The following is a 139,581-nucleotide window of genomic DNA, read 5'->3' on the forward strand; positions in this document are numbered from 1 at the left end:
CATATTGTGATTGACCCGGTTTGGAAGGAAAGAAAACCGCATCGTTTGTTCCGGGAAGGAGTTAAGGAAAACAGGCATTCACCCAAAGACAATTAACAGACAGGTCGCAGCATACCATGTAACGAGCCGAAAACCGTGGGAAAATTTTAGACAGTTGGTTAAAATTTTGTTTACTTCTCACGAACAGCGAAGAAAGTGGGATAAAACTGCAAATTTGGTATGTTTCATCAACAGAACAAAGAGTTGAGGCGTTCGAAATATGTTCTGGAGGAAGGCTCCGTATAAGGCAGACCAACACACTTAATTTCGGCAATCACAGCGAGCAAAAGGATCCATATTCCATGATTTCACACAGAAGAGCAGTTTCTATTCGCAAAACCATGGATACTGTGATCTAGAATTACCAACTACCTATTTCGCGAAGATTTTGGCGGAGACCTCCCACAAGTAAGCTGGAAATTTTTGTAAACACTTTTTTAACCAACTGTCACAAAAATGGCGGAGCAAAAAACAGCTTTGACCCGACCTGTCTGTTAATTGTCTTTGCATTCACCATTTCAGTAGAGATAGACAACCAAAGAAAAAGGTTAGGAAACTGTATCCAAATAAAAATATAGTAGGCATGGAGAGCAAGGAACTATGCAATATCAATCCATAGTTGATAGAGAGGTTTCAAAAGTTCCAAACAAGTTTTCCACGAATTACAATCAACTGTTATTGAAGGTGTCGTTATCTCCAAGATTACTAGAACTACCATACTTTCTTTTTGACAACAAATCGTTTTCCGACATCTCAACAGATCGTTTTCCGCACACACATCCCGAGAGAACGATGAAACCCACGACAGGTGCTTTATAGCAGAATTAAATTTAAGGCACCATTGAACGAGCAGACGAACGATAGAAGGTGTCCTTCAGAACGCCATCATGGGAAGCTTGCCAAATTTAAGCGACCTGTCGACGGAGAAGCTCGAACGGCGGCTCGTCGAACGGGAACGTATGCTGGCCCGAGAAAGGATCATCGAGCGAGACTTTGGACGGGACAAGGAATCGGTCCGGACACTGGAGCGACCGGTTTTCATCCACAAGCAACAGGTGAGACAGACGGGTGGGAGGATTAAATCAATCGAGTATAAACATTGCGGTGAATGTGTTTGTTTTCTATTAACGTTTTAGATTGCTGCGGCAAAGAGCTTTCTCCAGCAGAAATGTCCGCCTGGCTCGCGAAAGGTTATGCGAACAAGAAGTTCCGGTCAGGCCCATCACATATGGGACGATCCAATAATAGACGTAAGTTGTGCGACCTTTTAGAGCGGTGATGTCGAATGCTTATAATCGTATATCCCTATGTGCACAGCAATACCTAACTAACTACTCGCCAGCATCGAATCGCAGCCACCGGATCTCCGTAGGACCCACTTTCGCACCAACCTATCAGTTCCAATCTTCCTCGCTCGGAAATCGACATCGGCGGGATTCGGTTAACAGTTCCATCGGCGCCACCTCGGTTCGGAAGCTGCTGACGGTGCAGAATCGTAGCTACGGCTGCCGGCACAAGATTCCCTCGCACGTCCGCTCGCGGGTGACCAAGAACTTCGTGCTAGTGGCCATCGCCCACGGATTTATGTGCACGGCACTGGTTCCGCTGGTTGTGTTGCAGGGAGCGAACTCGACCTGGTTCCAGCAGGAATCGTGGCTTGCCGCTGGCCCCGACGTGGGCTCGGGGTTGCTCAGTCTTTGCTGCGCCGTGACGGCCGTAATGAGCCTTGCGACTACGAAGCTGGTACAACGCTTTGGCTACTCGATCGTGCTGGCGGCGAGCTACGGTGGCCTGTGTCTGTTCCTGGCGGCTCACATCTACCCAGTGTTGCTGTCCCTCGTGCCCGGTTATCTTCTCCTAGGGATGCTGCTCGGTCCGTCGGTGATCTGCAAGCAGGCGCTGCTAGTTTCGATGGCGGGCAAGTTGAGCTGCTCGCAGCCCGAATGTGGTGGGACTAGTACGGCCGGTGTCAGCGCGGACAGTTACGACGATCATCGTTTGCTGTGTAGCCGGGAGGAGCAGGTCCGCCGGCTTGGACGATGGTTTCGGGCGGCCGGAGACTTTGGTATCATCGTCGGCACGGTTGTGGCTGCGTTCGTGCTTACCTGCGCCTCGGGATCGAACCGAATCGGATGCTACTACATATCGAGCCTTTCGCAACCAGTTCCTAATGCGGCACTGACAGGGGCACCGAACGGAACGGTGCCGCAGTTGAATCCGAACCTCTCCGCGAGCAGCGACCTCGGAGGATACGTGCCACTCGAGCGGGATATGCTCATTTCCCTGCCCGAGACTGCCATGTCAGCGGCGCAAGAAGACACCACGGTCCCAAGCAGCAGCACCACCACCAAGCACGAACCTACGACGGCGTCATCGCCAAAAATTGTCACTCCCTCGATGCCGACGCTGCGTGAAACGATGTACTTTCTTTACAACATTCGACTACCGGATCCGGCCACTCCGGGGGAGGAGGCAACAGCCTTCACCACCAACCCTTCCAGCAGCACACCTTCCGGTGGCAGTGATGACAGCCGGGACAGCTCCCGCCCACTGCTCGACCGCTTTCCGTACAGTATGTTCCAAACAAATGACTACGGCGAACGGATTTGCGGTTCCCATCTGTGCCCGGTGTGGGATCGGAACATCCCGGTCAACAGTAGCGCACTAGGAAATGAAATGAAACTGCAGGGCTACACGGGAGCAACGCCCCTGATGGGCATCTACTTGGTGTTCGGCGTGCTCGCCTTCATCGTGACGGCGTTCACGACGGAGATCGAGTTTAATGTCAAGTTTGACTCGATTCGTCGAATGTCCGACACGTTGCTGTTTGCCGGGCCACTTGCCTACTTCGTCGGTACCGAGCAGGCGTACATGATGGCGGATTTTATGAAGGTAAGTGCCACATACACACACACACACCTTTTTGAAGAAACAGACTCATCGGGTTTATGCTCGATTCATTTCCTTGCAGGCATTTGTGGCGTGTGAACTTGGACCGAACAGTGTCGCCGGAGCGTTGGTAGGAATGGGTGTGATGCAGCTAATTGCGGCCTGCACCCTGAGCATGCTTCTTAGGCACACGAAGCGTGTCGTTGTTATCGGTAAGCTATCTTCTAAATGAAACCGTAAGCTCCATACGCCAATCATTTTACATTTGTTTGTTTTCCCTAGTGGCCGGATTCTTGTTTCACGCCTGCCTGCTGCTCGTACTTCTCCGCTGGAAACCATCACGAGACGACAGTGCCGTGCTGTATGTCATTCCCGCTGCTTGGGGGGTATGCAATGCAGTGTGGGAGACGCTACTGTTCGCTTTGACCACCACGACGCACCCGAACAAGTTCGCCGAAGTTACCGCCCCGTTGCAGGCTTTACGCTTCCTCGGCCTGGCCATCACTTTCGCTGGCCATGGAGTGCTCTGTGAGGCTCCGAAGATCATCATCCTTGCGATCCTGCTCGTCATCTCGGTCATACCGTACACGATGCTGGAGCTAAAGCTGGAGAGCCAACGGAAGGCGCTGAAGCTGAGCTTGTGACGACTGTGTGCGCACGATTACTAATGTTTAGTGAAGCAAAAACACTACTGAGCACTTCTGCTTACGAGTGGGGAGTGTTCCCCCCGGGTGGACGGTAGTGTTTGGGGGTCCGAGAACGAAGGGAGAAACATTCGATTCGATATCACATTGAACATTGGCTTATCCGCATGCCCCGGTAATCGTCGCGCGCAAAGATGACTTACTGTTTGAAAAATATATTCGAGAAACAGAGCAGGCTGTAGCGGCTGGAGCTCGGCTCTTGGTAACCAGAGTTAACAAACAAACAAGTGTAGAAGCAAGTGGATAATTTTGAAAGAATCACGGTTTGAAGAACAGATTTCTATTCCTCCCACGACGTGTCTATTCCTTACCATTTAGTAGACTAGTGAAAGTTACCTCTCTCAACCCTTTGCCGTTACAATATGACAACTCACATTCGGTCACGCACTTCTTCGTTCGGCTAAATACAGTTCTTGGGATAGCGTTTGGGATAGATCTTTCCTTCAACGTTAAATTCACTTCTAACAATTCTTAGTGTATGAGACTTTGAAGCTCGCTTGGGAAGAAAGTAGAACAGCATGAAACTCGGCACAAATGAACCGGAGATAATCAAAAACCAAATGCCAAATGCGACTATTTAGGAATTGTAACACAACAAGGAAACGTATCAACCGCAAACAAAAAAAGTAAATGTCGAGGTGTACAACAGTTAGCGAATTAGATGTTAATCGATGTCCTGAATTGTGCCAATACATTGTGCGGAAGGATGAAAGTGCGAGATAGAATTTATAACATTTATAGCCCTCGTCGTCGGCTCGGGAGAGAATATAAAAAAGGAAAGCAAAAAGAAAATCCAACATGAAACAAACAAACTTTAGGTAATGTTAGCCACAAACTCGAGTAGACTCAAGCGATTAGTGAAGTGAAGAACATTTTACCAGTAGCGCTACAGTGCACTTATAGTAGCTAGCAGTAGATGTAGAAGACAGCTGAATACAACCAGGTAAGCATATATAAGGATACGTCGAAGAGCTTCTTCCACACGCTGACTCTCGTAGAGATAAAACAAATAAATGCCACGCCCAGCTCACGCAACGCATCTTTTTCACACACACACACAATCGAGTTCATGGCGTTTGAAAACCGCCAAAGGAATAACAGAAATCCTGCTTCAGAAAATCAGAATGTCTTACACAGTGCCAAAAGATGTTACGGTAGTTGGTGTGATCGTGTAAATGTTATAAGGGGAAAACAACAATAATCACAATACGAGTTCAACAAAAGACATGTTTGTTCTGGAACGTTCCCACGTTTCAACGCTACCAGTTGCACCAAGAATTAACGATACGGAAGCTAGCTGTTTTGACGAGTTCATTTGGCGAATTTCGAAACAACATCTGAACAGCAAAGAGGTTATCAATCAATCACGATGAGCGTTGATCGGGCATTTACTTCAGTTTACGGTCACATGTAAGTAGCCTCCTAGGAGCCTCAGAGCTTGATGTTCCTCGTAGGATGATAGACATTTTGAACACTTTGTAGTCAATATTTGTAATGCGGCGGTTGGCGGCGGTATATTCCACGTGCAGTTTGATCTGAATCATTGTAAAAGCCAAAGTTATCTATATACATGAATAAAACCACGGAAAAAGGTAACGCATATATACATTCATTTCTAAGTGTCCCGTTTATTGGGCTGTAATATTAGTACTGTTTATATTACCATTAGGGTATTTGGTATCTTTTACATTTTAACTTATGATTCTTTATCTGGCAACTCTTGTTTGATTTGTTTAGTGCATGCTTTTTTATGCCTTAGCGTTTCAATTGCACTTAACATTAAGGTGCGACCGCAGTTCGGACATTCGTATCGGTTTGCGTTGTGTTTTTTCGACGAACTTCCTTCCATTGCCAGTACATTTTGGTCCCGTTCCTCCTTGACCTCAACCGGCTTACAGATGCTGCCGTGCTGGAGTTTTTGCAACCCGGTGAGTTGGTAGGTTCCGCCACAATTTTTACACTCCCAGTCCTGCTCGAGAATATCCTGCTGCATCTGCATGCTCCATTCCGTTTCGACGATACTGGAAGGGGAGGAATAAAAATTAACTGATTGAAACAAGCAGCTAAATTGGAATACGTACCATCCGTAGGTAACATTTTCGGTCAGATGGATACCCCCCTTCGTTTCGTTGTAGATTGGTTGGAAATCTTCGGCGAAAGGATTCGGATCGGGCAGTTCTATTCGCTCATGATCGTCGTCATCGTCACCGTCGACGAGTCTCTGTGGTCCTTTGAAGAGTGATTTCAGATCCGCCGGAAGCAATTTTTTGATGGTGTAGCATACCTCGGTGTTCATGAACTGGGCCAAGCTTGACCACAGTTCACGATTCATTTCTTCGATCGAAACATTTCGTTCAATCTTCGTCAATTCACCATCTGCCGTTACAGTGAGGGCTGGAGCGAAAAAACAAAACAAGTTAGTTTTAACTACGGCATCTCCTTGTGCCCTCTACCTTTTAATTTCTCTGCCAGCAAACGATTCCAAAGGCGCCGCAGCTTGGTCGCCTTTAAGAGTAGTGCCTGGCCACTTTCGGGGGCAGGAATGTCCAAACATAACCACTGATCGCACACGATCCGCGAGCAGGTGTCGTTCGTCTCGATCGTGTGTGCAAATAGGAGCAACGTTTGTGCTGCCGGCATCCGCAGCGTGTTGGTTAGGTAGGATTTGTTCGTTTCGAGCAGGGTCAGATAGCAAACGATCTGGTGCCGTGAGCTGAGCGGTTGGCGTGACTTGTACAGACCCGTTTTCTCCTCTATTTCACTGTCCGTCAGCTGGAGTATTTGCGCGTTGTTGCCGAAAAAACTCATCGGATGCAGTGAGACGTACGGTTTCGAGCGAGTGTGGAAAAATTGCTCCGATAAACTCTGGAAATGCGGAAAGGAATCTGATTGAAATATTCGTGGAATTCCCTCTGAAAAATACTTACCTTGCAGTAGTTAAACTCGTCAGCTATCGCAACCTGTGGGTAGAGACCGCTGACCAAAATCAGCTTCAGGGTCATCAGATCCCGATAGCTGCAAGCCGTCGCACCCGACACAAGGTTTTGCAACTTCGACGAGTCGTGGCTCAACCGAAACTCCACATCCCGGATGTCCACCTTCCCGTCATCCACCTCCTCGTCATCTTCCCCGCCAAGGCCCCAGGGATCGGATTTAAGGAGTTTTCGCTTCCGAGGTGCTTCCATACGGTGGGCCTTTCGCAGTTCCTTCAGCTGCCGCAGCTCGCCATTCCGAATCGCCCGTTCGGCGCTGGAAAGATTATCATTGTTCTGCATTTCCATCAGCCCACAGTCCTGCAGCAGATCCTGAAACTGATTGCGCAGCTTGGTGATTTCGTAGAACCGTTGCTCTTCGAGGCCGCGCCGGCGACACCAGACTTTGGAATTTTCGCCACGCCGATCGTCCCCTTTGCGACCGTAGTCGGTGCGCGTTTGCTTCACCTCCAGCCATTCCTTGTACGCGTTGAGGAGGGTAATGGGATCCCCGTGGTCCGACTCGAGTGATTTACGGGCTCTCTGTGGGGAAAAAAACAAATACAAATATAGTCAGCACGCACGGCATAATTTTCTTCGACCGGCTTTTGGTATTTACCTCACACTCGGGATCTCTGTAGGCTCGGTTGGTAAACGGTGACTGAACGCTGAGAGCCGCCGCTAGCGTCAGCACGGGCTGCAACTGCTGGAACACGCAACCCATGAGCAGCATTTTCCCAATGCCAATGTCGACCGGAATCTTTGCCAACGCCTTCCCCAACGGTGTGAGCTTTTCATCCTCGGTCAACGCTTCCGCTTCCTTCAGGCTAACGATCGCATTCTCGACGTTGTCCATCGGGGGCGGTTCAATGAAGGGAAACAGTCGAGCGTTCGGTAAACCCATCGATATCATCTGCAAAAGCAACGACTCTAGGGGGACTTTTAAAATCTCCGCCGTTGTGTAAGCGTCAAAGTCGTAGAACTGCTTCTCGGCGTACAGACGGTAGCAGACGCCGGGTCCCGTTCGACCGGCTCGCCCTTTCCGTTGTTCGGCCGATGCCTTCGATATCCAGAACTCTTTCAGCCGCTGCATCTTGGTCGTCGCATCGTAGCTCATCTCCTTCACCTTCCCACTGTCCACCACGAACCGGATGCCATCGATCGTGACGGAAGTTTCGGCGATGTTCGTCGACACGATGCACTTCCGCATCCCTTCCGGCGCATAGTCGAACACCTTGTCCTGCTCGGCGATCGAGAGCGTACTGTGCAGCGGGAGTATGATCCAGTTTTTGTTCTTCTCGTTGTACTCCCGGGCCGCATCGACGATGGCCGTTATTTCGTTCAACCCACTGAGAAATATGAGCACGTCACCTTTCTCCGTCGGTGGATACTTCTGGTCGATCAGCTGCAGGATCTGCAGGTAGGGTTCCGGACTGAGACGATCGGTTTGCGAGCGTTTACCGGAACTTCCTGCCACTGGGACGTCCTGGAGCTGGGGCATATAGTGGAGCTTGATTGGAAACAGACGTCCCGGTACCTCGATGATGCGAGCTTCCTCCTCGGAGAAGTAGTCAGCGAAGAGCTTGATGTTGATCGTGGCCGACATAAGCACGAGCTTCAGGTCCGGTCGGGCGCGTATGAGACATTTAGCGATTCCGAGGAGGAAATCCCCGTGCAGATGGCGCTCGTGCACCTCGTCGAGAATGATGACCGAGTACTGCTCGAGACTGTCCTCGCTGGCCAGCTGCCTCAACAGCAGTCCCTCGGTGATGAAGATAATTTTTGTGTTCGTATTTTTGCTACGCTCGAACCGGATCTGATAGCCAACCTCGGTTCGGTACTCGGCCAGCAGCTCGTGCGAAACTCGTTTCGCCAGCGATATACAAGCGATCCGACGCGGTTGCGTACAGGCGATCCGCTCATATCCCGCCCGGTACAGGTACTGCGGGACCTGCGTGGACTTACCGCAGCCCGTATCACCGGCCAGCACGACCACGCGTTCGTTTCGGACCGCTTCAACGATTTCCTCGCGGTGCTTCGCAACGGGCAGGTTTGCCTGAGCCTGGCGAAGTTTGCGGAGCTTATTAAACTTCTCCCGTTGCCGGAAGTCCAAATAATGTGCCACGATCTGCAGCAACTGGAGCAGTTTGGTGCGGGTGATTTTGCTGTTTCCCAGACGTCCCCTTAATTCCTCCAGCGGAACCCTCAGTGCCAAGCAGCAACCTAGTGCTTTGTTGTACTCCGATGGCACGCGCCCGGTGTAGCTTTCTTTCTGCGCTTCGTTTGGTGGATTCGGTAGAATTGGTTGGCCGGTACGCTTCAGTAGTGTTTCGTATTTGTTCACAAATAGCCAGAAATCGTTCACATCATCCACCAACTGATCGCGAGCACAGTATCCCCGCAGCACACGGTTCAGCTCCGTCTTGTAGTCGAGAAAGGAAAAGTTGATCAAATTTGTCTCTTCCGTTGACTCCCACGATAGGGTTTGACCACCATGACCGCTTTCTCTTGACGATGGGCTTCGAGAACGAGAACGGGATCGTTGCTTTCGATGCTCGCGGTGTCTCGATCGGTGTTCTTCTGACCGGCGACTCATCTCGTGTATCTTGAAGAGGAGAAACGTAAATCATGAATGGCACAAGCTGTTTCCGCTCTTTCTTATGAACAGTTTGAAAAGAATACGGGAACAAGAAAAAGGGACACATTTCCTTCGCTTTTGTCAGACTTTGCATCTTTATTTCTTACTATTTTGATCGATTTATAATAAACGTGTGTTTTTAAACATGATATTGTTACGCTTGAAGTTGTTAGTAATTGTCAATAGAGCGAACGGTAGCGAAGTCTGAGTTTCTATCGGAACTAGTCTACCAGCATAACTAAACTAACTAACTAACTAGGTATTGTCTAGTTTCTCGACTTCAGAAGTATGAAACGCACTAATTATAGTCGCTATTAGTGGCTTATAGTGTTTTGCTCAACAGTTGGTATGAACGGGGTAAATGTAACAAGTGTTCAGTAACTTAATGACTAGACTTTTTATTTTTGATAGATAGTGTTACGATAACGACGGGTCTTGATGAACGATGAAAATCCCCGAGATAGTAAGGTATTGTTTTTTTTTAAATCTTGTTCTGATTTAAATATAGAAGAAAGATACATCGCAAGGATACTCGTAAGCTCTTCCATCCATTGTAGTGGTCCCCTAGTGTGAAGATGATAACAAATAGTGGTTAAGTTAACAGATACTTCCTTCTTTGTTCGTGATTAGTCCCTATGAAACTTATGAAACGAGATAAACTGCATGCGATATTGCACATCGAGTAGAGAAGAACACTTGAAATAGATAAAACCCTAATTAGACTTTCCACGTCTAAGCGAAAACGAACAAACTTCTATGCAAATAGTGTAAAATGCGTATGTTGACTTTCGGTTATTTTGTTCATTATCTTTTTTAATGCTTCTGCTTTAAATGACTTTTTCTACATTTTTTTTATTTAATATAACGCACAGTTATAAAAACTGTTGCTTTGTAAAATTTGCTTGTATTATCAGAAATATTTAAACTTGCTCGATTAATGGTATCTTTTGCTAAGAGGATGGATTATGAATGAAGTTAACGTCAAATTTAAGTTCTCTCGTTTTACTAGTTTAGTTGATTATGCTGATTTGCTTTAATATTTGTTTCACTCTGTATTTCTAACTAATCACTAACTCAATTGTTATCGCTTTGGTCTCCTAAAACCTACGTATATTGTATAATATAGTGTTCCTGTTCTGTCCCGGGTTGCCCCTTTTAAACTACCTTTAATTCAAATGTTCAATTGTGGTCTGTTTGCACTTTTTTTGTATAAACTACAACATCTGTTCCGGTGAGGGGTGATAAAGTTTTCAGTAATTAGTTCTATGGAAAGAATGACTTTCACTGCATATGTTAAGTTCGCTTGATTGCCTAGTGCTACAACGAGAAATTGATTTGATTGTTTCCAGTTTTGTTAGGTGTACATGTATAACGGATTGATTTTGATGTATAATTACGAGTTCAATATAGAATAGCTTCGATCGTTTATATTTCGTTGACGGACTTTGCTTCGCTTTCCAACAAAGTCGTTGGTTTCACTCTAATGGTTCGTTTTTTACTTGAATAAACTACGATAAAGTCAGCTCACTGTTTGCTTTTGTAAAGTTAAGTCTAATAATTATAAACCATATTATGTTGGGTTTAATGTAAGATGTTTACATTCAACTATATTCGTTTATTTTCTCTACATACAGCTTTGTAGGACTGACGTTGACCCAAAAACACCTGTCTTTGCTAAACGCACAACTAATATCGCCTTGTCTCTACGTAGCAGCCGCGGAGCAAATTTTGTTCGTTCAGTTTGGCTTTCAATTCAATTGTGCCAATGGTGAAATAATGTTGTTTTCCAATATCATATGGCAATAGTTTGTCTTCCCCAATTCGGTGGTAATGCAAGGCAAGTTTTGTAAATGGTACCTTTCTCGAGCAAATGGATATATGAAGAGTCTAGCTACAAGCGTCTTTTGCTTACAACCAATGCTAGCTTCACAAAGCTAGCATTTAGTCTACTTATCGTTTAGAAACACAGTCTTAAACAAGGTGTATGGTTTTCGTTCGTTCGCGGCATTGTTTGGAAAGCCTTTTGCTGTTTTTTCTTCGCTCAAATATAAGAGATCCAATGGAAGACGATCTAATTATCTTCGTATAACTATGTTGAAACTAAAGCAAACCGTTTTATAAATAAATGTAATTGACTAAGTTTAAATTTGGCATTGTTTCGAATTGAAGCTAACATTCTTTGACCGAGAAGCATATAACAAAATAGATAACGCAGCATACACCAATGCTGATATATCGATCATGACGATAGGTTTTTGCGATGGCGTAAACCTTAGAGTTCACTTGCTAGGTTTCTTACGACTTTTTATCCATAGTTTGGTAGTATTCATAATGTAAGAGCGAAAAAGGCACGAGATAAGTGTTAAACCGTAATGTAGAGCAAGGTTATTGGTTCAGCAACCAGTTTCGTTCTAGGCGCAAGGTTTCTTCCTTTTTAAGACATTAGGATACTAATGTTAAAATGTAGAGTTCATTTAACAATCAAGTACGATCTGGGTTACGCTCTCTCTATGTCCATGGATAAAAATTGCTAAACAATATAGTCCCGACGACGGTATACCCGACGAAGTACCCCAAAATCGCCTGCTGCTGCCAATTCATGCAGCGAATGTCCAGGAGATCACTCAAATCGACGTGGTTGGTCACATGCGTGCAGCTGATTTCATCGCCGTCCTTCACCTGCTTGGAAAGTTTCCGAATAACTTGACGCTTAATGAACGTTCGCTCGCCGGTGAAATATTCCGCGGCGTACCAGTACAGCACGGGGCTGGCGGCACACAGGATGCGAGTCGTGACCTGCACATGCACGAAGAACAGCGAAAAAAGCGTAAGCAGTATCGCGTGGACGACGAACACGAGCGCGAGTCGATCGTAAGGACGCATCATTTTAAATTGCTTCTTGGACACACGGAAAAGGCCCAACCGTGCGGCGTATTCCCAATGTTCCTGAAGGTAGCGGTAGGAATTGCTTAGTGTTAGATAGATGGCCGGTAGGGCGAGGAGGAAGTTTGGCAGCTGCTTGAGCTCGTAGTAGCGAAGAAACCCTACGTTCCAGTAGTGACTTTGCACGTATGAGTACGAGAGTGGCAGTAGGTTTGTGCACCAGGGAGAAGATTCTTCCGTCTTATTGCCTGCCAGGATGAGTCCGTGCTCGGACGCGTACTCTCGAACGTGAGCCGGAAAGTTAAACTTCTGCTCGAAGCAAAACAGGTAGTAGTTGTACACCTGTGCGATTCCGTAGTGAAAGAGTACGATGATGAGCATGGTGAAGAGACGGGAGCAAATGCAGATCACGTTGTGGAAGTTGTACTGGGCCACAATGCGCCGAATGGCAAAGTATAGCACGAACCCGATGTTGATCATGCCGTTCGAACGGGACAGGATAGATAGACTCAGTGGGATCGTGATGAAGACGGACGTAACATCCTCGATGCACTGGTACATCACGGCGAACGACAGCCAGGCAAACAAACTCTCCGTGTACGGTGCGGTAAAGAAGATCGAGGCTGGATTGAAGCAAAACAGCAGTACCGCGATCTCGGCCTTCTTTTTGCTGCCCAGCACCAGCTTGCTTAGTCTATAGAGTGCTTTGGCAGCCCCGATGAAGCAGACCATGTTGAAGAGGACAGCAAGAACGAGGGATAGCTCGCGATAGCTTATAAAGGTGATAACATCGGTGCTGTTCAGAGCACTACTGACGATCTTCAGAATGAACGGAAACAAAGGGAAAAACGCCAACGTGTTCTCGTACGTATAACCGTGCTCGGCAATATGCAGAAAGTACTGGCCATCCCATCGATCTAATCCACCGAGCGTGAACCGCACTAACGCATCCAGCGGTCTTTCCGGAGCATCCTTATCACGGGGCGCAATGAACACGCCAGCATCGTGATCCGGCAGCAGCTGATTGGCCATGATCTGAAGTGCTATTACGAGCAAACGGCTGCCAAGAGCCAGTTTGATGATTGATATGTGCAAAAATGACCCAGACGAGGGAGGCAATTCTGTCGACGACGTTGGATTTGCATCTGTTCCTCCGTCAAGTACACTCGATTCCGTCTGTTTGTTGGCATAGTGATGCGGTTGATGATGCTGATGCTGGTGATGGCGAAGGTTACTTTTCCCATTGCCTACCACGTTTGTTCTACGTTTTGGCGATGTGCCACCGCTGTTACCGCCATTGCTTTCCATTCGCATTTTTGAGCTCAATCAGGTCGGTTGAAGCAGCGCATAAAATTGTGTGCACCACGCTCCACACGGGGATTTTAGCAATTTTCCTCCGATTCAATCCAATGTATTAGCAACACAGCATTCTGGTACAGAATGTGTTACGAGGTACCATCAAATTTCAAACCAATTATCGATCCTGGAAAGAAAGAAGAAACAAATTGTATACACTTTTCAATGGCGCAAGGGTTCCAGTCCCTTCATGACTGCAACTCACCCATTCGGATACGAACACCGAACGGAACGAGTAAAGAAACACAGTGCACCCCCCACGGAACGAGATCACACACTGTCCTGGGTGGGAAAACTAAACACAAAATCTTTCTTCTTTCCCCGGGATTGACTTGGCTGGCGAATGGTAATGCGCGTGTCTCGTCAGTGGACGGAGCTTCGTCGGACGGATCCCGGAGCACGGCGAAGCTCGTGAGCAAAACAAATGCACGATGTTGCTTGAGTTAAAACAAACAAATGCTTCCAACCCGAAAAACAGACCAGCGGTAACAGCGCGGGTGGTGAAAGTCTTAGACAGTTCGTCCTTTTTCTCCACACAGTCGTAGTTGGTTTGGTTAACTAACACTGAGGCACTAAATTGAGAATTCCTTTTCTAGATGGTACACATGAGCAGTTCCCCGGAACTCGGATCCTTTCGCGCAGGCGTCCACTTTACATCATCGTAATAATACCGCGTGTACCATTCTTCACGGAGATTATTTTTCGCAAAACATTCTCGTAGCAAAGGAATTACTTACCTGGTTTACGATCCAATTTGTATACTGCTAATATTAACTCAGCGGCACACCAAACTATTGAACTATCTATAATACACGATATTAAATTTAGATAAAACTTGGAATACGACACGCGAACATGCCGAGTATCATAACAGGGCACAAAGAATTACCAAATCTCAATGTAACGTTTTCTTCGACGATGTCGTGTATCAATCACCGCAATGGTTTATGAACTAAATGCACAAACTATGATTGTAATAAAACTTTGTTTTTACAGTGTAGAATAGTTTCTATATCGTTCCTTTGCTTCAATCGTTCGTAGCGAGAAGAATTGGGTGAAATTGCTTTGCCAATGTTTACATTTAGTATTGGCAGAATCAGGATTCGGAAGATTCAAAGATTGAATCCCTAGACGGATTCCAAAGATTCGAATCCCATTTAGCGGATTCTAAAGAGTTGATTCGAATGGGACTCGATTCAGATATGATTTACTTAAGATTCAAATCAAATTGGTTTGTTTGGGAGTCGATTTGATTCGATTCTGACTTGATCCAAAACTATTTCGGTAGACTTAGTGCATTTCGCTCGCTGGATTCGCGCCTTTTTGGGGGGGAAAATGGGATTCTGATTTAGGGATTCGATGTACCCACCACTAGAATGAAGCCGCAGCATGCCAAACTGATATCAACTAGCTTTAAAAACCTTGGTCACTACTTGGAATGAAATAGCTGATTTGTTAATAACTTTTCAGTGCCTCATTTAGCAACAGACCTGTCCAATGAAAGGACAGATCAACAACTTTGTGGAAGTGAAAATTTATCACGAATTGTGTCAAATGGCGAAAACCTTCGAGATTATTTTAAAACTTGCATTGTTTATCTGCTGTTTTTGAGCAGCTGCTTGAGGTTCAAGCTGCTGAGTTGAACCAATTGTCAAAACAAAAATGTAAACACGTCATTTGTGTGGATTCGCAAATCAGATCCGATGCAGCAGGATTTTCTGAGCAGTAAGATTGGTTCAACAACAAGAATTACAAAATGGTAAGTAAGGCAATGAATCTGAAACCTGCCTGTGGTGTCTAACGACCATTGCTTTCGTTGCAGAGCGCAATATTTAACTTCCAAAGCCTCCTGTCGGTGCTGCTCCTGCTGATCTGCACTTGTACCTATCTACGTTCGCTGTTCCCTAGCATCATTGACCGAAATAAAAAAGGGTACGTATTTCGCAGCTTCGGTTTTCAAAGTAGAACACACATAATCGTCTATTTGTTTCAGAATGTTGGGATTGTTTTGGAAATTCGCACGAGTCGGCGAACGAAAATCTCCTTACGTGTCCGTGTGCTGTTTAGTTATGGCTGTCTCAATATTATTCTGGTCCTAGCAAGTATATCGTGCGAATGCTGTAACTCAAGTATCGAAGATGCATTTGAAGGAATAAATTATGTTACTCATAACTCGACTAAGAAAACATTGTTTAAATGAATCCTGGAAAAGCTACCGGCGAAACATATGCACTAAAATATTCGCTTGAATGCTAGATAACACCGGAAGTTTTCGGCAGAATTTGGAGTCGGGTTTTCTCACAGGTACGATAATTAGACTAAAAAGTGCATGAAATAACATAAGGTCAATAGTCGTATAGTACAGTTTTGTCGTAAAACATAAGGAATTGGCTCTTTTAGTTACAGTTTAGAATTGTGATCAAGGTTTTGTGAGTGGTTGAAGGTTGTTGTTCCAACCAACTGTCATGATGCACCACAGCAGTCCAACGCTGGCAACCCTTCCCGTAGCACAGCGATTTGTCAATTCCAATCGTGCCAGCAGTTCGCCTTCAAACAATAATATTGTGCTCCTCTGCATTGCTTTTCCAGCGAATAGTTTTCTATGTCGTCGTTGTGGTTGTCGTCGTTGTTTGATGTTCGTCATCCGACATCGTAGCAAGCAGCAGAGAACTTCGTCGTCGTAATAGGCGGATAGAGTATGTACGATTTGTGCAATCGGACCAGGAAGTGTCGTTCAGAAAAGAAGTAACAGCGCTAGAAAAGTGTCCACTGCTTTGTGCTGGAGTCTTTTGTGCAGCATACTGTGTGAAAAGTGAATTTGAATGGTGTGAGAGTCGCATTCCGTGATGACTATCAAGCCAGTGGTTAATCAAAAAAGTGCGAAAGAGGAAACGCAAGAGGGCACCTCCCAAAGTGTCCATGGTGTAGGCAATGCAGGTGTCCGAGCGGCGCACCGTAATGTGGTGCTAAATCAGCTGTCGTCATCGGAATCACAAGTAATTATCGAGATAGGCAGCTGGCTCAGGTGGTGCCAAGTGGTCCTCCCTTCACATCAGGGGGGAAACGATGGCACGACGATTGACCCCCGCCCCAGATGCGATGTGTTGGGACATGGACACTTGATAGAATTCATCAACATGCATGGTGACCTTTTTTTTTGATCTACTCTACAGGCTTTGCCGAGGGAAAAGCGGGGGCTTACGCCTCACAACTTCGACAATGAAAGCGTAGTCCGTCATCGCAGGAGCCCACACAAAAAGTAAGAACTCCATCAAACACACTGTTCCATTTGTCGCCGAAGCAATTAGTGCATGGCAGAAGGTTTTGATTTGTTGCGTATCAGCAGAAAACAAAAGAAAACAAATCCCTCACCTCCGCTGATGGCTAATGAACAGTTTCCCATCGAACGTAAAATCGTCAGTAAAAGCTTTGACAAAAGCAACAAAATCGATTTCTGATGCGAATGCGTCACGAATTTAGCGTAAAACTTTCGCATGTTCTTTTCATGTATGTAGTAGCCCGATGGAATGCTAAGCCCGATTGGCGACTCTCTCACTCCCTCTTACTTTCTTGAGCGGATCGGCCATCTTTGTGACATTCCTTTTCGGAATTCTCCTTCCCCATTAGCGCTGGTTTCGTTGGAGCACCTATGGTGTTCATTTTTTGGTTCAATAGCCAAATTACTGGAGGCAAAATCGATAGATGTCGACGTACGAAAGAACGTCCCAGATGTGTCGTGCGATTTTAATGCATATTGTTTCGCACGTCGGTGCTTTCCTGAGATGTACGTGAACGTCCCACAGCATCGCCGTGTCTTTATTTGGACCGCCGTGTTAGGAGGATCTGGCCACCTCCCCAATGTGCATTGTCTGTCGAATCGATCCTATTTTTAGTATTGACCTCTTCTATTTTCTATTGCATTCTGGCTTCTGGTTTGCTTGAGACATACAGACCTGCGGTAGCATGATTAATGGCTTTTGTTTATATTTGTTTCCCTTGGTTCGCCGCAACTCCATCTGGCTTTTTTGTCGAGGGCGATGGATTGGTAGCAGAAGTTTCCAAAATCTTCATTTTTTGCTTCAACATCTGTTGCAGGATTGGTCTTTTTCCGAACATAAAAAATGCATCTATGAATGTCATTCGTCTGTCAGGTGAATGTCATAATATGTATTAGTTCGACGAACCGAAGTAAACAAAATTACTACTTACCCGCCTCCCTCTCCACCCGTATGCCGTTACAAGAAATAGCAAGTAGTTTCAAGAACCACTGAAACAATTTTATTAATGCTTCGAAAGATCAAGATAGATAGGAAAAAAAATGTTTGATCGTAGAACCTGTTTGCGTATTTATCATAACCTAATTATTCGCCCACTTTCACCACAGCCTTGGGCGCCTAAAACGCGATCACTATCACAAACGGGAAAGCCGCGAGCGGGACAAGACTGCCGGCTCGCCCAGCTACCATCATCATGTGCTGCAACCGTCAGCTAGTGGTAAGACCTCTTCCTGCTCGAGCCCGCTGGCCGGGTCGGCGGGTGGCTGTCGTTCGCCAAAGGCCTCGCTTCAAGCGGCGGGCACTGGGAGCTCCCTTCTAAACGGCCACACAGGAGCGGTGGGTAATGTGGGAGCCTCCGGAGCAGATCTCAACGCCGTCATCGAGGAAGCCCTGTCCGGCTACAATAGTGGTGATGAACATATCGGCCAGAAGGATGCCCAGCTCACGCCGGACGAGTGGCAAAAGCGTGACGAGGCGTTCGCGAAGGTCCTCTCGGACCGCGGGTTCATCCTGCAGGAGATGGAGGAAGATGGGGCGTGTCTGTTTCGAGCGATTTCCTTGCAGGTCTACGGTGATCAGGATATGCACGAGGTGATCCGTCAGCAGACGATGGACTATATTGTAAGTGTGACCCCCAACGTGACCCCATTGCAATCAATCAAACCTAATCTAACCACTCTATGTTTCATTTACGCTTTTTCTCAGTACCAAAATCGTGAGTACTTCGCACAGTTCGTCACCGAAGACATTGCTGAGTACGTTAAGCGGAAACGGGCTAATCACGTTCACGGCAATCACATAGAAATTCAAGCAATGTCAGAAATGTACAATCGTTCCGTGGAGCTGTACTGCTACCAAAGTGGTAAGAATGTATTTTTTGTAAGAGAATCCCATAACTCAATTGTGAATAGTTATTTCTAGCATTAAAAGATCGTAGTAAATTAATTATTTAATACTGTAGTAATTTATTAACTCCTCCTCCTCTCATTTTGCAGAACCTATCAATATATTCAACTCGGATCAAATAAACAACGGTAACGAACCGCTCCGACTGTCGTACCAGCGCTGTTCGCACTACAACGCCATCGTCAACCCGTACAAAGCGTCCGTTGGCGTGGGTCTCGGGCTCGCCGGCTACCGGCCGGACGAGGGTGACATCAAGCAAGTGGCCGATGCGGTCCGCATGAGCGAAGAGCTCGAGATCGAGAAGACGATGTTCGAAGACAAGCTGAAAACGACCGACTGGGAGGCAACGAACGAGGCGATCGAGGAGCAGATCGCCCGTGAGTCTTACCTGCAGTGGTGCCGGGACAATATGCGCAACGGTGGTGCAGGGCGTGGAGGTAGTGGTGGTGGAGGAGTAGGCGGAGGAGGAGGTGGGGGTAGTAGTCAGAATATGAAAAGCACCAGCAGCACGATCACGTCGACCGAGATGATGGCGGCCTGCGCCAGTGGTTCACAGTCGTTTTCGGGCCATGGGGGCCTCATGCAAGCAGCTCAGCAACAGCAGACGGCATCATCCTATTTGCTCGAACTGCGCAAGTCGCCCTCGGCTACGTTGACGGCTGGTGGCGGTGGAGTTGGACTGGCCGGTGGTGATCGAGGAGCCTGCTCCTCTTCCAGCTCCAAGAACAGCTCGTTCGAGTTGGACTGCTCACCGCCCTCGCCGGCCCAGTGCAGCTCGCAGGACCCAACCGGAGGATGCGACGCCTCATATTCCATGCAACAGCAACAACAGCAGCAGTACTATTTTAGTACGGACGCCACCACCACCACCACCACCGCCACGAGCGCAAACACAAATACCGGTAATACCAGCAATAATACCATGACCTGCAGTGGTGAAGGAAATCGCCGTAAAAAACGGAACCTTAATTCCCCGTAAGTAGAGAACTGTACTTATTCGTGCATAATCTTTGTAGTGCTCTGTAAATCTATAAATTTTACCAATCCATGGATTATCATTTCTTTGCGCAGCATGCAAAGTAAGAAGCAAATGCCATTTGCTTTGTGAGGTAATTGTTCTACCGATGGTTTAGCGATGGAAACACAATAGTCCCGTGCTGATGAATTTATCAACTATAGAATAGTCCATTAATATATAGAAAACAGCACAAAGAACAATTCGTCATTTTTAGTCTTGTTCAATATTTGTTCCTCACAAAGCATTTGATTTTGCTTGGCCTGCTGTGACCTTAATTTTGTGGTGTAGCTGTTTGAGTTGGATTCAAGCACATTATTGCTGACTATCGTGCTGCTTTGCCTCAGAATGTTTGCTTTCTGCTTTCGCAAAGGGAAGATATATAATTCCATCGATCGTATTTAACCCCATTTTTCTCTATTTTCTAAAAAATCTGTTTCATTCTTTTTTAGAATCGAAAAGGCCATCAGTTGCGAAATGAAGAAATGCAAAGCGAACAGCAATCGGACGGCGAGTGCTTCAAGTAGTCCTCTACGACCCGAGAGTCCAGTCAAAGGTAGATCATTTTCTAAACTAAGTTAAGCCCATCCTAATCCCAAGTAATGATTCCTTTTATCGTTCGAATCCAAGACCAAATGACAAAAGCTTCGTCGCCACCGAGCACCTCGAGCAGCACGACGTCGACACAGGACAGCAATGGGGGCAGTGGTAGCGGTCTATCGACCCCGGCCAGCAGTACCTTGCAGCAGCAGCAGCAGCAGCAGCCACCACTTCAACCAACCCGCGACGAAACGCCCATGTCCGAGTTCTACCAATCTCTGCTGGAATCCTCCTATACCGACGATGGTAGTGAGTGTATTCCAACCAAACCACGCTTCACGGGAGGGTACAGATACTTAACCAAGCTTCCCTCTTTTGCGTTGACTCGCTTTCCTATCGCCAGGTTTTGGCCAGCTATCGGAACGGGAAATGATCCAGAAGGCGCTCGAAGAGTCGGCGATGGATTTCGTGAAACGCTGCGACGGCTCGAAAACCTTGCACGAGGATAAGTACGGCACGACGGACGAAGAGTACGATTCACCGTCCCCCTAGGGAGGTGCACAAAACCACACAGACACACACACACATACACTACGTTTTGTACATTTAGCTTTGTCAGTTAACGTTACTAAGGATGAAAGAAATAACAGGGACGATGCAGGACGAGCAGAGTCCTGCTTGTCTCGAACAGAATTTCCAGATTCCTAAAACACTCCTTCTCGTGTGTTGCGCGCTCTAACCGAGCCAGTTTGCCTCTTTAGACGCTTTTCTCATCGGCATCGGAAAGGAAAAGAAGAAAGAGGTTCAGCAGATAATCACGGACATAACCGGAAGGAGGAGTACACAGACAGAACACAGCGTAAGAAGTAAGCAATTTCAGCAGGGACACACCAAGTTCTATCGTATCGAAGTACCAACACGGCTCTAGTGGATTTAGCAATAGGGATTACACTTACGGTCATAAATTTAACATCAACATCTTTGCTTTTGGTTCTTTGTCGACCCACAACCAACGGTGGTATTAGTGCTTTGGCTGAAAAAAAAAATGTTTTGCGAGAAAAAAAGGCATGGTTTTATTATGTTTCGCTTATTTCCACAAACGTGCGCCCATTAGCCGGGCAACGTGTTGTGGTATCATCTTTCGCTGGCGTATAGAGTATGCACGATAAGTTGATAAGTTGTAGTGCCGTTTCGGGGTCTGTTCATTTCCTTCTTTTCCACTCTTTTTAACATAACCATAGCTATGAAAATGTTTTAAATTTTCTATGTAACGTTAGTGCGTTAAGGGAACGGTGAGGTATTTAAACGACATAGTGTACAGAGCTACAGCTGGCCGGGCCCCTTCGTTGCTTGTGTGTAGCAGAGAGCAGCAGGAAAAATAATCTGATGAATGTTGCATTTTCCAGCCGCAGGGAATTTCCAAACGTAATGTTTGTTCTAAGTGATGTAGGTGGTAAAGTTCGAAAAATACGGATATGATTGTGCAAACATTTTGATGTAATTTGGGTTCATCTATTCGGGCATGCAATTATTTGTTTTTCACTCTCTCTCCGCTACTAACACCCTTTGTAATAGTTTTACGAGCGTCGATTCTACTTTCATCGCATGGAACTGCAGCGTGATGGTGGCAATAGCAGGAAGCCGTTACTGGCACGATACGCACGCCCTTTCTTTTTGTTTCCTTCGTTTTATTCTGAAATGTTGCGTGCAGGCTAACGAATAGATGGAATATTATAAAGCATTCAAAATTTATACTAAAACGCCATGATGTGGGAAAACAACAAACAAACGAACAATATAAATATTATTGATAATACATGCAAGTGATCAATATAATTAAAACACCAGGGTTTACTTGTGTTCCATCCGAAATTGTTTTTAAATATGAGTCAACAAATGAATTTAATTTGTTAATCATGGTGTCAGCACGTGCTGATACTGTTGTGTTTTTTATGTTCTCTTTTTCGGTTATGTTTTATATGCAAACAATCGCTAGGTAAGTTTCATTTTGTTGGGTTTTTATTTATCTATTTTCACTTTCAATTCATTTTTAACTTAACCATACTGACTTGTGTGGGTGAGGACACGATCGGTTGAGGGATAAAAACATATAGGAAATGCGTGTGAAAAGTTCAATGCGGCGGAATTGACCCGCTAAATGATCGATCAAACAGAGGTGTCCATGCCGATCCCATCGATCCGGAAGGGGAGAGCAAAAGCAACAGTTTCAAAACGTAATGCCAAACATAACAAAGACGGAAATGCAAAAGCAGTGGGAAACGGTGAACCAAACTGTATCTGCTCCATTGCGAATGGTCCTCCTGGTCTGAGTTTCTTAGACAAAATCGAAACCGATGCCAAACTGGAAACCTTTCACGACCCGATCGCCTACTTCATATGAAAGCGGCTGGCAGTAGTTGAACTCGATGCGCGCCTTCTGGCCCATCCTCAGCGCAAGTCCGACACCGGCTGTGCTGCGAAGTTTATCTTAGAAGGAAGAGAAAGGGACATATAGTTTTTCGTCGAATGGTAATCAAAACACACTCGTCCTCGTCGTAAGCTTACCGGTTGTAAAGCTATTGCAAGTGCCTATATTGTAGAATGCATGGGTTCGGAAGAGGTTTCCGAACCCACCGAAGTACTGGTTGAACGGTAGCGGACTCCACAGGTGCAACCCGGTCGCCCAATAGGACTGGCAGCCGGCCGCAATACCGTCCCTCCGGGGACAGGCGCCGGCTAACTCGAATCCACGCAGCGACTGCGGGCCGCCGGGGAAAAACAGCTGATTGATCGGGAGCGCTTCCTTCTTTTTGTCGTGAAGTATCGTGCCAACGCGGCCACACAGCTGCAGGGACATACCGAGGAACAGTGGAACGTTCAGCTCGGCATGCAAATCCTGGCGCACGATTCCCAGCTGCGACAACCGGCTGCCGGTTAGTTCGGTCGTGCTTTTCACGAATGCACCGTTCGCCGGAAATACGTTATCGTCCCGACCATCAAACTGGCAGATGTAGCGGAAGGTCGAAGCTAACCGGGGACCACAGTGTTCGCGCACGAAAAAGGGCGTTTGTTTGTCTATCGCGAACAGTTCCTTCATGCCCAGCTCGTACTGGAGGCTGTTGTTGAATCGTAGCCCCGGGATCGCAAAGGAAAAGTCAAGTAACATGCCGTTGTCTTCGGTGCGGTACTTGGCCCACGGCGATGGTGATGAATGACGGAAAATGGTAATCGAGGTTCTGTGCAAAATTATCAACGAATAAATTAGAATAACAACGCCAGGGGGTCACTGTGGGGAAATTTTCTTACTCCGGTTCGTAATCACCGACGGCCGTATGAAGGTACGGTTTGGTGAGCTTCAGATTTAGCACACTGTTACGCACGTAACTATGGCTCCAGTTGAGGCTCAATCGTTCTCCCCGCCCAAATAAGTTCGGCGTGACCAGCTCTGTGGAAGAACATAAGAGGAATATCAGTTCTTATTCCGGACGGATGCTGTTTTCACCACGCCTTACCGGTCGTTGCAGCACCATCGTTTTGGCCAACTTCGACACCAACGCTGCCCGTGATCCGTGACAGTTCTTCGCCCTGAAACGCCACGGTGTATCCATTTGGTGATGCACCGTCACCCTTGCTGGTGTCGATCGAGATCCGCAGATTCTTATAGATTCCCAACCGGAGCAGCTCATCTTTCACGCTGAAATGGAAAACTGTGTAAAGCCGTCCGTTGTTCGAGAGTGGAAAACTATTCGCATACTTGGCCGTTTCGATGATGACATCCTGAAAATTGGTCGCTTTAAACAGGTGTCTTGCGGCACGCTGTACATAATCGTCGTACGTCCGGCTCAGGCCACCGATGTACACCCGATCTACGCGCGCTTTGAAACGGGTCAGATCCGGCTGCTTACGAGCCTCCGGTCCAGCGTCGGCCTGTTGGAACGCGGAATGAAGGGGGAAGAAACCAAATTACCAGCTGACCACCTTGCAGCGGAACAAACGGATTAGATGTGATCACCACTTGCCTTCGATGTACCGCCTCCCATCGTTGGAACGAACGTTATGTAATGATTGTGTGGCCGGTGGTCAGGTCGGGAAAACACTAACACGCACGGAACGTTCCGAAACCTTTCTCCACTATTTGCCGCAGGAAAACCACCAGAATGTTTCCTTCAAAGGTTCTATAAATGCACCATTCTGCACCATTCGGCAATCCAACAACAAACATGTATTTTTTTAGTGTTTGATTATTTCGATCCTTCAAACCGGTGTGTGAAAATTTGACAGTTCGCACTTATACCTTGGTCAAGTTGACCAAAGTCATTGAAGCCCGTTATTAGTAATTATTCAACATTTTGCTTCACAAAAGCATCATTAATATGGTAAATTAAACAATACAGACGATAAGCACACATATTTCGCAAGAAAGTCCATAGACTGACAAAAATCGTGTAAATTATACGCAAGAGAAATGTCACTCGTTTTCTACTATCCCACCTTGCCAAAAGCTTGCTTGGCGCAAAAACGCTTGGCGGTAAAAATAGACGAGATCTTCTATCGACACGTGATCTGACGGAGAATATTTTTTATGCCACAGCTTCAGTTGTAGATTTTGACGAGTGTTAGCAAAATCTTGTAGAAAATGTTAACTAAAATAATAAATTTACCTCCCCCCAAAGGCCCGATTTCATCTTCATATTGTAATTAGAACCGAATGACAAATTTACCTATAGTAACTTTCTTACAAGTTTAAGTGAAGAATGAAGTTAGCAAAAAACGACTCTATTTTCGCTGTGATAGCGATACTGCTCGCGTTATTATCGTCCAGAAAACAAAACCAAGCAGAAAGAAACAGAACCCAAACTCGCTTACTCTGTAATTCATACGAACTGAATTTATTTGAAAAGATACTTCAAAAAACAAAAAATACAAAACTTTACACTGAATCAATGCGTTGCGTCACACAAGATGATCGTCTGCGCCGGATTGAATGAGGAGAAATGTACGGGATGCATGAAGTGGACAAGTTGGGATGACAAAAAATATTAAAGAAATGATACTCAACGAGCCTAACATGTGTGTGGGTGGGGGGCGCAAACAAAGCTAAGCTAGAGAACACTACTGCTGCACACTAAATGCTGCCAAGTTTCCTTCATCCTATACTTTGCTCGGCTGACCGTTTTCTCCATTATTAGTTTTTTTTTTTTTGGTTTTGCACGTGCACTATTGTTTCTGGTTCTGCCGGGGGTCCTTTCCTTTGCCGTTGCGTCCTGCTAGATGCGTTGTTTTTGCTTCCTCTCCAGATAAATATATACTTCTAATATCACAAACTTGACTAATTGTTCATATACTGCTTGATATTGTTGCTTGACGGATGTACGGAGCGGGATGTGAGGATGGATTGGTGGCGGTTGGTTACGTTTATCTAATCGCGATGGGAGAAGGCTTGTGTAGAAGTAAAGAGTAAATGGAAATGGAGTAGCAGATTTACGGAAATAAAATAATAAACATATACTAAAGGAATTACTCGCACAACTTTTGTCGGTTGGATGTTTTGTTTGTTTGTTTGTTTGTTTGTTTGTTTCGTTAGGTTTAGTGTTTTCTTTTGTTTTTCTTCTTTTCACGATTCTTAGGATAAGAGCTTGCTGCCGAGCCGCTCAAAAGCTCGAAGATTAAGATGACGCTTGCCGGGAATGTCCCGAAAGCCGAAGGGATGAGGGGGAAGAGGCCGCTTAGTTCTTGGCCGGCTGCTCCGAGGACGTCTCGGTGGAAGCCTTAACTTCCGGATACTCGAGCTTTGCGCCCGGCTCGCAGGTGAAGGACGGGCAGCAGCTCGGGAACGGAGCAGTCTTGTTGGTCTTCTCGGTGTCCAGCTTGCACTTGTCGTTGGCCAGTGGCAGCGGTCCGCAGTCCTCAACCAGCTCCAGCAGACTGTTTTTTTTTTAGTGGGTGAGAATAATCGTGGGAATGAGAAAATGTATTTTCGGGTTTAAATTCCAGTTGGTTGACTTTGTCCGATGGGGTGGGCCCACGAACTTACCGTGGCTGAGCGTCGTCGGACAGGACGCAGGTGGAACGGCCGCAGAACGGAGTCAGCTCCCAGGACTGGCCTGGCTCGAAGGTGGCACACTTGGTCGAAGCGAAGCACATGCCGGGGAAATCTGAAGCGGCGAACAGAAGAGTAATGGAGAAAAACACCACATTAAATTTAATTTTATTCTTAACTTCCCGTGGGCCGAACGTTTAAAAACAAGGAACGAGAACATCTCGGAGCATCAACTCCAAGGGTAATAAATTCCCTTACAATGCATGCTTTCAAAATATGTGTATCCAAACTTCGCATACTGATGAGCGATACAAAACAGGTTCACTGGCGATGCGAATGGACTCTTGAAAGAACTTTAATTCTCCTTCTTCTTAAAGTGAAACAAAGTGGAACTCTGATCCGCGAAAACAAGAAAACAATTTAAAAGGGCATCTTCTTATTTAAGAACCAAACCAGCGCTTTTTTCTGCTCACCCGAGATTCGTGTCGGGTGAAACATCATAACATCATGGCTGTAAAAATCCCCTTTTTCGTTCGCATCGCATCGGAGAACAATAGTCGCCAAAGAAGAAAGCGAGTGCTTTTACGTCTCGAGTTCGAAAAGTGTACAGCTCGCAAAGTTAAGAGGCGCGAAAGCTTGTTTTGCAATCCGTGATATAATGTATGTTAATTTAAACCGCAAGCACCTTCACATCCCGTACGATATATATTAACCCCCAACTGGTTTTTTATTAGCTTTAAAAAAGAGTGACAGAAAAACCAAAACGACAAAAAGTTTTTGGTCACACAACGTCGCCCCCAAAAGTGCATGAGTCACCGACGCCAAACGAAGAAGGAGAGCCTTTCGTACCGTGACCACCACAAAAAAAAACTTGGTAAGGAAAAGAAGCAATAAATCCTACCAGGCCCCGCGCGACCAAACAATTCCTCAAAAAACAGTGAAGCAAACTGGCGAACAGTGACAGCAATTTATTTATTTTTCGCTTGTTTTCGCCATTTACGGTGTGTGGTAGGCGGTATCCGTCCTACGGACAACCTTTTGCGGATCTTTCATCTTCGAGATGTGCTGCTGCTCGTGAGGGGGGATGGTGGAAAGTAATTGCATAATTCTTCCGCCATGTCTGGGTTCGTGGCACTTTCGCGGGGATGGCCCGCTCGATCACGTAATGGGTAAGGGATACGATTTTGGGACGACTTCTGCCATTTTTTTTTCTCTTTTCAATTTCGTTTCCTTCCAGAACTGGTTCCCGCTGGATGTGTTCGCTTGTGCATGCTTTTACGAGACGAGCGTCTAGCGAATGGCTGCAATTACAGCAACCGGAACGACAAAGTTGTTTCCGAACGGATGCATTCACTGCCGGTACCGTCGGTGAAGGTGCACTAATAAAACCATATTATGTAAACCAATGCTCGCGAAGTGCGAGCCACGGCGATGGTCAACCGTTTACGATCGCGTCCCTTCATTCCCTTCACTTTGCTTCGATCGCGTCACGAGCAATTCCCTCTCACTTGAAGCTGCCCTTTAATCATACCATTCGTCAATGATCGTTCATGTTTAGAATGTGTTGTGTTTCCATTAATGTGCATCTAATTTGACTTGCGGTGAGTCATGGACTCCAGGGACCAGGCAGAGCTCGTAAAAGCAATCGTGGTGTGGTCAGAAAGGCACGAATACGGCTGCTGCTTCTACTACGAACCCTCGGCTCGGTGGCTAGAGACGATGCGGTGAAAATTGTCGTTTTTCACGCTTGGCATAGCAAATTAGCACGAGCACATCGGAGAGTGTGGTTTGGATTTGCCTCCATTCCAGTCACCTTGACAGTGGCCCCTGCTTGTGACGACCCCGCCGGACTTGGACACTCGATCACCATCAGTATTACTCGTCATCACCATCATGATCATCATCGCTGTTGCTTTGTTTTCCTGATGTTAATGAATTCGCAAAACCGTTGCCGTTTGCCCGTTTTCCGTGTGGCCCTTGGAATGGATGGCAAAACCCTTTCGTTAGCACAATCGACCGAAGTTTCCAGAATGGAATTGTACGTGCATTTGTTTATCCATCCAATCATCAATTGATGATGTCTCTTATATGATGTCATTTTTGTGTAAAAAGATGCTTGAAATGGTCGCTTATATGTATCACCGGATAGCAAGTCGAGAGCGGATGGTTTCCACCTTCACTTCCACGTTGTTGCTGGTAAAATTAAATGCAACAACCACGCTGGTCAATGCGATTTTTTAAGGAAGCTTGCAGAATATCGCCCACGATTTCACTCCAAAATGGAAACAATGGACCTAATTGAGCGGAAGCAGGAAATGGAAAAACCGACATACCAAATGCTAAGGTTTTTAGTAAGACATTCGAAAGTGAAAGGAAATGCCATTCGCTCACGGCCCATTACCAGTTTTGCACTAGACAACGTGTGGGTGAACAAAATTTTAAACATTTTTTTTTATACTTAGTTCGAAGTTTCTAAACTATCTGGGTATGAACCTTTAAAAACGCTGCAAGAGTCTGCTGGATTTACTTGTGATTTATCCAACATAGGAAATGTTGATTTATGAATTAAATTTCCATTCTAGTTAAGTTGATGCAGGGAATTCAAATTTCAAATCAATCAAATAAATTCCGAAGCTATAAACCTACCCATTGTTTGCTAAATTAGCATTCCCAGATGGGTATCATAAACCTAACTAACTAATAACTACTTAAGGTTTGCATATACCCATGGACGTCCATGAAACTCGCAAAAACATACATGTGAAACATAAGCCCTTTTCCAAGGGAACCTTCAACCGACGACGATGCACCGATGATCGATGATGAACTGCTGCTGCCGGGTGACACTGAATGTTGATGATGATGATTCGTTGGCAGGGAGTTGGCTTTTGCGGACAATGGTAAGCAATTACTGAACTGAGAGAACTGAAAAACCTCCCTCCGAACCGCGGTGCGCGCAAGATGTGCCCACGGAAACCGGGCTGTTGACAGAGGAAACCAACCGAGTCCGAGTGGGAGGTGGCGCATTTCGGGGCTACCCTTTTATTTTCAGTGTCAATGCGTAACGGTTATGCTAAGCGTGGGCACGGTGCATGAAACACGAACAGTAGAAAAAAAAACCTCCCCCTGTATTATGCCGTGCGATGTCAAACGGAAACGGAACCATGACCTGTTTAGTGCATAATCACACTGGAAAAGTCGGCTTTTAATCCACGGGTTTTCGGTCAAAATGAAGCTTGCTGAAACGAAGCTTCTAGAGGCGGAATAATGATTTTCTTGGTTTGGTTGCCCTAGAGCAACTAACGCGTTTATGGAGTCGACAGTTTAACCGTAGGCACGTGCTAATGTCACGGATCGTGTACTTTATGTTGTTTTTTAAAATTGTGATTGGAATTAGTTTTTACTGCCAAAGTGGTCTATTCTAACTTTCTAAAACTAACTCATTTGTAAACGTGTTTTGTTTTCGTCCGTCGCATTCTGAAGGTGACACTGACCATCATGGTATACGATCGAATCGGATTTTCTCGATCACACCCCGAGTCGAACGCAATTTTCCCCGCCGTCAAGGAGGGGACACACTTTGTTACACTTCATTACGATCATTAAAATCGTTCTTCATCTCGGTTCGGCTAGAGCATGATGGAGGTGTCCTTTAGTTTTCTTCATGGCGCTGCTTGTAGTGGGCTTTCCTAATCACAGCGCCACCATATGCTTAGCAAACCCCGGTGTCTCGGACACTGGTTTGGCAATGAGCGAAAGAAATCGAAACCGAAATCGAAAGGGGAAGGGACCCTCGTCGCCGCCGTTGTCGGACGCTTAAAGACATAACCGGTTGGCCGCAGCGGTTCAATGCCAACTGCACTTTACGGGGGCTGGCGGGCTGTTAGCTGCATGGCCTGTTAGCGGACCGAGAGTTGCTCTTAATACCTTATCCTGTTGTGCCCAAGAAGCGGTACATTAAAGGTGACGCATTGGGCTGCCATAGCAACGCTTAGGCTACTAGCTTGACGTCTACTTGATGTGATGTGTTTTTTTTGCTGCAGCGCAGTTTGTTTGCCACAAATAACACGCCTCCTCTAATTGATCTAGAACCGTAAAAGAACGCCCCGTTGGAACGTGTTTCCCCGGTGCTGAACCGGTGCTGAAAGTTTGCCGAAGTTTGAAAGGGACCAGTAATACTAGGTAATCAAGAAACGGTTCCCAGAGAGTGTGCTACCGCCGTGTGGGCAGGGCGTTTAAATTGTTGAAACGCAGACCGCGTCCGTTCGCGTCATCGCCAATTGCTCAATCCCGTATGGTAGGAAAAACAGGTGTGTGACTGCACACACCTTTGGTAAGCAATGGCGCGGCATGTTAGTACCACACCGACCGAAATGCTGATCGAAAACGCTTCACACGAAATGGGGACATAACCTACAACGCGGCCAGATTTCTATGACCCATGGGTTGGACTGGGGGTTATCGGTAACTTCAACCGTCGTTGACACTCACGCACTACATTCCGATACTAAACATACCCCTAAGGGTAGTGGCCAAGAAGCTCAGGTAGTTCTCACTTGCCACCTCAATTACTTCACTCGATTACGGAACACGGAACAGTTCCATTTCGCTGCGGGAACCAGTTCAGTAAATGGTTTCCCATTATAACTAGTCATAATCTATCGGATGATCACTTGAGGCTTAAGCAAAGAGCTTGCCAAACAGTGCCGACTACTACATTTTGCACCGGTCCGGACCCAAAAGGTGTGCCTCTACCGAATGAAGAAGGAGCCCGCCCATGATGCTGCAATTGGACTTGGTGTGCAAACACTGGTGTGCAGGTACGCTAGAAGTTGCAGCAATAGGATACACGTACGCCCCGGCAGCAGGGCTTGGCATTTCAGTCCGGCAAATCAATTCACCAATTGCGGCATTACCGAAGCGTCACACATTCCGTTCGAGTGTTCCGTATCTGGTGGAAACAATGCGCCACACTTCATACACACACACGCCGTACGATTCTTCTTGGCGTTGCCTAACCTACTCCTCCAAGGTGCCAAGAGGTGAGGCCTTCGGTAATGAGCCAACTGATCGCCTTGGTGGATGAGCAACGATGGCAGCATCGAAATGTTCCAACCCCCCCGTACAAGCGCCTTGATCAATGCAATCCGTTCTCGGCGGATGGTCTGCTAGTCCGACGCACGCCAATATGGCCTCTGCAGCGTAAGTACCGGAATGTGACGAAACGATTTCCGATCCCTTTAAGTCACTCCTTGGTACGCAGTACGCAACAATGGTACCACGTTTCGAACGATTCGATTGTTGTTGGCGTTCGGGGAGACACCCGGATACACTTACCTCGCAAGACGTCGGCAGGGATGAGTCGCTTGTAGGTCTTGCCACCCTCGGCCTCAGTCTCCTTGGCGGGGGCCTCGTCGGCGGCATAGACGTAGCAGAAGCTGAGCGCCAGCACGGCAACAACGGTGAACGAACGCATCTTGGGTGTTTAGGTAGGAAGTTGACTTTCTATATCGGAAGAGAAAAAAATAGATCGTTGAGATTCCTACAAACGTTAGGGGAGATGTAGAAAGAGGCAGTTTCCTTCCGGTGCGTGCAGCACTTAATTAAATTCAACTAGTATCAACTTTCCACGGACAAACAATTAGTTCAACTTGTATTTTACGTTGCTTAACGACTGGGTAAACTAAATTCGTTTCCTTTTTCAACGCACTTGCACGTAAGTTTAAACTGACTTTCCAGACTGGCGAAGTTCCAGACACAAATTCGAGATACAGTTCTCGTCACGTATCGCCTATTGCTACAATGTATCACTCCAGAAAAGAAATGAATGTACTGTGATCGTTGGAAGTACGTCTCCACGTGCAGAGTTCACGCCACACAATGCCTACTGCGATGTTGATCCATCTGTATTTCGCTTCGTTTATTTCATTTTATTGTTTTGTTGTTGGTATCCTGTACAAGATCCTACTCGTGCGATCTGTCCTATCTGTACGCTGGAACGAATCGACTCGGTCCACTTCGCCATGTGTATCTGGAACATGCCAGGCGGTATCAGCGGCAACCGGCAGCACCCGGAGCTCGGAGTTTGTGTGTCAGATCCAATTTTCTAATAAAACATAATCAACGTAACACACCGGCGATCCCGGTCGAATGGACAACCGGCGGTACTGCTCAAGTAAAAGAACCCTTCTAGAGATCGCGATACGACGCACATTCAACCGGTCAACGTCACTTAGTTTAAAGTGGAAAGACCATCGCACTTTAAGGTTTTGCTGTTCGGAAGCAACACACTGATCACGCACTTTTCTTTTCCATTTGAAACAACCGTCTGCACTACTGACCTGAAGTTAGGAAACAAAGTTCCGGTGACTTTGGCTGGCTTGGTTCGGGTGTTGGTTCCGGCAAAATCCGAGAGCTCAAAGAGCAGACGAACGCACTCACGTACGGTTGGACGACGAATGGCGCTGGCCGTGTGCGAGATTCGCTATTTCTTGCTTTTCTGCGCGTGACCCACCGTAAGCAACAGGCCGCCCCTCCTTCCTCCCGCCGAACCGCTCTCTTCGCCATGTGAGCGAGAAAGAGCACGGCGTTGGTGCTGCCGGGGTTCGGTCGCTGACAGAGACGCCCGATCTGCACTTTGACTCTGCCGTCCGCCGGGGATTCGGGTTGCGCGCGAGTTGCGTTACTTGAAGTGTGCGGATGCTGGTGGGGGATAGCACACCATGTATAGTAGACGTTGGCTGGCGAGTAGTCACCGCGACTTCGAGTAAAAGAAGAAAAACATCAAGAGTACCCAGCGAATAATAATAATTACAACCCTTACCTTCCTCCTTTTACCCCTGCCAAAAGGCGAGAGCTTTTCGGATTGCAGCCGCAGTGAAAGTCGCCCGTGGTGCACCGCTTTTTTATCGCTTTTGGCGGACGACTTTAGTGGTCCGCTATTCTACCGGGTGCTGTTGTTGTCGTTGTTGCTGATGGCGGACCTATGTCGAGTCAGCACCAAAGCAAATTTCGCGGTAAATGTCTTCCAAGTTGCTGGTCTTCCGACTTCCATTGAATGTTCCAAGGATTCTATCGGCTACTATGATATGGGGGATCTCTTCGAGGAGATTCTCCTTTGAACAATCAAGCCGGCAGCAAATAAGTCCTACTTGGATGAGTGTAGTCCTTTGAAGATGTTTGGAACATAGCCGGATAGTAATCGCGATTTTACGCGTGATGAGTTGTGATCGAGTTTTTCCATTTGTGGCGTTGAAGATTTGTACCTCTTGATCGTTCGTGCATCTATAGGGGAAAGTTTCGACAGCATTTAATGGAATTAAACATTTTAAAAATAAAGATCAGTAAGCTTAATGTACCGGGCCATAGCATATAGTATCTAGATGCCGATGGAAGCTGGAGGCCAAGCGTTAAATCTTTCTATTTTCAACTCGACCTCGGTGAGAGTGCGCCAAACCATCTCGAACATTTATAGCGTTGATGGAGGGAAATGGTCCGAAACGGCAACCAAAAACAACAGCAAAATAAGTCTCCATCGACCACGTGAACCCCCTCCTACGGGTCTCTCCATTTTCCTTCGCACTGCTCTTCTTGCTTCACGTTTCTTCAAGCTCGACTCGAACTCCTTCCAACTCTCGGGATCGGTTTTCGAGAAAAATCTATCCACCTCAGACTGCGCTACCATTCGCTTCCTTTTACCGGGGACCGCTGTCCTGGTCGGACGGTCGGACGCCGATCAGACCTATACTTAGTCGATGCAGTCCAAGCGGTGCGCTTAGTGTATTCGTAACAACGCCATCGCGGGCTCGTCGGCGCATTCGTGGTCGATCGCGATCGAATGTCGCTGCATGGGACATTGGGCTTTTGGAGCCGTCGTGCGCGTGCGTGTGTCGTATCGGTTGCATTGGCGGGCGCGCCACCCTGGCACAAATACCACGGGCCCAACCAACGTCCGTCTGCGGTGTTGGAGTTTTTTGCTTCTGTCCAGCGCTAATTTCTTGATTAGCCGCCTGCGGTCTGGAAATCGATTGGTCGTTCGAACTTGCCTTAGTGCCGTGCCCGCGACAGGAGGAAGTCTTCGTCGCAGCCACATTCGCCGGTCGGACCTGGTCTTAATTGGTCATAAAAATGTAGCAGGTATGAATGCTATGGTTTCAACACCTCCCTCAACCCGCTGCTAGTCGATCTTTTGGGAGGGTATAAACCTTGCTCCGTGTTACGTCCTTGCCACTCGATCTTTCGATGATGCGTAACGAAGCCTTTGTTTGGCCAAGCAATTCAAACCTAGCCCTGCCTGCGTCAAAAACAAGAATGAATCATAAAATATCTCCGCTGCATCACGTCCGGGCAAATAACAAATAACAAAAACTGGAGCATGATTAAACCTGGCTTCTTCCGCGTCAATAATGACGAGTTTAAAGTTTAAAGTTCCGACAATTATTCGATGGTTGCATTCTATTCGGCATGTGTGTTCCATTTGAGGCAGCTTTATTTCTGTAATTTCGTGCCGATCAAGTTCCTGGGAAACGGTAGTCATCGCTTTTCGATTTTTTTTTTTTAGTTTTCAATATCAACCCATACCGGAAACGTGCTGCCGGCACTGGTGGAACTCGTGGGAGATTTTCCAAACCGCTCGCTAAATCAATGAGCTAGCACGAAGGTTGAAATGATAGCCACGGAACGTTCAACGATACGAAAGCCAACGTTGCAACCGATGGAAACAGCCCCCACCAGTGGGAAATGGAGGCGAAGCAAGGGGAGCTGCGAGGGTGTTGACCGAAGGACTGATCAAACTGCTGGCGCTGGATCGGATCTTCTAATCTATGAAGATCTACGAATCGAGGTTAGGGCGGTGCTTTGATGAACCGTGCCAGTTTTGACATTGGACGACGAACGGCATGCAAAAACGAATATCAAATTTCCACAGTGCTTTTAATTGGACTGTTAATCAATCCCCTTGAGGCTGGTGCGGTAAAAAAGGTGCGTGCCGGGAATCTTAAAAGTAAGATGCAAAAGGTAATCAGTTTATGGTATAAAGGGTAATGTTCCTGCCAGATCGTGGGGTGGGTAGAGATGATTGCATTTGGATAGTGATGGAAATTGCAGATCAAACATCTGAAAGGAGGTGGCATTGGTTTATAATCGGCCTACAAATATAGCACCACTGGTCGTATAAATTAATGCCTTAACACAACATATCGTTTTACGTTTCTGATTAATTGCTTTTTTGTTTAAGGATTTTTGGCTAAGGATCGAACCTCGATTGAACATTCTATGACATTCTTACGGCGGTCACGTGTTATAACTTTTGATGAAATAGGGATTTTTCTGTGGTTTAACTACAAATGTATAAAAAAATGTATCCGACGTTAGAAAGTTGGCGATTAAAATGTTCATGCTGTGCCTTGCACTTTCCGGACCGGTGTCTTTCCCTCGCGGATGGTTTTTTGGCACAATCTGTCTATTTACCATAATTAATGATTTATCTTCGTATTCTCCAACCACCTCCAAATGGTACAATAGTGAGAATGGTGGCGGAATGGTGGGCAAAACAAAGAGAAACGTTCAAGTAGTGGAGAAAAAATCAACACGCAACGAAAAACTACGTCCGCACGTTCGGCCCCAGAAAGGCACACCATTTTATCCAACTCCTTTCGGCCAGATCGGCTGGGATGTGGGAAAGGGGTTGTCTTCTGGTGAAAAACAAAACAGATAAAAAAAATAAGACTGGGAAACTGAAAACATTCATTGGGGCCGCGAAAGCAAAATCCGGACCCAACCCAACCGTGACAGTGTCGTGGATTTCGCTTGGCGGAACCGAAGAAGCCCCCAGCGCAACAATGGGTTTTGCGAATGAGAAAATTTTGCATAGAATGGCACTGATGATTAGCCGGGTTTTCCCCCGTCCCGGGGTGTTTACGATCGTTTCATGAGCGGGTTTAAATACCGTATCCAAGATTTAAACGATCCTTCCTTTACTGCCCTAGAAAATATTTGAACGGGAGTTTTCTAATATTAACCGGCAGATTTGGTTTGTGCCTTCGGCGTGTTCTTCTAACGGAAGGAAAAAAAATAAATAATTGCCAAACCAAACAACTTCGAACTACTGAGGAACAACCTTTGATTACAATTGAATGTGTGTAACGCATTGTAAGGGAAAACTTCTTGTCGGAACCATGTACGGCTTGGTTCGGCAAGGGCAAACATGACGTAGAAACGTTGAACATTTCCCTATGGCGCTCAATGTATGACCTTACGGTAGTGGGGCGGGGTGTGATAATGAAAACCCATACGAGCGAGAGAAAAGTTTCCCACCTTTTCCCTGTCTAGGCCACCATGCCAGATGCCGGAAACCTGTGCAACGTTTGTTCGCACAACAAACTTACACTGGAAGGTGACAAGTTTTCTTCAGCGAAAGACGTCATTCCGGTCGGTTGCACGTGGAATTGGTCGATTGCCGTTATTTGATGGCATTTAAAACAATTCTTGTCTTGACGTTCATTTAGGTTTACCAAAACACCTACCGCAATGGTAAAATTTCAATTTAAGATATCGGAAGAAGCTCAACAAAGAATAGACACCAAAATAACATTAAAGATTATTAACCAACAATAAACAATGTCGTCCTTCGCCGTCTATTGTACCGGAAATGAAGAAACCGTCATAAATATGGTATTAAAGTCGCATTGAGGCTTGATTTCAGCTGCGAATCGCTCGTTATCTCGGTTGCGTAGTACCGATCGGTCGGATCGGCTTTTCGGAAGGGTTGTCGGATTACGACGCGCGCGCAGAAGCGACCGGACAGCTTCTCGATGATCCACGGTGACGCTCTTACAGCTTGCACAACTGCAATTGCCACAACCGGCAATTGGGCTGCAAAAACCAGTCGTTACTTCGCGAGAAGGCTCTTGGCAGATGTTACCGGGGTTGCAGTGGGCGGTTCAGGTTTACCGTTGAAGCTCTCCGGGAAGGTCAGAGGAACACAAAGAAAGAACACTGCAGTGTGTGCACGGCCGTGCTTTCATGCGATGGCCTAAAAGGTGGCGACGCGTTTTGTCACGTGATGCGTGACCAAAACGTAGGCATCACCACACCAATTTCCAGTCGGTGGCCCCCCCGAGGGCACTGCTGGCCGAACTGGTCCGCTCAGGGACAGGAAAACCCCAATCTTCCCTCGCTGAAGGCGACGGCTCCGAAAAGACGTCAATCCCGGGTGCCGTTGGCGATGGGGTCCTCGTTACCGGGAAGTGGGCTGGGGTTCCCGACACACCCCTCATCCCCAAACCGCAACAACCCCCGGGACGTTGTCGCTCGCGTTCCCTTCTTTTGTTGTCCCCATACTGTCCGTGTTTTTAAAATGTCAGTAGACGCTGGCATGTGATAGGTTTTGTAACCGGTGCGTCAGACCGGTGCGGCGGTGTTTGCACTGGTTGTAGGTACATGACGTACCGGCGATCCGGCCTCCCCGAAAAAGTCAACGGAAAACTTGTTCCGCGCACAAATTCACCTCGGCTCAGTAAAAACTGGCTTTGAAGCTTGTTTGGCCGCCAAATTAAAAGGCAACGGTGTGGTCGTTAAATGATTTATGTGACTCATTTTCTTGTCTTCGTTTTACTCTCGCTAAAACGTGTACATTTTACCATTGGCCAATAAAGCATGAACATGAAGATACAGCTAAAAGACATAAGGTTAAGTTTCATTCAGAAATTTAATACTATGTTACACACTGCACCTTGTTGTAATAATGTCTAATGTATCAAAATAAACCTTGCATTTGAAATGTTAAGTTGAAATACAAAAATTAAACGCTGCACTCATCGCTCCAATGTAAAGCTTCTGCGTTATGCGCCTCTGTATAGTCTACTCACCGACATCGTGGTCCTCGATCAAAGCAGTCTGATTTCCTGGGTTTCCCTTTCCTGGATCCCTTTATGGATACACATCAAAGTAAACTGAAAGTTTATTTTTGACACAAAAACCATTGAAGGGAAAATATTTTCTTACCTATTTATGCCATCGATTTAGAACAATAATATTTTTGAGATGCTTGCATGCTTGAAAAGCTTATTCGCTGGCATGAGCTTTTTGCATGATGCTTCACCGAGCTTAACCTGTTTATAAACAGGCTTTGGCCTACGTTAAACTTTCCTTCTGAAATAAAGAATAAAAACAGTACAAATTGAAAAAAATGAACAAAAATGAAAATAGTGTAATTAAAAGAAGCCTTTCTTTTGAGCCATTTCCCACAACATGTTCATGAGTAGAAACATCTGACTCTTTTTACTTACTGTAGTGTTGGCCATTTGTACGGTATAGTTCCTTTTAAGCTTTTTATGTCACGTGCTAGCAACCAGTGTTCAATCTTCAGTAGTTTGCAATCTTAAATATGCTGAAACTTAAAAGGAATATGCACTAAGGTATGTAACATTAACACAAAGCGTTTCACGGAAACCACTGGTTTAACAAAACGGAAAAAAGAATCCCATTTATTATTTATTCACGTTCACAGTTTCGCTTCTCAAACCACTCGAGCACCCTTTTTCTCCGAACACTCAATCCGCAAATAGGAAATCTACGCTACTATTTATATCCTTACTTTACCATAAATATCATTGACTGACAGGTATTAGGTATTAGCATGTTCACCTTGTTTCCCAACTCCCGAAAATTGTGTACCACCAAGCCGTCTAGTGATTCATTATCATTATATACTTTGCCCCGTCGCCGATCGCTACCGCGGAACCAAAACCAGATATTCCGCATCAACTTTTCCTTTTCAACCGTTGAAATAAATCGTTATTTTTACCAAATCGTCAGACGCGATCGGAAAACGTGCAACGTACTTACTTAACGGTGTGCAGTTCCTTGCTCGCTAGAATCCTAGAACCTAAATAATAATGTGTTCTATAGACAGTTGCGCACTTCTTTAGCTTCCTCTACACTACAATCGATGCTGTACAATATACGTTTATGCATATTTGTTAAACATATCGGAGTTGTGTGCTTTCACTTACGTTTTAAATTAAAAGTCGTCATTCGCATCACTCCGTTCATGGTTTGCCAGTGAGGTCTCGGACTGTGATTAGTGCATACGTCGGGGCTTGTTTTTGGTACGTTGTATTCTTTCGGAAGTCTACTATATTCCCAAGAAATCTATGGTGTGGTGCGAGGTTTTCGACTACTCATAGTGAATACGAAGCACCCTCATTCGGTACTGGTTACAAAGGACATGTGGAAATCTTTACACCTTTGCCTTACGTTGGAAACAATTGCGTTATTGAACTGCATTAAACACACGTACCGGACGAAGCCATTGCGTTTGTAAGATCACATCGCTAGCAATCCAATCCGGGTCTTTTACTTCTGTCCTTTTTCCTACTTGCGACAGGGTTGGCACCAGAGGGATTTTACTACCACCAAGAATAAGGAAGCTTCTTGAGAACGAAACGATAAAACTCAATGCGACCGTGCACAGAAGGGAAGGATTTAGATTATGTCTTTCTAACCGGTGGTTTTTTTTATGAATTACTTCCTAATTTTGCAACAAACGCACAACCAAACAAACCACAACACATTAGTATATACCTTTTCAATGTTTCACGGTCAACTCAACCAAACTCCTAAAGAGGATCGAGAGTGATCAAACACGATGCCCGATCGGTCCATCACATCCCGTGCCAACCGTAAAAGATTCAAGCCTAAGAAGTAGTGTTCAAATAGCATCTATTTTGGTTAGACCTAATGAATGGTCTTATGATTGGTATCATATGCTTGTTTTGTTTTCTTTAAGGACTGCATATTTGATTAGTAACAATAATTTCGTGTAACTCGTGTTACTCGAGTATCGGTTTCTTGGTTGTTTCCTCCTACGGCTCGTACACTTGGTTTTGGTCGATCTTAAGTAATCTCACTGTCCCTGCCAACGTTTCCTTTTTATATGCTTCCCGTGATTGACATACGCACATATCATTGATCACTCACCTACTTGCGCCATATGGTTCCGTATAAATATGCTCAAACATTCCACCGCTAATCGCTGCTGTTTGGACCATTCGTCGAAGAAAATCGTCTTTCTCTCAATATGTACAATGCGCTAACAGATTGTTTGTCTGCGTTAGCCATTCCTATCACGCGTCCTGCCTGCATCACCATACTATTCTTTTTTTTTTCTTTCAGTCTTATGATACACGATAAACGACTTACCCTACCGTACCTTCACTATCCCTTCCCCTTCTTTTCCTTTTTCAATGCAACGCAATGCTTTTAAGGTAGCGTTAACGATACGATACCAACGATACTGTGGATATACTCATTTATGGTAGTAGCTGCCCTAGCGATTCTATCTTTTCCAAGATAAAGCTGGTTTGCCCATTGTTACAAGTTTGCTTTAAAAGGTATACAACATTTATAGATGGCTTCAGAGGCCATGAGCTAGCAGACTCGAAAAAGAATGATGTAAATAACAAGAAACATGAACGACGATAGTTTAAAGCGCCATACTAACAAATGGAACCTTCCCATTGGGAGGAATATACAAGAAAAATGTAAGGGTTAGTAATGCAAACCGTTTTGGGAATTCTTTATCATAAGCGAAAACGTTTAATCACAAGTAACACAACTTTGCCAGAACCAGAAATTTGGAAAAGATTTGACAAAAAAGTGTAAAAGAATATCAATCAAGCGATAGAAGATGTGTTAATGCAAATCGTATACGAAAAACCAAAACAAACACATTTTGTTAGCGCACGAGGTTCGGTTCTATAAACCGTAAGTATATCCGGATGTTTTATACTATTCCTAAACAGAGCAAACCGAATCGGGCGGAAGATGGAAACAGTACAAAACGTGTTCTGTTAACAACATAAATGCAAAGAAGGGATAGAACAATTTTAGTTCACGAACAAAATACACTAAACGTCGAAGCGAAAGGTATAAGAGCACTGTCGATTGGCATTTGATCGGTGTTGACCGTTGTGGATAAATGGGGGGGTTTGTATGCTGTTCGATGGTTCCTTGGAGGATGCATGAGTTCGTCGAGTTTTTTCTTTTGTCGTTGGTTACTGTGGGGCTGCCTCCGTTTGATTCTCTGCCGTGATCGTTCCCGGCTCGATCGCCTTCGGTCCGGCGGTTGTTGCCGAGGACGCTCGGTGGTGCCGGCACGGCGACGACCGCTAGGCCGCCTGTCATTCGCCCTTCAGCAGCTTGCTGAACTTTTCCTGCTGCTTTTCCTTCCACTCCTTCTTTGGCTTCATGCGCTTCAGCTGCCCATCCCAGACGAGATCGACCAGACCGCCCTGCTTGGCGATGACGCTCTTCACCCGGTTGGCGAAGTCGATCGCCGACTCGCCCTCGCCGCGGTACATCGGTGGCAGATACCAGACATCACAGACGATCGCCCACGACGTCATCATTAGGAAGAGGTACTGCATCATCGAGTACCGTGAACTGTTCCAGAAGGCATCACCAAAGCGTGGATCGTACCTAAAAAAGTAAAAGGAAGGAAATGAAACGATCATGATCTGAATCGTCTGCTGCCGCTATGTGCCGTTCTCACTCACTTGATGGCCACTGGATAGATGACACCGCCTACCTCGAAGCTACCCTTCTTGAACTGCATCACGGAGGTATTGTTAATGCAGGTTCCCTCCGGGAAGATAAGGATCGGTGGATTGACTGGATCCGACACGTGCTCCTTAAGCCTGGGGAAAAAGTGTCACTAGGTTAAACCAAGTTTCCATTGCCCTCGCTACTCCCCCAGGGTAGTCTCACCTTTTCGCCACAAACAAACGATCCTTCGCTTCGGCTCGCTCGAACCATATGTGCGGTGATGCTCGGGCCAGCGCTCGCTGGAGCACTCCCAGAAATCCGCCATGTCGCTGTCCAATCTTCACGCCGCAGGAAGATGAGAAATGTACCAGAGTCAAGTTAGTAAGAAACATTCACACCGTGATCAGACGATAACGACAGCGCCACAGCGGATGTGTGGCATCGGCATGGGGCGGAACGGGATCCACCGTTCCGGTCGCGTGTCGCTTCATCTACTTACCAGCGAGTAACAATTGTCACACATTAACATTAACACATCGATCGGACTGGTATGGTTGGCGACGCAGATGCCATTCAATGGGCGATTTTCTATGTTATGATAATTGACCACGGATGATAATGCACTCGACAGAAAGCCGAAACACTGAATCAGCACGCTCCGGACCATGGTACGCTTGAAGGAACCCTCCGGTATGCAGCCTACCACGGCGGTGCAGAACGTTAACCACATGACCTGACCGAGGGGGTTGTGGACGGATGTGACGAAGGGGATGGCATCGTGTGGCGGTGAGGGAAAGAAAGAGAGAAAATCGGATGGCGAAGGATGTCGCAGCGTGAGTGTCGGATGAGTTGGTTGAAATTATATTTACAATTATGAAACCCGAAGTGGTCCGGTGGTGAATTTCGTAACTTCGAGAGTATGTACAAGAGAGGTCGAAGGTTTATGTTTTGGCCTTAAGATGGTATGGTCTTCGAGGGAGTGGAATAGCTTTTTGCGCGTAGCTCATGTGGACGTCGTTTGCAAAACTTTACTTTCTTCTTTTAATCCTTGAGAGGGTAAATCACGTGCGTCTTGAGATGCATGGTTCTTTGTTTCAGAGGGAACAGGGATAGTTGGAGGAACTCACACAGCATTTCAATCTGCTGGTGAGGCAAAAACTGCGCATTACCTTAGTCTTGTGTTTTGCGAGGAAATGTTCATTTTTACGACATACGTTAAAACGCAACAAAACATTGTCTGATGCTATATTGCGATTGAATTATCAACAGAAAATTAGAGATACTGTATCGATTATCGTCCTCAGAGTTGTACCAAACAAACGATGAACAAAACTTCTTTAAGATAGCCCTATTAAAGCTTTTATGATGACTTATGTTGCCATCAGCTGTTCGTCTGCGCATACGACGAACCTTTGTCAACGAAACTGCCCCTCCTCTCTAGCCGGATCAGTTAATTGCCCTTCCCTCCCCCCAGGGTTCGATGTAGTAGACTTTGTCCACCTGACGTCATAATGTTTAACGGCGGTTAGTGTTTAACCAAGATTCACTCAAAGCGCGGGACACAACCACCCTGAAGGTGTTTCATGCCATCGCTACCCCGTGTCTTGTCAACATCAATGCACTCGAGACTGAGAGCATCGGCACCGAGCGCGAGGGTTGGTGGGTTGCGATTGCATCGTAACAGCAGTCGGCAACACTTCTATCATCGGGGTTGTTGTTGTTATCGTTTAGTTGAACTTTGCCTTCTGCATACCTTCTTCCCTCGCCCCGACCAGCCAGCGACGCTTCGCTGCGCCGTCGCTAATTAGACAAGGTGGCGGTTAGGAGATTAATTTCGCCGACAATCTGTTCGCTTTATCAAGCGGGGAAAGGGATTGACAGTGAAACAAAATGGTACAAAGGGAAGGGACAACAAAAAAAATTTAACGTTGGGCTCCGATAAGTTTATCTTAAGTACTTTACAATGAAATGTTGTCGCGCGGGTCGCTGATACACAGCCTGATGGAATATCCGTGAACTTTGCTTGAGGAATTATAAGAACTTTCAAGATGTGGGTGTACCATAATATGCTCATTGAGAAATTCTAGGACCTGACGAAAAAATTTTCGGCATACATCAATATGTGCTATTTGATTTCAGCTGCAACTTCATCTTTTCAGCCTTCTTAACACAATAAGTAGGAGTATCCAAATATGAGTAAAATAGGAATGCTTATGAACCAGTTAGTTCGCTGTGCCCGTAATGAATTCCCAACGAAACAAATCAAATGTTTCGGTAGCATATGGCTTTTAAGAAGTAACCACGAACGTGCGTGCGGGAGATAAGAAAATGAAGGACGTTTGGGATTAGCGATAATGATGGATCGAACTTTCAACCGCGATACGTGACGCGACATACAATTTATGAGGGGTCGATTTTATGGATGGATCATTGCTGCAACGTGCAAGTACCAGTCAAATCTTTCCCTATGAGGATTGATTTCCCTACAACAACAATGGGGGCACAATCACAGTCCGACACATTCTCGAATGAAGGTTTTTTTTATATGTACAGATGGCTCGTACGATGGAAGGATGCGCCCGACAACAAAAACAATTCCACGACGGGAGAACCTTGCGTTTCTCCCCCAGCGTTTTCCAGGTGCAGAAACCGGTACCGATACATACACACACACAATTTGCTCACCAGCGAGTAGGTACAGTCGGTCGACAGGATCGCAATGTCGATCGGGGTCGTGTGGTTCGCGACGCAGAATCCGCAGTTTTTCGGCTTGTACTCCGGATGGTGGAACCGGACAACGCCGGAGATCGAGCGCGTGATCATGCGGAAGGTGTGCTTGAACACCACATCGTTCATCGCACGGCGCAGTCGGTAGGTCGGGATCATGCCGACGAAAGCAAAGCCAATCACGCAGTAGACCACCTTGTTTTTTTTTTTTGAGGACCGTGCCATCCCGACGGAAGAAGACCAAGACCATCCCAGGGGAAAGTGTAAGCCAATTAGTGTACGAAAGTCAATGCCAATTCGGTTCTTTCATTCGTCCTCGTCTGCGCGAGGCACCGTAACAGCCTCCGGGAGCACTCGGCCACGTTCAAACTTACCCCGATGAAGCAGATGAGTACACGCATCGGCATCAGGATGAAGTAGCGTATGAGGAAGCCGATCATCCAGATCACCGTCAGCCGCCAGCTGATGAACTCGTAGTGTCGGTTCGTTCTCGTCAGCAGGTTCCAATTTTTCAACTCCTCCGCCAGAAACCGGCTGGTCACCTCGTCCTCGATGATCGCCTCCATGCCGGACTTGACGTAGTCGAGGCAGTTGGCCAACTTGAAACCGGCCGCCTCATGCTCACCGCCTTCCGATCCACCGTCCGTCCCCGCTCCGTCTTCACCGTCCGTGCCCTCCTCTCCCACCGTGCCGCCGTCTTCCTCGTGCGGTTCCGTGCTTTTGCTGCGCGTATCGTCGATCACTTCCGGCGACAGAATCAGCGACTCCGCCCGGCTAATGACCGTGTTACCGCCGTTCACGATGTATGACGCGTCGCCACCGTTCGACAGCCGGTGTTGGCCGCCGGTCGTGCTGTTCCCGTTGGGGATGCTTCCGTTCACCTTCGTTTCACTGCCATCACCGATGTCGTTACTTTCTGTCGTTTGGTTGCCGGATTCGCTTGCGGCCCGGGCTTGTTCTACTTCCGCGACCGATTTCGTTATGTTGGCGTACTGTTGTTGCCGCACCGATTCGATATTTTGTCGCCCGAACTAAAATGAAATGCAATGAACAGGGTAATTAGTGATACCAAAATTGGAGTGCATGAAAAAATTCTTATATCCAGGAGCCATGCTAATCGTTAATGTAATTAAATCAATTATCCTCGGTTTGTAGACTCTGGCTTCATTCAAAGTTAATACAAAATCTATTTTCTATACCAAAAAAACACTGTTTCCGTCTGATTTACGTAGAGAATTAAACCATCCTTACTGTATGAAGATAGCCTAAAAAGCAAATTCTCTGTCATTACGTCCGAAAACATTAACGCTTCATGCTTGCGTCACGGTGTACGCATGAGACAAGGGCGCAGAAAAAAAAAACATAAACAGAGTGACGTAAGCATCCCCATCATCGGCGTGATCATCATCGATCTAGAGAGACAAGATTGGCTAAGCGGATTGTTCCTGCTGGAGGTCAACCGAAAAGGCCAACATCTTCGCTCATCTCACACTAAACCATAGAGAATTAACGTTTTCGTCAGTCCACCGTGGCGCTACCCTTGGCACGGGATGCAAATTTGGTAACAGCGCATTTGCATGGTGGTTTTTTTCAAGGTTACCTACCTCTGAATATTGCTTAAATAAGTTTTGGCGAAGAAAGATCAGTTATAGATGTATTCCAACATTATTGCTCTTCACTTTTATTATCTGTTTTTCTGAAACATGTGCCAGCACGTGTTATGCTTATCAACTGCATACTGCGCGTAAATAAACACACACAATTCCAAAGGTTTATTCACATCGCCACTATCGGTTACTTTTTCTCCCGATACGTGCGGGGAAGTGAGGAAAATTGCCTCTGATTGCCAACCGCAACCGTCTTACTGCTGCAACTATTCCGTAACATAGTGTCCCCCCCCCCCCCCCCCTCTCTCTCTCCCGCCAAGACAACGATTCTCTATTTACATCGGATCAGCTGTGTTTCCTAGGGGGCCACATCTATACCGCGAGGTCTGCATGTGTTTGTTTGTGTGCAAAAGGAATCACGCCATCCGATGCCCTTGCACCCACGTGCTCACCCCGCCGCTCGTTGGTGCGAAGGTGTTAGAGAATTCCTATCGTTCCCCGGTGGTTCTAAGGGTGTCCGTTCTGTTGTTCCAGTGCATCCAACTTCCCCCCACTCCCAATCTTCTGCCCTCGCCGTTGCCTTTAAACCGATGACATCGCCGTCGACAACGACGACATGGCTTCCGCACCGGGGATCGTAATAGAGCAAATAAATAAAGTAATTGGTAAGCAAACTGAGACCGGAGCATGGAAACCATCAAACACTGGCCCCGCGAGTGCCGTGTGCCGAGCCGTCCGTAGGGTGCGCAAATTCCCCAGGATAGAATCTCTAAAAGAGGACAAATTGGCGTATACAAAAAATGAAGCAAGCATTTGTTGAACAAATGCCTCCGGGGGTTTGGAAAATCCTTATCTAAAGAACAGGGATGCTGCAGAACATGTAATGGATTTACTAATACAAAAAATACACTTATTTCAAAATCTTTAAGTGACATTTGCATTGTACACTTTCATTTGCTTGGAAGAAAGATAGCGATAAAAATATACCAACATTTCTCTCGTAATTTCTTCGTAATTTAATCTGTTCTGTGCTTCTATGAATTTCACTTGATAACATGAAAACGAGCTTGAAGCATTTTTTCACAAGAAGATGTCAGTCACTTGATTACATTTGAAAAATTCTGAAACGAGAAAATCAAAACTAGGAGGTATGCTTGGAATGGAATTTAATATTTCCTTGTTCGTTACTAAAACAGCTTTCATGAAAAGATTAAAAACAATTGTAAAGCAATTTGATGATGCATGTTTTGGGTTAACCGGCATAATTATGTTTTACTCTTTTATAAACTGAATAACATAGCAAGACTTATTTGAAAATAGTATGGTGGTTTCGACAAGCAATATTTGAATTTATTTCGTACGGTTTACCCCATTGTCCTGCAAAACAAAACCAAAAATCATTCATTACGCTTACGAGCTTGGACGTCACACATTTTACGGGCCGCGTAATAACATTTCACTGGAAATTTTTGGTTGTGCAATCTTTATCATTTGCGATACGATTTTTCTATGTTTTGGCCGAAAGAAAAAAAAATGATACAACAAGGAAAATAATTAAGCAAACTCATGCCACGAAGGGGGAATTGTCGCGGGGTCGAACAAATGGCGATAAATGTATCAGCAATAACTCTTGCGAACCGAAAGCACAAAATGCTGCGGATCCCGGCGAGCGGGAGATCTAATCTTATCGCTAGCGTTTGTTGGCCAACAGATATAAAATATATTTGTTTTGCGTGTTCATTGATTTTGCGTACGAACACCTGAAGCCCTACTAGATCAAATCAAATGAAGTGCGCGCGGGGGTGCTAATAATAGGGGAAAAAGAAACACAAACCATACGGTGCGACAAGAAAATAATTAAACCTTCCGATAGAGTCGAAGGGAATGGGACGCTGTGAAGAATGAAGTGCATATGTGCACCGATAAGCTATCTAGGAAGATAAAACGATTGCAGGGAGATGAAGTGGCAAATCAAGTGTTAGGGCGCTGTTTGGCGGAAGGTGGTTTAATAGCAAGCAAGATCATGTCATTATCGTACCCACATTAAAGAGCTTCTCAAATAGGGTTTCCAAAGATGTCGTGGAAGTATAGCGAATCGGTTGCGCGGGTACACTAGGTTCAAGCATGTCCACGGATGTCAAGCTCACTTAACTATTAATGCATTCGCGTTAAGTTAGAGTTCCGCAGGGAGTATGAGGACAGACAAAACGACTCTTGAACTCGTCTACCCTAGAACTACTGCACCTTTTGCTGAGACGGATGGGCGCACACGTCCATTCAATCAAGCGTGACCGCTTTGTTACTGTCGCATCATTCGTCTGACATCAATTTCGGAATCGCCATTCGGCACAATAACATCCACGAGACATTTGTCTGCTCAACGGGACGGATGAACTACTTTTTTGGTTCACCGGCACCGGCCATGTAAACACACGCCGATCGTCCGCCAACGAAGGGAGGTGTAAGAAAGGGAAAATGACAACAAATGCAACCGGCTTTCGATTGGGGGCTCGTCAGATGCGTCCCCGCGCGTTCCCAGTGCTTCCCGTTGTTGCACATTATTGCTCGCACACCCGACGACGACGTCACAGAATGGGCGGGATTTTCTTGTTGGCCATTATCAGAATCGATCCGTGTACTCATCAGCATTCGCATTGGATCGCGTAAATAAAAATAGCTTCACATCGCTGGTTAAACAAAGCGCTCATCCAACTGGTCAGTACCTTAAAAAAAAAACGTACAACAAAACATTGTAGATAGTCAAGCGAGGATGCGCTCATGTGTGTTGGTGGAATCCGTGCGCAAAACTCCTCCAGCATGGAAGGTTAGAACGGGGCGAACATCACGCACCAAACAGTAATGGAACACGCTCGACTCCACCGCATGTTGAGCGACCTGGGGTCGCGAAATCGCTGCAGCCCAACGGGTTGGCAAGGGTAGGTGATTATAATTTCACGGTCACAACAGCAGATAATGGAGCCGAGCCACGGCATCGGGCGTGAATAGTGCATACGGCACCGCATCGTGCCACTCGTGTGCCGCATGTGATTGAGCACCCGCCTGACGCTCGTAACCTATGCGGGCCAGGAGGTCATCCATCACTTCCTGCGGAAGTATTTCCCATAGCTGCAGTGGACAGGTTACAGCTGGTATGGAGGATCAATGACAACTAGATCAGTTCCTTCGCACACGGGAGAGGAAGTAATCGAAGTTGTTTCCATGGCAGCATGTAATCAAACACGCTGATGCAATTTTAACGGGACATTCTGTACCGCAACCTACGGAACAAAAATGATTTTTCATTAATTCTGTGTTTTTCGAGCGCATTAGCAAGTTGAGCCGTGACCCCAACTGCCCTTTCTGGTGCGGTACCAAACGTCTTACGACGTTACCGACCGAAAACATAAGCAACGGTTTCAGGTCCTGGGTTAGACGGGCCCGGGATAGGGGTAGAAGTCAAATACGCATGAAACAACAAGCGTCTTAGCAGCGAATTTGATAAGGTTCGTCGATGATTCAGCAGTATTTCTACAAAAACACCCCAGCTAGCCAAGTCCCTTCCTTTGCCTTTGACGCGACGGTTGGGGTGGCATAATAAAGAAAACGGAAATTTGCTGACCGTTCATGGTGTCGGCGACGACAACGGCGCGCTATCGATTATGGAGGCACCACTCCCGATTGGATAAATCCGGCAGCGTTTCGCCGGCACGGTAACCCCTTTTCGAGCTAAAGTCCAGCCCGTATGCATGACAAGTAATCGCTTCATTCGGTAGGACGTGTGGAACGATTGATTCTCTAATAGAATCCTACCGCAGTCACATTTTCAATCGATATTGCTCTTGGTATGAGCCTCCTTGTTACGAAAATATTGGGAAATTCGTAATACATCCCAGGAAAGTAAGCACCCGGAATGTAATCGTCGTTGAGTGCCATTGAAGAAGAAATCAAAACATTCGCCCACCAGGCGACACAAGGATAAAGGTTGAAACTCACTCGCCTACCGGATCGATTTGATCTGTTTTCTGCGAAAAGATGAACATCCTGAAACCAGACGCAGACGAATGAAGAGTATTGATTTTGCCGCGAGACACAAGACAACCTCCCACACACATGATGGGGCAACTTGATGTTGCTGTTTTACGATGCGCTCATCGTCGTCGGATAGCGCCATCCTGGCCGGTGTGGGAGTTTTCCGGACGATGAGCAACAATTTTCTTCTCCGGCTCACTAACAGGAAGATGCGCAAGGGATCCGGGGTCGCGGCGTTTTCACGCGCTGACGTAGACAATCAGGACGACCTCGTCGTTAGGACGATTTTCGTTCATTCATGCCGCAAAGTGGATGGCCCGCGTTCTCACCCGTACTTACCTCGAAGATTTTCACCAACAGATTCACGTACAGCCGCCGCACACCGAACGATTTTCCGATCGATGCCATAAACACGATGGAAAACAGGAAAACGAAGAACGGTGTGAGCGTTATCATGGACATGATGGACCCGAGCGCCAGTAGTCCACCCATGATGATGTGTCGGAGTGGCCACGGGCCGTCGTCGAAAGGTGATAGGTTCTGGAAGCTTTTCGAATCACGGCGAAATCACTACGTAACCCATGCACAATGTTATGCCAGCGCTGGTCCGTCGTGCGCTGTCACGGCGCGCTCCGTCAACCTTCAGTAACCCCGCGCTGCAGTCGCGCTTCCCCGCCGTCGGTCCAAGGAGGCGAAGGTTTGTACTTCTTTCACACTGCACTCCGTCGCAGTAGTTTGCCTGCGTTTTCACTTCGCGTTTCTAACCGCGTGGTCGTCCCAAGGACCGGCCCCGTCGAACCACACAACCACCGTCAACGTCTAGCGCCGTTCGATCGTTTTTTTTCTGCCAAACCACTTCGATACTTTTGGTGCATTTGCTTTCCGCCTGCTCTGATGCGACACACAGTAGACAATCAGTTGATTGTTGTTTTCCGATTTTCCGTCACCAACATCCGCGATTTTACCAGAAACGCCGTCATTATCACCAAACCACGGGATACAGAACAGCCCACAACAAACCACCGCTTCTTTTCTACGCACCGCAGCTGTACGTCAATCGCGTCTCATCGCCGGAACACATCTGCGAAGTTTGCTGTCAGCGCACACTTCCCAGAATCATGGCATCAACAAGCTTGGTCCCTGAAATAGCTAATTTGCTAATAACTTTTTAGTGCCTCGGCCAATTTGAGCGATAGACCCCTCAAATGAAAGGTCTTTTGAAGACAAACAGCTTGATGCAACGAAGATTCTTCCTAAATTCTTAGTTTATGAAATAAATATTTGAATGTGACGTAGATACACATCTGCCTCATCAAGGAACTAGTGTTGGCACAATCGGGACTCGATCTCATTTGACGGATTCAGATCAGATTTGATTCGCTCGGGATTTGAGTCAGTTTGGATTTGCTTGCGAGTCGATTTGATTCGGTTCTGATTTGATTTTATTCATACTTGATTACTTAAAATTAGGATGAACGCTTTCTGAAGCACCATTGATTGGTTTACATCGTCTCGGGAATGTTCAATTGATTGGGATTCGGATTTGGAGATTCGCATACCTAGTAGAGATTCGGTTTTCTCATCACTAGAACGAAGCTGACAACGTACCAACAAGCTTCAAAAACCTTGGTCATAATTTTGAACAATAACGGAAATGACTAATTTGTTTATAACTTTATAGTGGCTTGGCCTAATTTAGCGTTAGACTCCCCACTTTAAGACACACAACTTCGTTTAAAGTTTTTTTTAAATTAAATTTGGAGAAACTGAATCGAAGGCTTTTGGCTATAACCTGGTTTTTAAGCAATCTTGATCATTACGATGCATGCAAAAGAGTTCGTTTATAGTGTCAAGTTGAAAACGCCATGGAGTGATACTTTGAAAAAATAACACGTGGACGAACGAAAATAAGAAATCGTTCAACTGAGGTTCTTCTCTCTACATTCAGGTATAGAACTCTCAGATCATTTATAGCCCGAACTGCCTTACAATAATGAAAAATGTTACATTAAAACAATCGTATGTTTCTTTGAGTTTATCTTTATTTGCCCATGATGGTGAGATTGCATATGCAGTTAGGATTCCTTTACAGCATAATTTCATTGTGGTGCAGTTCTTACGATAATTCTGTGTGAGTGCGTTTTACATTGCAAGAATTTTTACGTTTATTCCTCAATAGTCGGTGCTGTACATCGATCATGGGCATCATTTTGTGGAATGGTTATGTTCATGTTTGTTTGATCATTGGCTTTACTTTGGTGCCAGTGTGAATATAGTAATTTCTTTAATATCATAAATTATTTTGTTTTATTTTTAAGTATATTCAGGTTTTCGTTTTACGGCATCGCAAACATCTAGTGGGATACGAATACATCAGAGACATCAGATGTTCTGAAATCGCTAGGAATTGGTATGGTTTTATAGAAAGAATTAAAACTTGAAAATAGTATTACGATTCGATTAGGTTTTTAAAACTAGCAAGACTAATTAATTTATCAACAATTTAAACATCGAACTAAATCTATCATATTTCGAACTCTTTTGAAATGCTGAACAATAAAATAAATAAATATACAGTTTCTCCGCTATAATTGTTAACGCAAACAGTCGCAACTAAGAGTATACCAGAGTGTGCACGTCCAGATTGCCTTCCTTTTGTCTCGTTTTTACTGTAGCAGTGCAGTGTGAAATGTGAAGTGTATATATATTTTGCTATATTTAGTAAATACTCTCTGTTATATCAGACGCCTGTGTCTTGGATAGACTTATCCAATGTCCTTCTGATTCCGTGATTCAACATCGCCCGCATATTACAACAATCTCTGCACACCGTTTCGTACATGTTTATGCTTTGCTTTAAATATACTTCTCTGAATAAAAACACTGTTCAAATATAAGGTTGGAAACTGATATGCGTAATGATGTATCGCTAGAGTTAATAAAGCTTTTGCGTGTTTTGTTTACGTTTTTGTTTTTGTTCATATCTGTTGTGTAAAATTGTTATCATTCTATCAGATTGTTTGCATTTCGTCTGTTTGCATGCTACCCCGATTGCCTATGGAAATGGGAATCGTTAAACAAAGGCTACCGAACCCTACAAAGCGCTACGCGATTTATCAAACATAACCGAAAACAACCAACAAAAACCCAACGTTCGATCGTAGTCGTCCGATCGAAAGCCAAAAAACCTAGTATTCGTTGTGCCATTGATATACTGTGTGAACATATAGATTTCGATTCTTTTGGTTTCGTTTGAAAAGCTTCCACGTGTTTCCAAATATTATTTTTAAACTCATAACAAATCATTTAGAAAATGTGTTTCTTTCACTATCATTCGTCGATGGTTAACCGATTTCAAGCAGTGAAGGCAGCCACTAATGTCCATGCTATATGAAAAGAAATACAATCCTTAGAGGTTTTCTTCTGATTTACAATGGACCAATCTCTTCTAGCACACATTCAGACACACCAATAGACAAACAGAGAAAGAGAGTGTGAGAGTTGTACAATCACACCCATTATTATTCTATACCCTATCGTATCCTTTGTGAGTTGCGTTAAGTTGCTAGGGCTATCCCTAGATTACGCTATACTAATCACTCGAATAGTAGAGGGTGTCGGTAGTGCTATCCTTTTATAACGAACCCATCTGCTTCGTGCCATCTCGTGTTGCAGCACGTTGCACATTACGTTCTACACACAACAGTCACATACACACACTTTGAATTGTTTTATCGTTTCGTTTAGTCGACTTTAACTAGTTAATACTTGTCCAGTTTCACTTAAAAGATAGTCAAACAGATGTTCCACCGAAAGGTCGATTCACTAGCGAAATCGGTATATGATGTGCGATGATAGAGTACTGAGTACCTTTTCTGAGGCGCCTCTCGCCGTACGCGCGCCACTACATAACAATCGAATAGTGGCCGTCTCTAGTATAATATGAATAGTTCCAAACATCAACGAAGAGAAAGACGAGTGTATGCTGGAGGTTCCGACAATTGCTTGGCGCAAGATGCGCTTACATAACGACTAGTGCTAGCGATAGCGATAAGTTAGTAGTACTAGTAGTAGTTAATAGAGGAAAGATCGCGTTCGCGACCGTCATGATTGCTGATCGTTTCAGGAGCATTTTGTTTGGTTTTTGGGAAACTTAAAGTAAGACAAGTTTTTTTTTGTTTTGCGGTCCCAAGTCCGGAATGTTTCCAGTCCATGGGGCGCTGCTACCCACCGATAGCACCGACGAATCGCGACGAAGGTGGTCTCTATGGTGGGATTATTAAACGAGTGAAATGCTATGCCGCTCGTGCTCTACCGTCTAAGGATTAGCTGCTAACAACCACGACCAAGGCTATGGTATCGGCTCGCCGTTAGCCGAGGATACCTAGTAATGGTTCACATAGTCCTTCTCCTGCCTCAAACAGCTCGGTGGCCCGGAATGGCTGAATGGCTTATGCTTGAGCTCATGTACACGGTCTTGTTTGCTCGATAGTTTTTTTTTGTTTAAGTGAGTTTAAAGTTGTTATCCATTACATTCTAGAGTGTCTGTTGTTCAAGACATCGATCCTGTTGTGTGTCTCACTCGACTACATCGTCCCCTGTACCAACCTATATGATTCAGTCAACGTTTACATGTTTGCTTTAAAGTTTCATACCACTGTCGGTGACATTCTTTTTGTCTGGGTTTGTGTGTGCTTGAGTGCTGTGAGGTTTTAGTACTGATTTCCACCGTACACATTACCCTGTGGAGCACCGAATGGGTTTTTGGGTGCTCCTCCAGGCACGTCCAGGGCACCACCGGTAGTCTGGTACGTACCGTACCCATTGTCGGCATTCTGCTGGCCGATTTCATTCAGCCGGGTGCTCGATAGGGCACGCGGTATCGGATTACTGGGGACACCGTGCGGGGCCAAGTGGGCTGTCTCCTCTGCCACCTAAAAGTACGCCACAAAGTTAGTGTACGCTCTCTTAAACGAAATAGATGTCATCGATCTTACTTGATGTGGATCCTCCGTGGTGGGAATCTCCGAGATGAAGCCTTCGTCCTTGCGGTAGAAGTTGATGAACACGAACGCTGCCAGCACCAGAATGCAGGTAATACCGTATCCCCGGAAGGTGGCCGTAGTGCCAAAGTACGTGACAAACATTCCACCAATAACGGCACCGCAGCCTCTACCCAAACCGTGATGAAGTCCCTGAAGTACACCTGGATAGTAAGAAATGCAAAACAGTTTTGAACACATTCTAAAGTTGGCTTCACCCGAAAACGGCCTTACCCTGAGCGGACGATCTTAGATGTTGTGGTGTATTGTGCGCAATGTAAGAACAACAGGCGGCCCAAACTGCAGCGTGCGTAATACCTTGAAACACAAACCAATTGGTGAGCTTTAATTGATCGAAATTCCACTAATATTCGCAACATACCTTGCATGAACTCAAACGGCAACACCCACCAGGGGTTCTTCAGATAAGAGATGTACAGGAACCGAAGAATGTTACCAACCAATCCAAGGCACAGTACCTGCACAGGAATACACCCAAAATAGTGTATATAATAAGTGCCGTGTTCGAAGTTGCAACATTTAATTCTTTTCTACCTTAACGTGGCCAATTTGGGTGATCAATCGGAAGCTGAAGAAGTAGGCAAAGATTTCTGAGATGTGGTTGATAACCGAGGCCACACCGAACAGGGTAGGTGAACCTCCGTAGTCCTGCAGGTGCCAGAATAGGAAGGTAAAGATGAGCCCGATGCCGAAACCCATGAACCAGGCTACGAACAGGAACGAGGCGCACTTGAGATCCTTAAACTGCCGCAGTACCGTTACCCATTCCGGCATTTCGCGTGTAGTTTGTGCAAACATTTTCGTCTGGAAGATGGCCGGTTGATGATTTGTAATTTGTGTTCTACAACAGAGGTGTGAAGATCGATCCGCTTACCTGCGCTCCAAGAGCTGCTGGTGGTGGAGCTGCACTGGCCATTCCCGTGCCACTTGCTGCAAGAGATGGTAGCTGAAGTTGCTGTGCGAGCTGTGCCTGCATTTGCTCCTCGTGCGTCATTTCCTGAGGGACTTTCTCCACCTGAACCGGTTCCTGTTGCTGCTGGTGGCGAATTCGTAAAACAAAACCACTTATGTTTATCCTAACGATTGATGAGAGTACGCGATGACTTACCGAGTAGTCATACTTGAAGGTAATCTGAGTGGCCGAGATCAGTGCCGCCCCCATCAGCACGGAGAAGGTGGCGAAACAGATGGTGTAGTTCTTTTCCTGCTTTTCGGGACCGCACGGGTGGTCGGGGAACGCCGTCGAGTGATCCAGTGCAATACCGACGAAAAACATGGCCAAGCCCCATCCCAGCGAACCGAACATACGCTGGTGGCCGTAACGGTCGGCATCTTCGCCCAGGATGGTTATGACGGCCGAGTCCGCGAGTGTTATTGCCGGAGCACTAAAGAATTCGCCTATGATGACCAGGAGCAGCAGTAAGAAGAAGGCTTTTTGAATATCCTGCAACAAGATCAATGAGTTGAGTTGATGGACCTTGTAGGGGAAGAACATCCTCCAAATACTTACGGCAGTTCTATAGACGATCGATGAAAACAACGGTGAGACCCAATCTCGGTGAAGCTTTTCGTTGAAGTTGTTGGCGTAGCTTACATCGAGCGGTGATACACCGGCCGCCGCAACTGGTCGTGCCGCACGTTCCACTCTGCGGGAAATACAAGGATACATTTGTTTTAGTTACAAACGCCTAATTGTTACTATACAACATCGATGGCTTAGGTTTTCGTGTACCTTGTGAATGAATTATCGTTGTCGGTAGTGTACTTTCCGAAGCTGATCTCCTCCAGCATACTCTCGTCGATGGAGCGCTTCAGGATCCGGGGCACTTGGGGAGTCCGTAGCTCAAAGTCAGTGGCATTTTTGCGCTCAATGCAGCTGGTAGCTGGCGGTTGGATGAATCCCAGTGGAAGCGTAAAGATAATCCACGCAGCGAGCGATGCTATCAGGAGCATTTTACCCTTTTTACAACTGCGAATATACGATCGACAAGTGGTTGTTACGTTTGGCGTTCCTAAACCGTATTTAGCTGACTTACCGATCGGCATAACTGCCCCAGAACGGTGCCGAAAGAAACTCTACGAACGGTCTGGTACCGATGAGTAAACCGCACTGACCCGGGTTCATGCCCATCTGCTTGAAGTAGACACCCATCAGTGGGAACAGCGACCCGAAGGCCGAGTAGAAGAAGAAGTAGAACGTTTTCACCGGCAGCAGCTCCTGATCGACCGAACCGAATAGCATCTCGAGGATATCCGATTTACCCCGGATCTTGTGTGTGGACTCCTTCGCCTGAGGGTAGCTGAAGAGAAGAATTCATTTACCATGCATATCCAACCAAGTCCACGTGAGGACCTCCTTGGAGCACTTACAGTGTTGGGTCCACTTCACCCATGGCTTCCGGGTCCACCATCGGTCTGGCAACACCCTGCGGGCGCATCGGAATCTCCTGCTCGGGCTGCTGACCGTACTCATTTCCACCGTACCCTCCACCGTAATCGTTCGAAAAGGGTTGCATTTTGTTCCTGCTTGCTGGAGCTGCTTCACTCGAGGAATATTTTTCCTACACGTTCAATCGATACGGTTTTCCCCAAACAGAACTTGGCGAGCTACCAGGTCAGCAATGTTTCTTCACGTTGTTTGTGTTACACCACCGTACGTCGAGGAAGGGATTATACCGTCGAACCAATTCGGTCCACACCTACACAACGCACCCACCCTTACAAGGGCATCGATTTCCTTCCCGATACACCGTTCCTTCCCCAACTGGAAGCACTTCGCACTCCTACTACAGCAGTGACATAACCCATGCAATCCGATACCAATGTCAAACGGTGCGAACGATCCCAATTTTTCCCAACACCCAACAACTGCCTTTTTGAGGGAACCTTTGAACCTTTCTTCCGATATGCTCTATATAGGCCGATGGTCACTTTTGGCAAAGGTAGGGCCAAGTGTTGCTGATGACCTGATGCAGTGTAACGCTTTCGCGAACTCACAATCGAAGAAAAGCTGCTATGGTGAACTCACACTACTCATTTACAATATGCGAATGCAGAAGGACCCCGACACCAGCGAGCAAAGTCCAAACTCAATCTCCACCTTTACTGGCTCTGGTTGGAGATGGTTTTTCTTACGCTTCCGAAGCGAAAAAGCACTCCGAAGAAGTCCGGCACGGAACGGTCCTTCAGAAAGCTTCAGCGATGGCACACCACGTACACGTACAGCACGTCTCGTCACGGGCTGCCCTAGGGGGAGTCTCGAGAGATAATCGATAACATCCAAGAAAAATCCAACCAAATAAACCTTTCCAACGGGGGACGCGGACGAGTGGTGCTTTTCCTTGGACCTGCGCACTGGAAAGCGCTGCTGTAGAGCAAAATTCCGTCACTTGGAAGCTCCGGTCCGGAGTAGGAGTACGGTGACAGCACGTGATAGGACCGTTGGATACTTGCCTCGGCCGTTATACTTACCTGCTTTCATCGTTTCATGGTATTTCGAAATTCAAATCATTCGCACACGAACCCGTTTGTGTTTTCGTAATAAGGGAAACGATACTACCTGAATCGTTATTGCGGCGGGGAGACCACCTCTATCTATTTCATTTCGTGTTATGACATCGATTTCAAATTGCATTTATTTCATCCAAAATGTACAAAGATTGTAAAACTATTTACTATTTCAACTTACGTTCTTATGGCTATAAATCTTTTACATTATATTCCAGAAGAGGCAAAGTTTGATACGATAAAACCTGAGCCTAAAACGCTCATCGGCTTGGACTATTGTAATTGATCGGTGCAGAAATGCGTTCCAAAAGTAGGAGAGTATACATCTAAAATCCATATGCTGATAGTCCGGAGACGAAGAGAAAACTGTATTGATGTGCATCAAATATCTGTACCGAGGGTTTTGTGATGTCTGCGGTTCATATCAACAACATATTCTTAAACCATACAATATATATGCTGATATCACAGATAATTTATTTTCATAATGTTTGTTTTCTGGTTTGTTGTATTAGTCTCGTCTTCGATTCTTCCTGTTCGTAAATGTAATCCCGAGTACATCGGGCCGCTGTAACGATTACCTGATGATTCCTGATGCTCATGAATGGCATGTGTGTTCCTTAGTGATTTATGTCTATTTTGAGCGATTTTCTCTTCTACTTTTTCTGAAATATCCAAAAGGAAGCGCTGATAAAAGGGAAGCACCATCGTACTGGCACCAGCATAGGTTGTCTTTCAAAGTTGCCTCTATTAGATAATTGTGGAAGACAAAACGTTCGGTCCAATCGTTATGGCATTATAGGAACTACTGCGCTGGGTCTAGCCTTGCGTGTAGGAATTCTTGTTATTTGAGGTCCCTTCTGGACGCGGTTCTCCTGTAACATTCGTCGTTTTGATTCGTCTTGTTCCTACGACAGCACTTTTTCATCATCAGTCTCTGTAAATCGTCTGTTATTGTATATATCGTCTAGGCTCTAAGTTTATCTTTAGAATATTAAGAGGAGAACGTATTTTCGCCAACCTGGGAACGTGTACTATGTATAGCTGGCGAATCTTATTATTCGAATTCAGAATAGTTTTGATCTAAAACTTCTATTGGCTCAAGCACATTTCACTTATACACCGTGGCAATTGAAGCTTTCGAATCCTGGTCTTAGAGACCCCATGCATAATGTTTGGGATAAACGGCGTTACAATTCAAGCGGTTCTAAAAGCTACCACAAAAGTAAAAATAGGTCTAGGGGTACGGATCGATTGCGTGGAAAATCTCTGGCTTCAAACAAGCACCATTACATTATGCGATGAGCGCTTTTTGGTGTACCATTAGCACCGATGTAATTCATTTCCCCTAGGCGTTTGCCAAGGCGGGTTCTCGATCGATAATTCAACACCATTTGGTTGGTGCATCTAATGATGGTGGCACCAACCGTATAACCGCGTAAACTGAAGGATAAAATATAAAATAAACGATTGCTTTCGTTTTGCGTTTAAATATGTGCCATTAAGAGGACATGCGTACGGCTATAAAGATAGTTCTCATAAAGATAAAGCTGTAAAGATTGATACTTATCAAAGCTCTAGCATTACAGTCATACAAGTTCAATAAAAGCCATCAACCTGAAGCACATAATTCAAACCAATCATTTAGAACGTATCCAGTCTAGATCGGTACTGAATTTAGACTCCTTCGCTCCAATTGTCCGTGTTATTTACGAGAAGAAGTTATGTCTTTCGTCCTATCGGCTCTCATCGAAGGTTAGGTTATGAACGGGTAGATCCAAGGAAACCTCAAAGTACGTGTCTAGATTTTCTGCGAGTCTTTCTTGGCGGCACGCTGCTTCTCCCATCGATTGACCATGCCGAGCGGGTAGCAGAGGACGGCCGAAAGCGTTATCAGGGCGCCGGAGATGTAGAACGAGGCGTTGTAGCTTCCGGTTAGCTGGGTAAAGTATCCTGAATGAGAAGTAAAGAAGTTGGTTAGTTGGCTAGCGAGGGAACCCATGTTGAAGTAACTTCCTACCGGCAATGGGTGCACCAAGGAACGCCGCTATACCCTGGAACAGGCACAGTATACCGAAGGCATTGGTCAGCTTTTCCAATCCCATCAGGTCGACCACGAGAATGGAACGCAGCGCAGAGAAACAGGCTGAAAACGGGGGTGGAGGAAAAGGTCGCCGTTATCCAGTGGGCATTGGGGTGCTGGTGTCATCTTTTTACTTACCGATCGCGATACCAAAGATACCGGCGTATGTAAATTGGAAAGCCTCGGTAATGTAGATGCCACTTATCATCGTGGCAATGCCTCCGAGCGTAATGGCAACGTTGTTCAGGTGCAGGGCGTTCACGTCCTTGAAGGAAGTCAGCAGTCCACACACAACCCTAGCAATGGTGTTGGAGATACCTAGCGGTGGAAAGGAAAAAGCGTCACGGATTTTGCAGCCGACGTGAAGTCTAACCTAAAAACCTACCGATGGCGGACACGATAAAGGTGGACACGTCCTCGGCCATGCCGCCGGCGGTAGCACGCTGCTTAACGTAGATGAACGGCACAAAGAAGCCCATCATCGTGAGGAACCCGCTGAACGCTAGCATCATGAAGGACACCGACTTCAGCAGGGACATGTCCAACATGGTAGCGAGCGTCCGGCGAACGGCTTCCGGACATACCATGCACTGCTCCGTCTCAGTCTCCTCGACGTCGGCCTGCGTCGGCATTCGGGTCACGGACATGTGGTATCCGAGCGAGGTCTGCGACTGATATTGCGGGATACGGGCTAGCGAACCGGTGAAGAAGATATCGTCACGATACATAGGACGTGCGCCATCATTCAGCGTTCGCCGGGAACCGTGCCGGGAGCTGGCCGGTTCGTTCGGTCGCCGACCGGACACGGTATGCCGGCGTGTCGAGGCCGTCGTCACGGTGATGGTCTGCTGCTCGGGTGGCACTAGCAGCGTACCGTTCTCGGTTTCCTCCTCGTCCGCCTCGCCGACCGGATTCAGCTCGTGGTGCGCCGTTGGGAATCCGTGCGCGTGGATCGTATCGTCTGGTGTCATCTGGCCGGCTAGACGTTTCTGAATTTTCTCCAGCTTCTTGGTAGTGCTCTGGAGGTTGTGGCTGACCAGCTGGCCGGAGGTGTGCGACGGTCGCCGATCCAGATTGTGGCCACTGCCCTGGCGGAAGATTTCGGCCGCCGTTGGGTATTGGTAGTTCGGATTCGCTCCCATCCAGGTGTTATGCGAGCTGTTCGGCATGGAGTACGCATACCGACCTTCCGGCAGTGGGCGCGTGTATACCGTCGGTAAGCCTTCGCCCAGCCGGATACCCTTGTCGGCCGGTGTATCCGGGTCCTTCGTGACCGTCACCTCCGTTGGCTGGATTGGCCGGAAGATGGCACCGTACGCGATGCAGGAGAGTATGATTCCGGCCTGAGCGACCAGCGCACCGCGCCAACCGAACGACTCGATCAGCATCGCGTTGACGGGCGAGAAGATGAAGGTGCCGACACCCGAGCCGCACAAAGCAATTCCGGTAGCCACCGCACGCCACTTCTCGAAGTAGTACCCGACGGTGATGACCGAGGGCACGTAGATGAAGCAAAAGCCCACACCTCCGATAAATCCGAACGTCACGTACAGGAACACGATGTTAGTGGCGTACTGCGATACGAAGAAACCGAACGCAGCCACCACCGAACCCAGGATGGTCACGATCCGGAAACCCCACCTATTGGCCAGCGCACTAACAAACGGACCGGTCAGCAGGTAGAAACCGCTTAGAAGCGAACTGACCAACGCCACTTCGGCCTCGCTGACACCGAACTCGTCCCGGATTGGACGCAGGAAGCTGCCCACGTTCATCACGATACCGTCGACTACTACGTTGCAGAAGAACGAGGCCACCATCACCAGCCAGCCCCAACCACCATCCGGGGGCACGATCAGCGTCGTCGTCGGCGGGTCTTCCTCTTTCACCTTTCCGTTGCCGTTGGGGGCCAGAAGCTTGCCGGTGGCTCCATTCTCTCCGTCCGGCTTGGTCGTCAATTCGATCGTATTTTGAGGTGGCATCTGGAAGCATATATAACGGTAAGCAATCAGCATTGACAAAGAGGGTATAAACGATTCGGTATATTTAGTTCTTACTTTCGAGAAAGGAAAGAGTGACTAAAATTAAATATCAGTCCATACAATTTTCAAATTCCTCAGTACACGCATTGTCTATTGCATACCTCGAAGGCGTAACAAATTTAACAGGGTGTTTGGATCTCAAATCAACCGTTGCTGAAGACTCGCATTTAAAATGAAACGGTTTTGGTTCTAATGTTTCATTGAACAACGAGGCGAAATTATGCCAACACATTTGCTAACTACTTAAAACAACCCCCTACCTATGCCACGTCCATAAAACCAACGTAGATTTAATTTAGGTAACAAACATATCAGTATCTAAACATACTGTGACTTCTGAGCTATTGACGGAGCGTCCATGAATACTTCACCGGAGGCTTAAACCCTAAGCTGAATCATACGGTATATGCTCCAAAACTCAGAAAAATAGTTCCCGGAAACAGAGGTATTTCCAACCCGTTGGCTATCTGTTTCCTTGATAGCTCAAAGCACACCTCATAACTCATTGGTGACTAATGACGGGCTGTCGAAATGCTCTGGGTTATTCCAAATTTCGATCAATAATTTGAAACACAACCAGATATTACTCAGGCAACACTCGTGACCGTCAACCGGTTTCCCCGCGACACGTTTACGTGCGATATGCTTCACGTGATGGTGCTTGTCCCGCGTGTTCCGCCAACTCATGCGGTAGTTTTGGGTGAGTTGACTTTTGGCTATTTTTCTTTTTCTGATTTACCACCTGCCAATGAGGCGCATAGGTTTGCGGACGAAGAGGCAGATGGCCACCGGTTCCACCCCGTATGACTTCCTTCTTCCAGATTGTTCAACTTCTTGGACGTGAGTGCAGTACGGCAGCTCAAACACGTTTCTTTTTATCTTATCGCAATCACGACACGGACCAAAGCCGGACGGGTACCCCGGGCATGCGGAAGGGAGGGGTTGCTTAATATTTATAATTTTTGTGATAAAAACTCGTCTACACCTTCCATCTTCTACACCTCCGATGGTCGGTTCCTTTCCCCCCTAGTCTTTCGCGAAGCCATTTTCGGGCTGTCAAACGAAAGGCCTACGCTTGTTCACTCCCCAATGCGGACTTTTGGTACGCTAGTCTACCGTTTTGCGCCGTTAACTGGCGTCACACGGAAGTCGTGCGTAACCGATCGTCCGTCCATCTGTCCGCCTGCTTCTTGCCCACCCGTTTTTGCCGCCGCCAGGTGGTTGGTAGGCGCAAACAACAGTTGAGCGCAACAACAAGTATTTTCTTCTGGAAGATTGGAGCGAACGAAAAAATAAAAATAAATAACCACCACCATCATCGACCGAATGAATGGCGCAGAGACACATGTAATCAAGAGAAATCATTGTTTTTCTGCTTTTTACACACACACGCAGGACGGTTTCGGAGGTCACTTGCACGAGGATGGAAAATGGTTGCTGAATCATGCGATTTGGAGAAATCCTTCCAAATTCGCGAACGCGAACTACTATCAATCTGGTTGAATCCGGCTAGTCGTAGGTAAGCGTGCACCGTGTAGATCACCTAACCAAACTGCTGGGTTTCCCGCGTAACAACGCAATGAAGTCTTTTGGAGCACGAATTTCCAACCATGATATATTGAAAGAAATTCCAAGTGAATTTCAAATTTCCATGAAATACTTGAAATGCACATTTTAAACATGGTCGCTTTTGGAGCTACACGTGATGGACGTATAGCATAACATTCCGGCCATGCGTGGTCTGGTCGAGAACCTGCCTTGCAACATTGCACAAACAGGAAAAACGAGGTTCTCCTTTCCAATTTTCAGAGTGGCTCACTATTTGCAGTGGTCCATCCGTGGCGGTAACGGTTGGCCGAGGGTTTGCCAAAAAAGGTAATGGCTGCATTCCCCCCAAAAAGTATCGAACTCCTGTTGTTAGGCAACCGGGTGAAGGAGGTGAACGTGGGCGTTGGTTTCCCCGGAACCGACAGAATGCCAGAAGTTTTGTAGCCACAGAAACGAGTTTCATATCCGAACTTCACCATGTCTGGAAGCAGTTTATTAAAAATGACTCAGTGTTGTGAACATTTTGGAACTTCAAAATCTCAGCTGCCAAACAGTACAAGACCCATCAACCTACAACAACAGTGTCTTGGTGGCAGGCAACGAGCGACCATTAGCGGCGATCGTGTCATTAGCGAATGTTTTATACATTTCCAGCACGCGCCTCCACCGCCCAACCGTTTTCAGTTCGGTATCTGTTAGTTGGAACGCCAGTCCGGCCCAACCAAGCTGCGAGTGTGGCCAGTCATGCGTGGCGGTATGGTTGTGGCGCTATAGACGGAACACGAATTTTTGGTGTGCGCATTAGTCGATCCGATCGTGTTCCGTGCGGTATCCTCTCTATCTACACACACACACACCGGCCATACGTCGATGCCCAACATCGTATGTTAGCGATCAATCGAACACCCGCCGAGACATGGGCTGCCCGGCTAATACCTAGCACGTTGTTGAACGATTACGCGAATTACATCGCGGTCGACGATTGGCGCACCAGACGCGCAGATCAACAGACGGCCAAGTTGTTTAACCACTTTTGCTTCCCAAACCTGGTGAGGAGCTGGTGGGCGGGGAGGGTGTTACTGCTTCTACTTCTTCATTGTTTGTAGTACTCTCCGCCCCTCTTTAACATTCGACCGTAGTCTCAAAGTCAAGGTCGTACCTTGGCGAGAAACCTGGCACTTGCAGGCACCTGAAGTCAATTACAACCGAGACCGAGGCGGCGTCCATCGAACACCCGACCGATACGCCGAAGCGTTACACGGTCTCACACAAACACAGTCTGTGCGTGTTCGGACAGTACAAGCCCCCCCCGCGATACACTTGCGTTTCCATGGATACCGACATCGCCGGCCTCCAATGACAGCACGCTGCCGGACGCTGCCTACTTGTAGGTCATAGCACTCCGGACGCTGTTTGGACTGCTGAACCTCCGGGTTGGAGGCTTTGCTCAACGCAACCGGCTCAGAAGAACCGCCAAGATAGATCAATCCAGATAAAACCGGCGCCTGTGGAGATATAAATAGATTCGAGAAAGGCGACTACTGCTAACCGTGGAATGATGCCAGCCGGACCTGTTTTATATCTCCATTTTCGAAATCTTGTATCTTCAAACTTCCTATCACTCCTCCAGTGACACCTGGTGAACTTTCCGGAATGCCTCTCGATGTCCAATTTCCAGTTTTGCACTAAGCCGACGTGACGGATTAATCCCAAGCTGAAAGTTGAGCATGATTCTCGATCAATCGATCGGAAATCAGCACCTGAGTATGAATGTTTGTGTGCCTGTGGCCTCGGAATCAAATGTTGCTAATGATTATTACTGCAGAATAATTTCACTGATAAGAAGGGCGCCGCGTGTACGGTACAGCATCGACCGGTGCTTATCGCCGCCAGATCAATATCTGGCCAATGGGGGCCTCCCGGTAGAGGGCAGGTAGAGAGAGAGCACCGGCACGGTAGAAAACGTGAGCAACAACAGCAATCGGTTGACCTCAGCTTGCCAACTGCTGCTCGAGGCGAATGTGAAGACCTCCAGGGTCTATAGGTTTGACCGAATGTCGGTCAGTTTACGTAAGGGAGAGCGGGGGGCGGGTTGGGAGGAAGCATCGAACGATCGGTCAATGTTGCACGCAAAGGGAAATTCCATTCACAAACCGTGCCTTCTGGACCCGCCAACAGCGTCAGGTTGGGCGGATGATCTATGTGCTATAAATGGGAAAGAGCAATGAAAACGTTAAGGAGATCTTTCCACACGTCACGAAAGCATCGAAGTGCATAACTTATATAAATCATTCAATCAAATTCTGGAAAAGGACTTCGGGATTGGATGTAGCGAATTCTTGAATCACTGTTTTTAAGGATCTATTTTCAAATCAAATATAATTTAATGTTTCGAATCTATTCGCGTATCGCACGTATTGGCAGCTAATGATCATAGGCGCAAACATCTTACTCAAGACTTAGATAGAGACGATCGAACATAAGAAACTATGCTACATAATACAAATTATTCATTGCCTAGTTAGTATTTTAACACATCTCCGCATTCCATCTGAATTAAGAAATAGAGATACTTTGAGTACTCTGAAACTCGACATCAAAAGTTCTCTTGGAGTAAGTCTTCAGACGACGTCTATTGACTGAGTGATATGACAGATTTGTCTGGTATAAAACCGTGTCTCGCATTGATACACGGCACTTTGCACAGCTGCTCTCGAGGTGATGGACCCAACCGACAGCAAGATGACTGAAAAATGGGTTTGTTCCATAATGTATCGGTGGTAAATGAAATGCGAATTTTGAAAAGCAATTAAATCCAATTCCATTTCCTGAGCTGCTGCTGCTGCTGCTCCTGCAGTGAGCTGTAAATTGTCGATCGTGTGGACTCTGGTCCAATGCCCCACGCAATCGCGCCATCTTTTTCCTTTCACGCCCAAAAATAAACACAGGTCCGCTCTGTTACTTAAGCGGGTCCCCCCAAAGCCGGGACGACGATGCGATCATGCGAGCCCCACATGTGTTGAAGATCTTTTACTGTCTCAGAACTCCATTTCCAGACGGCGAAATCCATATACAGGCGTACATTGAACACAAACCAAAAAAAAAAAAGAATCAAACGAACGGACCGTAGCATACAGAATGTTCAACCTACCCTCGCTGCTGTATCAGCGATTCGACGATTTTGGGGCGATCAAATGCCACGAGGGGTCGAAGGGAATGCGTTTGTTTTTTGTGCTTTCGGAGTTTTATGTGCCGTCTGTCTCGAACTTTCCGACGGCTACGTTCACTGGTCGCGGTTGACACCACTTGAAGTTACTTTTTAGGTTTATTGCCCTTGGACCGCGATGTGAGGCCGGGAGAAATTCGACGGATTTTCACGTACGAAACATTCCACCACTCCCGGCAGAACTCCAGACTACAACTGTACCGAAAAATCTCGTCAGTTGCACACTTTTCCCTACACGATCGCTATGCTTCTAGCATACACAATTTTTGCCTACTCGAAATTCGTTTGTTTTCATTTGAAACTTCCGCTTCCAACGCGCTACGTAAAAAGGCGGGTGTCACTAGCACTGACGAATGAAAACGATGGAATGAAAGGGTTGCTTGGCATGGGCATCGATGGCGACCATCAAAGAGACAGAAAACAAAGTGATAGTCACCGAACCGGTGAATGGGAAATTTATTTAAATTTTTCTCACAAAACACATTTTTAGCTGCTCGCGGGGTCGCGGTGATCGTCGCCTATCCGACTCACGATTTATGCGATCGGTTCGCGAGCGGATCTTAAAATGTCGCCACTAATACCACCGATTTTGTTTTTTTGTTTTTAATAAGCACAAATGGTTTGCATATTGACAGATGGTGAAACAACGTAACAAATTCATAGCAGTGGAACCACACGCGGAACAGAAACTGAAGCTCGTCGTCGGAACTGTCTGAAACGAGCTACTTTTTATGCTCTTTCTCTATATATTTTCCCACTCTCGAACGTCGTGCGCAGTGTGTTTGCATTAGAAAAACATTCGTTTTTGGGCGATAAGAAAGGCCAGAAAGTGATAACAGAGACATTTGAGTTCCCCAAACATAGGCCCTTTAAGAAGGAGTTGCTGAAGCAGAGGGGCTGCGCATAAAAGCAAATGAGAGGTTATGTTGGAACGTCTATGTGTAAAACCAGATAAAAATGGCTTTACAGATTAAACTACCAAAAAAGGATAGACAGTAGGAACATTTCAAAGATTTTGAGAAAATCATTCACCTTTAAATACTTCTGCTTTTAATCCAAATGTACAATGCCTAAGCTGTGGGGATCACTTTGTTAATCGAAGCACCGGCCGTCATCGAAGTAAATCCTTCGAATTCAGCAAAAACGTTATACTCGAACTGTATTAAGCCGCGTGAGATAGCGCACAATGTCGACGTTCGACTACTCGTCCTCCGAGTTGCTGGCAGACTGACGATCGATCGTCTTGTCGCGGGGTGTGTTGGTATATAGTGGTACCTCCTGCAGTGCTGTGCAACGATCGCGTGCGATCGCGAGGTTGTAGGCGCAGAAACACAACAGCACTTTCTCACTGTACACGTCTGCAGAGGCAAAGGGAATTCCGTCGCGATGTTCGTAGCGCGCGCGCGTGTTCAGAGATGCTGCTCCGTTGGCTGCCGCAAGAGAACTGGCGCTTAAGGCGCGACGGTGCCCATTCGAATTTCGCTGCCAAGATTATCGACAACACGTTGCCTGACTTCGGTTGAGGGCACGCACACCATGGCGCGAGAGAGCGAACCACTCAACGTGTGGACCCTCGGCTTTGAGGTCTGCGGTAGGTGGTGCTACTTTCAGCGGAATGTTTAGCAGCATACTTTAGTACAAGCATTAACAAATAAGATAAACAATGTAATAGCCCAAGTAGTTCCTTAAAACACGCTTGTCCAGATTGAAAATATCAAAAATATTATAAAACATTCAAATTTTCAAACAATATTTTTGAAAGTAGCACAAATTTTCAGATCTTGCTTTGAAAATGTTGATACGAGTAAAAACATCAATAAATAAATGAAGTAATCACCGAAAACTGACTATCAACACCAGGCAGAAGAGGCAAACATCGTTGTGAAAACTTACCGAAAACTCTGTACAAACTGAAGCACACTAAATGGCCATTGTTTACTAAGCGCAAATAGATCAGATGCCAAGGACGGTGAAAGGAGAAGACAAAACAAGAAATTGAGTTTTTTGCCTCATGTCGAATCATTACAACATTTTTAAATCGTTCAACTTGTTCACATTTGAATATGAAGAGCGATTACACGTGAAACGATTGATCGGTTCGACACCATCACGTTACCAGAGGTGTAAACATCAGAACATAATGCGAAAGTTACTCAACACACAACATAGTCCAAGTGGTCGACAACATATTCATAAAACATAGGTTGCTACAACGGTGTCAATTATCGATCGTGAAGCAGTTAAAGTGTGGATCGAAAATGGCGATCATGCAGTCCATTTGCAAATTTCAGTGTAGGACTTAAGTAGTAAAAAAAAAGAGTGGCTAAGAAATAAAAAAGAAAAATAAAATGCTCGCAAATAAACAAAAACAACATTAGGAATGTGGTTTTGGCTGCCTGTGCAAGCCCGGTGTAGAGTAGTGTGCAAATACGGCAAAAAAAAGGAAACCAACGATCGCAAGCAAGCAACAGCGAATCGAGATGAGAAAATGAAAGAACCGATAAATTGTTAGAAGCGTGTAGCGAGAAACGGAAAAAATGTTGCATGGTGTTGTCAATATCGGTCCCGGTCGGCTCTAATCTTAGGAAACAAAAAGAAAAACATGAGAAAATAAAATAAAAACGTGCCTTGAATGGACGAACGACAAGAACGATCTTAGAAGGAAGCATAACGAAGAGGGAGGGAGGAAAAACGCGAAGATGAAAAGCGCGCTAAAGATGGGCATAGAGAAGTAAAAGTTATGAGAACGGGAAAAAGAACACGCAATAGCAACACTGCGCGCTGGCAAAAAAGAACACACACAGTACGGCAAAATCCGCCAGATCATAAAAGACAAGAAGGAATGAAACCAAAAGAACTACAAATCGCTCACAAAGTGCATAGTGTTTCCACCTCTAGAAGCTCATCTACACTTGTACGGTGGGTTATGGGCTTGGCTCGAGGGATAGAACCATTCATGCAGTATTCATGTTGCGTAAATGTTTCGCGAGAGAATGCGTTTGTGTATTTGTTCTTTCATTCATCACTGTTTCAGATTCTGCTATTTCATTTTACTTGCCTCTTTCTATCAATATCTTGATAGGACATGCTACCAACGAAGTTGTTTCACGTTTAATCAAAATGCTAATTAATTGCAAAGGAAGCAACTCATCTTTTAGCTAGACAGGACATTATGTATGTATGTATGTATGTATTTCATTATTGATGATAAAATATTTTCCATCATCTTCATAGTGATTAAACTCGATCAATAAGAAGTTTTGAACACGTAAAAAGAAAGACCCTCCACTTGGTATTCCAGGAAGGTCTGGAAGGGTTTTTCCTAGCAAAACCCCGACCTGAAAGAGGCTGTAAATGCTACAGCTTCAAGTGCGTCCCTGAAGGCCCTTTAAAGCGCCTGCGCCTTATGTCTTTAACATTGTGCAAATTGCTTCCTTTATTTGTTGCATCCCTTATTGTTCCAAATCCTCCGCAGAATTCTTGGAACTTCGGGACAAACCCAAACCATGTGGCCGAAACAATCTTCCTCGATGTTGGGTATATGCTGCGTCTGGTCCCGACTGTCATGGAAATGTACTGGCACCCATCAGTTATCCGCCAAGTCCCCGTACGGCCGACCAAATGCATCCGCAAATGCAATTTCCTTCTTCATTCCTTATGCTTCTTCGACTTCATCACTTTTCTTCTCATCTCTCTCTCTCTCTCTCTTGGGTACTTTTCATCTAGAACCCAACCAGCAGACGAAAGACCAGCTTCAGCGTTCCCGTTTAGCAAAAGCCGCCTTTTCGATGCAACGTCATTGCCAGTGCGTACGGAACCGGGCATTGGGCCGCATCTTAAGCCGGCTTCGCTGCAACGGACCCAGCAGTTCGGTGCAAGTGCAGCTGCATGAGGAATTTCCCCGCAGGAGTGATGCTATTTTTAACTTCTGCGTTGCGCGACGTGGCCACGCTTCTTTACTTTGCCCTTTTGGGGAGATCGCCGGGGGAATGCGTATATCTTTGGTGTTCTAAATGTGCGTAGTATTTTTATTCAATTCTAAAACGCGAAAGTTGAATGCCGAAAGCCTGTTCACCACCACCGACTTTAGTCGTAACGGGTTGCACCTTTATCGAACGTGAATTATTCTGTTTTGTAAAACGTTTAGCCGCTAACTTTGAAACATTCTCCAGGAAGTCATTTTAAAATGAGATTACTCTACACACCGCGGGGCAAACAACTGAAAAAGACAGAAAAAGAATCATTTTTCGAGCCACGCACAAGGGGAAAATCTGGGTTCTTGGGCAGAACTAAAAATAATTCACCTTCGGTGCGAACTGTAGCATCGTTCCATTTCCTTATATTTTACAAATCATTTTGCGCCGTAACGACGTAGTGCGTAAGATCGCCACGAATACGGCATTTTATATCACAGCAATAAAACATGAATAAAATGAAACAATTAAAATAAAAGTAAGTGAGTATTTGACTGCAAGAATTAAACAGTTGAAGGTCTTTCGAATCAGCAGCCAATAGGAAACTTCCGAACACCGTACGAGATCATGTGACGACATAAAATGTGAGATTAATGTTTGTGTGGGAACCAGTAATACCGATTAATCTAAAGCAGGGATGAACAACTCACAGATTCTGAAAGCAATGTAATTACCAAACATGATACTACGATTTTGAAAACTTGAGCCCAAGGCCTACTCCAAGAGCCTTTTTATTTCTGTTTCCAATCAATCAATCCACTCGCATATACGGACCTTGGCACGACATTTAACGATCAATGCTTCAAAGTGTAATAATTCTAGCTGGAACTCATGATTCCGCCCATTACCGACCTTCAGAGTAATACCTTTAGCTCTGGACCTCGTAAAACATCCAGCATCCACAGCACCGCAACGCGTTTAAATCGCCCGCGAACCAAACCCCTTGGCCAAACTTTTGTGTTGAATTAACACCATAGGAATGAATGCTAATTTGTCGGGAAATAATACAGAAAAAGACACAAACATTTGTCAACCACAAGCCCCGACTTGACCGTGGCTCAATGTGTCGGTTTGGAAGGCAAATCGAACTTCCGCCTTCAGAGCCATTGTTTATTTTTCGTACAACTTTTTTCGGGGATTGTTCAGTATTGGCATAGGGCCAAATTAAGGTTTCATGAGAAAATAAAATACCGTCATATCGGACGTGTCAATAACAAGACGATGAGAATATACGCTATACTCCACCGTCCACCAGGTTACAGGTGTTTCAGATGTCATTTCGGTTACTTCTGCACCGTTTCCATGCATAAAGGCATAGTGTTTAGTTTGTCATCGCTAATCCATTTGTCTATAGAGTGTCCTAGTAGCGACGAGCGGGCTTGTCCACGCGTAGTAAAGTATATTTGCATCATCTGACAGGGCGTTACATCTGTTGCTCGCTTAAGTACAGGTGCACGACATTCTAGCTGGAAGAGGTTTACCTGATTTTGTACACTTTATAACTGACGTAAATGTAAAACTAAGTATTTCAGTCAAGAGTACTACTTTCTTGGATGCGTTTGAATTAAGCTTCTTGTCGCCTAGCTCGCCTCATATTGTATGATCCTTAAGTGGTGAGCAAAAATGGAAGGTAAAGAAAGAGGTTATCTTGCATCGTTCCTTGTTGTTCGAGTGAGTAAGCAACATGGAGCCGCTGGCTCTAAATCGCTTAGATGGGATGGTCCAAGCAGGGGGTTCGTTAGCGCGCGGCACACAATCAGTCGACTTATGCTAACAATCACTGCCGTGCCTTAGGAGAAAGTCGTCTCCCTCGCTGTGCCTATGGTGTGCATTGTTAATTCGCTTCCCGAGAGGGAGATAACGGACAGATTTGGGTCCATCTTCTCGGTTCACTATCAGCAACCGGTGACCGAGACGAGGGCGTGATCGCCGCGTCGGTTCAGCTGACACGGTACGATCGGGCGCTTGGTGCCAGCGCGTCCTCCCGACGAGTGGTGCAACACGATCTCTCATGGCGCTATCGCCCTCAGGGGATGAGGATTGCATTCCGTCGGTACGATCGGAACCGTCCATGGCGGAAGTGAACCGGTGCACTGATAGTGTCAAAAATCGGGAATAACGAGAAACCAATCCTGGGCTCTAAAGGCACTCTATTGCTCTAAATCAATAACATTATTAGCCGGGTGGTGCCAGTTACTCTTCAATCTTATCAGTCCCCAAACCGGTCGACGCGATAGAACCGGCGCAGTAATAAACAAACATTGCTTTACTCACAAACAGAAGTGGAAGAACGCCTTTCTATCGTATGCCGAAGAGCAAAACTTGTTTACCGAGCTATGAAGCGACTAGAAGATCAGTTTATTTTTACTCCACTTGTTAGATTTGATGTAAATCTAACATAACTTAGTGTGAAACATCTTACACAACGATTCTTGATTGATGCTACTGCTTGGAAGAGAAATTTATTCACATTTTCAATTGTGAAATATTATTTGGAGTAAGAGTTCTTGTATAAGTTTCATTCAGGATCATCATAAGGGTGTTGAATTTCATAGTAGGAGCATTATAGCAGCATACTTATATGGATGTTACAAATGAAATCCAAAAGAGTTCTATTGCATTCTGGTTATTGTGGACCATCAGTTTTAGGACTGTTATACGAATGTATATGCTTTTAGCTTGTGAAATTTCGACATCCTATCGTTTTGGAATAATGAATATTGCGCCATTAGAAAATAAGATCCAGGAACTACAGTACAAAATTAAATCTACCAGATGATCTACATCAGAGGTGTTGAGTGGAGTGCGATCTGCGTGGTTTTGAATAGCGAAACATGACCATCTCAGACGTAGTACCACGTCATTTGGAAGCCGCTTTCGACGGAGAGGCGTGCGAAAAAACGTGCAAAGATCTTCGAAACCTTCAACCGTTCTAGTGGCGATCGTTTGAACAGTTATTAGCAGCAACCTCGTTTTGCTAGCACGCGGCGTGCCGTTTCAATCAATTCCAGTGTGGCCACAGTTTCGATTGGAAGGGTAAATAGAGCTCGGTTGGCCGTCCGATCGACTTCCGCTGTCGTTCCGAAAGGATAATAAAACAAAACTGCACAAATTTGTTGAAATCCTGCGGCCAAAATAGGTGGAAACGGATAGAGGACAGAAACTTCATATGAAGGTGACTACCAGGGGGTGTGTTACGTAATGTGAACGGTGTATAATGTCCGTCCGTGACCGCACCATGGCAGGAACTGGAGGTAAAAACGGAGCACTAAAAAAGAAACGGATCACCACGGCGAGCACAATGAAGCACAGCCACAGCAAGCTCCAAAAAATCAACCTTTCGAGGACGGGGATTGTGCCATTTTTTGCGTATGTTCTCTATACATTTTATCTTGTTTTTAGCAGCTTCAGCATCTGCAGGTCTGTTGGTACGTGTGTGATCAAGCCGTGGCGCGAGAGTCGAGAAGATCCGAAGGATCAAGTGGACAGCCATGAGTGATAGGTTGTGCTGGCGCAGATATTATGGACCGTTGAGGTTAGGGTCAGTTGAAGTGAACCATTTTTTGTTTTATTTTTTCATTACATTGGCGTGTTTTCGGTCTGGTTCGGGTTAGTTTGGAGTCATAAAAATTCGGCGCAATAAATTTCGACACGTTCACTTTACCTTCTACCCCGTTACTTCACGGTGGTTGTTGCAATTTTTTCATTGTTTTTCCCGCACTGAGGTTCCGCCCATAGTCCACCGTTCGGGCCGTTTCTCATTCTTCGCCCGTCCTTTAACGATCATGTGCCCGAACAGCCCCTTCCCTCCAGGACCGTGGAAGGGAACATACCGTGCTCCCACCCGGCCGGATCTACTTCCAGCAAAACAGACCCGATGGCCAACACCAGAGGTCAGTAGACCGGTGTTGGCCGTTCTGCAGAGGTTTCATTTTTCACGGCGCGCGTTGTCGGCGCCTATCGTGCGATCGATCGATCGTGCTGGCGATGCACTTTCGCTGCAATTTCGAAGTAATTGGGTAAAACCGGCCTCAGCTGGAATTGAGTCGATCGGGTGTTTCGGTAGCAGAAAGGCGAAACACTCTCAGCCAATTATGTAAATACTTACGTGCTCCATATGCGTCATCACAAAGTGATGTCGTCAAATGTCGAAATCGAAAGTGATTAACAAGATGTTAAAGTTTATCCTAAAACATTGTTTTTGAAACGGTTCCCCGTGAGGATCAGCTTAGATTTTACCCTGCAGTTGGTAAACGATCTTCAACTGTATAGAGACAAGAAATAAAGGCCCTGACGAATCTTATCTGGTGACGATCTCGCAATTTGCTTAACCTCCCAAGAAGCTGTTTGAACGCTGTCTGCACCAAAAACACAGTAAATTCTGTTTGCTTTTCAGACTGCATCATTTGCATGTGATCGCGTCCAAAACAGAATTGCCATCTTCACCGTTCAGACCAAATGGCCTATCTTATCAGGAAGTTCAAAGATCCAGCCAAATATCAGACACAACTGCTGGCCGGAGAGCTACATCTGGCACACTAGCAGATCTTGTAAACAATACCCAAACTTTCGTGTTTTGGCAATGGTGTGGACAATCCCCTTAAAGCGTTTTTTGTGAAATATTACACCCAAAAGTTTGTCTTAAAATTTATACAAGCAACGTCTTTTTGTGGTTTTGTTTCGAAAACGGTTTTTGGAAAAGATGTTACAAATTTAAAATTGTGTAGCCCCTGAAAGTATGCATTTGATCGTCGTATAACAGTTTTCACCCGCTAGATAACCCTTGGGGGTAAATTATAGTTAAATTGATTGCGATATTAAATCTGCACGGTTTGAAGAATAAATGCGATTTTTACGAAAAGTCAAGTGAAGAATATTGAATCAAATTACGACGACCGAATTTCAGAACAATGTGACCATCAATGTTTGCAATTATTATCAACTTTATTTCAACAACATTTGTTTGTTCGCTTACAAATACTGCACTGATTTCGTCATTAAATTGAGTTTTTCCATTTCTGCGTGTTCTCGCTCGTTCTTCACTGGAGCTACTGCCAACTGCGAAAACAATCATTTTAAAGGTTCACTACCATAGTACTGGCACAATAGTTTGAGCATCGAACTTTTGACACACGATCTGAACGGATAATTTGGAATAAAAGAAATAATCCTCCACGGAGCACTTCCCCGTACTCGGAGGCTTACTCGTAACATTTTGTGTTTAAATATAATTACTTATCATACGCAAAATCGGGTACCGCGAACCTGTACACAAAGAACTGCTTTCATTCTTTCACTACCTTTCACAAACCCGCCTATCGATAGAGTGAGAATGGGAAAATACATTGTACAATAGTAGAAAGTAATAACAAAAAAAGGTACTTCTCACTAGCAGCATTCAAAAGTGTTCTGCCTTCCTGATATGTGGTATTGAAGGTATCAAAGTACGAATTACAATATTCTCGAAAATCGGGAGTTTTTCCGCGGGTTAAAATTGTTTTGGAAAGTTACATTATAAAACGTATAGTTAAGTGACATGTGCGAGTGCGTATCGTCGATAATAGGAAGCATAGTGAAACGCAAAACGTGTGCTTCCGTCACATGATGCTCCTCTTAAAGATATGCCTACTATGACTATGACTATGAAATTAGATTTTAAAACACGTGTTTGTCCCGAACATTGAACCAAAAGTTTGTTGCTCAAACCTAAATCCCATCGCCAGGATCTATCTCGCTTTCTCTTTTTCTCTCTCCCTCTTTACACTAGCGGGAAACATAAGACTTTCATCATACATTCTTCCTCTTTCGCGATCATATATGGCAATATTGTTCCAATGCTTTTCTGTTCTTCGTGTGTATGTGTGTGTGTGTGTGTAAGTGCGAATGTTTATGTGCAAACCGTAGCTAGTAGTGAAGCAAAAGCTCGTTGTTCTATTTGTACATCCGCACAGTATGAGATGCTCTAGGAAAGAATATGCTGTTTGTTTGCTTTGTCTAGTAATGATCAGTCGGCAAAAAGGGTCCTTTCGCTTACTCTCTTATCCTGCCAAAGAATCAATAGTATTCTAGCATTGTAAAGGCTCTACCACGTGACTGAACGTGGGAGAGTGTGTATATGGTTAAGCGAGCAAGTAGCTTGTTGGCAATGCGCGCGACACGTTCCTTATCACTGAACTAATGGTGGTTCAAATCTGCACATCCTTTACTCTTTTTTTGTACCTTTCTTTAACGCACGAGTAAGTAAGCTAGAAAATAGCGGCTTTAGTGTTTTTTTCCTTTGTTCCGCGCCACTGTAGAACGCAGCACCACCAACCCAAGAGGACGGTTGTGTGGGGGCAGGTGGTGTTTGAACATTACCATACCTCACGGATTTGTAAACCCTATCGATTCGACATTCTTTCACCATCCATCCCACACTCCTATTTACAACTCATAAGAAGCTAATACTCAATTGTTTTCCTTTCTTTATTACACAGTTCACAACACGGCTACTAATTGGGATCCTCCTTTGACTTGCGTTCCTGTTGGGAGGGTCTTGCTTTGACTTATCTTCACTTATGTCGCATTATTGGCGAATGCCTTTTTGTTACTTTGTGGTTCATGGCGGCGTCTATATATGTTTTCTTTGCTATGGCTGGCTAAGCTTAAAGGAGTAGAGATTTGCTCACCTCTTCGGTACGTATCATCAGTTGAGAAATCAGCCAGTCAAGCGTTGCTTCCATGCGTTTGCGTACCGTTTCGTACTATGTTTCTCTTTCTTGGAAATTCTAAGTACCGAGCGCAGCGCGTACCTAACGACGATACTACCCGACTTGCCACTGGGCAGGAAGTGGTAAAACTTAACACACACCTACTGAGAGAACCCTTACTACATCCGGAAACGGGCGGAAACGGGCGGAAACGGGCGGAAACATTTCGCCCCATTGCCATCACCCGACTAAGTTCATCTCCAAGTCGTGTAACAGCCCTCGGTGCTGGTCACCGACCATACTAGTGCCCGCGATCGGAATAAAAAAAAGTAACAAATCAAAAATTAGAACAAAACAAAACATACATCTAGATAATAGTCACTTTGCCGCCGTTCTACGTGCGATTTGTTTCCTCTTGTTTCCTTGTTATGCTTTGCACGTGCAGTCCAATACAACATCCATTCGTATTTCTTAAACCTCCATTCGTATCTTACTATGACACTCAAGTTTGTGTTGTTTGTTCGATTCTATCCTTCCATCAATTACTCTTTATCGCTTTTACTAACTACTAAACCCTCCCCGGTTTCATTGGTTTCCACCTTATCGCCCTCGTCGTTCACACACACGCTCCTAGGGAATCTCTTTTGCGCTGATAAAACTCTCTTGTTTCAATTAAAAATAACATAATCAAAACAAAATAACCATTACGTGTATATAAAGTAAATCTAACACTAGCTACTTGAAAAACCTAGACCCGCACAGGCCCTGGGTTGACCCCCGTAGGTCCATGCCTTCAAACCCCCTTCGTCGGTAGGACATTTAACCGAAACCATTTTTTCCGCTCCGTAACATCACACATCTTATCCTTCTGCCTATCCTTTCGACCTTACCCAGCAGCATCCATTTACATCGCCTCGGCTGGTTTTGCGGGGATAAGGATGGCTGGAACTCCCGAAACGCCACTAATGGACAACGTGGACGTTAGTAAACACGCCGGTAAAAATCTATCCAACATCGCTTTTTCTCTCTCTCTCTCTTTGTTTATCCTTTTTTTCTGTCGTTCTCTCAATAGCGCTAGACCACCGACTCCATTTGGCTCACTTCCTTGTCCGCTTCCTTGGCGCTTCCGTTCGACTGCGGCTGTTTCCGATCGTCGTTGTTGATCGTGGTCGTTGAGGTGATATTCGAAGTAACTGGCTGCTCCGTGGACGGGCTCGGTGCGGTTTGTATAATCTTTGGTACCATGGTGATCGGCTGATCGTCGTCGGCCAGGTCCTCCGATGGTTCCTCGTCGATCGGCGTCAGCACCTCCACGTGCACTGGTGCTTCCGATTGTTTGCGGAATCTAAAAACAAAAGGATGGTGAATTGTTTACGTCTTACTCTATCGATTTACTTAATCTACAGTACCTCTTCATGGCCGGTGCGGCGAAGCTGGTGATGGCCGATAGCGCGAACAGACCGCCGGCGACAAAGAACGGTATCGAGTACGACTGTGTTGCGTCGTAGAGGGCACCCGCCAGTGGCGAACCGACGATCGTGGCGGCACCACGGAAGAGGATCAGCAAACCGAACGCATTGGTCAGCTTGTCCAGGCCCAGCAGGTCGACCAGGATAATTGACGTCAGTGAAATGTAACCGGCTGTGGGAAGGGTACGTTTGATATAATTTTTGTTCCGCTATGAGGCCATCTTATGATAACTACTTACCGATGGCAATTCCGAAAGCGATGGCCATAACCACATACGCCGCATAGCTGTGACAGAAAGGCGTCAGTGCGACCGCCACGGTGGAAATGACTAGACAAATGTTGTTCAGGAATAGGGCGTCCACTTGCGGAAAGTCGGCCACGTAACCACACACGATCCTTCCCACGGTGTTGGTGATGCCGATGATCGAAATAAGGAACGACGCTGAATTTTGTTCAATTCCCTACAATGCGGAATGCCGAATGGAAAGGTTGCATTTAAGTAAAACAACTTAGCCACACCGTAGACTATTTCTTACATCAAGCACGGCAGCATCGACCAGGTATACGAACGGGACGTACAGTCCGGCCATGCCGAAAATGTTCGATACACCAATCATCATGAAGACGGGATCACGCAGCAGACTAATGTCCATCATCGCACCGATCGCATTCTTGAACGACTCTGGCAGTACCAGGCACGGGCAGAGGTCATATTCTAGCGAGGCAGAGGAGTAGAAGAAAAAATACATCAATCACGCACGCTCGATACATTGATTCAATACTTCATCCCACCACACTTACGTTCTTCTCGTCCCTTTTCCACATCGTCCCGGACGTCGTTACGATGTTCCTTCTCGAACTTGGTTAGCGAAACGACCGAATTGCGGTAGTTTGTGAGCGATTTCTGCGACTGGAACTCCTTGAGGTTGGTGACGGATCCGGAGTAGAAGATATCCTTGCGCGAAAGTGGCCGAACCATAACTGGCTTGTCCGCCTTCAGGGAGGCCTTTGAGGTAAACATGCTGCCGTCGTCCTGTGTGTGTGTGTTCGAAAGTGTGGTAGGGTAAACACAACGGTTATTTTCTGCAATCTTAAATCACATCGAAGTCTAAAGATGAATGCAAATGAAGCGCAGGGCGAAATGAAACCGAAAGAAATGAAAACTGTGAAATAAAACCAATGGGAGTGTTCTACTAACGATTGCTACGGGCTAACAATGAAACTTAAATTTCGACTACATCATAAATTTGGTGATGGTTAATTAAAACTAGTTTTTTTCTACGGACGTAAACTTTGTCCCAACCAGCATGAATCGATGACAGTGGAAATGTTTCGATGGTCAGTTATAGAAACGCTTCTTGATCTACAAAACGTAAACCTATGATGTAATGCCAATTGCATCGATTAATGCTGCCCGGACTCAAATAATAAAGAGAAGAATTTTCTTCAGATCGTTATGATAAAGCATTGTTAATCAATCGCAGCGTAGCAAATGAGCGCCCTCTGATTGGCCATTTTGTGATTATGTGCGAAACCGGATGCTTGCGTATGCAATGCGAATGCAGATTACGGATGAACGTTCTACTCAAACCGGCAAAAAGGACTAGCTCCATAATAGCGCTGATTTGTTACTTGTCGGTAGCGTTGGTCGGTCCAATTCTACTAATCGAAGGATAGAGGTAGGTAACGAGGGAATTAGGATCGTCATATAGAATTTCCATTCCAGGATATTACCGGAAACCCAAAAGGGTAACTTCGAACCCCTTGGTTAAGTTGTTGATGCTATGGAAGCGTATAAAGTTTCACTCATGCTTTCTATTAAGATCCAATTAGTATCCAATTATTAAACGCATTCCATAAAACAATTTTAAGTCATGTTAGATAGTAGGGTTTAATCGGTAGTTGTTAGTTGATACTGAAAAGCTAAAGATCAGATTGTTGTAGATCAATAGTATTTTTAAAAAAAACTAGCAGAACTATCTGGTTATCCTGTAGGATCCATAAGTCGTGACCATCATTAAGATAGCACGAATGTAAGTGAAAAGGGTTGCAATTGTTGTTAGGGCTATTCACCATTCTACAGAATATACCGTACTATAACCAACCAACAAACTATTTTTAAAAAAGGAAAGAAATATTAGGGTTGACCACTCGTAAAATAATTGGACTAATAATCGACTTCAAAATAAAAAAAAACTATATAGGAAAGTTTTAGGGTAGAAGTAAACAAAATTGAGCTACTAACGAATTCCTCAGCGTTATTATTTTTGCTTCCGTTGACAGAGCCGCGTGAGAGTCTGAGGTGCATGGATTTACGTACGTCACCGTTGCTACCGACATCGCCCCGCGAGCTGGCCTTGATGGCCGCCAGCGAAGGCTTAAACCGTTCTCCGGTCGAGTGTTTTCGGACGCGATCGAACGTCGGCACGGAGCCGTTCTTGGGGATACCTATAGGAGAAAAAGGGAGAGAGAGAGAGAAAGAGAGAGGACTTCATAAGGATCAGGTTAGTTGAATGCGTGATTCAAAACCCATACCCGACTGATGGCTGGTAAAGGCAGGCTGTGAGGCATTGCGTGGCAGGTTGTCCGAACCGTAGTCGGCCGCGTCCGACTCGGAGTTGGTGTTGCGCTTCTTGTTCAGCGGTTTCTTCATCTCGATCTGGCTCGACTCGGACGACGAGCCGCTGCTGCCGTTCTGCTCCTGCGCCTTGAACTCGGAAATCGTCGGCAGGGTGGCGACCGGGTGCATTCCGCCCTGTTGCGCCGCCAGCTGGTCCAGCGCCAGGCTCGAGTGGACACCCGGGTCGGCGTTCAGCGGGGCTTTCAGTCTTTTCTCCATCGTACCGTCCGGCAGCTGGACCATGAAGTAGGACCCACCGATCGAGCCCCGCTCCATCTGTAGGCGCTTTTCCTCGTACATGCGCTGCATCAGGGGTTTCACCTTTTCCTCCTTCGGGTACCTGCGCAAGGGATAGTGAGATGTTGAAATCCAAGTCGTTTCGATTCCCCAGCGACAATGGCGACTTACGTTAGCGGACGCATCATGGCACCGAACACGGCACAGTTGAGGATCAGACCGGCCAGAATCAGGTTCGAGTTCTTCCAGTCAAAGTTCTCCAGCAGCATGTTGGCCAGCGGGGCGAACGCAAACGTGCCAAAGCCGGACCCGCACACGGCGATACCGGTGGCGAGCGAACGCTTCGTCTCGAAGTAGTACCCCACGGCGACGACGGCCGGCAGATAGATCAACCCGAACCCGATGCCACCCATCACACCGTACGTCAACATTAGCATCGTCACCGAGGTACTGAGCGTACTCAGGGCAAACGCTGCGCTGGAGATTATACTGCCGGCAATACAGACCGCCCGGCAGCCGTACTTGTTCGCCAGCGCCGACACGACCGGTCCGGCACTCAGGTACATACCGCTCAGCAAACTTCCGACCCACGCCACCGTGCCCTTGCCTTCGCCGAAGTACACCACGAACTCGTTCAGGAACACACCGAACGTGTAGGCGATACCGTCCACGATCATGTTGCACATGAAGGAGGCAAACACGATCACCCAGCCGTATCTGTAAATGACGGAACGAACGACACGGTAGTCAGTAGGCTGGTATCGGCAGTCAGGTTTTGTGCCCAGGATACTTACCCACCGTCCGGTGGCGGCGGCATGTCATGGTACTCGCATCCTCCCTCATCGTCATCGGGCGAAGGATCTTCCTGTTGGTCCGCAGTCAGCCTTGCCGCCTCCTCGCAGGCAATGTCGCTGTCCGTCTGTGGAACCAAGGTGCAGAAAACGATTCCACATTAGTCCAGATTGTATTTACTTAACCCAACTTTAAAACGCATCCCCCTAGAAACACATGTCATCCAAGTAGCCTATTACCCTAATGCATTACCGCTGCCCTTCGTTCCTACACGCCGTGTTGGGCGATCAAATTTCCCGAAAAATATTCAATGATGCTTTTTCGATTACGTCGATGTGATTAGCGCCCATTCTGTAGGTCTTATCAACAGTGACCGGGAGGATCCTAAGATACCGACCCGATTGGCTTTAATCCATCCATCATCATCCACCTGACACTTGACACTTGAGAGACACAAAACAATACCTCCCCTCCTCCACTAACGTCGGCGCAATCGTTGGAGTAGGCTATGACATAACCGACGTACGACTTTCTTCCGCTTCGCAAACAGAGTTTTGTATTCGCTGATACTAAATTTAGTTGAAACAAACAAGCATTAATGAATTTGTGTGGCACAGAAATGATTCGGTCGGTGACGAGTGAAGTGTCGTACATCCCGTGCTACCCGCCTCCCTAATGATATGGTTGACCAGCAGGATAGCATTTCGCTGTTTATTTTTTAAATGCCGATCATGGCGATTTGAGACGCTCGTGTCCGTGCATTTGTCCCGCCTTCCTATTCCCGGCTGAACCCACATCGGCACGTTCGTAACCGATGTTAATGAAGTTGCATCAAATGGAAACGACGAACATCGTTTTCCCGCTCCCAAGTCCCAAGTTTGTTCTCGAGGAGATCCGTTGCACAACACACACACATAGTCCGAGGAGCAATCGAATTGTTCCATGCTCATGAGTTAGCGGGCACTGTGAGTTGTCAAACGGCACGATTTCGCCACCACAGTTCAATTAAGCGAATTGTCGGTGATTCAGGGAAGATTCCAAACGGACGAGAATGTGCGGTGGGAAACAGCCTCCGATGGTTGAAATGACGAAATAGCATCAAGCCATTTCATTCTATGACAGACAAACCGAACTCTACTATACCATCTTGATGTGATACACGTTCTTGGGAATAAAAATGACCTTTTGGTAGCTCAGGAAAATCCTACCCAATTCAACATCGATACAAATCGTGCACGTACTCCAGAAACTTTCACCTTCCACAACGCTTTATGGACCACAAACTAAACGCAAACTATCATAGCAGCGTGAAATAATTGATAAATCCATTTTTTATTTCACTAAACTCCCGGCTTAGTTAATTATGGTAATGCCCTGCAAATGTTTTACTATGTGATGTAATTCTTGAAAAAATAATCGCTTTGCTGTGGTATTTTATTCTGTTAGTATTTGTTTTAACATGATTGAATGTTTCACAACATTTATTTTAAGCTTTTGTGTTCCCTCTCGAAAGCATGTGTTTTTCTCCATAACCTCGCTCCAAAATACCCATTGGAAAAGAAATCGATAACCGAGGAAAGTTATGTTCCAAACGCAAAACAAATCTCATCCACCTTTCTTTCCACCCGACCGTGTGGAAAATTTCGTCCCAGTACGTGGTTCTATTGGGGCGCTTCGAATGGCCTACTCGGCTGTCAATTTGTCACCTCAAAGGTAGTCGTGGACTGATCGAAACTGTTGCCGCATTGTCTGCTACCGTTGATGGCTATCCTGGGACACCGGTGGCACCGGCGGTTCCGGTGGACAGCCGATGGACACGACCGTTGGTGGTTCCGACCGTTGTTCCGATCTATCTGCGGTGGTATGCGGGTGGCACGCGACCAAACCCAGCTATCTACAAGGGTTTTTTTGTGCGCGACTGTCGAGTGGTATTTATAGACACACAAATCTCTCGAACGAAAAGTAAACCCTGAACCCGTCGGAGAGACGGAAGATGGGTACTCAACTCGAGGACCGGAAGGATCAGGGAGAACAGTAGTAAGTGGTTCCTCGCAGCTCCCGGGAGTCCCAATATCCAAGGGAATTTTGCCTTCTCACTTCCCCGGAGCAAAAACATCACACACTAATCTTCAACAGGTGGTTCAGAATAGACATGGTAGAGGAATTGGCAGTTAAAAAAAAATACAAAACGAAACGAAATACCACTAACGGTACAAGCGCGATTAGGCCGGATTACATTGTCCTCAATGACAGGTGAGTGCATAGTTCATTTGATTTTCGTTCTTGCGTTCTCCACCGGATGAAGTTCTCACCTCTCGTAAGCGCATCAAATCCTGGGTAGCGAGAGGAAGGTATATATATACTTTATGATGTCTGGCAAATGAGTTCAAGACAGTAAAACCTTCACTCGTTGCCAACAATTGCAAATCTCAAGTGATTGCTTTGGAATTGCATCAGATAAGGTGACATATCGTAAGCGAATGTTGAGAAAACCCAGCTCGAAGCTCATTCAATGTAATTCTGTTAATCGAGCGATGGTATGCGAAGCAAACATGAGCCTCATGATGTCAATGACCAAACGAATGAAGAAACAACTGCCTATGGTGTGACTAATAGGTTTAACACGCATTATGGACGCGCGGTCCATGTCTGGGGACTAGGGCTTGACAACAATTATGATGCACTAGTGATGCGATTTATCGTCTCGCTTTCTCGACCAAAACATCACTGATGGAGAAGGAGGAGACCACGTTCGCTGCCAACGACGTCGATTGGCCATCCAGTGCAGTGCAAATGTGCAGCTGCGTTGCTGAGGCAAGAGAAGAAAAAAAAAACTAAAACATGCAACTGCACCGTCTGCAACTTCCGCCCCATTCTGGCACAAGGCACAGACGGAGTGTCGTTAGAAACAAGGACAATGGAATGGGGTGTTCGATCGCAGCTGGAATGAGTCATCCGACAACATGCGTACAGTAGAAGTGTGCCGTCTGTGTTTGCACCACCAACACGTTTCCTGATACATATTGGCAGCATACAAACAAATTAATCAAAAAAGAATTGAGTGAATGAAACGTCACAATGAATGAAATTATGTGTTATTTTTTATAGTATACCAATTTCGCTATAACTGAGAGATAAACACTCCATTGAATACGAGAATAGCACAAACTAAAGAAATAGTTTGGATGTGAAATACTTTTTTAAACGTTTCTTATCTCTGTTACAAACCGCAACAAACAAAAGCAAGCGGTTTTTTTAGAGTACGAAACTTAAGAAAGAGACCTAAAATAGATTCTTTGTTGGTTCTTGTTTGAATCGAAAAGTGCTTTTTTACCCGAGAAACTGGTTGCTACGATCAGCGCTAGAGAAATTGGCACGTTTGCGTTAAACTTTTCATATCAGATATATTCATTGCACACGAATTTTCTTGTCTTGGGGACCGAGAAAAGACATTATAAATGTTTGCTGGGACAAATTTCCCTTGATTTTCCCATTTACGATCATTGGTCATGCGCCTTTTTTCACAACAGTTTCACAAGAAAAGAAAAAAGCGAGGGTAGTCAGCTACAGCTAAGATGAAAAATGTTTTAATTACACATCAGCCGGGGACATTGTTGGCGACGAGGCGACGTGAGAGGCATCACATCAATCAGATCGATGCCTCAACCTACCCCTTGTTCCGGTGGGGTGCATTCATTTTCCACCCAATCCATCCAAGTGAACACATCATCCGTCCAGTGGGATGTACCGGACGGAACAGGTTGGACGGATTAGTTTGCAATATGCTACATGCCGGGACCGCTCCAACGCACGTAATCAAAACGTCAGATCACATCAGATGTGCATTGTTGTGCGTGAAGTAGGGAAATAAAGGTAACAAATGAAGCATAGCAAAAAATCATGCTGACACTAAATAAATTGTCAACCGTTCGTGCCTCGTGCACCTTCGTTCAGCATGTGCCACTGGCCTCCAGCCAGCCGTTGGTAAATCACGTGTGGGCAGTTATCTTCCGGCGCGAAGGTCGGAAAAACTCCCACCCCTTGCCACTTCTCGACGAAGTGAAAGAGTAGCAGCAGCAGCATCGATCAAAAGCTCGATGTCCAGGAAGGCACTTCAACAGGTGAACCATCCTTGCTTGACAACGGAGAGGGGTAGAAGACAAAGTGGTCTCTTTTATCGGCGCGGGAAGGGCGATCGAGATTATCGTGGCACCCGCACTCGACGAGCCAGCCAACCCATCGAAGGGTTTCGATTGATGACTCGGACTATATGTCTGTGTGTATGCTGGTGTTGCGTGAAGTGGCCGCGGACACCCCGCGTGTGCCCGATAAGATTCGCACTCGAGATGAGCGTTCGAATAATGTGCGATCCATTTTCTATGCTGTCAGCAGCTCTTCACTAATATGCTCACTATTATTGCTTTTATCGCTCATCATTATCGCGATGACATTGGACCGTTTATACCGTAGGTATTCTATCAGTTATCTTTTCTGTCTTCTTCTATTTATTGTTTGCGCAACCGCATTCAAGATCCAACGTTCCGGGCCCTTCAGCTAACTTCAGCCGTCCATGAGCGGAGCGACATGTTTATGGCGCTATTGTTAGGAGCGCAGTAAGATCCCATGATCAAATCGAACATGAATGCAACAGTTTGAAGCTGGTCAGAGAAGTTTTCCCCCATTCTAAGACCAATTCGCTTCCAAGTGTGTTTAATTCGGTGCATCGTCAATGTCATATATACCAACTCCACAACGCTTATCAATCGATGAAGAGTTTTCCTAGACACGAAGCGTTAACCCGGTTGCGTAACATGCGAGTGGACCTTGGGGTGTTGAAAGCCGAATCCAACCACTCTTCCCCCAAATGGGTTCTTTGACTGCAGAAAACTTGGCCAACTTCCAGCAAAACATCTCAATCGCTTCCAATTAAATAAATGATCACTTTCGCCCGATCTTTTTCGAGCGATCGTGCGTGAAACTACCGCTGCTGCTGCCCCTGCCAGCATCGACGACGGTAGAAGGCCATCGGAGTACCCTTTTTCTCACCGTGTTTTTGCTCGCCTTGCTCGTCGACATGATTCACGACGAATTGATAAAACTTTAGAACTTGAGAACGATTTAAATTCACCGCGCTTTGGAGCACTTCTTGCACATAACGCCACACCTCAGGGGTTGAAGCCTAGATCACTACCGATCACCAACAAGCAGCTGCTGTCTGAACCGGTCCTTTGGCGGGAAGTAGCTGCCAACTGTCTTCGGTAGCAGTTGGGCACTAAATAAGAATCTTTCTCGTGCACTTGCACTTCGCAAACACTCCCTGCCCCTCTCTCTCTCTCTTTTGAAGGGCGAGACGGTCCGAAGGGTTGGACTTAAGCCACTGCTGCTGCGACTGCTGCTGCTAGCAACAACACACCGAGTGTGACACTGTACCACGATTGATTGGAGTCAAGTCGTGGACTATCCTCCTTCAACTCCGCGTGGTTCAGCGAGAGCACACGAGTCACTTCGCGAGCCAAATCAACCCGAGCGTTGTGTATGTGTGTGGAGCGAGATGATATCGGCACGCAACTGACACCGCCGGCGGAATGGCGGAATTTTCGTACTGGAAATTATTTAAAAGCCAATTAATCGGTCCACCGCCATTCGCCATATCGCTCCAACGTTTGCTGCGCCCTGCGACTACCCTCATCCCCTCTCTATCGCTCTATCTCGCGGACAGTGCAGCTGTGTGTGAGTGATTAGCGCGATGTACAAGTGGAGGGTCGACTAAGTGTAAACGCTGACGGGTGGGCGAAAGGCAGCATAACGAGGCGGGGCGACATCTCCCACGAAAGCCTCCCTCCTTCCCGGGGGTTCTAGCAACCAGATCCAGAGATATATGCAGCGGAGATGGATGGAAGTGGCACAAATTCTACCATTCTTCCGATTGGCCCATCGAGACAATCGATTGCGAAACCCACCATCGGAAGGATGGGATCGCTTCTACCAACACTTGAACTCGGCCACCACGCATCGGTTCAACGTGCGAAGGGTTTGTAACGGACTTCCGAGAGGGGCTGCGTATATTTCTCGGTGTTTGAACTTTGATGCCGCTGTTTATGGAAGCTCCGTTGCCGATAACTGATCGGATGGTGACCGACATCCCGAGCCCATCCACAATTTGACCAGAGAATGATTCCACAACACAATAGAAACGCGTCATCCCTTATCGGATAACTGGGCCGACATGCGTTTCCTCCGTGCGAGGTAGGGTAGAAGGCGGACGGAGGACGCAGTTTTGCTGATAGGCCATCAAAGTTTCCGCCAGCGTTGGATGGAGCTCTCAAAAGTCGAGAGCTTAGAAAATGGTCGGAACGATTTGTGGATTGAATCGAAATTGTTAAAAGTTCGTTCAGGTCTTATAAGAATAATACTTCACTAGACCACAGGGTATTAAGAGGATCGCGGTTAGGAAGAAAAAGAATGGCTCAAATACTCCACAAATTTGGTATTCAAACAAATCACTTCGATCGATCGCAGACTCTTCATCTCACCATTCAACTTTAGCCAGCTCCCCAATGTCCTCGAATGCATTCATCTTGCCACTCCATACCAGCGATACGAGTGCATCGGACAAGAACGTGTTCGCGTGACAAAGCGGTGAAGAAACAAATGGAGAAACAATAATGTTTAAAACACACTACACCCACGCACGTCGGCAACAGAGAGACGGCCTTTCCAAATGACAACCATATCCCGATGATATCGACGAGTCGAGTCAAGGTTAGTAAACGACGCTGCAGCCGCCGACGACGGGACGCTGGATATGGGGGACTCTGCATGGCGTAATGCAACGAACCACCGTGAACTCATACCCATTCCGCTGAAGCCAGCACCGGGCAACTTTCGTTCGCGCGTAAAAGTGAGCTTACGACCGACCGGAGGAGTGGGATGAAAAAGTGAACTAAAATCCAGGTCAATGTTAGCAACGTTGCCCTACGCCACCGGCACCGGTTGCGTCCCGTTTGTCCCCCGTTCCAGCAGAATATTCAACCGACAATGTTCAGACATGCAGACACCGGCAATTTTGTGGTAGGGAGTAGGGTTGGTAAACTGGAACTGGAACCTTTTCCCTGTTGTGCGATGAAAGGAGAAGTGATCTACTATACGACCACGCGCCTTAACGCCTTTAGCAGGAATTTAACCCCTTCAGAGGTTCGAGAACAAACAGTCCTTTCGCACTCGAGTACTAGCTGTTGAGAAGATTAATCCCACATCCTACTACTATTCACGAAGAAGACTTAAGGTAGAGTGTTTTGGTTCGCGCATTCGCCATCGATCGATGGTGGAATTTATTGTCCCTCTAGAGACCGTCCTCTAGAGATTCCTATAATTGTGGAATTTTATTCGATTTTTCACACATTCATCATCGAATTTCCATGCCTTGCGAGAAAAACAGTCAAGACAACGCCAGCGTATACATTGTGGACAACGCCATCGCATACATTGTGGACATCGCCAGAGCATACATTGTGAGTCAACATTCGATCATCGCGACGCGGCCCCCGGACCACAACATTATGCTGAGTTGCAGCTTCCCATAGCAACGCGGACCGCCCGCATTATGCTGAGATTGCAGATTCCCGCAGCGACGCGGACCACCTAGAATCAGAAGACCGTGAACCAACGATCCAGATCGCGAACCGATCATCAGTTGGTATCCAGCATCCGAACACGATAGTTGGGTATTAACCCGCACATATGTTGTAGGAAATAAAGTTTAAGTTTTTTTAAAACTCAAACACCCGCAGCAGTGCGTTAACTAAACGAAACGGAAAAGAAAATTAAAAGTAAAACACCTACCCGTCGGGCCTTTTTACTGGCCATGTTGAAGAACGCCTAGCTGCGGTTACTACAACTAAGGTGAGCCTTGTTCAGCCTAGACCGCCAAAACTTTTGGAGAGCTCACTATAATCAGCTCAGTAGGCCGTTTAACGTGTTTGGAAGCTCACAGTTTGTCGCTGAGTTATTGACGATCGTCACAGAAAAGTTATTGCACCACAGAACGTCACCATTGATCACTTTTGGGCACGAAATAACGCTCGAACTTCACCGACGCCAAAGAGCACACTAATCTGTAGAATTTCAGTAAGGTATTTAAATTTTGTTGATATTCAACTTTCACTGGCACATCGATCAAACAAAGGTTATGGAAGAATAGTCACTGGTTCCGTTGTAAGATCACTCCGAGCGGTGTTTGGATAATCCAGGCGGATTCTGGAAGCCTTTCCCGCTTAGGAATCGATTCATAATCCACTACTTCACGTCTAGATAAGAACACAGAAACGAAAAAACGCGCTGCGAAACCCCACAACGAAGAAATCGTCAGTAATGCAAACACAAAAAAAAACGGAAATCAAACATGCAACCACCTTGACACACACTGGGCGCACAAGGTAGTTGGCACAGCGTTTTCTTAAATGGATCGTGTGGCAAGAATGTGTACTGCATTCCATTAGCGTTTAACCGAACCAAAACACGTGTCCAAGTCTCACGCATGAATGGGCTACCGTATCACGCCAATCGAATGGCCAGCTGGTAAAGTAAGTTCAGTGTCGAGGCATTCAGATTCGTATTTGACGCACTGGGCATCACAAGGACACATGCGTTTTCGACGTGGCAACGAGATGGACTAAAGCAGAGAGAAAGCTTGCCAACTGCATATGACGCCAGCCAAAAGTCAGAACAACCCAAGTAGCAATACTAACTAGCAGATACTAACTGCAGAAGTTTACGTAGTAGTTCTCCTTCACCTCGAAACAGAGGCCACAGGTAACAGGGAGGGATTCCTTCTAAAGTTGCAACACCATCTCAAACCACACAATCATTTCATGATTCTTCACCAACGGTCAACGCCACCGTCGTCATAATGCCCAACAGATGGGTTGGTTGGTATGCGAGTTCCAGAGCCACTTTTTCGGACATGGAAGCTTACAGCTTTAATGACACAATTATTCGCCGTATCTTATCTCGCCGATGGCAATCCATCCAGTCCATGTCTTGCTGCTTCGAGGGTCAACATAGCGCGTTACTATGACTGATAAACGGATATCGCATCGTTTCGGGACTCGCGTTTGGAGAGCCATTCACGAGAAGCAACCAACTTCACTCTCCGTTAGCACCAGAAGTGGTTTGCGATGTTGTTGTTATTGCCCACACCGGGCTCAGATTAATCTGAGTGTTCGCCATTCAACTGTCCATTTGGTGAATGATTATTGAGGCTCTTCTACCGGTCGCGACGGGCGGTCACACAGAGCGTAGCCAGTGGCCTCGAACTCCAAACGTAGCCTTCCACCACGAAACTATCATGTGATCTTCGGTTTTTTGGATGACAGGTTCGACGTATTGATTCATCCATGTTCTGCATACGATTCGATTGGCCTGCGGCGAGGACTAAGAACTAACCAGTCGGCACAAACGATCTGGACAACGACTGAACTTTTAGAATTCGATGGTACGCGGAGCTCAATCCGTAACCGTAGTGACCTGCACCACGGTACCCACAACACTGTTTACTATTTTATGATCGCGATACCGCGAGGATCGCCTGTTTGTTGTGTTTTTGCGCGATCGGAGCGCGACACGCGGGAGGCTCATTCATGAACGCGACACACGCATACACACATATACACGCCACACTGTTCGAAGGTGCACACATACATGGGCCACCCTTGAAGGCCCCACCGGCCCCATGGGGCCCCGTTCTCCGGGGGTGGGGGTGTGCATATTCATTAGCCTCGGCACAACTCGCCCCTCTGAACGGTCGGTGACGGTTGGCTTTAGGACCGGTTTCGGGCCAGCAACCTTCACCGGGTGTTGTGGGACTACAAATGCCCCCCCGAAACACCCGGCACATGCTATCCGGTGCAGTTTGAAGGCGCCGTTTGGTGTTCGCTCATAGCTAAAGGTAGCCAGTATTCAACGCAGCAGATCCATATGGCGGGAACTTGAAGTTGTGTTTATGTCGCACGGTAAAAAGGGGGTTAGTGGGTACTGATCTTGATCGTACCACGGTGAACTTGGCAATAGCGGAGACGCAGCATACCCTTTACCATCGAACTCCAAAGGCGCGTCTCGTGTCTGGAGCCAAGCAACAGATGGTACATTATTCATGCTTCCTTAAGCGCCGCGGAGTCGCTAGTCAAGGACGGTTGTCAATGTTGGAAATCGAAACCGCCCGTGATAGTTTCGAACATTGATTTGAATATCCTAAAATAGTTAAACTCCGGCACGCTAGAACTAGATGCACTGGCACGAATGTCTTGCACTAATAATATCGGCCCCTAGCGTGGCAGTGTCAAGGGAACCGACAAGATCCACAAATCGTTCATGATTGAACCACTCAATCCCAACGAGCTGTGTTGAAAACCGGCATTCCTTTTTCGAAGCCAAACTAATTACCGCCCAGAGGCTGCCGAGCGTTCATCTAGCAAAATCCTACAGCCGGCGACACGGCACCTCCTGCTCACGTTGACCGGGTGGCGTATAATTTAGTAGGGTGTGGAGTGGAGTGTATCGGCATGATTTACGACCACGGCGACAGCCTAACCGCGTCGCTGCTGTTTGGAACTCCCCAACGGTTAATCACGTTGCGATTACATTGGCAAACAGAAAAAGAAAGCAAAAAAAAACCTCCAACCGTCATCAGGTGCACTGCCGCTACTAAGCGTTCAAAATCTTGATCATTGAGAAATGGTCACCGCGCTGGGACAACGTAGATTTGAACCACTGGGCTCTGAAATGCACGAAATTCCCCCCCGTGGAGAGTAAAGAAATGTCTGAAGCGGACTTTCAGGACGACGCCACCACGATGTGCGTTGTGATGGAATAGCGCGTGGCCCAACTGTGTCTATTGCTACAGCTAGTAGTAGTACTTTATCGCACAGCGAACCGTCAACGGCGTGTGAGCAGAGATTCGCAAACTTCCCGTCACTCTTGTACTGCATTTTTTTAATTTAAAAATTTAAATCCATCTGATCTTGTATCGTAGTTTTAAATACGTGTCCTAAGCTGTACTAATCTGAATAAGTTACGTCAATTATTGCACTCTATTCAGTTGCTTTTTACGAACGGTTGACGATCGATCTATGATACCGTCGATCGATCACAGTCAGTCTACTCGTAGGGAAGCCATACCATTTAAAAATAACAAAGTAGTTGCATCGCTTCAGAAAGTTGCGAACCGTTTATGAAGAAATTGTTATTATCATCTATTTTGTGCTTAGTAAGCAAAATAAAGTATTAGGTACGATCAACCGAATTGTAAAGAGCCTTCAAATTGTACTGATCCCAGCGATTGAGAACCGCTGAGTCAAAGTTACACTTATATCGCCATTGTCACGCGCCTAAGTGCGTCCTCAGCGGTGACACCACGGCCGTCCGTTCCGTCTACAAACAAGCTCCAGGCCTTTATCGCAATGTACTTCACGCGAGTGATGTGTAATTGTTTGACATACAGTGCACACCACGGCAAGGTACGGCAAAAATGTGACCACTTTCATCACCGACCGGGGGAACGCAGGGTTAGCGTCGTCACAAAAGGGCGTCCGGGAGGGGTCACGATCGATGTCGTATCGAATGCTTATCGAAATTAGGGGTTTTTAGTGAGCTTCTACTAAAGCTACCCGCGGTGTTTGCTCCATTGCGGTGTGGGGAAATGGGGCTAGAAAACACCACACACGAAACAAAGAGCTTGGGATGGGGCAGCAGATTGGGGTCATCTGGCCGATGACTAAACACGCCGGCGCAAATGCATAATGCGTGCAAGGTTAATTCGGTGAACGACGAGGTGCGTCGAATATTGAGCAGCAGCGTTATTGGTGACAAACAGCTCGAATCAACACGGCAGTAATAATAAGCCCATCGTAAGAAAGGAACCACACCGAAACACAAAAATCTAGTAGAGAAGCGAAACAAACAAAAAGTAAATTGCGCCAATTTTACAGCCCGCTAAATAACCGCGAGATAGCAAAATGATAAAGACGTAAAACCGGCCACCGGCACAGGGTGATTCCCGAATGCAGTAATTCGCGCAGCTACTAAGACACACGTAGTGTACAACAAGTAGTGTATTGCTCTACTAAGAGGAGGAGCACACTTGCGTACCGTCGCACCAACACACCCAGTGTAGCACCCCATCTGTATCGGTGTCGTACGCTGCATGCACAATAATTAGGCCACCGTCAAAGCGTGCGTCCTAGCGCTTGAAACGGTCATGTTTTGACGCTTTTTCGAACCCCGGTTAGTGTTGTTTTGTCCTCACCAACACCGCGCGACCAGAACAGCTGTTCTCAACACTTGGCTTGGGGCACCCGGCCGAGACGGTGTACGAGTTCGTGTGTATGCACAAGAGCATGGTGGCATATATTATTGGCTCAAGGCATATCAGTTGGTAAGCTTGTTTGTTTGCTTTGTTTGCCAGAGCTGTTGTTTCGAGTCGTCGGGGAGTTTTCAACCAGAGGCTATCTGTCAAATTCTGTTAGAAAGATGGGCGCGAGAAGAGGCGTAATCAGTTCGTTACCTTCACCAAAATTGCCGCATGTAACATTGTTATTGCCTAACGCACGATCATACTCATCATATTTGAATCGACTTCTAATTTTAGTAAAAGTGGTAAACCCCCGGGGACTGCAGGCTATCTTTCGTTTCTGGTGGTCATTGCCCGCGTTGAGAGCTATCATAACATGAACAATGCTGAGGTCAGGGAAAAATTCCCGGAATTACCAGCGCACAGCAGATCAGCATACCACAAAGAGTGAGCCTACCGATACGGATTTGGGCCACCAAACTACCACACAATGGCCACGAGATCACACCAGTCGCGGACCGCTGTCGATCGCAATGTTCTGACCGAGACCAATACCACTGCTGCCAATAGAGCGGCAACAACAACGCTCTTCGAGCTGTCGATCGCTGAAACAGAAGATAGGCAGCTCGCGGGCGGCCAGATCCGTGTTTTATTTTTCATGTGTTTGGATGCTGCTGCTGCGTCTGCCGCTCGCAAGAGAAAGATTCTTTTTTTATCCGCTTTTTATGCGCCGCGCACTCCCGGCAACAACGATTCGATATCACACGAAAGGGAAGTTAATGGTGGACGGATGGTGATTCACCACAAGTTCACAAACACACGAGACAGTTGTTAAACTCACCACCGGGTGTTTTTGAAAAGAAAGGGTTTTAATGGCGAGAAACGACACGGAACGACGGCGAGCGTACCAGCGGTTTCTTTATCCTCCGTCGCAAGAACGCCGAACCAGACAAGCGATGCACAAAGACGGAAAACAGATTATTCTATCCCTCGAGGGGTCGAGGAACAATAAACACGCGCCGACTGGAGTGCAGTTGCAAATGGGAAACCGACGGACGATCGATGCAACCGTCCCGGTCTGCGGGTCGTAAATGAGCTTACGGCGAGAACTGGCAACTGACTACCGGTTCGGTTAAATTGGAAACCGAAATGTTTACCAACGGACGGCCTGAGCAGTGTGCCGTAATTGCTAAAGGGGGCGGATAATGACACACCCGTGTTGCTCGTGGGACACCATATTCGCCAAGAGGATTAAAACACACGCCGCACTGTGGTACACGCGCGGTGCGCAACAGCGTGGCTAAAACACCTCCACGGTGACGAGACGGCGACTGACGGAAAACCGATCGATTTATTCTGAAACCCGGCCCCTCGTTCCACCCTTACTGACTGACTGGACTGGCCGCTACTGCGCAGCATATGGTCCACTGTTTGAGCAGAAGCAGGAAAATTCTTCCTCAAAAGTTAAAACCACATTCGTGAAGGATAAAGCATAGTGTCTTGAGTGTAATAACAAATAAGCGACTAGTGAGAGAGTGAGTTGACCGGAGATCCATCTAGAACTCGACGGTATATAGTCGGCACATCGCACGTCTGGCACACTGGGCCGCACAACACTCGGAAGGCGGGTCAGCTTCCACCAACCACCAACCATCAAAGGGCACACACGATCCGACACTGGTGCTCTCCCGAAACCAGCCTTCCGTACCAGCGCACTGCAGTTACGACTGTTTTGGCACACGACGATCACGGCGGACGGTGCTCGAAAAACTGATTTAGCGGAAAATTCACCATCCACTAGGCGGCCCCACGTACAGAAACGGCGATCGGGACGTGGGACAAAGAGAGGCGCGCTTGCGAGTGAGCGAGAAAAAGTGCGCAGAGAGTGAAGCGAAAATGTATGCGTGAATGGTGGAGTTATGCTTGATGTGTCTATGGACTATGGAACCAACGTGTGGACATAGGGAGGGAGGGTGGCTTTGGACACCACCATTCATGTCCAACTGCGTTCGTCCACTATATCTTGCCGCCAACCGTTTCTCTTAGTGGACGCGCCTCGGGACGTTGTCGTCGTCGTCGATGTGGGGAGCCGTAGTGTTGGAGGTTAGCTTTATGGTGGACCATTTTTCTTTTTTTTCTGCTTCCCGTTCCGCGCCATCATCACTCTGCACTCACAATCCGACGGTGCGGCTAGTAGTCTGGGTATAAATAACAAAACACAACACCCGCATCGCGCACGCAAGTAGTAGAGATTGCAAGCGATACCCTCTAGGGCACACCAACAGCACGATACTGCGGCGTTTGAAAAGTATTTGAAGAGCGTACTATAATTCGCTCACTGGTGGTAGTGTATGACCACGACGAAGACGATGGAGCTGTATACTAAAACAGCACACACGGCGTTCTGACCGTGTTGTTTATGTTGCCGTGTATGTGTTGTCTAATGCGTCACGATCATGACATCACGGATTTTAGCGAATGTACTATGAGTTACGAAAAAAATCACGAAATCACATTTCAAAAATTAGCCACAATAAATATGTTCCCGCTTAGTATAGAACAAGTAACACAAAATATAGTCTTGTATAAATTTGTTTTTCTTAAATTCTTAAGTTACTTAAGATTCCGGCGCTTTGACGTCCATGGTGATTTTGCTGCAGTTACTACAGTTGATCTAAATTTGAAAAAAAAAAATCAAATAGAACAGCATGCTTAGGTCCTGTGAGACGATCGATGGATTTATTTCTAGAGCCGTTACTAAAGCGTACTAACGCGTAACGCATTGGTCACACAGTAGGCTAACGCTACTAACATCTATTGAGTCCATGACCTAGTAGTTGGCATACGAGCTTCGAAACAGGATGTTTATAGCAACGTTGACTCGAATGTTGAAAGCAACATACCGCCATTAGCGATATAATTAGCTGAAAACATCCTTCTTCAAAGCTTCGCTGAATTTTAGTGCTTATCACCTTGCGTTGCCACATGTCATCGGCATCCAGTCGCGGCTGCTTTTGGCTGGTTCATTTAAGACAACAAGCACCTCGCAACTGCTAATCAGAGCGTCTAGATTAAGACGCGTGCCGAACAGCATCACTACCAACGGAAATAGAACGTTCCTGGATGGAAACTTGAAAGAATACAGCAGGAGTCGTGTCAAGTTGCTAACTGCCTAATCGTTCCAAACGAAGTACAAATTAGCACCAGTTTCTCGTGCCTTAAGAATCGGAAAGATTTCTAGGATTGAGTATCTCAGGTAGGTTAGGCAGCTAAGGTAAAGTTAGCTTTTGACTATACTTTTCCTCTCCATCGTACGACTCTTCTATTCGAACTCACTGAGTCCAGAATTCATTCTTCATACCCACCAAGTGTAATTGTTTTAAAAACAACTATCCAAAGTGAATATATTTTACTGTAGACCCAACTACGTAACATTGGTCTGATGATAAAATCGTCATCGGTATCTAACGACATCAATCAACATTACTGGCTCGGTAAAATTCGACAATTAACACATTCCGCAATGCAAACAGCCATTAAACGCCACCTCGGCCCATCGGATCGACTACGTCACCGTCCAAAAGATGTGAGAGGTTGTTGTTTTGCCGATGATAGTACTGTCGGTTGGAAAATAGCTCAAGTATTTATCACTCTGCTAGTAATTTATGATGGTTGCCGTATTTTATACGGTGGGAAATACTAATAAATTATACTACCAAAATAAGGAGTGAACTACCAAAAAGACCATTAAGATTACCCAGGTCAATAATTGTTAGAACCTCCCTAAACGGTGAGTGGTCGCAATGCACTTAGACAACTTTATGGACATGAATTGCATTACCAAATAGAAACACGAATTGCAAGGCTTGGCAACTATGCTGCTACGAATATAGCCCATGGTGCCCAACGACAGTTTGATCCAGACCTAAAGGATCCTCAACCACTTCCCAATGGTACCAGGCAGTTAGCACTATCAGCGATTTTTTACTAGTGTAACTATGGCGCTCACCTCCTATTAATTTGTTCGCCAAACATCAATACCACACGTCACGATGGTGGAATTCGCACAGACTCTACATACACACGCGCTCGGCATTCACCACGGCACAATGGCTAATTGTTGATTTAGACGACGTATGTGTTAAACGGTTGCGATCGCTGAACCAGCCTCTAATCAAACGGTCCTCTCCTTTTTGATTCGCCAAGAAACGAGTTTTACGGTCCAGCCGTATCAACAGCATATGGAAAGCTCCGCGTTCCAATTGGCAAGGCAAACAGGACTCTCAACCGTCACTGCTCGATAAGTGTCCAATAAACCGGCTCTGTTCTCCACCCTTAAACACTCTGGCCACTTTCGCCAACTTCTTCCACTGGAAGACGAGGATCTTTAGGCGAAAGCAACAATCGATTTTACCTCTTGCACAAAGATCCGTCACCCTCATGGAGAACCCCTGCAGAGTCGACCGTAGACCATGTGCGATATTACCTTCGTTCCACAACCTATCTACGAGATAAGAAAACAAGCATCTAATTAAATATAAAAATATAACAAGTTAACACCTTCCCCACGCAGCGGGGTACCTCCTCATCCAGTATCGCCCCCCTTATTTGTGAGGCCTAATTTCGTAGACATCGTTTGAAAAAAAGTTTATTAACACCGAACATCCGCCTGCGACCTCAAAATGTGTTTTGTGAACACCAGAAAGGAAAAAAGAGGTTGATACATCATCAATTCGCTGTTGGTGTAGTTGATCGAGCCCCGAATTTCACGCTAAGTGACTGCTGTTCTTTGCTCCCCTAGTTGATAACCTCCGCGATGGGCTTGCGCTTAACGTGATGCTGGCTGCGGGGCGGAATTTCGATGAAAATATTTGTACACCGGATTATGAAGTTCACCCAATCGTTCCAATCGTTCGACGTCATTGGAGATTGATAATTATTTGTGCGCTTGATGCTGAAGGCCGGTTCTTTGTACGTATACGGATTGGAATTGTAAGAGCAGCACTTTGTTTGTCTACTTGTTTGCACACCAAGCCCACTGAGGGATATGAGGCTGTTTATAAAGCACTCCAAGTACAGCTTTATTGTTATATTTAAAAATAGGGAGTAATTATAACATAAACTATTTGAACCTATCGTATTTTTCTAATATTTTTATTCTAAAATAACGAAATATCAATTTCGTTGAATATCAAATATTGTTTCGTTTATAGTTGAAAGGATCGACGCAAAATCATAAATGTGACCAACGATATCACGACAAGCACGAGGGAGATCCCCGCTGAGATACGAACAAGGACGAAAAGTATTTATTTAATAATTCAACCCCCATCGTAAACTGCTATTACGACGGCGATGACGACGCCCAGAAACGCAACGTACCATATCGTTTCGTACCATTCGTCCACCATCTTCTGATGTGCTGTGACACTCGGATGCTTATACCATTATGCGAAAAATTCCCAGTTATTCATTCTGGGTAAAGGAAAGTTGGCTGAGTGATATTGTGTTCGACATTGGCTTGTACTGGATGTGGAGCAGTGCGTTTTGATCAATACCAATCAATATCGAACATTTCAACATATTTGTCCAAAACAGCACTACCAGTTTTTCAATGCTCCATGCCCATAGCTATCAGAGAAGAGTTTATTTTGGACCATTGTTTAAGCGTATTGGGAAATCAAAAATATCAGTTTCGTCTTCAGTTTAACATTGATCGAGTTGTGGAAAAGTTTAGTAATGAATATTACAATCAGACCTTTCATGGATGGATTAAACATTTATTGTTCCTTACGATAAATGTGATAAGTTTTATGAAAAAAAGGTTTACCATGCGTTTATCATATCTTAATCACATTTTTGAAGATTAGTATGGGTTAAAACTAATGCCAGTATTGAAAATGATACAGAATATTAGTTACATTCATATTTATTTGCATTAGCATCACTTTAAAAGGATTAAATTATTGTTGATAGTTTCATCCAATTTAAATAACTGGAAAAATACGCCCATGTTTCATTGAAGTGAAAATCATGTACAAATCAAGTACCTTGAACGATATTTCACTGCTCTGTATTGTTGTGTTAGACACCAATGATTATAGGTAACGGTTGCAAGCTAGTTAAATCAACTAGTTTGCCTTCGTTTTGCTTTAAATATTTCCTATATAGTTATGGCAGAATTAAGTGAGAAGTGAATGAATTTATAACACTATCAAACAAAGGATACATTTTAACTAACCAGACACATTTTAATCCATGCATATATAAAACACTAGTTATGCTAATATGGGAATCATTTAATCGACGGACTGTTGCACGTGCAGCAGAAAACGTATTCTTCTCGCTAGGTTTGTTTTCATCAAGTGGAACTGAGAAAAAGCAATAGCTATTCACGAATAGAAGAAAACATAAAATCGCGATAAGAACTACATTTGTATGTATACATCGTATGGTAAGCACAGAGCAAGGGGGGTAAGGGAGGCAAAGAGTGAGTGGAAAACCAAGTCACGACGAACGCGTGTCGTCTCTAACGGCGGTTATGGGAAAAGCGTTTAGTGGAGCATTGTTTAACGCGTCCGGTTACGACGCGAACTCGTGAACTACTGATGAGTTAGCACCCGCCCCTTCCCACCACCCGCTCGCCCAGCCATGCTGACCCAAGCCAGGACACTCGCCGCTGGTGTCGGATGGAAATTTGCTGCGTTCGTCCATTTCCCCCATTTTACTACGCCGTCCGTTCGCCGGCACAGATGGCATTCCGTGGTGTATGCGCAAATAGGCAACACAAAAAAAAGGCACACGCAACACGCGCGCCACGGCCACCGAAACGAGTGAAAAAGGGGAAAAATGGAAGGACCAGCGGGAAACTGCTTCGAACGCGAAAACGGAAGAAAACAAAACGAAATGTACGTCTTAACTTATGAATGAATTGGTCTGGGCTGCTTACCACCAGAAAGCGATCCGAGCGCATCGGGATGATGCCTCCGTCCTCGTCGTCGTCCTCCTCCGCGCCCTCCGCCTGTCCCTCCTGCTCCGCATCTTCCTGGCTCGCGGCTTGACCCATTTTTCGCCCTGCTCACGCACCCGAGTTGGCGCCTCCAAGTGGCGGGAGCGAGACTTCAAAATCGAATCCCGTTCGATCTTGGGATGAAGGATATGCGAGGTGGAATGCGCGTCGTCCCCGGTGCGTGCGTTGTAGTTGGCTGCTCCCCGCTGCTACAGCACGACTTTCCTTTTTATCCCCGTACGCTTCCGGCGAAGGACATATCGGTGCCTTCGGTGGTCACTGTTTCACTTCCCACGGCGTGGTTGCGTAAATTATTCCGAACGACACGGTGCACACGGAAAGAAATTCACTTCTCTTGTGATGATGCTGGTGTTTGCTTTCTTGTTTCACTGCGGTACAAAACTCGCAAGCTACTGCGATGCTTCGCTCCCCAGTTGCAACTGCCCAGCCCAGCAAGGGAAGGATAATAACTGCCGACTAAGCCAGCGGCAAATAATGGCTGCGGGAAGAAATTGGACACCGATAATGAAAACACAATTACACACCAGAGAAAGGGTTCGGGACGCGGCGGCAGCTGCTGCTGGTGGGCTTTTTAGTTTCACTCTTCAGATTGGCCCACAGGCACACGGGCACACAGTTGCGCACAGTTGTTCCCGGGCGGTTATGATGAACGCGCTATTCCGAGGGGAGTGAAGCATCCTGGACGATAGGGGGTAGCAAACGGGGGCTGCCACCCACTACCAACACCATCGACCTGCGCGGGCAATCTAACGTTTCACAGCCGCGGCTCCCTGTTAACACACTCACACACCCGCAGAACGGGGACACACTAAATGGCTGACGGTGAATTAGCTGGCAAGGATTCCCGTTTTGATACCACCTGTACTAGCGAAATACAATTTTCCACCGTCTGGGGTGGCTACTGCTGCTTTCCCGCCTGGTTGGTGTTGGTAGGTGGTGGCTGAACGCGAACCAAGATGCACTGCGGATTGTATACCTTTCAGGGGCGTAAATAGCGTTACAGACAGCGTTACCTCAGCAGGCAGGCGAATCGATCGGAAGACCGCCGTACTCTTGCAACGAGACTGCATGCGAAGCCGTTTTAACCTGAAATCTGATAACCTGCAATCCGAGGAACGCAAAACAGACTGGACCTATGCACCTCACCCCACCCCGTAACACATCACAACACCTCTCGGTGGAAACGCGCGTTACCAAACGAACGACGTGAAACAAACATTCGAGGGCAAGAAACAGTGCAACCGACCGACCCAGAACCATCAATCGATTATCCTTCACTAACTGATATTTTTTATGCTGCTGTTTTGTGTTGTTCCGTACTTTAGCCTTTTACGTCCTGCAATTGTATTTTTTGTTTTCAAAAGTCTCGATTCTATCATCGATACCCAGCGGGACCACTGCAACTGCTCTATCAAAAGCACCGAAAAACCTACTTTCCAGCGTCTCTTGTCCGTCCAGCTAAGAACCATAATAAAAAAAAAACTCGCCCCATCATAGGGTGAAGCGATAGCGCCGGGATACCGCGATAGGTATCCCACACCCGTTCCCCTTTGCCGATTTTGGGGTTTGTCACTTTGATTATCACATCTGTGCCGGCTACCTCGCGGTTGAGCTTCCGCTGTTTTTTTTTTCGTTTCGAGGCAAATATGTCAACACGATATCCGCGTGGCGATAATAGTTGATATCAGTAGTTCGTGTGCTTGTGGCGCGTAAATTTTACGAGACGGTACCGATTAAAGGATTAACGGCGGAAACGGCACGAATCGTTGGGAAGGTTGCGACACTCGCGTCATATTGGTTGTAAGTATCGTTTTGTTTTTCTTTCTGCCCTCCAGGTGCACAAAAACCATCTACCGACCGCGACGACGAACGAAACACGACCACCCAGTCCAATGGACACTACCGCAGTGCCTAACGCGTCGGCTGTTTGTAGCTCGCTAGTACTCGGAGCGATTTTTACGAATGTCATCTCAAAGGAAAGGTCTTTGTGGTTTTTGAGAGTAAAAACAAGGATAAAGAGAGGCTTTCCCCTTCAAAAGGATCCTCGGAAAAGGATCTGTCAAAAAGCACATCGCATGTTTTGGACCCAAAGTTTATATAAAGGAGAGGTAAGTTCGGCCACAAAAGAAGGTTTTGATGCCTTTGGATAAAATCTAATTTTTAAACGACCCCGGATCAATAATTGTTTCAATCGGCGTGTGAAAATCGTGGTTTCGTCAATCAAATCTTGAAATAAAAAATGAAATGTACAATAGAATTGGCTTCTTTTTCGTAGTCATAATTTGGTATGCAAGAAGTTCTACCATGTCGAGTCCTTGATGAGAATTTCATTTAATCGAGCTTATGTTATCAACCAAACAGTAATAGGTAATGTCAAAAATTGAATTCAAAATGGCTACCATGGCAGTGCTATGGAGTCACCTTCCTAATTTCTGCTTTCTTTTTGATCATCATCAGCTGTCTTGGATGATGATTTGCTATAATCATTACTGGAAAAAACTTTGGTAATGAGGGTTCCATAAAATTATTAAAGAAAAACTGTAAAAACTATTCGAAAATAGGAAAAAATCGGAATGATATTAAATAATTTGTTCCATTATACCCTTTCATTCTCACGCAATATCATTTATGGGTCGTTTCTGAACATCGTCATCAACATGGTTTAAGCAATTTTTCAAAAAAACAACCACGCACACGTTTGTTAAAATTCTTTTCTGGAAAAATTAAAAGTTATATTTCTTTTCACTATTATTAACAGTACTTTTGATTATAGAAAAAAATCTTTATAAAGTATACATTCGAGACAGGCGGAGATAAGAAATTATACAGAAGAAAAAAATTATCACATTATGTATATCGAAGTTCGGTTCTGTTCTCTTGTTCCGCGCACTGAATTCAATAGAACACAAAGCAAGCAATACCACCGGACATTTACGTTAGGAGTAGGATCATTACAATGAAACTGGGAGAGCAAAAAGAAGATGCTATCAATTACTGCTAAACTGATGATACCGGACTTTTTTGTGATTTTCTTCTATTTAGTACACTTGTCAGTAAACCTTATAGTAGATTGCTTCCAGTGTTTACTTTTTCTTTGGGAGCCGATAAACGCAAATCGTTTTTGTTGAAATGTAAAAATGGGAAGCAAATCGTCCTTTTCTGAATCATGATATTTCGCTTCTTTACATAGCATTTTCAAAATCTATTTCGCAACTTAACAATTCTCTTCAGTTAAGTTTAACATGGTCTCGTCGCAAAGTCTCTCGAACTTGGTTCAAGCGGACAATGAAAGCATGTAGCAGATGAAGATGAATATGCTTAAACTTCCTGTCAGTTCGGCTTCCCACTTCGCACGGTACTAAACATAGGACGATCTAATTTTCAAATCAATCTTTTCCGGCATACAATTTTGCTTTCCAAATAATACATAACGTAGAGAGAGAGAGAAAGAGAAAGAGAGAGTATAATTCGGCAATCGAAAAGACAAATATGTTTTAAACTCAATGGAACACAAATGAATCTATCGTTAAACTAAGGCAGTCAACGGAAGCGTGCACTGCATGCCGAAACGTGACTCGAGTGTTGGTATAGACGTTGTGTGTACATATGATGTAAAATGAGTTATAACCTATTTCCTACTAATTCACTTTCACATTCCTACATCCTTGCACATGGGATATATGTTTTTCTCCGTGCATCAGCTCAAATCTGATTGCAATTCAGGGACCATGTGTGTTTTGTTCGGCGCCATTTTGTTCCTGTACTCATTTTTCTTTTACTTTTGCTTGTCACACGCACAGCATACACACAAACAATCTACTAATCGCTAATGCCTAATCACATTCAAATATTTTCGAATTATCTTAAATGATTTCCGGTGCCATATGCTCGCGCCCGCCCGCCTCCCTCTAGGTCTGTTTTCTTAGTAACCTAAACACCCTCGTGACACACCCCCCGGTGATTCCAGGGGTTTCCCTTCCCCCGAGAGATTGAGTGCGTGGAAATTGGTGGCAATCGATCAATGCTGCTGCAGTTCGATTGCGATGAATCTTATGTTCATAGTTTGCATTTGTTCGATCGTGCTCCTATGCGACGTGCCGGATATACCGTCCATATGACATACCGTAGCTAATTGGCGCGGTCGGTTTATTTGCTTGCACTTTTGCTATCTCGTACACTTTGCTACGATCCACTTTCGAGTCTGATCACTTAATACTATCGCGTACCGTTGTCTGTTTGCTTTCCAGTAACAATGTTTCAGTGTGTTTTATACTTCTAACTGCTTCGACGCTTGCTGTATGATGAACGGTTCACTCCACATGCGCCGTAAATCGCCCTGTAGGGGAAAAGAGATGTTGGAAATTGTAACTTGGACATGTTGTTGCTCAGTAGAGTTGCAATGATAGTACCTTTAGATACGCCATCGTAAGCAGAGGTAGCAGTGTAAACGGTACCAAATAGAGTAACGCCGGTTGGGCCGCTTTAAATACTTCTGAACTGACAGTCGCGGTTAACAATCCGAGGAAGTAACTGAAAGAAAGGAATCTCTTATCATTTCTTGTTTTGAGAAACGAGAATTCTAAAGCATAACATTGAAAATGTTCTGCAAAAGTAGGACTAGTTCCTCTGACGATAAACATAAGATGTGTAAAATAAGATACCTTCAATAATTTCTTGAAACAACTCTAGGAAAGTGTTTTCGAAATTTCAGTCGTTTGGAAAATTTACAGAAAAATGTTATTCTTACCCTAGTAAGGAACAATGAAAATAAGTAAGTTTTGATCCGACTCCTCTTGGTGGCGGTACGCCCGTTTCGGCCGTTTGTGTCGATTGAGATTTCTTGTACGCATCGTAGCGTAACACGAAGCAAAGCAACAGGCCGGGCATCACAATATCACCCAGACCGAGCATCGAAAAGTGTCCGCTGTTGTGAATGCTCGGGAACACCAGTTTACCCGGCAGGTTCAGCTTGGGCGGCTCCTTGACGATGCCACCGAGGTTTAGCTTGCGTGCCACAATGCCAACCGGGTTGTCGGCCGGCCGTGTGGCCACCTTCACCATCACGTTTGTGCTGAAGATGTACGAGGAGAAGAAAACCCAGAACACGTCGTAGATGAGCAGACCGGTCAGCAGCAGCGTGGACACTTTCAGGCTCGGTAGCCGCACGAATGCGATAAACGCTACGCACAGCCCCATGCCCATTGCGTCCATTAGTAGCCAGTGGCCCGTCAGCACCCAGATGCACACGATGGAGACGGCAAGGGAGAAGCTGAACAGTTCGGCCGCCGTGAAACGGCCACACACGCCGAACGATATCCGATTACCATCCGTGCAAGGTCGGATGATGTACTGACACATCGGCAGCAGGAGAAATGCCAGGGCAACGGTGGCTATTACTGTAAGGGAACGGATAGAATTGTGGACGTTAATAGGTGACCATCGAGTTGTTGACTGTAGCATTCGAACTTACTCGCTGTGCAGACGGCAAACAACATTTGCATCGAATCGAAGAAGAAAAACATCACCAGTAATGAAACTGATGCGCCAAGGGGCAGACATAGTGCGTGCATCGTGTCCAATGTGGCGAATTTATCTGAAAAAAAAACCACGGGAAACATTTGCATTGCACATTTGTTTGCCAACATCCAAACGGTGCCGCTTACTTTGCTCCTGCTGAACCGGCTCGCCAGTAATGAGATTGTTCATGCTTTCGCTCTGTCGTTTCTTTTCCTTTTCCCGCTGTTCCTGCTCCATGTTGAGACTCCGGAAGCTACCGTACACGATCAGCAGCATCGAGATGAGACATGTCGAAACGCGGGACGAGTCCATTATCGTTCCGTACGCCCACTGATACTCGTGTGTGTCGCCGTCACCGTGCACCAGAATATTGTCGTCCACTAGTTGTCCTGCTGCTGCTGCTGCGGCCGCTGCTGCTGCTTCCTGATGGCCGTTGCCAAATCCTTCCGACATGGCGGTACGGCCGAGCCAGGTAAGAGAGCGGTGGATACGCGGTGATGCGTCGTTTTTATCTACCTCGATAAGTGTGTGCCTGCTGTTGCTTGCTATAGTGCTTGCACTACACAACCGAACAAGAGGTTCCCGAAAACGATTGTCCCCGCGCTACGGCTCTTCCCCGGACGTCCGGTGTGCACACAACCGGATAACGAATAGTTACACGCCTAAATTCATCTTACCGGACGCTTTTTCTACCTCAAATCCGTTAAACTGTGGCAGATGGTTGGTTAGTTTATCTCTACACCTGGTAGATGTGTTATCTATGGAAAAGAGAAGAAAATAACATTGATATGTCAATAGTCATAAAAAAACTTGGAATGTAAACAAATGTAACATGTTTCTTTTTGTCCCACGAAGACGTCTTCGACATAGACTGAATAGTAGAAAACATTACTTGAAGAAATACATTTTATCCTGAAACATGAATCACTTTTATGCTACTTTTTGCATAATTCGTATCGACATCAAAACTTTGCCTGCGAGAGGGCTGAATTCACCAAACAACACTTTTATAGCACACGAACGATTCGTGCCATAAATTGCACGGCGCATGCACAGCCCTGCAGCACCAACATGACAGCTACATATTGCCTTGAAGTGAAAGAGATAGCACCGTCAACACATTTTTTTCTCCTTCGATGTCAGCTGTCATTGATTCGACTAGCGTTTGTGATGTTATTTCATTCGTCTCGAACAAACCTTTTCTCCATCACCCGTGGAGTGTGATACTCGAAAAAAGATTAATTCTACAATAATATTGCAAGTGCGGACACAATATGCAGAACGAAAGGTACGCATCCGCGTCGCAGGGGCTCGATTTAGTGGTCTCGTAAATCTAGCACTCCTGCGACTCGTGGCACCAAACCGTAGAGCATAAGTTGGGCTAAAAAGCAGCTTTCTCGATCCCGTGTGCAATGAAGAGCGCTAGACAATGTGGAAGGTGTAGAAGCAGCATAAAACAAAGGTGCGTTTCAAAACGAACAAGTGCACGATAGGAAAACCATGGTTGGTGAACAGTTAGACTTAGACGAAGGAAAAAGAAACCATCACCATAGTGTGGCGCAAACGCGGGAAAGAGTGAAAGAGAAACGGATTCGCACTCCACCCCACAAGGTGGTGGACGGAACAAACATACATTACATAAACAGTATCCGAGAGAATACTATCTGTGTTCGCGATGATACGGTAGAAATTATGAGCAGATCGAAGTAATCGATGTCACCGTCGAAAGGGAAATGCTACTCATTGCTGGTAAATGCATGACTGATGGTTTCTTTTGTTTTCTCCGTTGTCCACAGGATTCTTACGTCCGCTCGTCGTTTAGACATCCGCCGAGTGCAAGAATCGCATAAACAATAGCGACAAAGGAGTCGTAGAAGGACGGTGAAACCTGTCGCTGCCTTGCACTGCCTTTACAAGGTCAACCACCATCTTAGCGGCGAGGACGGTGAGCTACGGCACACGGCGTTGTTCCCTCACGCAATCCGTGATAATGATGCAAACGCAAAATATTTCACCATACGCCTGGTTCCCGGTGTGACGTCACACCTTGTGCACAAAAATTGAACACACACAAACGCGCAAATATTAGACAGTGATTATCAGTCAGCGATACAGCTGGCCTTTGAAGAGAACCCGGAAGATCATCAGCTGACGCTAGCGTGTGTACTCAAAGAATTTATAATCTCAACCCAGCAACCATGGTGGACGGGAACGCGAGCGGCCCGTTCTTGCGCACGATCGAGTGGGACATGATGGACAAGCGGAAATTCTTCCCCCTTTCGATGCTGAGCTCTTTTTCGGTGCGCTGTGCCCTGTTTCCGCTGACGGTGATCAAAACACAGCTCCAGGTACAGTTCCGGAACGACGTGTACAAGGGCATGATCGATGCGGGTATCAAAATCTACCGTGCCGAGGGTGTGCCGGGTCTGTACCGGGGCTTCTGGATCTCCTCGGTGCAGATCGTGAGCGGGGTGTTTTACATCAGCACGTACGAGGGCGTCCGGCACGTGCTCGGCCAGTACGGTGCAAACCAGCGCATGAAATCGCTCGTCGCCGGCGGTTGTGCGTCGCTCGTCGGCCAGACCATCATCGTACCGTTCGACGTCATCTCCCAGCACGCGATGGTGCTCGGGATGGGCGCCCACGGAGGCGCCGTCAATCCGCTTGGCATCAACTTCGACAAGAGCAGCAGCCGGTTACGGATAACGCGCGATATTGCGCGGGAAATAATGCGCCGTGATGGAGTACGCGGGTTCTACCGGGGTTACACCGCCAGCCTGATGGCGTACGTGCCCAACTCGGCCATGTGGTGGGCCTTTTATCACCTCTACCAGGACGAGCTGTTGAAGATCGTACCGCCGTGGGTGTCACACCTTTTCGTGCAGTGCGTGGCCGGCAGCTTCGGGGGATTCACGACCACCATCATCACTAACCCGCTCGACATCGTCCGGGCACGGTTACAGGTGCAGCGGCTCGACTCGATGAGTGTCGCTTTCCGTGAGCTGTGGCACGAGGAGCACTTCCACATGTTCTTCAAGGGGCTGACGGCACGGTTGGTCCAGTCGGCCGCATTTTCCTTCAGTATCATCCTCGGGTACGAAACCATCAAGCGGGTTTCGGTCAACGAGCAGTACCGGCACATGATTAGATGGTAACGCGTCGGCGGCGTTAGGCGTGCACGCTCATTTCTAGCAACGTAAGGATCGATTTTGTACAGCATAAAACGCTATAAGCATCACTAGCAGCATAGCAAACGTTCATTCTTTCGTAGTCGTTACACCATTGTGAGTGTGTGTATATCTCACCAGGGATTTGTAGCCGTAAGGAACATAAAGTTATAGCCAAGGATAGAAGGGAATTGTTCGACTAGACGTGCAGCTTAGTTTGGCCGTTCCAGCAAACTGTGAGCAGTGGTACAATAAGAGAAAAAGAAACAATAACAGCACTGAGTAGAGGCTGACTGTGCATAGCTAAAGATAGGTTTAATCGATGTGCAATAGATTGCGTAATGTAAGCTGTCAAACAGCGTAGGGCATATAGAAACCTGAAATTATGTGTGTTTCAAGAAAAGCTACGTTTTACAACGGACCAGAAATAGTAACACCTCCCGAACTTAATTTGAAACGTGAGAACCATAACATTTCTTTAACCTTTCATTACATTTTTTTTATTCAATTAACCACGAAAACATACAGAGCAACCTTATGAAGAAATTGTTATCACTTTGTAATTTACAGTAAACTTCAATAATATATTTGCAAGACGAGTTTTCAACGTTCCATCAAAGTGGTGGAAAAGTTAGGTCGAAACAATCAAATTTACATCCATTGTTGAATAGCGGAAAGCACATTCACGAAGAAACGCTACACGTAAACCAAAAAACAAAAAAAACATGCTAGTTGTAATAAACTAAACCAGTTGCATACCGTTACCTCCTTATATTATGTTGCTAATTGACTTACTGAAGAAAAGTAACTACCACTTGTTGCTGATAAGTGTTAACATATTTGCCAACTTGTAAAGTTGTACACAATAAATAACTTAAGTTTAGACTTATTTTATGAACTACTTTAGTGTGTATTGTAAGTCACATTATATTGGCGAGATATTATTAACAGCGGATTCTTTCGGCTATAGTTCCCTAATTCAATATTATATTTATTTCAATTTTGATGCTTACACTTCCGACCGATTAGCATCGATTTCCTGTGGTCGACTGATGAATTATCAGCACATATACAGGTTAATCAGACGGTAGAAACGTAATGAACAGATTGGGAAAGGTTTATGCTAGTGAAAGCCCTTCATTTGTTAAACGTTAGAAAGCAAGCAATAGACACGAGACCAACCGTAGGCCGCGTAGCAGAAATCGAAGAAATTATATAGGACACACTTAAAAGCGCCCCATCCAAAGCAAGTTCGCGACTGTTTCGTTGTAATTATTTATGTTAAAGCGTAGGAGATGTTCAGTTTCTCCCACGTCATTGGACGTTCGTACAAGAAACGCCGCCAGCGACGGAGTGGTTAAATGTAGCAAAAATAAAAACTCGAGGAAAACGCTGGTGTAAAGTGTAGAGCCGTAAAAACTCGTTGCGTTACCATCTCTCTCCCCGCTACTGTTTGTGGCAGTGATGAAAGAAAAATGGGCACAACAATAGGAAAAACAAAACAGCAACTAAGTACAAACTCTTCTTTCGTTGTGGCTGTTGCAACTGCATCGTTGAAAAGATTCATTCTTGTAGCATTGTTGTTTTCTTCGCCACCGTTAAGAAATGCGATTCTTAGGCTTTGGCTCCTATTCCCTCCTGCGCTCTCTATGTTAACGTTTGCCCATATCCATCCATTCCGTCCATCGATGATGAAAACATTCGGACTTGTTCGGGATCCATTTACTAGCGTTTAATTGCCGGTGGAGATCTGCAATTGAATCTCGAAATCAGGCGCCCATTCGCAAACTCACCGCAGCCCCCCCTGCTTCCCCCGTAGCAGCAGTAAAACAATCTGTGGGCAGCGAAAAGTCCGCACCTCTTGCACAAAACAAAAGCCTCACGAAATGACGAAAGGCGGACGGTTTTATGAGCAGGGCAAGATTGTACTTTCAGAACCTTCAAAAAAAGGGCACGCCAACGAGTAGGGCGTGCAACAACACAGAATGCAACCCGTTGGGTTAAGGGAAAACCTACCGAAGATTAGCGGGAAATGGATCAACCTTAAACCGCCACCACCACACCACCCATTCTCCCATCCGTTTTGAGGGAGGAAAAATCTAAACCATTTCTCACGCGCCAACGTTCCCGTTTCGGTTCGTGTTGCTGCTACCGCTCGTGTCACCGATGGAAGATTGGGTCACGGGGCCACCCCACTATAAGACGGCGACACGACACGGGAAAGGGCCCAATTTTATGCTGGTTGATTAGGATGGAACAAAAACAAAACCAGAGCACCAGAAATGGATTGTTCATCATTGTTCGAGGGCAACGGGTGCTCTTGCTTGCTAGGGAGTGGCCTACAGTCCAATGACTGGCACTCGGCATGTATCTGTGGCCATGGATCGGGATAGCAACGAAAAGAACATGAAAAATATCCCAAAGTCTAGCCGTTGGGGGAATCTGAACTTAAACAAAAATGTTAACCAGTTTTTCATGAGGAGAAATAAGATTTGTTTAGAAACATGCAATGAATAAAGTTTGGCAGGCAAAAAGAAGTTATTTAAAAGTTTGTGTTCTGCTGATGGAAGAAATAAGGATTTCAGTAACACAACAGCGGTATCTTCAGGTTAGAATTTTTGTTCACATAATACATCAAAGATGGCCTTTCTTGCAGACGTAACGTAACGTAACGTAACGAAGGCATCAACAATATTGCCCATTGACCCCGTCAGCATGTTTTGATCTTTAGAATGGTACTAATCGCTCAGTCGATCGCCCTTTCTTGGCGGGGTCTTTACCAATCAGCGCGGTCCATTTACGATCTGCTTAGATACAGCGGCTAGCGTTTCGTACAGCACCAACATTAAAATGGCTACCCCAGCATCAACGCACTACAAACCCGTTAAATGACCATTAAAAATTCGCACGCAAACCCCCCGGTCGGATTGATGCCGGTGGTCGGGAAAATAGGAAAAACGGATTGGACCGGCCACCAGAGCGAATGGTGCCTGTTGCTGCAATCCAAGAGATGAATAGCCTTAAACACACAAATACAATGCTGCCCCTGGTCACGGTGGAGATCTGTTTTCCACCCGTCTCTCTACGTCTTCCCTTTGGCTACTTTACTCTCCGATACACTCTGTTTTATTGGTATGGAATCTGTGCCAAACCTGTGCAGGTTTGTTTATCCAGCTTCTCTGCTCTTCACTCTGGTTCCCACAATGGCCCTCCGCTGGGAAATGCTGCAATGGAAAACTGCCACACACTCATAAACACACACAACGGTGGCGGCAACATCATCATCATGATCAACAGAATACCCCCTCTCCCAGAAAGAATGGAAGTGTGATGGCGGGAAAAATGATGACCCCACCACGCAAACTGCGTGCACCTCCCCCTTCCTTCAATGGTGAAACAATAGAATTCGGCTCTTCTTTTACGATGCCATTTGCAGCCCGAGACGGAAGGAATGAACGCGATTGGGGTATAATATGACGGATTGAACACGTTGGTTAAGATGTTTTACTACAAAACCCGGCAACAAGCAGTAGTAGTAGTAGTAAACTAGCTACCATCTCGCACGTCGAACAACTTTGGCCATTTTCCGAGTGGCTGACTGAGGAAACAACGCCAAGCAAAAGGTAGATTGAGCACAGTGCCACTTTAAAGTTATGACTGACGAAACACAATGCGGTTCCCTTGCGATGTTGAGGAAATCCAGCGGCCGGGTATGACATAGTTCGGGCTTTTCCTTCGCCATCCATCCGCCACAATGGGGGGAGATATGTCGAAAAGGTGGCACAAGAAGAACAGGCGACGAAGCGAAAAACCAATCGGGAAAAAGGTCAGAGAAAAGCTTGTGCGAACGAGGAAAACCTATCTGCTGGTCTGGTTGATTGACTTTTCGTTTTTCTTCTCTTCGAGCAAGAGCGACGGATTGCCTCACCGTGGTTGCGTTTAAGTGTCCAGGTACGACACACTAAGGCAACAATAGCTACTCTACTGCCGGAGATCAATTCGACCCTTCCCGAACATGTATAGCCAATCGGACTGCGGATTTGAATGTGGTGTTAAAATAGGAATCGATAATTAAATTCGATGACATAGTTTTATGTTTCATTTCAATAGGTGTTGAATTTCATCTTTAATATTTTTGGGTCATTATGGGATGCCATTATCCTACGATGAGAAATTATTAGCAAAAATTGTAAATAATGTTGGAAATATTAACAAAAAAATATATTATGAAATTTAGTTTAAAATTTAGAAATAATAAATCAAATCCTAAATTATTTCAAATTTTAAAACCTAAAACCAAACAATTAATCTCATTTCTCTCATGTGAGATGCATGTTTCAAAATCGGAAAATAATTTGGTTGTAAACACCAGCCCCTTTCATCATGCCATGTGCTTTTGAGGTGCTTACAATGGCTCCATTTTTCAACCATAATCTAAATTATTTTGGATCACGTCCTTCCACGTTTACAGATCATTTCCTCGTGTACTGGTTGGCTGCGCATACTTTACCTCGGTGCCTGGTTAAATACGACTGTGTTCGAAGCATAACGGTAACAATGCTCCACGACATTATGTCACGTTTATTATGCTGCATGGCACCAACGTTTCAGGCACCATTTAACGCATCGCTGCAAGCCCCCAGGCCATTCGTCAAACTTTCGGGCGGGCGTCGATGCCAACACCTGTCGACAATTGTGGTTTCGTTGTTCTTCAATCCCATTTCACACCCGAGAAAATTAGTCATGTTCGCGTTCGATGATGATTGATATAATTGTAGTGAAAATAAACGACCGGAAAAAAATCCTTCCGTATATTTTTAAACTACCCTCCCCCTTTCCGTCGATGAACAACGTTTGAATGGAATTGAAGTCCATCAACCGCGATGGCGCGGATACAAAAACAGGTGGAAAATTTCTCTTACACGAGAATGACATAAACGATCGTTGAGAGGAGGCAAAGTGTGTCGGTTTCAAGTGGGAAGTGGAAACTCCTAACACATCGTTTGCACGATTCGCGAGGAAAGAAATAACGGCGGGACTTTTCTTTCTATTTCTTACCACCGACCGGAGGGTTATGTATGGCAACTTCCCGGCGTACGCGTGCACGTAATATGATGCCGGTGATGCTTACCGTTGGTGTCGACCAAAAATGGATCCAAATTTCAAATTCTTCTTCCCCATTTGCGGCGAATAGTGTTTCCTGAGCCACCAGCCTTTTCCGGTTCGCTTATGTCATCGACACACATTATTTGCACACACACACAGACAAACGGATGCTATTGATCGCTAGATTCGACCCGGGATATGGAGGGCACGATGTAATCCACCATAAACCCAGTTAAGCTCCTAATGCCAGGAAATAAAGTGGAACTGATTTTTCTGCCATTCTTCCGTGTGCCATAATTAGGTCACCTACGACAAACATTAGCAACAAAGACACTCCGACACAACTGAAAAGCTATTGTCGTTATGCAAATGCTGCTAATTGGATATTTTATGCTACCATGAACCGGCACGGGCAAAGTTTGGGGATGGAAAAGCGATTGCGGGGCAAAAGTGCCTCAAAGCAATGCGTGCACTTGTGATGATCATCAGTGAACCCACTTTGTTGCAAATTCGTTCCGAACGAGCACTGGGTGACGGAAGAGCGAATCGTATCTTCCGCTTGGATCGCGCTGGACTAACCCCGGTGGAGTGTCCACCAGCCTTGCCAACCTTGCCCTTTTGTGGGGACCCACATTAACCCTGATCATCTGACGGAGTCCCACCATTTTGTTTTGCATTTGAACAAAAGCTGTTTGCGCCCTCGAAACATAAAGTCAGTCCAAACGGCCTGCTTAGACCTTAAGGAATATTAAACATGCTGTCCTAAATTATTTGGCTCAGTGCAGAATATAGGTCTGCTCACAATAATAATTTTTAAGACTTTTTATCTGAAACACAAATTTGAAGGATGTTAACTCTCCGTTTGTCAACTTCATTTTCCATTCTAAAAGTATAGAAATAATGCGCATAATGGGCAACATGGATTTGTTGACCTTTATCGCCCCTAAACATTTGGTTATTTATGGTGAAATGAATGTTCACTTATCCATGAACACATCAATCCTGTCTTTATGCTCCGCTTCAGGACAACAGACAAATCTTAAAACAACATTCGATTTTGAAAAGCCCCTTTCAAGAGACGGGAAAAAATTACCACACCACAGCAACGCTCCTCTCTCTCTCTCCCTCAAAAGGAGCAGTTAGAGGAAACCAACGACCAGACCGGCGTGTGAAAAGTGACCACCACTCGGGGTAACCAGTTCGAAATTAAACTGAATCCGGTCGCGCGCTGGTCGCGAGTCTGGCCCATGACGCCTTGTCTCCTCCCCTACTAGTAGCAGGTTGGGCACGAACTTTCTCTTTCATCGCAATCATGTCCGTCTGATCTTGCCTCTACTGTGCAAAAGCAGCCCCTCGATTAATTTCCATTGGGGCCCGCCGCTCGAACCAGTCCGCTTCCGCGGGCTTCGGAACCGTAACCGGAAGCAAAACCCGATGAGTGAAATGAACAGCGCGCTGACATAGTGTATATGTAGTCGTGCCGCCCCCCCGTACCCTTCCGTTCCTTCTCCGCAGGATGCTTGTTTGCCATTTCACGGTTCACGCGTGTCGGAAAGTGAAGTTGTATCTGCTCCAGTTTATGTTAAACAAATTTCAGCCTGTCGTGGAATCGCTAAAGGAGCAACGAAAACTCGTACTGGCAAAACAAACGAAATTAAAAGCATTAAATCCCAATACTACACCACGTCTTTTATTGTATTTTGTTGAAAAAAAACCGAAACAACAACATGAGTACGAATACAAATTGAAATGCAAAAGTACGTATGTACCAGCTCTTGGGCTACATAACGCGCGACGACGCTTGTGACATAAGAGGCTTGTCCCGGAGTAGCTCCGGTGTTCAGTAAGGATTTTAAAATGCCTCTGCCTTACGGTCGGGGCCGCTGTAAAGCCTGAACAACTCGAACGGAAAACGGCAAGAGAAAAAAAAACAACTATCGATCTTTCACATTCGAACTGGACCGAACTTAACTCCACGCGGTACGGCATATCATGGTTTCCCGCGGAATCGTTTAGCAAAATGGGGAAATGACTACCCGGCTAAAAAACCACCATCCACACGAGGAGCACATGAGGTCCATCATCGGGTCGACGGCACACGGAAAACGTGATACCTTTTTCACCCCCCCCCCCCAGCGCGAGGCGGTGAACCCGGGAGAAATGTGATCGAATTTCACCACCACCACCAGACCTCACGAATAGTATTCGATCCGTTGAGGACCGTCGGGGATCGGGTTGAAGGGAAGCGAGCCCACTAAATGTCCCATCTTGCCAGCGTTCCACACCAAATGGAATGGGAATCGACATGACGGGCCACCGTTCACCTACTACCCTCCCTCTCTTTGCCTTCCTTCGTGGCGGTCAGACAACGAACCAAAACCTCCTTTTAAACCCAACTGCTTCTGGGCGATAGGGCATATGAGAAGTCCTCTCCCCCCAACACGGACTTTTAGACGGGGGGGGTCAATGCGAGGGGCGCAGCGTATGTTTCGCCCCCCGGCGGTAGACGGAAATGATTGTCAAAATATGTGGAGCATAAGTTGCATAATGCGAGGAGCGGCGGAAAATGCGCCATGAAGAAATGGAAAGAAAAACAAAACAAAAACCGTGCGCCTACAATACGGACGAACGAAGCTAATATTCGCGTGGCGTACGGTTGTGTATGTTGCCAGTCCTAACACCGGAAACGTCTGGTGGTGGAAAAACGGTGGTTGCCTCAATGAAATGAGGATCAATGGATTGAGCTTTTCCTTGTAGTGGGAGGCTATTTGTTTTGCTTCTGTCTGCCATCATAACAGCGGAGATATATATGAGCTTAGTTATAAAAAATACTTGCTCCTCATGGTTACATACACGACGTCCAACAAGAAATTTAATTTGCCAACAAATCCGTAAACCAAGCAACAGCTTCTTTATTTATTCACCTTGAACACTATCCGATTGCGTTTGCGCAAAGCAAACATTTTCATATTCGCAACTTCTGGAGGGCAAAGGTTCGAATCGCAATCGAATAATAGAATCAGTAAATAGTTGTTGTGCATTTTTAATCACTATTGACTGATTCGAAAAACTTTAAGGCGGCGCAGGGTTCCAACAAAACATATTACTCAAAGTTAAAACCATATATTAATGCACTTAGAAGTAAGATTCCATAATGACTAGAGAGAAAAAAAAACAAATTCAATAAAAAAGTTAAGAGTGATGCTAGATAGAAAAACATTCATTACCTTTATCTACAACGTTTGTAAAAATATTTAAATTCCATTTCGCATTCACAACTGTATAACGTTTTCACCTTATCTGTATATCTTGTGTTTTATTTGTTAATCTAAACATTACTCTGCGCAATAATATTGTTAAAAGAAAAAGGGAAAATGGAAGGCAAAATTATACTTTGCAGACTTGCAGCCTTATTTTCTCTGCGAAGAAACTGATCGCTGGGCAGTTAGGTTGCTCCCGTAAAGACTTCAAATCGTACCCAATTATGAAACAAATTCATGTCTGCGAACTTAAAATTTTAAGCCATTTGAACAAACTTATAAACTTAAATGACACTTTCGCGATCGGTTAGTGTTTGTATGGGAACAAAACTGAACTAAATGGTTTCATAGGGTTCCCAGTCACTGCGACGCGTAACCTAATCCACTCCGAGGGTTCCAACCAACCAACATTACTTTCGCTATCCGTACCAACCCATCGCAGGGCGCAGTCCCTTCCCGGCCACTAACAATCGAAAGGGCCACTACGCGAACCGATTTGACAGTGATTGATTGTGAGCGTGGCAATAAATGCTGCCAGATTTATCCACCCAGCCAGCCCCCTCCCTTCCCACTGCCCCGTGTGCCTGACCCGGCGCTGGTCAAGCAAAATCAAAACATTCGTACGTACGGTGGTGGACGCCAACGGAATTGGAACGGATGAAAATGCAAATCGGTTACGTTACGCTTTCCGGCCGCAGCTAGTAGTGTCCACTGGGGGCCATTCAAGACGAGGGTTGGTCCACTGTCCGAAACGCAAAACGTTACCGGTGGTTGCCACTTTCGGTCTCACTTTCGCTAGCGGAAAAGAAAAGTATTTCAATGCTCCGGAAGCATATTTTAAACACATATGAGTGACTTGCTACAATGTTATTTTTGAAACAAGATAAAGTAGATATAATGATATGAAGACAAGGGAAGAGAGCATAGGAAGTCAATCATAAATCGAGTATTAAACTATAACACACACTTTTATTTAAATTGAGCTAGATTGTAACTAGATACAAAAAAAGGTAGCCAATTACGAACGTGCTTATTCCGTTTTTTTACATAAAATAATGTTTTACAGTAACATAAAATAATGTTTTACCCTTTCACCAAATGTAAGGTGGTTGAGAGAGAAAAGCAAAGAAAGAACGCTAGGGCGATGCACAATTCTTCCTTTTGCTTCTATTTAGAGCAGTTTTTAATGCGTTTGTTTGGGTACAGACGAAACCCTCGAATCATGCAAGCGTTTTTGCTCCCCCGGGGGAAGGGCTAAGGTTTCTTATCTTATCGCTGCTGCGAGTGGCTTAGTCGCGGGGAATAATTCAAGTGGAAGTTAATACCAATAAAACCGGACCCAAACGTAGCGCGTATCAACTCGGTTCAGTGAGAGGAAAAGCAAAGTAACAACATACTGACACCAGAACACGCGGAATATGATGAGCCCGTAAAGTGTAGGTCCATCAGTGCTTAGTTGTACGCGCTTGGCAAAGCATCGTCCTTTGCTACAGAGGTGTTGAAAACTAGAACCAGGCTAGCAGGTACGTCAAAGGAGTGTTATATAGGGTGTACTACAGATTGAAGTGTCCCAAGGTGGCCCCGGGATGGAGTTGAACGTCAGTGAGAGCAGCGGCTACCTGCAACAGCGATGGGACGATTTCTTGGACGTCGTCGGTAAGTCGCGAATTGGGCGACGCGATTTGGATCAGTTGGCTTAAGTTTGACTCTTCCTTCGTCGCACCTCTCATTAGGGGACGATCCTGAGATGCTGTACGTTTGGGGCCTATCGATTTACGTCCACAGCCTCTACTGGGTTTTGGGATCGTTCTTCGTGTTCATGGATCTCTTCCAGTGGCCCGCTCGGCTACGGAAGTACAAGAATCAACCGGGAATCAATGAACCCCTCAAGTGGTCGGACCTTCGCAAGGTAAGTCTATAGGAATTGCTAAAACCGATCCGCACATCACCGTTAAAACTCGCGTGCCTCGTAGATCATTCGTACGGTGCTGATAAACCAGCTTCTACTGAGCGTTCCAATAACGCTGTTCGGCTTCCGTGCCTTGGTGGCCAGCGGAACACCGATGGAAGTACGCACCCTCCCAACGCTGTACGAGCTGGTGCGTGATCTGGCCATAGCGGCCGCCGGCTGGGAGCTTGGGTTCTACTATAGCCACCGATTGCTTCACTCCAAGCACCTCTACCGGTTGATCCACAAGCAGCACCACGAGTTCACGGCACCGGTCGCCTGGGCGGCCATCTACGCGCATCCGATCGAGCACGTGTTCGGCAATCTGCTTCCCCCGCTGCTGGGGCCCCAGCTGATGCGCAGCCACGTCCTGACCACCGCGATCTGGCTGACGTTCGTCATACAGGACACGATCACCGGCCATTCCGGGTATCATGTGCCGTTCCTCAGCAGCAACGAGGCGCACGACTACCATCACATGAAGTGAGTATCGGACCTGGACCTGGACCTGGGCGGAAAACCCATCAGCAACCTCAAATTTTCCACCATTTTCCAACAGATTCAACCAGTGCTACGGTGTGTTCGGTTGGCTCGATTGGCTACACGGTACCGACTCACAGTTCCGGTCGTCCCGATTCTACCAGCGCCACCAGATGTTGCTGAGCAGCAAATCGGCTCGCGAAGTGGTGCCGGACGACAAGAAACAGCACCACAAGAAGAAGATGAAGTAGTGTAGCAAAGTGGAAATATACGTTTAGTTAAATATTTCCCTTTTTCCTGATGCCATATTTTTATAATCCACACACGAGGGCTTTTAAAATAGCACGCTCTTTCCTTATCTGTCCTATTATCATGGATTATCGATGAGTATCGGAATCGTTTGCTTCATTCCATTTGTTATCGGACATCGTTAGGCTGATTCTGCAATTCATTGAAAACATCAAATTTAAATCTATTTTGAAGGTTTTCTGTAGTAAAAGTGTTTAATAATCTGATTAAAGGTTTAAAACAGTATCCGATCAAGTCTCTTTTAAAGAGAAACAAAACTCGTCGCTAAACAAAAAGAATTGAGATGGTCTCCTTATACTTCCAACTGTGGAATGTTTACGGAAGTCGTTAACGATTTTCGTCAAGCATAAACCCTGTGGTTTAATGCAAACAGTCTATAATTTTCCTCAACCTCTAGGATCCAAAATCCTTTCCTTTCAGGGAATTTGTTAAGTATATTGCAACCCACATACCTGTCACGGAACTGAAGGAAAACTTCATCTACCTGATACTTTTTCCCTCCCACACCTACGCTGGCTGCGTAAGCCTCTTTTAATTAATACATTCAATATCGCTCCACGTGCCACCAATTGGCCGATTCCAATACGATCACATCGTTACGGGCGGGAAGGGAGGCTCCCTTTCCAATAGTAAATGCCCCAAAGGTGCCACTCTCCGGTGCATTTAAATCCGGCGATGCAGATGCGAGCAGTTGCATGCACTTCCGACCACCGCCATTCCCCAAAACCCCCGGAAAAGATTTTCGCAAGGGGGCGGGCGGGACCGGTTTGTTCCGATGAACGAAAAAGTGCACTTTTCTATTTTGTTTACCACGTATTCCACTGGGCGGCATCATCATTTACGCCCCTAGCCTCCCCCCCACTAACTGGCCGATTGAAAAATGATTCAGATTTTATTACACACCCAACACAGCGTGTGTTCGGCCCCTCGGGCGTTCCGTATGACTTTCCATTTTCCAACCCGATGGGGGACCGCGATGATGGTGGTGGAAAACGGCGCCACGTACAGCATGCGTTAATTTGCATTGCAAAGAAATGCACACCGGAGAAAGACATAGGAGGAAGCGTGGCCATGTACCGAACTGGAAAACTGGAGGATGGTAATGAGTGTGTGCGGGTAAGTAAGCCTCACTCGGCGTTCACTTTTCCTATAAGTGTGGGCGTTAATGGGGGTGAATTAAGTAGGAAATGTTTTGTGCACTCTTTCTCCCAACAGCGTACATAAAAATTCTTCTTAAGTTTAATGAGCTTATTACTTATCATAGAAAAATACCTAACGAATGAAAGTGAATCATTTTGCTAACATTATGGTTAATGATGGATGGAACTTTCATTTTTTATTCGCACATAAAACCAACCTACCATACGGAACTTATACTTAATTTAGTTATTTAAATTCCCCATCTTTCACCATCGATCGTTGAGATAGAAAGTGAACATATCGTAATGGATTGAAACTGATTGTGTGTAACATCATAATATTCAAATAATCACGAATTTCGTTTTGCGTAAATATCATACAAAAAATTAGAAAAAAAACCATAAAGAGAGAGAAACCAAAATTCGCACGGATGATGCTTTTCTTTTCACCGCCAGACCTTGAAAACGCAACCCCAAAAGTGATCGTTGAGTACAAGATCTGTGTCAATCGGTTCGGGCTTAGAGATAACCCCATTCGGCCTGCCGTGGACAATAATAAAAAAACGGTCAAAATAGGAATTCTCCGATGCTTACCATTGGTCGCCGAAAAAACTGGTTCCTATTGACCGGCGATCGACTGTCTCGTCCCGTGCTGCCGTCTCCGAAGCAGCATAATTCAGGTCCGCAGGTCAGTTCACGCTCTTACAGTTGTTGATCGTCGCAGGCCAGCTGATGATCGTTTGGCTGGAAGGCTGGATGGCTTCGGGACCTTTTCCGATCGGGGTGAAGCAGTTCGCAAAAATGGGGAACTATTTTATGATGTCTAGGATTGTGGTTCCTTTTTACTTTTAACACACCGTGTTCGCCGGCCTCAACTCCAACCTTCGCCACAATGAAACTGTTCCGCTGGGAACTTTTAAGCCAAACACTATTTACTAGCGCCGGTGTACACTTCTAACACTGCTCGGGAAGCCTTAGTACATTTCTAATTACCTATACCTTCACACACTAACACAGGGTAGTAGATTAACGAAGCTTAAGGTTACTTAAAATTTCGCGTGGTTCACTTTATTTAAATGCATCGACGAAACCGGGGGGCCTGGGCCCACTATTTCTATCGTTCCTTTGCACCACACACCACTAAACAAACTCGCGTCATCACTCGCGCACACGGCGTACGGATAATGGGCTCCACCGTACCGATGTCAATTCGCGCTGATCCAGCTGATTGGGTAATAATCGAAGCAAAATGGTGTTTCTTCTGACTTGACGATTCGTTTTGTTTGCAGAAGGAAGGGCTGGGTGGGGATGAAGGAACCCGCTACGAAAGCTGTTTTATATTGCGATCGGTTCCGACAACCTCATTCATAGGAAAACTGCGTACAGCAAAGAAAACAGTTTTTTCGCGGAATACATGTTTTCTATCTTCCATTCCCATGTTTTTTAAAGTATTCAGCAAAGATCGTGAATGAATTAAAACGTCTCCGGGGCAAACATGTCGGCAGTTCTAATTGTGGTACAATTAAACTCACAAAGCAAACATCAACAACCCTGCCACAGCAAGCAGCTTTCGGGGGTTGCTGTTTCGTGAGGATTACTATTCGAGCAATTAGTACACGGGGCTTAAGGATTGCGGTGGGAGAAGCGGGGGGCACAAACTTTGGCCAATTTGTTTGCCCTACTACCCTCCCCCGATGTTCAATGGAACTTCCACGAATAGCACGACGGTTGGCGTTGAATTTACTCCACCATTCACGGCTCGACATGAATGACGAACGTTCGTCTGGCGTTTCTTCTCCGTGAGAAGGCAAGGATCGAGCGAATATGAAGTCGCCCGTCAAGGCATACTAGTTTCGCGGTTGCACAAAAGCCTACCATCTACCAGAGAGTAGTCGATGCCGTTGTCGTGGATTTTTTTCTTTTTCCAGTGTTGCCTTTCTCTCGCCATGCTGTGAGGCTTATGCTCTCGTAAAACTGGTCGTCGTTGTTTCTGTGCAACATTAAAGATCAACAGTGTTCGTGCGGGTCAGTCGGTTGCTTCCCACGCGCTCGAAAAGGCATACAAAAAAGTATCCCAGCTCGCCCACCCCATTCCGATGCTGGAAAATATACATAACACGGAAGCGTGCTTAAGCTCGCTGGAAACATTACCACTCAAAACCCTACCAGGCGCAACAACAACCTCGGCAAAACAATATTGGAAGCACCAGTAAAGCAGCTTAATGACCTCGTCAGTTGCTTCGCTGTTTCATTTGTTTATATTTTTCACTCGAGCAACGTCTCACAATACTGTCGAACACCCTTGAAGGGATTCTTTCATCAACGTAGCACCGAGGAAAAGAAGTCGTCGATAATTCGTCGGTTACTGTGACCTTTTCTTCGGTTACATTACGAGCAAACGAAAAAACAATTTGACTACCTTACATGGGAGAAAACTTTCACAAGCAGTATATTTAGTAAAGTATTGCACAAACATGCTGCCTTGCCTGCTACTATCCAAAGTATATCTAATAGAGATCTAAACCCGGAATGTAATAACGTTGGACACCGTGGTTTGGTACGCGTTCGAAGGAAAACCCATCCGCGATGGTGATCGGCGAACACACTGTTGTGAGTGTTACTTTTTACACGACTTTTTCTTCCTCCATTCGGTTTTCTGGGCCAGCGCCGCTTTCATCAGCTAGGCAGTTTTCTTTTCGCTCGTTACCACCTTCTTCTGCCTTCCTTTCGCTTCCAAAACAGCCCACACACACAACACACACACACACACGTTGCTGTTCACGCACACACACAGGTAAACGGAACTGCTAGGCACCCCCCAGGGGGTGCCAATGCTCCAAATTGCTTCCCTATTCCGTTGGAAAATGCAAGGCAGGATTGGTGATATGCAGTCGTCTTAACCGAAAAACGTTCTTCTATGTGCCTTTGGCGAGAACATTGAACTGGCCATAGCTTCATGTGTACACCATGTTTACATTTAACACAAATTAACGAACACCTTCGAAATTGATGCTTTTTGACAGCTTCCGTGGTAAAGATGTCGTTTCCCCTAAATACTAAATGCATTGCCAGGTATACCGATCGATCTAGTGGCCAATATTATTCAGTAGCGTGCACTGTGTGCATCGGGAAATTGTAAACAACACTGCACCCACATTGCAAATTAAAACATTTCACCCAGCCACTTCTACCAGGTATCGGCAATGGAACTCTCGTCTTCTTCTTGGCGTAACGACCTCTTGGTCATGCCTACCCACCCGTTAAGGGCTTACGAGACTTGTTTCCCTGTTGTACGTAGATAGTCAGTCCTCTCGTACAGGAGAGGGTCCGGTCTCGGTTGGGATTCGAACCCACGCCGTCGAGGTGGTGAGCCCCGGCGCTCATGGGCCGATTTTCTAACCAGCGCTACCGCTCGGCTGTCGCGGACCCCCCCCCTGGAACTCTCGTGCATCGCGCGAATTACACTTGCGCACTGTCTCTAGTGAATAATGCCTTCGAATCATTATTGTTTCTTCTGCGAAACAATACAGCAGCGCCAGTCCCATTTGTTTGCTTGAAGGACCAGCTGTCATACGCAATGCAAACAAAAAAGGAAAGGAAACAACGGATCGTGCCAGGGAAAAGCGAAACAACACACGCATTTACATCCATACTAATGTAGGTACACTCGGTAAATCATCCATTTTTATGCACTGGGGAAAACATCGTAGGGTCCTAATATGCTGTATTACTTGCAAAGCCAAATTTGTCCCGCATACACCCTCAACTCACTTTACTGCACCGAATTGCCTTTTCTTTTCACCGAGGATTCGAAGGATTCGTATTTTCAACGCACCGCAGCAGAGACACGTCTGTATCGTCTCAGCGCTCAAACACCAAACACGACTGGTTTAGTGTAGTAAAGGGAGCTGTAACTGTATAACTAGCTACTGTAGCTAGGTATGGATAATAAAAATACTAACTAGTTACTCTAAATATTACCAAGCAGGTACTTTCGTTACTAATATATTGCTTAATATTTCGAAAATTCACAATATTTGGTTTCCTAAAACATCGTTTGCCCATCAAACATATACTCCGATAAACTATTTTTCATATACTGCATCATTATTGCCGATGAACCTATGCGTCGAGACGTTAGCTACAATTTACCCAGGGTACCTATGAGTCGAGTAGATAGCTACATTTTACCCAGAGTAACTGGCCGTCGTTGTTTCCGCTGGTTGCAGTGCCTAAAATTGCCAAATCTCGCATAACTTGTTAATTTCTGAACCGATTTTCACAATTGACCCCTCAAATGAAAGGTCTTGTGAAGACAAACATCTTGATACAACAAAGATTCCACCTCAAATCGAAGTTTATGAAATAAACTTTTGAATGGGACGAAGGTACAGATACCTTGGTTCGTATTTTCTGCTGAAATAACAAATTTGGTAATAACTTCATGATCGCTTAACCGATTTGCACATGTGACCCCTCAAATGAAAGGTCTTTTCAAAATAAACAACTTTGTAGAACATTGGATCCATCCATACTTTCTAGTTTTTGAGAAAACTAATTGTGTGGAAAAGAGACAGCACTCTACCGGGAACAAGGTGAATAAACTACGATAACTAAAAAGCCAAAATCTGCCAATTTTTTAATAACTATTGATTCTTTCAACCGATTTGATGATGATGATAAGTCTTACCGCTTACCCCTACATAGGTTTGATAGGGACGAAAGTATCTTACGATATTAAATATAAATCATCATATGAGAGGAGGCATTGGGGCATTTGCTGGCAAAGCCTGTACTTGACATCAGCTATAATTATGGTACAAGCAAAACCCATCTACATTTGAATGTCCGGTTACACGTTTCAAGTAGTTTCATCAAAGTCGAAATAAATTTGTAAATTTCCCTTTAGAAACAACATTTCTTAAAAATGTTAAAGCCTTCAGTGAAATTCATTTATTTTTTCTAATATTCCGTAACATTTCGTTGTATAACATTAAACTGTTGCCCAAGCTACTTCTTAAATATCAAGTATAACATCCAATAATTATGGAATACAAACTCTCTACAATGTAAATTTTTGAAAAATACTTCTTCTTGGCGTAACGACATTTTTGGTCACGCCTGCCCCATGAAGGGCTTACAAGACTTTTTTCCTTTGAGTACGTGGAATGTCAGTTCTCTCGTACCCCAAAATACTTACCTGTTGTAATTGAAACATCAAAGCATGATTCTTTCATTAGCTTGTGAATACAAAATAAAGCCGCCATCTACATCTTTACTAATCACTTTATTTTCTTCAACTATCTTTCCTTTCAATAAATATTTACAATAATATCCACGTCACTGTTATCCGCAAGGAAGTTACTGTAACAAAGTTTCCAATTACAATAAACTGATTTCACGAGCTTACTAACTCACAACAACATACCATGTTATCTGCCTGTTTCCACTAGATTCAGAGAAGAGAACAAAAAAAAAACACCCAATACAAACAGATACAATTTTCTTATAAAAAATAAACAAGTCATCACTAGTCTTTCCATGCTGTTTTCCTCTATGTTCGTTTTTCCTACGTCGTCGCTACTGCTTTGAAAAACGGTCCTGACAGGTTTGCCCTATGTCTTACTGTTTTTTTTTTTCTTTTTATTTCAAACGCAATCAAATACTATATTACTGCACAAACCACCATTGGGTTCGTCCTGTGAAATACGGATCACCTTCTGCTGCCAGCTTAATCTTTGTTTTGCTGCATTTAGTTTCTATCCTGCATGAGTTCCTTGGGGAGGGCGATGCAAATATATGGGATCAATACCTCGACGTACGGTCTTGTGCAGCTAATTTAGTTTGTGAGTTGATTTTAATGTTTATATTTTATATTCATCAAGGCAGAAACAAAATGTATCCAGACGCCAACCGAGCCAAGATATCTTCGTTCAGACTAGTAGCGATATCTGATCGGTTGAACAAATTCTATACAATTTCCTATGCGAACGCTCTAGTAACCATAGTACAAGAGGCAAGATGAAAATAGTGCTTACAGTGAAAGCCACCCACGACTGTGCCATGGCTTCGAGGGATAAAAAAAAGGGAAAAATCAAGCAAAAACGTGACCACTGCTAAAGCATGCGCATGTGGCGAAGAAAAAAATAGATGGAAAATGAAGTGAATAAATAAACGTTCTTTTGAAGCAAAGATACACTTTCAATAGGGCGCGATACGATCCTGTTAAAGAAACGCCCCGGCGTCCGAGTGCGAATGCCCAGTGTCCCCCCAAGTGAAACGCACACACCCTATGATGCTAACTAGGATCCATTTAAAACTATAGACTCAACGAAAAAGGGACCACAGCAGAGATTCCTGGCGGAGGGTGCAATGATTGTCCACCTAGTCCTGCCAATTCGAGGTGTACTCATTGGACAAATATCGTTATAATACTTCTGTAATTGCTTCGCCGCCGGAAGTGGAATTCGCTACTTGGTTCCCTTTTCGGTTTCGTCTTCATCTAGAACCTTATGTATCGGCTGGCTCATGCACACCTCATAGGTAACTGCACAGCTACTTCAACAGTAAAGTTCAATTTGGGAAATTCCGTCGCCTAACGGAACAAACCTAAGGCCGTACGATGAACATGTACCGGGTGGGGTGTCGGTGAGGTACTCCCAGAGGGTCGAACCTCGAATGAGGACGCTTCTGATTGCCAGAGGATGGGTGGACAGAATGAGGGATAGCAATAAATTAAGTGTTGGTGGTATGGTAATACACGTTCGTTTGGTTTCGTACTGCTTAGCTCAGAAACAGGGGGATGTCGCGATAATAGTAACCAATAGGTAATGACAATAATGATAATAATAATAATCGTAGCAATAATAATAATGTTCGCAATAAGTTAAGAGGCAATCTTGTTAGTGTTTGAATACTAGCGCGTCGAGCGATGGAGGACTTGATGAAGATGATAACGATGAGGTTACGGAGGAGTGCTAGAATGTGTCTTCGAGCTGGCCACGCCAGAACGAATGGGGTGCACTAGGGTTAGTTTGCTTTCAAGATTATCCCCTCCCCGTCCCTCTATTAAGATCCACTTTTGCAGGTGGCCTACTTTGTTGACCTACTTGTTGATCCCTTTCGGTTCAATGATCTCCACGGAGATGGAATACACGATCTCCAGAAGCCCTAACCTAATACTTCTCCGAGTGAGTGATCAACTTCCTGGCATGTTTTTTTGCATATGATATGTGTCCAGGTAACAGGGTTTCTTTACATGTAACGCCTTAGGATTGAGGATGACTTTCGGTTGAAATGAAGGATTCGAGGGGGAGGGGGCTGGGGGATTTGGAATAGGAGTAGCTGTCCCCGATGATGATGTGCTCCGTCGAGATGATCGGTGATCGTGTGCTCCGTGCGTCGTCGTCATGTTCGTTGTTAGTTGTCGATCGGTCAAACGTGGAGCGGTTTTACTCTGGTATCATGGTGAGCATTTGCATTGGTGTCGAGTGTGCCAACACATTACCCACCGATGCGTCTTGCGCAGACTGATTCTTAGTGTCCGGAGAAAGGATTGCCTGCAGTGTTCCGGTTTTGCCAGTGCGTGCCGATGTAGTGGAAGTGTGCCGTTTGATTGTGAAATTCCCGATGGAGGTGCGTTGAATGAGTAACAGATGGCGCAGATTGAAAGAAATTGAAACGAGAAACAGAGAGAGAGAGAGAGAAACAGAAAGGACAATAAGAACACGTTTCGGTGGGGAGGATAGTAGTCATATGGTTCGCCTTCATATTGGCTGGTCCACAGAGGACATCTTAGGTCCACAGCTCCGACAGTACGAAGTGGGGCCGGCAGACGGACGTACCTTTCCGATCGAAGTGTCGCACGCGCACAAACAGGAAGGCGGCCACGAGCGACGCCACGGCGAGGACGAGCAACAGCATCACCAGTCCACCGACGAAGCTCGGCACGGACATGCAGATCGTTTCCGGGTCAACGGTGCGCTGCGACTGAATGACGACCGTTTCGTTTCCGGACGCGTTGTTGAGCGCAAAGTTGACGTCGCCGGGCGCCACCACCTGGATGATGCGCTCCGTGTTGACGTCCGTCATCTCCTGGGCGTCTCGTTTGTAGATGCGCGGTCGAATCACAACGGACATCGTGTCCCGTCGTCGGCGCACACCTCGCAGATCGTCCAGACCCTCGACCGAACGTGGCCGTCCACCGAGGCTGACCAGGTTGCCACTGTTTTCGCTCGGCAGTCCATCGTCCTTCTTCAGTTGCTGCTGCTGTTGCTGTTGCTGTTGCTTGGTGACGGTGACGTACGACGTCTGGCCTGGGGGTGGTGGCGGTGGCATGTTGATGTGATCGTGAATGTCGTTCGACGTCGGGTTGGAGGACTGCGACTGGGACTGACCATTGTCGTTGCCATTGATCGGACCGTCCGACTTGTTTTCGGCCGAGTTGGCGGAAGTCTGAGCCTGCGGCGGTGGCACCACGCTGTCCTGGTTCTCCGAGTAGGCTCCGGAAGCGTCCGATGGGTGACGCGGATCTGGGTAGGCCGCCGGCGGAACTCCGTACTCCGACAGGTGCGGCGGTCCATACTCGCCGCTCAGCGCTCCCGGTGCACCGTATTCGCCCGAAATGCCATTGCCGGTCAGGGCCGGAAGTCCATAGTCGCCTCCGGCGCACTTCGGCTCCGGACAGTTGTAACGGCACACCTGGATCACGCACTGGAAGTGCACGTTCATCGAGTCGGGGAACTTGAACGCCTGGAAGTAGGCAAACGACACGACCGACGCCGACGGACCGAAGTTCTTGATCTTCTGGAACTTGCTCATGATCTTGGGCCGCACCACGCAACCGTGCTGGTCAACCAGCTGTATCGGGGCCCGCTTGCCGTCGTGGGCGACGCAGTTGCGCACCAGCATGTCGAACTTGTTCTCATCATCCTTGATCGCCAGCACCATCGTCATCGTTTGGCCGATCTTCACGATGCCCGACACCTCCGAGGCCCACGGACCCTTGCCGACCTGAATCTGCATCCAGCACTGTAGGTTATCGCCGAGGAAGTTCGCCGTGACGGCGTGCAGCATATCGACCTGGAACGGCCGGAAGGTGACCGCCTTCTCGTAGAAATCGTACCATGTGCAGCGAAGCTTGCGGGCCTAAAAAAAAATCGGACGGTGAAATCAAACACAGCATTAGAGACGATGATCCGGTAGTCTTCGGTCAGTGGGTCTTACCTGATCCCAGACTTCCTGCACGTAAGGATCGTACTGGATGATGATCGTGTTCTCGACGTAACTACCGGACGGCGTCGGTCCACCGAAGCTGGCCGCATTGTGGTTGGCCGAGCTGGACATGCCGCAGCTGTTCAGGAAGATCTCAAACGTGGCGCTCAGGTGACCGGTGCCCGGCTTCAGATGCACACAGTGCGGATCGCTGTAGAAACCCTTGGAGAAGATCATTCCGTAGAACGGCCGGTCGAACTCGATGTTGACGCGCATGTGCGTCTTCTCGCACTGCACCTGCAGATGCTTGATCTGCGGGCTGTCGTTCGAGGCGGACAGCGGCCACGGGTCGTCACCGCCACCGCCCCCGCCGCCTCCCAGGTGGCCACCGCTACCTCCGCCGCCACTCAGCAAACCAGGCGTACCGTATACTGGTGATGGTGCTGGCGGACCGTAGATGGCTCTGTGCTCCAGCGGCAGGGCTGCCGAATCGACCAAAGGTGCATCACAGTGGACATTCTGGGTTAAGGAAGAAAACAAATACATTAATAATTTAACTCTACTCCACTCGGTTAAAAGTCCGCATGACTGTTTGAGCTTTTGTGAACATAAGTTTATCTTAGGGAAGTCGTTTATGCCAAGTGTCCAGCACCCCAAGTGTTTGTACTGTTATTGAACATTACGCAAATTGAAATTAACCTTCGTGTAAGATTTAATCTACCGCACATATTGCAATGGTATATATGTTAATATCGGAACGTTCAATATCTAGGCAACGAAGTGTAGATTCCTTTAATCGAACACGCAATGGACGTCTGGACCATCTCCAACTGATCGACTGCGCGCACTTTCTACTGTTGGTACCGTTTCCATATCAATACCCGCGAATTAAGTCGATTTAATTTATTCCTTCGGCTCACCAAACAACGGACCCAAGGGTAGCATTATGAGTGGCAGCCTGGTGCCTTTTCTTGAGCCGCAGATGAATCGGAGACGGTCCATCATTCAATGCGTAGCAAGTGTCCACTGAGCCTCCGTGAATATGCCATCAGTCCTTCCTTCAGGGGCTCACAACCATGGTTGCACTGACCGCACGCTAATAAAAATGCCACCATCAGCGCCGGCATGGAATCGAGCGTACTGTGTGCTGAAGCATGTGGAGCTTTTCCTCTACAAAAAACGGTAATTAAACGAAACCGGTACAGATTTTCCCTGCGAGCTGGCGGACGGAAACCGACGCGTAGTGCTCGACCAAACATGATGCGGTGGCGCGGCCTTCTGGCGTGCATCGAGAAACATAAGAGAGGAAGACGATGGAAAATAAAAACCACGATTCTCCCCTTTGCGAACCGTTGTTGATCTCGCGTACCGTATGAACACATGGTGGAAACGCTTTCTCTTCGTTTACCGTCACCGCCGTCCCTACGAGCCCTGATGATGAGTTGCGAAACATTAACCATTTCTTCGTCGATTTTCCCCCTTTTTTTTCTTCCAGTTACCTTCGGGACGTTGTTGGATTGTTTGTTATTGTTTAAACGTTGCGATGAACGATTAAACGATAGAGTCAATAAAATTGTCCTGTGATCACTACAAAGAATTTTCCACATGATTCCTGTGCACATTTCCGGTGTACGAATGTATTTGTGTTGTGCGTTTCTATTCTTTTGAACCGTTTCTCTATTGATTTGGAGCACACTGATTAATTTTTCATTTAATTATTTTCATGCCGGAAAAACTAAACATTTCGGAGCGCCGCACCTTATTTGTAGGTCAGCTTCGGAAAACATTAATTCCACTTCTCTTCACTGTTACTCGCCTGGTCATAAAATGTATGAGATGCTTTTTTCCAAATCCGTTTTTATGTATTATTTTTGTGCGAGCTATTTTTCCCTCTTCTCGGTATATTCTCCACACATTCACGTAAAAGCGGCCCATATGAAGGAACACTGTAGCGCTTAAAGATGCGTGACTGATAACCCAATTACGGAGCCTCGGGTAGGATGAAAGTGCTTTCCGTTGGAGGGGGCCACCGAAAGGGCGCGGAGAGGTATTTAGGATGGAACCCCATCAAAACACTCTCCAAAGCATAGTTTTAGCATTAAGACTCCCATACATACACCCAAGCTATTGTGTTCGGAAAGAAAAAGCGGCGGTAGAAATGCAATTGATGGTGGAAAACAATGCAGCTCATTGCACGTGCTGATCGATTTATATCCGTCCGATGTTCGCCCGATGTCTAGCGGAGGGAGGCTTTCGTCAAGGGCGTTCGTGTGAATACTAAATCAAAATTCTCCATCAGTCTTGCCCTTCGATGGTTTTGTAAATCCATTTAAGATGCACAAAACGCTAGCTCAAACTGTGCAAACATGCATGTGGCGGGAGGCGAACGACTTTCTCCTTTCCACACCGATAAAATGTGCTGAAAATTGGCTAATTTTTCTTCAATGTATATAATGCTTGTTCACGATAAGCGGAAAAGCTAATGCATGTTGCTGGGGCCCTGCTAAAAGGAAGAAAATGTAACAAAATTAGTGAGTGAGAGTGCCGGGATAGCATTACACGACAATTTGTTAAGCAGGCCGTAAATCCACCGAATAGCCCGTTTTCCGCCTACCAGTAACTTTAAAGGCCAACGGGCTGGTTGGAAAATCTTGTTTCGTTAGCCATCGGCACAACCGGTGCAAAAAGTGGTTTCTGCAGACGAAAAGCTCCCGTTTCGCTGCGTTCGTCCTGTGGCCAACCGCTTCGTCCCGTGCGGAGTCAAACGATGGATCACTCATTTCGCTTTCCTCTCGCTCGTACCCTCCGACTAGCGTGTTTCCGGTTTCCGTAGCGCTTCGATCGGCTCTAACGACATTGGCAGGCGTTGGGTTCTTCTTTTTCACAATATTTTTGCCACGCGCAGAGCATCTGTAGCGGAAAAACAAAATCCACATGCTGCTGCAGCCAGGACGCAGGGACAGGTATGGTCATAATTGCGGACGTCGACGGTAGTGCCCTAGAAACCCGCACTCGGTATCGTCGTTACACTTTCTTCTCCCGATCGGTTCGGATACGCACCATTGCGTCGCGTTTCGCCAAACCGAACCGCGCACGAGGTACGAGAGATGGCAAAGATTCTCCATTTTCAATTCGCACACAACATAGTCAACGATTGGGTTGAGGAAGATTCGAACGCACTTGCGGTGAGGTCCGTTAGGATGCAAGCGTGCAAGCGATAGGTAAATAAATAAATCCATCGGTTCGATTCCGAAAGGGTACCTCCGCAGCCTATGCTGGGCTATCAGATTACATGCGGAAAAGCGACGAGGTGAAAAGGAACACACAGGTGTCGTTAGTGAGAGTGAGAGTAGGAGAGCATTAAAGCAGCATCAAATTAGGTTGACAATGTACAACTGGTTTGCACTTCCGATCGAAGCTAGTTTTTCCGCTAGTAAACCCGGCTTCCAACGGGCTACAACTTCCCTCTACGATGTGATGAATGCGATGTGAAAGATGCTGTGGAACCAGAGTCCAGCAACACTTCAGTAAATTAACGGCGTAAAAATAAACCAACAGCAGCAAATGCCTGCCATCGTCATTGTTTGGGTAAACTTATGGCCAAGGTCTTAAGTATGCTTCTTGGAGCTACAACTTCCCTCTACGATGTGATGAATGCGATGTGAAAGATGCTGTGGAACCAGAGTCCAGCAACACTTCAGTAAATTAACGGCGTAAAAATAAACCAACAGCAGCAAATGCCTGCCATCGTCATTGTTTGGGTAAACTTATGGCCAAGGTCTTAAGTATGCTTCTTGGAGGCTGCACTAAGCGGCCCCCTTAATGAATACGGAGTGGTTACTCTCACTGTGTTAGGAGAGAGTGTTAATTAGGCGCGTCTTCATCGCTAGATCGATTGAGGCGTAATTGATCGATCGATCGAGGTTGTGTAAGTCAGGGTTCGGTAATCAAAAACTTGCGAATAAAATACGTATCCATGAGACATAGGATTTTATTCAATCATAGTTTAATTTACTAAGATTTCAAACTTTGGTGGTAAAGCTGATAAATCTATAATATTGTTGCTTGCCGTGTGTGAAACTGTGCCGACCCCTGGTGGGCCATCAATCAGTGTAGATTAGCATACATATTGGACTTTTATTGCCGGACGGAAGAGGTTCCCTCAGCATAAGCATGCAAATCAATTACCCGGTCCTTCTAACTAGGTGCAACAATGTGTTAGATTTCCTGTGGCATTTCTTTAATACGTCACTTGTCATTAATAATGCCATGTGGCAGATGATAACAAGTTTGTCTTGCTTTTTTAAAAGGCTTTCTTGAAGGAGAAAACTTTCTCCCGTAGTTCATTTGCTCCTCGTTTTGGCAAACAATTGGCAGATCAATTTTATTGCCAGTGTGTCCAGAATGAAGGATACTTTTTTTGAAATAAATAATGATGCATAACTTTACTCAAAAGGAATTTGTATGCTACCTGTTTCTATTAGACATTAGGTAAACCGTTTGCCCAGCTTGAAATATAACTAGTAGAGTATTTGGCAACCAGGTGCTACGACATTCACTAACCTCAAATAACTTCCGATCAAATTATTATGAAGATTAAAAACAGAAACACAGCCCCACATTTAATGGCAATATGAATGAGTATTGGCGCAGTTTAGATACGGCCCGATTGGTGAAACAGGGTACAATTAAGCTGTTTTCTCGATCGTGTTTCGTCAGCGATACGGAGGAAGAAAAAGTGATTCCGGTCGTTCCACTCTCTACAGGGTGTGTTCAAACTCTAATAATTAATTTCGTGTATCAAACACCTTCGAACTGCGCCGCAGAAAGCAACGAAAGCAAAGATCATCAGACGCCGGAACTGGGTCAAATGGCGAAAACCGAGCAAACCGAGCCTAGGGTTGGGCTTCGAGCTTCGAAGGGTGGTCCGGCCCAAAAACGGCAAACCGCACCCCCTTTCGCAGAAGGACCACACAAATACACGCGAACCACACACGGGCGCAATGGTGCGGTGGAAAACCTAAAATATTCGAAAATGGTCGAAAACCAGCGCTCGATCGATCGTCGAGCGCTTTTTTTTAGGCTCGCTAATTGCCGGTGAATGATTTAATAGTTTGTTCATGGGGTGGATTATCCTCCGGCGAGAAGCGCACGGGTTTTGGATATTGCAAACCCTATAATTTTGGCTGGATTTATTTTCTATCGAGTGGATGGTATTTTCTATCGTAGCCGGGAAAAAGGAGCGCCATTTAATCCGCCGGAGATTGCGGTGAGGGAAAAGGTCGCCACAAGAAATCGATTTCTATTGCTGCCCTCAACGAATCAGGGTGTTTCGTGTTTAAATACATAGTATAAATGACGGGTTCGTAGGAATCATAATAATAATAATAATAATATCGAAATGCTAAGTAGATTTACAGCAATCAATTTCCATTAAACTTATTTAACTACCACAAAACTCTTGAATGAAATATTTATAAATATCAAAAATATAAATTCTTTGATACTTCATCTCTCATTCTTCCTATCATAACTTTCAAACCGGTGAAATGGAATGACATCTCCATGGAAAGTTTCGCACGGCAGGTGTGAAGGTTGCACTCTTCCTCTTTTTTGCCCACGCGAGCTGAAGAGATCTCGTTTCCCTAATCATCTGACCACCAGCTCGCTGTTCTAATCCACGATTTCCGCACGCGCCACCGTCAGGGATAGGGGACAGGGAGGAAGTAAGTGACCCCCCGAGCGGTAACGCGAAGAAGGCCGGCATTGAGGCGCACACATCGGTGATTCTGCTCCGGCGCGCTTGGAGAAACTTACAATCTTCCCTTTTACGAGCCCACACGTCAAGTGGAAAGCAAAGTGAAAGTTCCGCGCGGTACTCTCTCGCAAGGCGTTTCACCCGAAAGCATCCCACCCTTCTCTACTCGCCTAGCTGCCTTTATGCTGCACATGTACATACACGCACAAAGACTGTCAAATACACTCAGCCACGCGGACGGAGATATAATCGGCACGATTCACAAATCGTCAGCTCGTAGATGTGAAACGTATCCAACCAGATGGGATCCAATGCTCAATCGCGCAACGCGGCAGGTTTTCCACGATCTTCACGTGTGGAAAACCAGGAGAGAAAACAACAAAAAAAAAGCCCACCAGCTCCCGTTGGTTGGCTTCAACCAGGGGCTATGTTTGTTTCCGTAGCTCGACGTTTTCGTTTCTTCTTCCATTTTGATTTGCAATTAGATGAAGTCGGGGAAAAACAATGCACAGTGAATCATCGCTCATTGGATGCAATTTTCAAATTTTCTCCTACTCGTCGGGGGGAAAACAGACAGGCGGAGGAGAGAAAAAAGGGTCCGCACTAGAAAGCCAACCGGCGCATCGTCCATGTTGCTCAACGGGCGGAACTGCTCGAATCGATCGGCATTTCGGTGCAACGATTTCTAATGTGTGTTTAATTCATGGGGGTTTCGATTAGCCGTTGTTCGTTGGTCGGTAAATTGGTAAAAGAAGAAGGAAAAGCCAACACCGTTAAGAATTGATACATTTTATCCATCGGAATTTTATCATTAACGAAAAGGTTGATTTGAACAAGAAAGGTAAATTGAAACAAATTATCACATGCGGCTTTTTTGCGATTAAAAACA

General features: G+C 45.9%; 15 protein-coding genes across 17 annotated transcripts in view; 5 read left to right on the plus strand and 10 right to left on the minus strand.

The window, feature by feature from the left end:
- Positions 1-926: 926 nt before the first annotated feature.
- LOC131288148 (uncharacterized) lies at positions 927-3,572 on the plus strand. The gene is made up of 5 exons (XM_058317261.1): positions 927-1,094; positions 1,176-1,289; positions 1,357-2,931; positions 3,011-3,140; positions 3,211-3,572. The coding sequence occupies exons 1-5, from the start codon at positions 927-929 to the stop codon at positions 3,570-3,572; spliced, it is 2,349 nt and encodes a 782-aa protein (XP_058173244.1).
- A 1,756-nt stretch (positions 3,573-5,328) lies between these two features.
- On the minus strand, positions 5,329-9,200 carry LOC131289419 (probable ATP-dependent RNA helicase DHX34). The gene is made up of 5 exons (XM_058318669.1): positions 7,224-9,200; positions 6,560-7,147; positions 6,086-6,497; positions 5,714-6,026; positions 5,329-5,653 (listed from the first exon to the last, which is right to left on the minus strand). The coding sequence occupies exons 1-5, from the start codon at positions 9,198-9,200 to the stop codon at positions 5,329-5,331; spliced, it is 3,615 nt and encodes a 1,204-aa protein (XP_058174652.1).
- A 2,550-nt stretch (positions 9,201-11,750) lies between these two features.
- Positions 11,751-13,439, minus strand: LOC131289422 (GPI mannosyltransferase 2). The gene has a single exon (XM_058318674.1). The coding sequence runs from the start codon at positions 13,437-13,439 to the stop codon at positions 11,751-11,753; it is 1,689 nt and encodes a 562-aa protein (XP_058174657.1).
- Positions 13,440-15,142: 1,703 nt separating this feature from the next.
- Positions 15,143-15,658, plus strand: LOC131287542 (protein kish-A). Its single transcript, XM_058316600.1, has 3 exons — positions 15,143-15,240; positions 15,304-15,413; positions 15,475-15,658. Exons 1-3 carry the CDS (start codon positions 15,238-15,240, stop codon positions 15,578-15,580), a joined length of 219 nt encoding a protein of 72 aa, XP_058172583.1. The 5' UTR covers positions 15,143-15,237; the 3' UTR covers positions 15,581-15,658.
- Positions 15,659-16,053: 395 nt separating this feature from the next.
- Positions 16,054-20,856, plus strand: LOC131284022 (OTU domain-containing protein 5-A). Its single transcript, XM_058312875.1, has 9 exons — positions 16,054-16,477; positions 16,655-16,740; positions 17,866-18,379; positions 18,464-18,620; positions 18,754-19,083; positions 19,129-19,639; positions 20,132-20,235; positions 20,310-20,528; positions 20,623-20,856. Exons 1-9 carry the CDS (start codon positions 16,328-16,330, stop codon positions 20,769-20,771), a joined length of 2,220 nt encoding a protein of 739 aa, XP_058168858.1. The 5' UTR covers positions 16,054-16,327; the 3' UTR covers positions 20,772-20,856.
- Positions 20,857-22,237: 1,381 nt separating this feature from the next.
- On the minus strand, positions 22,238-24,349 carry LOC131287445 (SAM50-like protein CG7639). The gene is made up of 6 exons (XM_058316492.1): positions 24,239-24,349; positions 23,974-24,146; positions 23,732-23,913; positions 23,526-23,664; positions 22,785-23,455; positions 22,238-22,706 (listed from the first exon to the last, which is right to left on the minus strand). Exons 1-6 carry the CDS (start codon positions 24,257-24,259, stop codon positions 22,555-22,557), a joined length of 1,338 nt encoding a protein of 445 aa, XP_058172475.1. The 5' UTR covers positions 24,260-24,349; the 3' UTR covers positions 22,238-22,554.
- Positions 24,350-25,938: 1,589 nt separating this feature from the next.
- Positions 25,939-32,705, minus strand: LOC131287017 (uncharacterized). Its single transcript, XM_058316031.1, has 4 exons — positions 32,601-32,705; positions 31,597-31,764; positions 26,254-26,374; positions 25,939-26,144 (listed from the first exon to the last, which is right to left on the minus strand). Exons 2-4 carry the CDS (start codon positions 31,733-31,735, stop codon positions 25,946-25,948), a joined length of 459 nt encoding a protein of 152 aa, XP_058172014.1. The 5' UTR covers positions 31,736-31,764; positions 32,601-32,705; the 3' UTR covers positions 25,939-25,945.
- An 8,480-nt stretch (positions 32,706-41,185) lies between these two features.
- On the minus strand, positions 41,186-51,225 carry LOC131289817 (glycerol-3-phosphate acyltransferase 3). The gene is made up of 7 exons (XM_058319150.1): positions 50,508-51,225; positions 44,907-45,563; positions 44,491-44,727; positions 42,305-42,538; positions 42,028-42,143; positions 41,817-41,957; positions 41,186-41,739 (listed from the first exon to the last, which is right to left on the minus strand). Exons 1-7 carry the CDS (start codon positions 50,658-50,660, stop codon positions 41,442-41,444), a joined length of 1,836 nt encoding a protein of 611 aa, XP_058175133.1. The 5' UTR covers positions 50,661-51,225; the 3' UTR covers positions 41,186-41,441.
- Positions 51,226-54,880: 3,655 nt separating this feature from the next.
- On the minus strand, positions 54,881-57,747 carry LOC131289511 (major facilitator superfamily domain-containing protein 6). Its single transcript, XM_058318787.1, has 11 exons — positions 57,602-57,747; positions 57,268-57,531; positions 56,964-57,200; positions 56,742-56,877; positions 56,340-56,675; positions 56,106-56,267; positions 55,766-56,035; positions 55,593-55,689; positions 55,445-55,528; positions 55,166-55,374; positions 54,881-55,102 (listed from the first exon to the last, which is right to left on the minus strand). Exons 1-11 carry the CDS (start codon positions 57,745-57,747, stop codon positions 54,881-54,883), a joined length of 2,163 nt encoding a protein of 720 aa, XP_058174770.1.
- Positions 57,748-60,539: 2,792 nt separating this feature from the next.
- On the minus strand, positions 60,540-62,803 carry LOC131288090 (monocarboxylate transporter 14-like). Its single transcript, XM_058317190.1, has 4 exons — positions 61,207-62,803; positions 60,960-61,139; positions 60,759-60,884; positions 60,540-60,691 (listed from the first exon to the last, which is right to left on the minus strand). Exons 1-4 carry the CDS (start codon positions 62,801-62,803, stop codon positions 60,540-60,542), a joined length of 2,055 nt encoding a protein of 684 aa, XP_058173173.1.
- A 16,551-nt stretch (positions 62,804-79,354) lies between these two features.
- LOC131287573 (monocarboxylate transporter 14) lies at positions 79,355-102,831 on the minus strand. Its single transcript, XM_058316635.1, has 10 exons — positions 102,715-102,831; positions 83,422-83,546; positions 82,799-83,344; positions 82,306-82,730; positions 82,016-82,218; positions 80,572-80,803; positions 80,307-80,485; positions 80,009-80,231; positions 79,710-79,941; positions 79,355-79,645 (listed from the first exon to the last, which is right to left on the minus strand). The coding sequence occupies exons 1-10, from the start codon at positions 102,829-102,831 to the stop codon at positions 79,375-79,377; spliced, it is 2,553 nt and encodes an 850-aa protein (XP_058172618.1). The 3' UTR covers positions 79,355-79,374.
- Positions 102,832-106,783: 3,952 nt separating this feature from the next.
- LOC131286645 (signal peptide peptidase-like 3) lies at positions 106,784-109,064 on the minus strand. Of its 3 annotated transcripts, none has more exons than XM_058315626.1 (5): positions 108,459-109,064; positions 108,266-108,388; positions 107,543-108,191; positions 107,205-107,325; positions 106,784-107,131 (listed from the first exon to the last, which is right to left on the minus strand). In XM_058315626.1, the coding sequence occupies exons 1-5, from the start codon at positions 108,763-108,765 to the stop codon at positions 107,063-107,065; spliced, it is 1,269 nt and encodes a 422-aa protein (XP_058171609.1). In that variant the 5' UTR covers positions 108,766-109,064; the 3' UTR covers positions 106,784-107,062. The 3 variants fall into 3 exon arrangements, with proteins under 3 accessions (XP_058171609.1, XP_058171612.1, XP_058171611.1); XM_058315629.1 differs by having other exon boundaries at positions 108,266-108,391; XM_058315628.1 differs by having other exon boundaries at positions 108,266-108,403; positions 108,456-109,064.
- A 1,390-nt stretch (positions 109,065-110,454) lies between these two features.
- LOC131287633 (solute carrier family 25 member 44) lies at positions 110,455-111,896 on the plus strand. The gene has a single exon (XM_058316700.1). The coding sequence runs from the start codon at positions 110,511-110,513 to the stop codon at positions 111,465-111,467; it is 957 nt and encodes a 318-aa protein (XP_058172683.1). The 5' UTR covers positions 110,455-110,510; the 3' UTR covers positions 111,468-111,896.
- Positions 111,897-121,431: 9,535 nt separating this feature from the next.
- LOC131289425 (fatty acid hydroxylase domain-containing protein 2-like) lies at positions 121,432-122,524 on the plus strand. The gene is made up of 4 exons (XM_058318677.1): positions 121,432-121,501; positions 121,579-121,754; positions 121,819-122,276; positions 122,353-122,524. Exons 1-4 carry the CDS (start codon positions 121,432-121,434, stop codon positions 122,522-122,524), a joined length of 876 nt encoding a protein of 291 aa, XP_058174660.1.
- An 8,991-nt stretch (positions 122,525-131,515) lies between these two features.
- LOC131287892 (cuticlin-4) overlaps positions 131,516-139,581 on the minus strand; it is an 11,913-nt gene continuing 3,847 nt past the window's right edge. The window contains exons 2-3 of the mRNA XM_058316984.1: positions 132,947-133,453; positions 131,516-132,868 (exon numbers count right to left, since the gene is read on the minus strand). Of these exons, the coding sequence (XP_058172967.1) occupies positions 131,516-132,868; positions 132,947-133,453 (1,860 nt within the window). The remainder of the gene's footprint in view (positions 132,869-132,946; positions 133,454-139,581) is intronic.

This window comes from Anopheles ziemanni, chromosome 3 (genome assembly GCF_943734765.1).
Source record: "Anopheles ziemanni chromosome 3, idAnoZiCoDA_A2_x.2, whole genome shotgun sequence".
Lineage (NCBI taxonomy): Eukaryota > Metazoa > Arthropoda > Insecta > Diptera > Culicidae > Anopheles > Anopheles ziemanni.

What these genes read in the sequence shown, in the direction of transcription:
- LOC131288148 (XM_058317261.1), top strand. Translation starts at nt 927, where the DNA reads ATGGGAAGCTTGCCAAATTTAAGCGACCTGTCGACGGAGAAGCTCGAA. An exon ending in TTTTCATCCACAAGCAACAG is followed by an intron (nt 1,095 to 1,175) that starts GTGAGACAGACG and finishes TTAACGTTTTAG; the next exon opens with ATTGCTGCGGCAAAGAGCTT. An exon ending in GGGACGATCCAATAATAGAC is followed by an intron (nt 1,290 to 1,356) that starts GTAAGTTGTGCG and finishes CTATGTGCACAG; the next exon opens with CAATACCTAACTAACTACTC.
- LOC131289419 (XM_058318669.1), bottom strand. Translation starts at nt 9,200, where the DNA reads ATGAGTCGCCGGTCAGAAGAACACCGATCGAGACACCGCGAGCATCGA. An exon ending in ACAGAGATCCCGAGTGTGAG is followed by an intron (nt 7,148 to 7,223) that starts GTAAATACCAAA and finishes TTTTCCCCACAG; the next exon opens with AGAGCCCGTAAATCACTCGA. An exon ending in ACGAGTTTAACTACTGCAAG is followed by an intron (nt 6,498 to 6,559) that starts GTAAGTATTTTT and finishes CCGCATTTCCAG; the next exon opens with AGTTTATCGGAGCAATTTTT.
- LOC131289422 (XM_058318674.1), bottom strand. Translation starts at nt 13,439, where the DNA reads ATGCGAATGGAAAGCAATGGCGGTAACAGCGGTGGCACATCGCCAAAA.
- LOC131287542 (XM_058316600.1), top strand. An exon ending in ATTGACCGAAATAAAAAAGG is followed by an intron (nt 15,414 to 15,474) that starts GTACGTATTTCG and finishes TATTTGTTTCAG; the next exon opens with AATGTTGGGATTGTTTTGGA.
- LOC131284022 (XM_058312875.1), top strand. Translation starts at nt 16,328, where the DNA reads ATGACTATCAAGCCAGTGGTTAATCAAAAAAGTGCGAAAGAGGAAACG. An exon ending in AGCAGACGATGGACTATATT is followed by an intron (nt 18,380 to 18,463) that starts GTAAGTGTGACC and finishes GCTTTTTCTCAG; the next exon opens with TACCAAAATCGTGAGTACTT. An exon ending in CTCCTATACCGACGATGGTA is followed by an intron (nt 20,529 to 20,622) that starts GTGAGTGTATTC and finishes TCCTATCGCCAG; the next exon opens with GTTTTGGCCAGCTATCGGAA.
- LOC131287445 (XM_058316492.1), bottom strand. Translation starts at nt 24,259, where the DNA reads ATGGGAGGCGGTACATCGAAG. An exon ending in GTCATCATCGAAACGGCCAA is followed by an intron (nt 23,914 to 23,973) that starts GTATGCGAATAG and finishes TTTCCATTTCAG; the next exon opens with CGTGAAAGATGAGCTGCTCC. An exon ending in CGATGGTGCTGCAACGACCG is followed by an intron (nt 23,665 to 23,731) that starts GTAAGGCGTGGT and finishes GTTCTTCCACAG; the next exon opens with AGCTGGTCACGCCGAACTTA.
- LOC131287017 (XM_058316031.1), bottom strand. Translation starts at nt 31,735, where the DNA reads ATGCGTTCGTTCACCGTTGTTGCCGTGCTGGCGCTCAGCTTCTGCTAC. An exon ending in CCCTGCCGACGTCTTGCGAG is followed by an intron (nt 26,375 to 31,596) that starts GTAAGTGTATCC and finishes TCGCCGCTTCAG; the next exon opens with ATTTCCCCGGCATGTGCTTC. An exon ending in TCCGACGACGCTCAGCCACG is followed by an intron (nt 26,145 to 26,253) that starts GTAAGTTCGTGG and finishes AAAAAAAAACAG; the next exon opens with TCTGCTGGAGCTGGTTGAGG.
- LOC131289817 (XM_058319150.1), bottom strand. Translation starts at nt 50,660, where the DNA reads ATGGGTGGACTACTGGCGCTCGGGTCCATCATGTCCATGATAACGCTC. An exon ending in TACTCATCTGCTTCATCGGG is followed by an intron (nt 44,728 to 44,906) that starts GTAAGTTTGAAC and finishes AAAAAAAACAAG; the next exon opens with GTGGTCTACTGCGTGATTGG. An exon ending in ATCTATCCAGTGGCCATCAA is followed by an intron (nt 41,740 to 41,816) that starts GTGAGTGAGAAC and finishes TTACTTTTTTAG; the next exon opens with GTACGATCCACGCTTTGGTG.
- LOC131289511 (XM_058318787.1), bottom strand. Translation starts at nt 57,747, where the DNA reads ATGCAACCCTTTTCGAACGATTACGGTGGAGGGTACGGTGGAAATGAG. An exon ending in TGGGGCAGTTATGCCGATCG is followed by an intron (nt 57,201 to 57,267) that starts GTAAGTCAGCTA and finishes GTATATTCGCAG; the next exon opens with TTGTAAAAAGGGTAAAATGC. An exon ending in CGATCGTCTATAGAACTGCC is followed by an intron (nt 56,676 to 56,741) that starts GTAAGTATTTGG and finishes ATCTTGTTGCAG; the next exon opens with GATATTCAAAAAGCCTTCTT.
- LOC131288090 (XM_058317190.1), bottom strand. Translation starts at nt 62,803, where the DNA reads ATGCCACCTCAAAATACGATCGAATTGACGACCAAGCCGGACGGAGAG. An exon ending in TATCTTTGGTATCGCGATCG is followed by an intron (nt 60,885 to 60,959) that starts GTAAGTAAAAAG and finishes CCCCGTTTTCAG; the next exon opens with CCTGTTTCTCTGCGCTGCGT. An exon ending in CCTTGGTGCACCCATTGCCG is followed by an intron (nt 60,692 to 60,758) that starts GTAGGAAGTTAC and finishes CTTCTCATTCAG; the next exon opens with GATACTTTACCCAGCTAACC.
- LOC131287573 (XM_058316635.1), bottom strand. Translation starts at nt 102,831, where the DNA reads ATGGGTCAAGCCGCGAGCCAGGAAGATGCGGAGCAGGAGGGACAGGCG. An exon ending in CTTTACCAGCCATCAGTCGG is followed by an intron (nt 82,219 to 82,305) that starts GTATGGGTTTTG and finishes TTTCTCCTATAG; the next exon opens with GTATCCCCAAGAACGGCTCC. An exon ending in TCGATGCTGCCGTGCTTGAT is followed by an intron (nt 80,232 to 80,306) that starts GTAAGAAATAGT and finishes TCCGCATTGTAG; the next exon opens with GGAATTGAACAAAATTCAGC.
- LOC131286645 (XM_058315628.1), bottom strand. Translation starts at nt 108,765, where the DNA reads ATGTCGGAAGGATTTGGCAACGGCCATCAGGAAGCAGCAGCAGCGGCC. An exon ending in GGTTCAGCAGGAGCAAAGTA is followed by an intron (nt 108,404 to 108,455) that starts AGCGGCACCGTT and finishes AAATGTTTCCCG; the next exon opens with TGGTTTTTTTTTCAGATAAA. An exon ending in GTTTGCCGTCTGCACAGCGA is followed by an intron (nt 108,192 to 108,265) that starts GTAAGTTCGAAT and finishes GTTCCCTTACAG; the next exon opens with TAATAGCCACCGTTGCCCTG.
- LOC131287633 (XM_058316700.1), top strand. Translation starts at nt 110,511, where the DNA reads ATGGTGGACGGGAACGCGAGCGGCCCGTTCTTGCGCACGATCGAGTGG.
- LOC131289425 (XM_058318677.1), top strand. Translation starts at nt 121,432, where the DNA reads ATGGAGTTGAACGTCAGTGAGAGCAGCGGCTACCTGCAACAGCGATGG. An exon ending in AGTGGTCGGACCTTCGCAAG is followed by an intron (nt 121,755 to 121,818) that starts GTAAGTCTATAG and finishes CGTGCCTCGTAG; the next exon opens with ATCATTCGTACGGTGCTGAT. An exon ending in CACGACTACCATCACATGAA is followed by an intron (nt 122,277 to 122,352) that starts GTGAGTATCGGA and finishes ATTTTCCAACAG; the next exon opens with ATTCAACCAGTGCTACGGTG.